Source organism: Eptesicus fuscus, chromosome 14, assembly GCF_027574615.1.
Source record: "Eptesicus fuscus isolate TK198812 chromosome 14, DD_ASM_mEF_20220401, whole genome shotgun sequence".
Classification (NCBI taxonomy): domain Eukaryota; kingdom Metazoa; phylum Chordata; class Mammalia; order Chiroptera; family Vespertilionidae; genus Eptesicus; species Eptesicus fuscus.
In genome coordinates, this window is record NC_072486.1 from 6,160,435 (window position 1) to 6,293,034 (window position 132,600).

At 46.0% G+C, this 132,600-nt stretch overlaps 2 protein-coding genes across 2 annotated transcripts; both read left to right on the top strand.

The window, feature by feature from the left end:
- The first annotated feature begins 1,218 nt into the window (after nucleotides 1-1,218).
- On the top strand, nucleotides 1,219-42,246 carry DPY19L2 (dpy-19 like 2). Its single transcript, XM_028154643.2, has 22 exons — nucleotides 1,219-1,606; nucleotides 4,297-4,321; nucleotides 5,269-5,356; nucleotides 6,155-6,292; nucleotides 9,990-10,110; nucleotides 11,670-11,763; nucleotides 13,656-13,713; nucleotides 15,223-15,314; nucleotides 16,212-16,311; nucleotides 19,188-19,265; nucleotides 19,968-20,054; nucleotides 24,163-24,222; nucleotides 26,136-26,216; nucleotides 28,251-28,352; nucleotides 28,873-28,944; nucleotides 30,352-30,398; nucleotides 31,205-31,229; nucleotides 32,783-32,902; nucleotides 33,799-33,973; nucleotides 36,065-36,164; nucleotides 37,478-37,603; nucleotides 40,534-42,246. The coding sequence occupies exons 1-22, from the start codon at nucleotides 1,219-1,221 to the stop codon at nucleotides 40,682-40,684; spliced, it is 2,328 nt and encodes a 775-aa protein (XP_028010444.2). The 3' UTR covers nucleotides 40,685-42,246.
- Nucleotides 42,247-56,147: 13,901 nt separating this feature from the next.
- On the top strand, nucleotides 56,148-120,363 carry DPY19L1 (dpy-19 like C-mannosyltransferase 1). The gene is made up of 22 exons (XM_054726327.1): nucleotides 56,148-56,526; nucleotides 71,299-71,323; nucleotides 71,939-72,026; nucleotides 74,326-74,463; nucleotides 77,327-77,447; nucleotides 78,055-78,148; nucleotides 81,660-81,717; nucleotides 84,976-85,067; nucleotides 86,951-87,050; nucleotides 89,005-89,082; nucleotides 89,579-89,665; nucleotides 91,659-91,718; nucleotides 92,253-92,333; nucleotides 96,169-96,270; nucleotides 97,885-97,956; nucleotides 99,788-99,837; nucleotides 102,872-102,896; nucleotides 103,769-103,888; nucleotides 105,587-105,761; nucleotides 106,688-106,787; nucleotides 107,732-107,857; nucleotides 119,905-120,363. The coding sequence occupies exons 1-22, from the start codon at nucleotides 56,235-56,237 to the stop codon at nucleotides 120,059-120,061; spliced, it is 2,241 nt and encodes a 746-aa protein (XP_054582302.1). The 5' UTR covers nucleotides 56,148-56,234; the 3' UTR covers nucleotides 120,062-120,363.
- Nucleotides 120,364-132,600: the final 12,237 nt, after the last annotated feature.

The following is a 132,600-nucleotide window of genomic DNA, read 5'->3' on the forward strand; positions in this document are numbered from 1 at the left end:
ATTTTCCAGAGGAGGAAATAAATAGTAGTTGGCTAAACTCTTCGGCTGTCACACACTGCTCATCTTCCACAGATGAGTCCTTTACGGAAACGGTGTGGACTGGAGCCAGCCTATGGTTAATTCTACGTGTTCGCTATATATCTGAATCATATACGAATTTCCTGCTTCCTTTCCCTTCAACACTAAACCATGAGTATTTCCCTGTATCATTATTCATTCAAAATGACTTCAGTCAACTTAGTAATGAATGCGGCACTGTCGGCGTGTGCTATCATTTATTTGATGTTGAGGTTATTTCTAATTTTTAACTGATAGTATAATGAACATTCTTATAAAAATGTCTTAGTGATAAAAATGACCATATTTGTACTTTCCAGGGTAAGAATATACTTTATTCTCTTAGGACACCGAGTGATCCAAAGACAATGGGAAACTCCAGGCAACGAAAAAAAAGTTGATTAAAAAGGGAAACCTAGGCAATAGAGGCTGTGCACGTGGGGGCGGTGCGCGTGGGGGGGGGGTGCGGGGGGCGGTGCAGGGGGGCTGCGCGTGGGGGCGGTGCACGTGGGAGGCTGCGCGTGGGGCGGTGCACGTGGGAGGCTGCGCGTGGGGCAATGCGCGTGGGGGCGGTGCACGTGGGGGGCTGCGCGTGGGGGCGGTGCACGTGGGAGGCTGCGCGTGGGGCGATGCGCGTGGGGGCGGTGCACGGGGGAGGCTGCGCGTGGGGCGGTGCACGTGGGGGCGGTGCACGTGGGAGGCTGCGCGTGGGGCGTTGTACGTGGGGGCGGTGCATGTGGGGGCGGTGCACGTGGGAGGCTGCGCGTGGCGCGATGCACGTGGGGGCGGTGCACGTGGGAGGCTGCGCGTGGCGCGATGCACGTGGGGGCGGTGCACGTGGGAGGCTGCGCGTGGGGCGGTGCACGTGGGAGGCTGCGCGTGGCGCGATGCACGTGGGGGCGGTGCACGTGGGAGGCTGCGCGTGGGGCGGTGCACGTGGGGGCGGTGCACGTGGGGGCGGTGCACGTGGAAGGCTGCGCGTGGGGCGGTGCACGTGGGAGGCTGCGCACGTGGGGGGCGGCCGAGCGGCGCGGGCCGCCTGGACCTCACGCCCCGCTCCAGGGCTCTCAACGGCGGCGGGCCGAGTCGTTGAGGCTGTGCGCCCTGGGCCGGGCCCGCGCCGGGAGAGACGCAGCCCCATGGAACAGGGACTAGGAGAAAATGCCGAGGCAGAGGAGGAGTAAATCCAAAGACGCGGCCTCGGCCTCGAAGGCGCGGCCGGGCTCCCCCCGCTCCACGCGGCCCAGGCGGCGGGGCCGGCCCGGGGCCGGGGAGCCGGAGAAGGAGCGGCTGCCGCGGGCGGCGGAGGCGGACCGGCCGGGGCTGCGCAGGCCCGTGAGCGGCGGCCCCCCGCCCGGGAGCGCCCGGCCCCTCTCCCCGCGGAAGACCAGCAAGCCGAGGGCGCAGAACGGCGTGCCGGGGGAGGCGGTCCCCCCGAGCTCGCTCCTCCGGCGCTTCCAGGGGCTCAGCTGCGTCCTGGAGCAGCTGCGCGACAAGGTGCACCTGCTGCGGAGGCGCCAGCTCTCGGTGCGCACCACCGTGGGCCTAGGTGAGCGCAGGCGGGGCCCTGGGTGCGAGGAGGTTTGGGGGCGGCTTGAGGGCCAGGTGAACAGGCAGGCCTGGTAGCCACAGTGAAGGACAAGGCCCAGCCCCCCCCCCCCAAAAACCGCTGACAAGAGCCCCGCCCCAGCCCCCTTGTTTGAAAACACTTCTCAGGGTTTTCGGGCGCAGTGAGCGCCCTCGAAGTATTTGAATCAGGGCACCGCTTCGCGGTTGTCCAAAGGAGGGGTCAGCCCTTGAGGGGCAGACATTGGGAAGGGCGGGGTCCGACTCCTTTGAGAAGCTCCGCGGAGAAGAGAGGGGTCCCCGGGGAGATGGCGGGGAGCAGGAGCGCGAGGAGCCGGTGCAGAGAAGCGCTGCGGGGGGCGGGGGGGGGGGGGATGAGGCCCGTGGGCGCGGGTGCCACGGGGTCTCTGCTGCGGTCACAGGGACGCTCGGGTCCCCGTCGGAGGGAGGGAGGTCCGCCAGGGGCCCCCACCTCCTGCGGTTGGGGGGCTGGCATCCTCCGCCTCATGTTCTCAGGCGAGGAACCTGGGGTATCGGGAGGGAGAGAAGGAATGTTGTGAGGACTTTGGAAAGCCAGACGGATTTAATGGGATATTTTCTTTTCCCCTTTAACGTGATGTGACCTTGAAGAGTTCTCACCAGTGTGTGCAGTTGTCTGGAGAATAAGAAAGAGGGTACAATGTAGTGGGACAGGACAGTCTCTCTGCATTTTATTTATGGGCTGTTTCTCCATCGGTGGTGTGTTTGTTTTTGAGAGAGAGAGAGAGAGAGAGAGAGAGAGAGAGAGAGAGAGAGAGAGAGAGAGAGAGAGACAGTGGCTGCCTCTGCTCGGCCCCCGCCGGGGTTTGAGCGGAAACCTTTCCGTGCCCAGGCCGCGGCGGAGCCCACTGAGCCACCCGGGCCGGGGCCAGCGTCTGTGCATTTTAAAGCCAACGGAGCCTTGTCCCAGGGGCGCCTGTTCCCAGTTGGGGGAGAAGGAGCCGGCTGAGTTTCGGAGTGGCCCAGGGTTGATTCTGGATTAGTACAAAGTGTCAGCCTGTGTGGTGAATAGCTGCTTCTTCTGTAAAGGGCCAAGTAGTCAATACTGTAAGCTTCTCAGGCCGCAAACAGTCTCCATTGTCCAGTCGTCCTCCTTGTCTTTACAACCTTTAAAAATGGAACAGCCGGCCGGCGGGTCCCAGTCGTTGAGCTGTGACCCGGGAGCCAGGAGGTCACAGTATGATTCCCGGTCGGTCAGGGCTCATGCCCGGGTCACAGGCGGGATCCCCAGTGGGGGGCGTGCAGGAGGCAGCCGGTCCGTGATGCTCTCTCATCATTGATGTTTCCCTCCGTCCTTCTCCCTTTTTCTCTAAAAATCAATGACAATATATTAGAATTATTACTTTTTAAGTCACCATGCTCAGCTAGAGGACAGGAACAGACCGTGGCTGCAGTTTGCTGATCACGGTGTAAAACAAGCAAATCTGAGATGTATAGAAGACGTGAGGAAGAGCCCAGGGTGGTTAGGAATCCGGGAAAAGGCTGAGAAGTGTGATTGGGAGTCCTGAACGTTGCGGCGTTTTATCATTGTTATTATTATTAGTTGTGTTATTGATTTGCACTTATTTTGTTAGCCAAGTTGAGTGATTCTTTTTGAATCTTTAAGAGGTTATTGGTGGTGGTCTGTAAAATGTATTGCCAAGTATATTTTGGGACAGCCGTAAGACATACCATTATAAAGCCTTGGAGGGGAGACGGGACATGAGGAATAGCTAAGTAAATTCACTCCTCTGTGACAGTAACAAAAAATACTTAGAATATTACGAGAATCAACTTTTTCAGATCTTTGGAAATTAACCAGAGGTTTACAACACTCCAGAATGTGTTCATTCAAGAAAAACTGCTGAAACCCTCTAAGAACGGGGATTTGTGGTGGTTTAAGTTGGCTTCCAGCCATCCCTTCTCCCCAGCTCCATGGTACCCCTAAAAATAAGCAGAGTGCCAGCCACCGAAGGGATCAGGGTTTGGAGCTCCTCAGAAAGTCCATCCTCAGGAGGTCACAGAGGTGTCATGGTTTGACCTGCCTGGCAACTCCCTGTTAAGCCTCATTCCTACAGCGTTGACCTGGGGACTCCCGGTGAGCCTCCCAGGCCCGGAGTCTGGGGAAGGGGCCCTCAGGGGTGCTGCTGAGGGACGCATTTCCTGTCTTTGCCATCTTCTGGTGAGCACGAGGGAAAGGGGGCGAGGGGGGCTCCTGTGGCCGGAGTCACTTCTGGAAGGAGGGAACTGGTCATGTTGTATATATGTGATTCTTTTGTTAAAAGTTGATGTAAAGAAAGAGAGAATAACAGTGATAATAAGAGAAAATGAAACTGAAAAAAACAACAACAAAAAAACAAGACCCAAATCATCAGGAATTTCATCACTTTTGCAAATTTTGTGAAGGAGACATGATCTCCCAAGTCTCCCCTTTTGCTCCTCAAATCCCCCCTGCAGAGGTAAGTGCTACTCACAATTTGTTGTATGAGTTTCTGGATTTTTTCCTAATTTATGTAGACAGGATCAGCCACCTTGCTTGTGTGTTCTCGCTAGACATACAGGGAATGCATTTGAAATAGTTGGTTTGAGGGTATATTATAATTATCATAAGAAAGCAACTTTTAATGACTTTTGTTTGTTTGTTTGTTTTTCCAGGTATCTTTGTGGGAGTTATGCACTGGTAAGATTAGGTTCAGTTTGAAATAAATAAAAGCATTTGAATTAAAAATCGCCATCACTGTTCACATACAATAAATCATAACTGTTTGGTGTGTGTATAGAGCAGCATTTACAAAATGGGTACATTAGGGGAGTCGTTTTCCTCTTACATATCGTCACTTTTACCTGAGCTCCGGGATTTCTCTTCTTGGGAAGAATGGGATCTGCCCCAGGTCCCGTTGGGACAGTGCTATTCTGGCCATTTGGTCTGCAGAGGGGCTTGGATGTTAGAACTAAGGCGGTAATGGTGAGAAATACTCCTTGCCGCTATTGGTAGCCTGGCATACGTCCCTCGTGTAGCTGGAGGTGCGTGGAGACAGGGTTGGCATGTGGGATTTTGCTTTGTTTTCTGTTCACTGGAAAGAGTCTGCCGCGTCAGTGAAGGAAAGCAGAATTGCTCCCTTGACTTTCCGGACTCCTTTTGCTCAGCACACATGCCCGCATCTGCTCTGCCTGCAGCGGTTGCCTTCAGCTGCAACAATAAGACATCTTGATGTTCTGAGTTCTTTGACACTTGAAAGCTGATTCCTTATGTGGAATTATCCTTATTTATAATAGCTTTAATGTAAAGTAGTTTTATTTAAAATGACACCCCACAGGCTTTTCCACAGTTACAGAGGCATTTCCAAAACCTGGCACATTGGAGGCGCCTGTGAAATGAACAAACCCAAACTTAGCCTCTGTTCTGGCGGAGAGGCCTGGAGTCGAGTCAGCGTGTGCTGTGCTGGACTGAATGCCTGAAGACAGACAAGCCAGTAAACAAACTATAAAGTTGTTTCAATGTTTACTGTAGAAATTTATTTTTTCCTTTTCATGGTTTTGTACTTTGTTTCTCTATAACTTAGTTATTTTAGGACTTGTCTGAAACATGTTTTTATTATAATATGGTGCTTTTTTCCTTCTTTCTAGGATACATTTATCAGTACTTTTTGAAAATGATCGTCATTTTTCTCACCTCTCATCTTTGGAACGGGAAATGACTTTTCGCACCGAAATGGTTAAGTTCTTTTTTTTCTAGTGAATTAATTTATGGACATAATTAGCGGGCAGTTGTGAGGAACTGAAATGCGTCTTTGGTGAACTGCCTTGTTCCTCGAGCTATGACTTAGGGTTATTACTCGAGTAGAAAGTGTTTCAGTATTCTTTTACTTACCTCATTTTCTCTCCTCCTGTCCTGATACGGACTTCTCGTTAAGATAATAAAGGTCAATTATAATAGTTGAGGAAGAGGAGAACAAAGACAACACTTAAGAAGTGATATAAGGCATCAGATATTATCAGAAATGCTTGCTGTCGGGTTAGAGTTGGGAGACCCCATGTTTTACCTAGCTTTTTCTCATCCCCCTCCTTTTTTTTTTTTAGCTCTTGACTTCAAGATAATCTCTTTTAAGAGGGAACTTTAAAACCTCTAATATTTTTTCTGTTATTTTGATATATAATCTGTAAAATGTAATACATGACTTATTAACTTATTAATAGTCTTCTGCTATTATCATTTTATTAGCTCTAATGAGGTATAGAAGCCTTACCTTTCTTTACATCTCTTTACCCTAACCCCTTTATAACGTAATCACCTTAAATATTTTCTCTACATTTAAACCTACAGAACTTACGAAAGAACAGCACATTGGTAACCTAAAAAGTATGCCTTTTGAGTCTAAGAATGCAGTAGTAGCAAGGAGGAATTAGGAACCCTTATTATTAACCTTTTCCTACAGAAAAACTGTTCTGAAAGGAGTTATAAAAATAAATATGTTCAGATTTTACTTACATTGACAATTTGTGCCTTTTTAAGGGACTTTATTATTCCTACTTCAAGACCATTATTCAAGCACCTTCGTTTTTGGAAGGACTGTGGACAATTATGAATGACAGGCTCACTGAATATCCCCTTGTAATCAACACAGTGAAACGCTTCCATCTTTATCCAGAGGTGAGTAAAATTTGAGTGATTCGGGTTTTTTTTTTATTATTAGATAAAAATAGTAAGTGAACACAATGATGTTTTATAAAGGAGGGGACCTTTAAAGTTTATTGATTGTGTAGTTGACTAGAGTATCAAATCCTCTCCTGGATTTGTTTTAATCTGTCCTTCCCTTTATTGTTTGTGGAGTTAAGAATATTTTCATGTTTAATAGACATTTGAACTTATTCTTCTATCAATTACTTGTATAAATATTGGTCACCTATTTGATGGCTGTTTTCTTATTTGTGGGCATAATTTATATCCTTTCTAGCAGGATCCTTAGTAATACAGGCTGACATATCTTCCCTCATTCTGGCGGCTTTCTCTTCACTTACCTCTGATGAGGTGTGACTTGCATGCAGTAGAACACACCATTTTGAATATGCAGTTCTTTTAGTTATACACTTGACAGATGTATAAACCTGTATAACCAAACCGCCATTGAGTTATAAAACATTGAAAATAATACCAACAAGTTCCCATGTGCGTCTTCGTGGTAACTATCCTTTTCCATTGAATTGCCTTGGCACATATGTTAAGAATTGATTGACTATATTACGTATGGATCTGTTTCTGGATTCCCTACTATTCTGTTGTTTTATATGTCCATGTTTATGCCAATACCACACTGTTTTGATGATTGTAAATTTATGGTAAGTCTTAAAACAAGGTAGTTCTCCAACTTTGTTTTTCCGTGTCAAAATTATGTTTCTATATAAATGTTAGTCACTTCATCAGTTTCCCCAAAAATCTTACTGAGATTTTGATTGGGATTGCATTGGATTTATACATATATTGGAAAGAATCGACATCTTAATATTAAACCCTCCAATCCATGATGATGGTATATAGTAGATCTCCAATCATTTTTGTCTCAGCAGTATTTTGTTTTTTTTCAGCCATACAATCTTCTATAAATACTATTTTTACTATTGTAAATGGTAATATTTAAAAATTTTATTTTTGCATCTTCTGTTGCTTTTGTATAGAAGTTACAGTTGATTTTGAATATCGATCTAGCATCTGTCAATCTCTATCTTTTGATTGGTGTATTTTACTACTTACTTTTAATGTAATTAATATGTTTGGGTTTAAGTCTGTAATTTTTTGTTTTCTCTTTGTTTGGTTTTTCATTTCCCTCTTTTCTTTTTCTGTCTTCCTGTGAGCTATTTGTACATTTTTTAGTATTCTATTTTAATTTAACTATAGTGTTTTAATATTCTTTATATAGATTTCTAGTGGTTGTAGCTATTACATTTTATACATGACTTATTACAGTCTTCTGCTATTGTCATTTTACTAGCTCTAATGAAAACTTACCTTTCTTTACATCTCTTTACACCTACCCCTTTATAACATAATCATCTTAAATATTTTCTCTACATCCATTTAAAACTACATTAGATGTTTGCTTTAGCCATCATTCTTATTTTTTTAGAAATCCAAAGGAGAAGAAAAGTATTTTATCTATTTAAAAAAATTCTTCCTGATGTTCGAAGATGCCTTCTTTCATCATTTCATTTCTGTTCAGAGATTTTTCTTTAGTCATTCCTTTAGTATAGATCTTTGACAACATATTTTCTTAGCTTTTCTTAATTTTTCATGTCGCGTTCCCTTTAATTCTCGAAGGCTATTTTTGCTGGATATAGAATTCTGTATTGACAGCTTTTCTTTCAGCATTTGACAAATGTGCCACTTTATTCAACCCTCCATGGTTTCTGATGAGAAATCTACTTGTTGAATTGTTTTTCTTTTTTAAGGTAAGATTTTTTTATCTTCCTTGTTGCTTTCATTATTTTATCTTTTTTTAGTTTTCACAAGTGTTCAAAAGTATGATGTTTAAAAGTTTTAAAAAGTGTGATTCATTTGGTGTGGATTTCTTTGGTTTTATCCTATTTTTGGTTTGCTCGGGTTTAGTTTCCTCTTAGGACTCTAGTGACACAAGCATTAGCTCTTTTGTTGTAGTCCCACAGGTCCCTAGGGATTTGTTATGATTTTTTTCAGTCTCTTCTCTCAGTTGCTCAAATTGATTAATTTCTAGTGTTCTGTTTGCTAATTCAGTGATTATTTCCCCCAGTTCCCATCATTCTATTGTTAAGCCCATCCATTGAGTTTTTATTTTTGTTATTGTATTTTTCATTAATTTTTTTCCTTATATATTCTGTTTTTTGTTTGTTTTGTTGTTGTTTTTTTGCTAAGACTTCATTTTTTCCTAAGACTTTCTGTGTTTCCATTTGTTTTAAACATGTTCATAGTTGCTCATTGGAATAATACTAATATTTTTGTCATCTCATTGTTGGAATCTTGATTTTTTTTCCATTAAGTTTGAGATTTTAATGTGACGAGTGATTTTAAATTGAAACCTGGGCATTTGAACATTGTAGAGATGAGACAGCTGCATTTCAGAGGTTGAAGGATTACTTCAGGCCATGGAAACTATAACTTGTAAAGTGAAAATTTGAGTTCAGTTTTGGTTTCAGGACCATGGTTTTCTACTGTATCAAGCTACATCCCAGAATGTTCTAGACTTAGAACATTCATTCAGTGTGGTAATGTTTTGTACCTCTATGATAAATGCACAAGAACAAAAATTACACATTTTAACAGAATGTCAGTTTTATAAAATTAAGTTATTAAGTAGTAAATCTATGCTTTTTGGACATGGAAAGAGGTTTACTATGTTTTTAGTAGGAATAATAATGTATAATACTCAGCCCTAGCCGGTTTGGCTCAGTGGGTCGAGCGTTGGCCTGAGGACTGAAGGGTCCCGGGTTCAATTCCGGTCATGGGCACATGCCCAGATTGTGGGCTCGGTCTCCAGTAGGGGGTGTGCAGGAGGCAGCCAATCAATGATTCTCTCTCACCATTGATGTTTCTATCTTTTCCTTCCTCTCTGAAAAAAAAAATTCATTAGTAAGAATAATATATAATATTGAAAAACTCTATGTGTTTTTATATGCCTGGGGAGAGAGAGGGATGATCACTAACCTTTTAAAGTACTTGGCTCTAGGCAATTTTTACTTTTACTTTGAACTCTTTTCTTTTTTACTTTTTAAAATCATCTTGCATTATTTCTCCCAACTAGATAAACTTTTAAAAATTCTACCAGGTATGCCCATTTTGTTTGCAATATTTTGTTATATTCATTTGTCTTTACACTTTTTAAAGTAGATTACAGATTGAGAAGAATTGGTTATACTAAATCTGCTTGGTTAGAGTTTTAATGGGCACAGGAGCTATTATTCCATATGCAGTTGGTTAAATATTTTTTAGAGTATGAATTAAATAAATTCAAGGGCCTCAATAACATGGTATGATATAGTCATATCAATCTTTGTATTTTGCTATTAATCATCATGTTTTAATATAGAATGTTATACTTGATTTTACAGCTACTATTATGTTAGAGTTGATTATAAGAGTATATTACAGGCATGTTGATTACATCAAAAATTTTTACAGATGTTCATTACTCTATAATACACAACTGTAGTTTATAATGTGTGTGCATAATTTTAAAATGACTGTTTCCCAAGTGAAATTATTGAAATACATTTGTCAAAGTTTACAATGTCAAAGGCAACCATCATGAAGTGATATTTTGAAAACATTATGAAGATAATGTGTTTTCCTTCCCTCTCTCCTTTGTTCTTATCTTTTGTAGGTGATTCTGGCCTTCTGGTATCGCACATTTGTGGGATTAATGAATTTATTTGGGATAGAAACTAAGACCTGCTGGAATGTCACAAGAGTCCAACCTCTCAGTGAAGTTCAAAGCTGTGAAGGCATGTTTATTTTTCCTGATATGCTGCTATGTTGTCACTAATGTTTGCATAAACATCTTATACTGTTATGACTTATTTTAAGAATTATTGTAAACTAGTGATTGATTTTATTAAATGACTATAACTGATTCCTCTTTAATTTTCTGAGAAGGCTATGTACTTACTAATATGAGTATTTAGAATTTGAGTATTAATATACCTCAGTGCAAGGCAGTCCTGACATTAAGTCATTCCTTCCATTTCAGAATAAGATACAAAAAAAGTTTTAGGGTAGCTTGAATACATAAATGTGGGGATGTAGATTAAACAGTGAAATATCTACCTGTGATAGTTAATATAAAAATTTAGTTATGGAAACATAAAATCAGATATACAATAATAGATTGATTTAGAAGTGTTTCCCACTCTTCATATGCACCTTCTACATTGGTATCTTAGTCAAAGAACCACTTTTGGAACAGGTCACAGTGTTCCAGGATCTGTAATTGTTACTGCTATTTAAGATGTGTGCGATTTCTCACTTTTACAGTCTACGTGTGATTCTGTCCCTTGAAACTGATATTCGAAGTCACATGTATCTATTTGCATAGCATTTACATAGTTGCTTTCCTCTTTATTTCTGTATATTCTCAACAACATGACTACTTAGTATATTTTATATAGTTTTGTAGATTTGTTTGCAATAACAGTCAACTCTCAGAATATTTTTATTGATTTCAGAGGGAGAGAGAAATAGAAACATCAGTGATGGGAGAGAATCATTGATCGGCTGCCTCCTGCACACTCCACATCGGGGATCGAGCCTGCAACCTGGGCATGTGCTCTGACGAGGAATCAAACCATGACCTCCTGGTTCAAAGGTCGCCACTCAACCACTGAGCCACACCGGCTGGGCTGTTTAAATTTTCTAAGTTATGTTTTCTCAATCATTAAAAATTATTTTCATAACAACGAATCTCATAGATTTGTTTTGAGGATTATGACATGAAGATTGTAAAGCACCTAGTCCACTGTGTGTTAAAATATTTTATACATGTCTGTCTATCTAGTCTTATGCATGGGATTCATTATATGTTAATGTTTAAGGTTCTGGATATATACATAATGATGGATCAGATAACTAGGTTATCTCATATAGTCTAAAGCTGTTCCTTGAGGTCAGGGCCCATATTTTACTCATCCTAGGACCAAGCAAAAGGTAATAACACAATGGATTTTCTCTTGTAATTCATCAAGTGACTCTACAGACAGTTCCAGATACTAAACAATAGCGGTACTTATTGACCAAATAGAATGAAGCACCAACTAATTATTACAGTGTAATAATAATTAATTGGGGGAAAGTATAAATGCAACCACAATAAAGTATAAAATCTGAGTGTAACTGATCTCATGTACGGGGAAAGTACTAATGAACTATTAAATAGAGCAGCAATCTGTAAAGCAAATACTTTCAGCAAATTCATGAGTTCTTGATTACAAAGCACTGCAATAATTATGTCCAGTTACTTTATAGTCATTTATTTATTAAATACTAAATAATCTGTGTCTTTTTAAAGGAATAGGAGAACCTGCTTGCTTTTATGTTGGTGTGATTTTTATTTTAAACGGAGTAATGATGTCGATGTTCTTCGTATATGGTGCTTGTCTGAGGTAAGACTACTGTATTATAAGATCTTGTAGTGGGCTTATAAGGCCTGGCTGACATTTGTTGATTATATGAAAAGGATAATGAGATCAGTTTATTAGTAGGGACATTTGTAGATTTACTTTTTTCAGCTTATTAATATAGTGGAATACTGGACAACAGTGACAATGGATGAGAGCTGCGGCCACACACACCAACATGGACAAATCTCATAAAATTGAATGAACGAAGGCAGGCACAAAATGAAATCCTGCGTAATTCCATTTGTATGAAACTTGAGAAAACATGAAAGTAAATGATGGTGTGATATGTACGTACAAGTGGCTACATTGATCATCGCAGAAGTCAGGACAGCGGCTATCTCAAGGGGTGACGAGTGGGGACTCGGGTGCAATCGGTTCTCTGTCTCAATGACATGGTGGCAGCAGGGATGTCCACTTTATAATTACCCCATAAATTCTCTAGAAATGTTATGTACTTTCCTATATGTGTGTCATATAGGAAAAATAGACTGAAGCACATCACAGTTTTTTGAGGGGGGAGGAAAGGATTACTGAAGATTATGGTGTCAGGCTTAAAGATGTTTTATTTTAGAAAGTAGTTTGTATATCTTGTGCTTTATTGAACATGGAAAATGTTACACAAGACTAAGACGTTTTAAAATTTATATTTTTCATTGCTGAGCAATCGCAGAGTTACATAAATTAGTTACATAGTTCTGGAATATCAAAGGAAGCTCCCGTCTTTAGGAAGTTTATGTAGCTGTAGCAAATGTTGACTGCAGATGTTCGCTGAAACTGGAGATGCTGAGTGGCATATGAGAAACAAGAGAAATGGGAATTGGTGGGGATATTTTGTTTTTCTTACTATGGCCACCCTCCCCCACCGGCACCAACGTGGAAAGCAGCTGCTCCGCGTCTGTTGTTTGGGTGGCGAAGGCTAACATGTGAACATGCATATCTAACTTCATCACATCTGCACTTACCGTCTTCCCTGTCCTTCTGATCAGGACAGGGAATTTTATAACCCTTTGCTTCGAAACAGCCCCTGGCATCTTACAATTATTACCACAGTTTAGTACTCCTTTTGCCCCTCCACAGGGTTTATTTTTCTGTGTGTGTTTTACTCTATTGTTTATGTTGTCAAGTCTTAGTTTTACCCACATGTTCCTAGTTTCTAGGGTATATTCAGTATTGTTCTTCTCAGACATTCCTTCTCTCAGTTTCTTACTTTGCAAAATGCACCCTTTGAATTTCCTTTAGTGAAAACTTACTAATGGCAAATCACTTCCCATTTGCTTTCCTCTGGTGTTTTTTTTTTTTTTTTAAATGATTTCTTCCTTTTTCAGTCATTCAGCCAATACTTGTCTTCCAAGTGTGGAGCTATGGATATAAGTGATGACCAACAACAGAGAAAAGTCAGCTTTAAGAAATGGTTCTCAACCGTTGATAGTTATCCTTGATCTGATTTTTGTATTCTACATTGTTGTTTTCATTGCGACTCAAGAATATCTGCAGGAATTTAGACAATTTAGTGACTGCTAAATGAAACTGTTAGACTCTTGTTTTCATCCCTTAGTCAAAAGACAAAAATCTGCCTCCATTCTGAATATTCAAAGAATGCAATAGACTCTGAAGTGTGGCCTGTTTGTTAAATATTATGTTCAAATCCTATAAATTTTATTTCGAAAATAAATATATTATAAAATTCAGATTATTTTATATACACTTTATGTTTGTACATTCAACATTAAAGCATCAACAACGTGTACTTTAAAAATTTTTACTATTATTTTATGTGGCTTAGTACATTTTAAATACGATTTTAAATTCTAAGATAATCTTGTGTAAAACTCCCTATATTTTGCATGAATTATGATTGTATACTTTTCTTACAGTGGGACTCACATTGGAGGTCTAATTACAGTATTGTGCTACTTTTTCAACCATGGAGAGGTTTGTTTCCTAGAAAATAATTTTTAAGAAATAGAAGGGACTGTATAGGAACAAAGAAATGTATCCATCAAAACAATACGTAAATTGCATATTACTTAGGACTTTGCAATACTTTAAAGAGCCTTGTGCTGCAAATTGACATTTAATCCTGTTGACCCACGTTTTTACGTAATTAGAATTTGTGACCTGAAATGTCTTGCCTGGTTTTTAGTGTATGCACTCATACACACATATTTCGCAGAAAAAGGAAATACTGTACTTCTTGAGTTCAGGCACTTTGTATCTCATGTATTCCTACCAAACCTTTTTGGGAAGATGGCTGTTATCCTCACAGACGATTTGAAATAGAAATGTACAGAGGTTAAGATCTGTACCCAAGATTTCACATTCACTGCCTGAGGAAGCCGGGGTTCCCATTCACATCTGTCTGGCTCTAAAGCCTCATTTCTTCTCTTACATGATGCTGCCTTTTCAGTAACACAAAATGCTGAATCAGAATAGAGCGTGACCAGTTCCGTCCAACGGGACATGCCACCTTAGGAGAGTTTGTAGAAAGTGTTTAGAATAGGATACATTCATCCACCTGACATGTGCCAGACTCTGTCAGGTGCTGAGGATGTGGCAGGGAAAAGGGAGAGAATCCGATGGCTAGTTTTCGGAAGCAAAATATGTAATGTGTTATGGCACAGCTTATACATGGTATGACTTTTATTCATTACCACTGAGAAAGGTCGATGGTTAATTAAAAGAAAATCTTTTAGACAAGGGAGTAATAAAATTATAGATAAATATATTAAATATAGTAACTTAAAAGCAAACAAATGCCTTGTTATTCACCAAATATGTTCATGTGAAGAGATGATCCCTTGATGTTTGTGAGTTCCCTCATTAACATCTGTTTAGGTATTTTCCTGGGCGTGTGTACCTCTCCAAGCCTTGGGATGCCAGGGTCATCACTGCCGCGCTGGGATGTGGGTCTGTTTTTCCGTCCTAGACTCTTGACCGCTCCTGTACCTACTATCCTGTTTGTCCTTTGTGTTTCCTACACGTGGCCTGACAGAGCTTTCCCCTGTTTCTGCACTTGCTAGTTAATGGCCCTCTACCTCATGGCTGTGTGTCGTTCAGAGAGCTCCAAGGACTGAGAAACTACACCAGGCATTTTCAGAAGTGAACGAGTGTTGTATTAAAAGCACTAAAACCAGCCTAGCCATGATTTGAAAAAAAAAATTGTTTTTATTGATATCAGAGAGGAAGGGAGAAGAAGAGAGAGAGAAAGAAACATCAATGAGGAGAGAGAATCATTGATTGGCTGCCTCCTGCATACCCCCTGTTAGGGATCGAGACCACAATCCAGGCATGTGCCCTGACCTGGAATAGAACCGTGACCTGGTTCATAGGTTGACGCTCAACCACTGAGCCACGCTGGCCAGGCCCCAGCCATGATTTTGAGATTAATAATGTTTATTGCAATGGAATGGAAAGTGAATAAGCGTTTTTTGCTGATTTCAGGCTACTCGCGTGATGTGGACTCCACCTCTCCGGGAAAGTTTCTCATATCCATTTCTTGTACTTCAGATGTGCATTTTAACTTTGATCCTCAGGTAATTTTTATTTATGAAACAAATCTAAGTATATTATAAGGTACGTTTCTTACAATATGCATCAACCTATTAAGTTATTAAAAAAGAAAAAAGAAAAGTTATTCAAATATAGGTGCTGTTTTTTAAATCACTTTTAAAATAAGTTGAATAACCAATTAAGAAAATCTAAAATACTAAGTTTTAGTTAACTACATGATGTTTTAATAAATCAAAACGTAAGTTTTTATGTGTATTTGGCAAAGATTCCAAGGTTTTAAGGAAACTATTACTTTCTCGCCCTTCCAAGCTTATGTAATCGGACTCATCATTTTCCCACCTGTGGTTTTGAGGGAACATGAATGTATATTCCGAGAAAGGAGGGTCCCATACAAGGATGAACTTGGGAAATGCTAGGTTAGATAGACAAGGAGCATATATATTTAGCTATTTGTGAAAATACCTTAACCACTGATGTTTCTAGCAGTTCCATCAGTCTATCTCCGGTGCTTTTCTTGGACACATTTATTTGTGTTGGAATTAATTTTATAAGCCTTTCAGACGTTAAGAGGTCTGAGAAACAGCAACCACAAAAAACGTGAATAGTAGAATCCTGTTAATAACTTTATCATAGAAGTAGGTTTCACACGTTAGTGAGCCCTCTCCCTGAATGATATTTACGGATAAACACGGTCTGATATTTCCTTTTAGAGCTCTAATTCAGATTGTTTTATGCTAAACGTTTTTATAACCCAAGTAGCATTTAAGTGCCTTTTAATGAGCTTTTAAAAGTGAACTACATCTTGTCTTCTAGCAAAGAGGAGGGAATCGTTAGATGTGGCCATTTTGCCGTTAGTTGACCTGTGTAGTGATTGGCTCCTTTTAGGGGCAAACTCACTGGTGTCCCCTTCTCTCCCCCAGGCCCTCGCACAGCAGCGGCAGGTACTTCGTTGCGCTCTGCCTCTCCAACGTTGCTTTCATGCTCCCCTGGCAGTTTGCTCAGTTTATACTTTTTACGCAGGTAAGATGATTATTCTAAACCAATTTAAGTTGAATGCAAATGTACTTGGTTGTTTCTGGACCTGTGTTACAATGCAGTTATATTTGTGCCCTAATAGGTTTTCAGAAAAAATGGAGTAATTGTGAAGTTTAGATATGTGTGTGATTTTGAAAAATAACAAATCGTATAGTCTACAGTCTGCTAGTGTACTGCTTAGTTGGGCAGGTACTCACGGTCAGCATGCAAAAGGATTTTCCCGATTATTTGAATTCACACTTTTCTTGTTGGCATTGGAAGTGAGCTCTATCAACAAACCTACCTGTAGACTGTCTTTGCCTTAGGAATTGCTTTGGGTGTCAAGCTATGCAACATGGTAAGGGCCAATCCTGTTCCTCATGGCGGGGCTTCTGCTTCTACTCCAGCTTAAACATCAGCCGTTTCGTCTGAAGGGCAGTCTCACTGGACACCATTTCTCAACTTCAATCATGATATTTCTTGAGCGAATTGAGACCATATCCTATTTACCCAAACAACTCAGTACTTAATGGCAAGAAGCTGATCTGAGATTAAAAAAAAATATATATTTTTTATTGATTTCAGAGAGAAAGGGAGAGAGAGAGATGGAAACATGATGAGAGAGAATCATTGGCTGCCTCCTGCACGCCCCCCACTGGGGATCGAGCCCACAACCTGGGCATGTGCCCTGACCTGGAGTTGAACCGTGACCTCCTGGTTCAATAGGTCTATGCTCAACCGCTGAGGTGTGCCAGTCAGGCTGAGTTCGTTTTTTTTTAATTATATCACAGAGGAGGGAATCGGTAGATGTGACCACAAAATGTGTAAGGTCTAGGTCTGGATTTATTTTTTTTGTGCCCGGGTGTGCAAGCCTTCCAGCACTGTTGGTTAAAAGGCTCTCATTTCTCCATTGAAGTACCTTGGCTCCTCTGTCAAAGCTGTTGCCTATAATTGTGAGCATCTGTTCCTGAGCGCTCTGTTTAATTCCTCTGGTCAGTTGTCTATTCTTTCTCCGATACCGTTGTCTCAGTTACTGCCGCTTTGTAGTAAGCCTTAAAGTCAGTTAGTCTCCAACTGCTTTTGAGAGTTTTCTCTTTGGCTTCGGCTTTGAGCAATGTTTACTATGATGTGCGTAGGTGTGATCAGGTTTATTTGTTCTAATCAATCCCTTGTTGGGGTTTGTAATAGCTTATAAATCAGTGCTTGATTTTTTTTCCTATAAATTTTGGGAACTTCTCAGGTAAAACCTCTTTAAATATAGCTTTTACTTAATTCCCTTCTCCCTTTCTGAGATGTAAAGTACAATATATTAGATTTTTACAACATATACTCTACATATCCCATGTTCTTGCATATGTTATTCACCCCTTTGGCATTTTATGCCTTTTTTTCTAGATGTTTTCTTCTGACCTTTCAGTTTGTCACTGGTTTAACCTGCTTTTAAACCCGTCTTTGACTTCTTAATTTTGGTTCTTGCAGTATCTAGTTGTACATTTTCAATTTGTTTCTTTCTTAAATGGCTTTCGTGGACTCTCCTGGAATTTTCAATACTATGTGTTATTTCCTTGCACCTGTCAAACATAAAGTCATTGCCTGATGCTGTCAGGCATGTTTTTGAGTGGTTTGTGAGCTAAGAGTAGTTTTTATATTTTTAAAGTGTTGTTAAAGAATAAAAGAGAACCCTAGCCGGGATTCTCAGTGGTTAGAGCATCAGCCCATGCACCAAAGGGTCTCGGGTCAAGGGCATGTACTTCGGTTGCAGGCTCGATCCCTGGCCCGGGTTGGAGCGTGTGGGGGAGGCAACCAATCGATGTGTCTCTTTCACATCGATGTTTCTCCCTCTGTCTGTCCCCCTCCCTTCCACTCTTTAAAAGTCAATGGAAAAACATATCTGTGGGTGAGGATTAACAACAACAGAAACCAAGAAAGAATACAGCAGGTCCTCGTCCATCGTTTCATTTAATATTGTATTGTTATAACATTGATGAGATTCCACGAGAACTTATATCCATTAGCCTATGGTAAAATTGTTTTCATGTATGTCTTTTAGCTTAAAGTCACTGAAGCCTGTTGACCGTGTGTAACTTAGTGTATACAGTAGAAACTATAAATGGCCCACAGAGTATAACATTTACTATTTGGCTTTTTATATAAAAAGTTTGCTGACCCCTGAAGTAGATTAGGGATCTGTTTCCATTGTGTTTGTAATAATGCCTTATCTTCCTGTATCTAGTTAGTTTTGATGTGGTGGTGGACATTGTTCGTTAACAGTGGTATAGTTCATTTGAGACTAGGTTGATATTCACATCTTCAGATAAGATTAGATTTGCTGCCAGCAGGCAGGCAAAGACACTAACAATCTTGAGTCACCCTCAGGTGATCAGAGAATGCCAGAGTTCAAAGGTGGGCTTTCGTCTTTCTGAGGACTGCTTGATTTCTGGTTCTTTCAGTACAGCTCTTTGAAGCCCCACGCCAAAGCCTGTGGACTTAGCCAGGATCTCATTCTTGGTGTGCTTTCACTTCTCAGTGTGGAAATCTCCCAACTGCATGTCAGCTGGCAGGCATCTGCTACTGTTGGAATTGGCAGATGACCTCGGGGAGAAAGGTGCCCCAAATTGCCATGCTTGGCACTGCAGATTTTCATCTTTTCTCTGGTCTTAGCTTCTTATTTTTATTTTTTGGCCTTATTAGTACTTTGTGGCTTTCATACAGGTATTTTCCTTAGCTATTCTAGTTTCCAATGAGAAGGTTAGTTGAAATTACTTTGGTATCATTATTAGAAATATGACTCTCCTGTTAACATGCACTTTGCTTATGAATAGTGAAGTATTTGTTTTCTACATTTTTTTTTCACTTTTGCTCTTTTTATATCTTTATTTCAGATAGCCTCATTATTTCCTATGTATGTTGTGGGGTACATTGAACCAAGCAAATTTAAGAAGATCATTTATATGAACATGGTAACATTTTTCATACTTATAAGTCAAATATTAAAATAAGATCTCAGGGATGCCTTCTTTCAAGTTTTATTTAATACACCAAAATGGAAATGTACTTTATAGATAGCATATTATAACATACTTTCAACTACAAAGTTGATGGTTTTACTCTCTGAAACTTTTATTTTTATGTTTTAGTTATTGTTAGTCACGATTTTTGAAACTGTCTTTTCCCTGAGACCTGAAATTTCTAGCACTGTGCATGAATATGACACTCTGTAAATTTTGTTTTTGCATTTTTGTTTTTATCTTCATTTCCAAACACATCTCCCTTAGTAACAAATATTTTCTAGCTAAGAACATAAAATAAAGCTTCCTTAGTAATAGAAATCCTCAGGTAGTGCAACAAAAATAAGATAAAAAATTAATACAACTAAGTTTTATTTATTATTCCATTATTGAATCAATGGAAATAATAGTTTTTTGCAGTTTTCTTTGTACCAAGTAGCAGAGAAAAACATTAAATTTTTCTATATAGAATTCATAGTGTTGAAGCTACTTAGAATCTATCAGTGTGTTGAAATTCTATTATCATTCAGCCAAGATCTATTTATTAATCTTATTTATGCATAAAATGTTTGTATTGGAATGGCTATATGCCTGTAGACAAAGTCTGCATTATGCTATAGATCCAATAATGATGAAACATTCTTTCCTTTTCAGATTTCAGTTCTCCTTTGTTTCGTGTTGATGTTTGGAAATCCAATGTATTTATCTTCTTATTATTCTTCATCTTTGTTAATGACATGGGTAAGTATTTGTTAAGCTCATGAAGTTTTTGTTTTTGTTTTTGTTTTTTTAACCTGTGAAATAGGAGGTTTAATGCACCTAATATAGGTTTAGGAGAACAAATAGGGCCCTTTCCTGATTATTAATCATATGAAAACTTTTTCCCAAATAGCACCTATCCTATCTAATAAAGAGGGAATATACAAATCGACTATCATGCCATCACAAAGATGGCAGCACCCACAGTGGAGGTGGGGTCTCCATAACACAAGATGGATGCACCCACAGCGGAGGCCGAGTTCCCATAACGAGCCTTAATGAGCAATCAGCAGGGACCTGATGTTGTGTGGCGCTGGTCCAGGGCAGGGGACCTGAGGCTGCGCCCCCCCCCCCCACCCCGGTGGGGCTTGACAGGGGACCTCAGGCCACACTCCCCATCCCAGCACCAGGCCAGGAGACCTCAGGCCACGCCCCCCGGCCCAGTGTTGGGCCAGGGGACCTGAAGCAGTGCCCCTGTCACAGCACCAGGCTGGGGGATCTGAGGGTGTGCCAGGGGACCTGACGCTGCACCCCCCCCCCCACCTGGTGGGGCTTGATAGGGGACGTGAGGCTGTGCCCCCGCCCAGCGCTGGGCCAGGGGACCTGAAGCTGCACTCCCTTCTCCAGCAGGGCTTGATGGGGGTGGGGCCGGCCATGTCTGGATCTCGCCTAAGGGGGTGGGGCCGGCTGGGTCTGGGTCTCGCACCATTTCGAGGCACGCACGGGTGGGTGCAGACCTTACTCTGGGTCCTGCGGTGCACCACAGACTCTTTGACAGGAGGAAGATTTTCATATACATTTTACTGATTTTCTTTCAACTCTGACATGCTATTATAGAGAAAGGACAAATAGCAATATTGAAATATTTCCTCTAATTAATTTCCTTTTAATGTGCACAAATTTTGTGCACTGGGCCACTAGTTCTCTATATCACCCTTAGAAAAGAAAATGGTACAAAGTTACCATTGTAGGGCAAATACCCAAGTCAATATTTTAAAAAACAACTAGCAGGTAAGACTTACTTTTATTTTATTTTATTTTTTTATTTATTTTTTTGACTTTTTTATTTTTTTAAAAAAATATATATTTTTTACTGATTTCAGAGAGGGAGGAAGAGAGAGAGAGAAACATTGATCAGCTGCCTTCTGCATGCCCCCCACTGGGGATTGAGCCCACAACCCAGGCATGTACCCTAACTGGGAACTGAACCATGATCTCCTGGTTCATAGGTCGACACTCAACCAATGAGCAACATCTGTCGGGCAAGACTTACTTTTAAAATATACCATTAATTTATTACCAAGATTAGTTATTTCCTTCTAAGTCACTTCAGTAGACTCGGTACATATTGCAGTGACACTACCATTGCTCAGAACATTTTTGGAACTCCTCTGAATTGCCTTCACAGACTGTGGCACATTCTTTTGAATATCCTCAATGGTGGCAAAACTTCGTCTTTCAAGGGTGGATTTGATTTTTGGAAACAACCAAAGTCTTGTGAATAAGGTGGGTGATTGGGCTGGGTAATATATAGATCTTGATCAAAATATGGTGTGACATTAAAGTAATAAGACCTATTTTCTTGCACCCATACCTAAATTATCTTTGGGAGGTAGTTTAGAAAATGGAGTTCCAAACTGTTTTGAGCAATGACAACATAATTAGAATAGATAAGTAGTCTCCTCATGTGACTTACTTTCACTGAATGACACCCATTTGGATATGTATTTGGAATGGTGGTTCAGTAAATCGACTTTATTACTTTATAGTCACACTTCTGATATTCCTAAGCCAGAACCTATAATGTTCTCCACTGGAATGCTCCTGGCATGTTCTCTTTCCGCAGTTACTAAAAATGATACCAGCCACAGTAATACCAAAATAGAACACTTTTCCATGTATGGTGTATTGATTGAACCTTTTGGGATTGCCCTTACATTTTAACATATTTTGCTTCCCACACCTTTTTTTCCTCTTCACAATAAGTAATTCATTCTCTTGCTCCCAAAAAATTCAGGCTTTTCATTTTCAAAAATTTGTCAAGCTTTTTCAGCATGACAAAAGACTTATAGTAGTGTGCCCATCCACCTCTTTTTAAGAAAGCTATTTTATTTTGAAATACAGAAAACTGCGTAAAACCAGTGTTTTATGTACTGACAGTACTAACTAGTACTGAAAGTACTTATTAATGAACTGTTTTTGGCAAATAAACTGCCATCAAGTCAAAAATCAGAATTTTTCCTACCATCCTGTCCCAATAATGACTTGACTATGGTAATCATTCCTAGATTTCCTTTATATTTTCATAACTTATATCTCTATTTTTAATCTATAGGTTTCCTATATATCTGCCTGTTTTCTTTCCTAGGAAATGTAAGAGCCTAGGCCATTGAACGTGTAGAGGATTCTGTGGTCTAGAGATTTTACTCTTTGAATCCTATGGTGTAGCTTTACATCCTCCTTTGTCTTCTGTATTTATAATGTGTTAATAATTGAATCTAAAACTTGGATAGGTTAAGGTTTTATCCCTTTAGCGTAGTATTGTTCTTTTATCAGGATGCACCCAATGTCCAGAGCCTCCCTTTTTATGATAGTAGCCATCAATGCTTTGTAGCCGATCCATTAACTCAATAAAAATAGCAAATTGGTGTTAGTCCAGTCCCTCATTTGCAGTTAGTATAGGGAAAGTAAAAGTACATGTCTGAACGAGTGGAGTTGAGAAGTAGAAAAATACTTAAAGAAATAACAGCCAAAATTTTTCTAACTTGATGAAAATTATTAACTCAGAGATAAAGAATTTCAGTAAATCCCAAATCCAAGAAAGCTGTAGTAAGGCATATTACAATTAAATTGCTCAAAATCTGTGATAAAGATACAATACTAACAATAGCCAAAGGAATAAGATGTGTTAAATATAGAAGAACAAAGGGTAAGGATATCAGCAGATTTTTCATAAGAAAAAAAATGCAAGCAATAAGACAGTTAAGCAACATCTTTATAATATTTAAAGAAAAAAAATACTGTCAATGTATAGTTCTATACCTAGCAATATATGGCTCAAAAAATGAGGGCAAATTAAAGATTCCATGACCAGATTTGCACTAAGAGAAATTTTAAAGGGGGTCCTTCAGCTGGAAGGAATAGAATATTAGATGCACAAATGAAGCCCTGGAAATGGTAGCTAGAGGTGCTGTTACAACAAAAATACCAGAGGCTGGGTGGCTTATTTCTCATAGTTCTAGAGCCTGGCGAGTCCGAGACCAAGATGCAGCTGATTTGATTCTTGGTGAGGGCTCTCTTCACGTGTAATCAGATCCCTTCACTGTATCCTCCTTAGAAGGGTACTAATTCTATTCGTTAGAGATCTAATTACCTCCCACTGGTTTCATTCCAGTACATTGGAGATTAGGGTATCAGCACCTGCATTTGGTGGGGGACATAAACATTTCATTGATAGAACGAGAGGATGATTTTTGAGGACCCTGGCTTTATACATCAGTCTCAATTTCTTACCTTTCATAACTCCAAGCCCTCTCCTGCTGCCCTCCTTTTTAATACTAGCGTATAGTTGTGACCTCTCTCTACAGTCCTCCCTGAAGGCTGCCATAGGTTCTCTCCTAATTAATGTTTTCATTTTTAAAATCGCCTTCTTTTGTCTGGAATCTGGAAAGTTCCTTTTCTTTTTTAAAAGTCAAGTTAGGTTTAAAAAAAAAATTTCAAAAACTTTTATTTGGGAGTTGGGAGAGGAAGGATTTTTAAATTAACTTAAACCACTAATTTTGCTGGATAGCTTACATGTATCCACTATCTACCTCATCAGAGGGAGTTGCCCTACACAAAACATCCCAAGTAAGGCAGTGAGGAATTAACTTGATTCTAGAGGCAACTTTTTAGCACACACAGCATTTATCTCTCACCCCAAGGACAATTTGTCATTTTCAAATTTTGAAAAATCAACAATTAAGAAGGAAAATGGCTGGTGTAGGCAAGGTGGAAGATGGGGCGGCCGTGTAATTTTTGAAACACATAATTCATATAAAATATGATTGTTAATTTTATTTGTTTCATTTTTTTATTGCATGCACTTTAGGTGATAATTCTAAAGAGAAATAATATTCACAGATTGGGTGTATCTGAACTCAACTTTTGGGTAAGATTCAACATTTTAAACATAATTTCTTTAGACCCTTTTATCTATAAACTGAACATGATAATGTACTTAGAAAGGAATGATTTAGAGTTAATCTTATTAATAGCTATTTGCTTAAGGTGGGATAGTCCTTAGCAACTTCTACAAGTCATTTTTAAGAAAATTGTTCATTTATTTCAGTACTACCCTCAGCCTTTCTTCCTTTACTTTCCATTCTGCTATACCCCCACTACCTTACTTTTAAAATTTCTTTCTATTTGCTGTGAGTCTCTCGCTCTAAATTAACTAACCTTCTCTTCAAAATAACTTCATTTGTAGTTCTGTTCCCACTTTTCCCCTTTTGTTTTCTCTATGCTTTCAAGTGTAGACTCTAGTATTTTTGTCCTTTTAGCATTTCTCCACAATCTCCCAGCCTCCTCTTACTTCAACTTAGACACTGCTTAATCTTTGACTTCCTCCCAAGTGTACAAATGGGTGGGTCATGTTACCTCTATGTTTGTGTATTTTGTTTCCAAGTAAAATAAGAATATTATTAGGGAGGCACTGCAAATACTTATTGCCATAATATCAGCAGATGACATTGTTTTTCTTTGATTTACTTCTATTAAAAATTAAGACCTGCCATATTGAAGGACTATGTGATTATACAGTATATTGTATATTGATAGGGTAAAACTGGAAAAGTTATGGTAAGAGAAGAAAGTACATTTCAGAAAGCAAAAGAACAAAGTGGAATGTATTCCCAGTTTCTTCTTGCTTGAGGAATTCTCCCATCCCTTGTGGTGAACATGTAGAAATATTTGTAACCTTAAGTTATTGATGACATGACTTTCAATATATGATTTTTCTACTTCAGAAAAAAACAGTAATGGTTTTTTAAAAATATTAAACCAAGAAATCAGAAAATTCAAAGTTTTTATTTAATTGTATTCAAAGAAATTGAAAATGTCATTTATAAACTATTGAAAAATAACAACATAGAACAGTGTCTATGGACATTTAGAGAATTCTGTCAAAGCATTTTCAGAGGCAAATTTACTATTTTAAATATTTTCAGTTTTAGACTGGAAAGAATAAAAGTTATGCTTTCATTTCAGTAATTTCCAAGAAACAAAATTCTAAGAAGAGAAAAGCTGAGGTGTAATGAGTGTTCAGCACATACTCGTATTTATATTTTGAAATTTGCATAGTTTATATCACCAGTCTCTTGCAAAAGGGAGAAACAAATCATGGTGGTCGTCTAAAACCATGCACAAGATGTCCTGGCTTTTAAAAAGCCAGTCAAAAAGGAAAAGCAAAGATATTTTGTGAACTAACACTTTTTCTTACAAAAAACCTATTTTATTTCTCAAGTAATTCTTTCATGGTAGTGGAATAAAGATTACATTGCATATCTTACTCTATCATAACTGGAAAATTTGAAAACAATGAAGCTCTTATTATTTTTATATTGAGTGAGAGTGAAAAATGAAAAAAATGCCACTTATGGTTGATCAAAATCTATTTTTAATATTCTTTACTGTCATGTGGCCACCTGAAAGAAAGAAAACACCTGTATATAATTATGTACCCTCATTCTGATCAAATTGGGTTCATCCCAGGAATGCAAATATGTTTCTGGAAAATCCATAAATATAAATTATCACACTAACAGATTAAAGGAGAAAAGTGACTTATCCCATTAGATGCAGACAATGAATTTAATACAATTGAACACCCATTTATGGTAAAAACTCTTAGCACAGTAGAAATAGCAGGGAGTTTTCTTAATATGATTCTTTAGCCTTCATTGGTTGTACAGGTGAGGTACTTGGAGTGATTAAATTTTTTTCTATGCATTTATTGATATGATTGAATATTTTAACCAGGTAATTTTTAGTACCTGACTTCTATCTATTTTATTTATTCTTTAGCTAATTCAATGTTTCGGTTGGTTTTGTGGAACAATCATTTTGAAATTCCTGACATCTAAAATCTTAGGTGTTTCAGATCATGTAAGTACTTTCCAGTTAAAACATAAAACGTTTTGTAAACATGTATACCTGGGTGAAAACTTTGGAACCAACTATTTTTTTACCCCTTCATTTTTATATAGGTTAAGTGCCTTCTTCAAGGTCCCCAAGCTAATTATTGGTAGAGTAAATACTGAGAAAAACGTGTATCAATGAGTGCTGACTTAGCCTTCTAGGGAAAAAATTAATAATATGTTTAGTAGTTAATTTATTTCAGTTGAAGTACAGATAATTATTTGTTTAAATACTCATTTATTGCAGATGTTAGCACATGAACAGTCTATATTCAGCTTTGAAACATAGAACTCTTAAAATACCAATATTTTTATTCATAATTATGGATTAAATGGAAGAGATGATTTGATGTTTTAAAAGTTTTTTCTTAAAAGTTCGCTATCTTTTTACCTTCTGGAAAATACATGGACCACTTACCCCTCATGCATGGCATTTCTGCTTGTTTTAAGGCTAATGCCTTAATAATGGCCCTTTTAAAAACTTAAGTCCCTACTTAAAAATTAATTTAAGGAATAGAAAACAATGCATGAATTTACTTTTGATTTTTAGCACTTACTGTTGGGATATGAGCATACATGCTTGAATCCTGCAATAATCTACTCTGAAGTTTACCTTACCTAGTACTATCCAATTAAGACCCTATCTAATGATGAAATCACTTCAACTTTAACAAGGGAGTGTGGTATTTATTCTCTAAAAGGTCAAGTGCTGTCATTATCTAATAGAATTGAACATGCATACATGTGCATGTTCAGTACAATTTTAGAATGTAAGGATTTATTTGCTATCCATTGCTAGCTTTGCATAGTGGTTTGTTAGGAGTATTTGCGGCTGCTGTTTGTGTATCTGACACATTTTCTTTTCTTCTTTCCTCTTTTGTTCTTAACTTTTTATTCTCAGGGGAGTATATATTTTATGATAAACTTACTTTAGTTCTCCTATGGTTCATCTGTGTTTTTCTTTCCTGCCTCGCTGCATGTTGTCAACCGACTCTTTACAAATCTTACACACACACACACACACCTGCACACACACACACACACACACACACACACACGTGCGCGCACGTGCACATATCCTGGGTACTCTTACTAAGTGACTTCCTCTGTGACAGCAGTGAGAAAGAGTTGAAACTAACGTGTTTTGGTTAAATTATTAGTCACCAGACTTGCTGTTAATTAGAACCATAAAGGAAACCCTCCCTTATCCTCGGTCCTGGTAGGTGATGGGAACCATGAATAACCACAGGTAACCATATAAGCTTGATATAAAATAATTTCTGTCTCTGTAAAATGCTCCGAGTTAAGGGTTCCCATACCAACTATTTCCCTGTTTAATCTGGCCGTCTGAGAATGCGGTGGGGAAAGCATTGTCTCCCGGCCGCAGGTGATAAACAGTCCAGAGAACACAGGAGTCCCACGTGGGGGTGTTTGGCAGTGCTTATTTTAGAGACCTTGGAGATAAGGAACTCCAAGTGGAATGCGCAGTTGTTGTGACTCCTCTGAAGGACAGCTGTCACGTTTAATGGCTTGATTGCACGTCCGAGAAATTCAAGAAGCGCCAAAAGTTGTAATCAGTGCATGAGGCTTGATGAAAATGACAGCGCATAGAAAATTGGTTCATGATTTACAACGTGTGGTAAAAGGGCTTAACATGAAACTGCTTTTCCTTGGTAAATGATGTGATTATAAAATCTCATGATTAACTGCATGGTGGTTTCTGCCCAGCAAATATTGATTTTGGCTCATTCTTTACATTGTCATCTCTGCTTATTTTTTCTGACCTCTTTCAACTTTTCATTTCTCTTGACATTTCTTTTTCATAGTTCAGCGTATAGCATGCATTGTATTATTCACTGCATTTTTTTTATTTTCCTTTGAGAGGGACACCAGGTACTGGATTTATGTGCTCTGTAGCTTTTATTACCATGATATCAAATGAGTTGTTATTGACTGCAGTTATTGGCATCATTTTAATTTGCTTTACTCTATTTTCTTCCAGATTCGCCTGAGTGACCTAATAGCCGCGAGAATCTTGAGGTTTACAGATTTCGATACTTTAATTTACACCTGTGCTCCTGAATTTGGCTTTATGGAAAAAGCGGTATGTTGTTTTTTTTGTTTGTTTTGTTTTTTTCCTTCTCTGCTGGTATGATAATTTTTTGCTCCTAAGTTTTCTTTTGAATCGGAAACTCAAAATTTTCATTCAGAAACATCCGACTTTTACCCTATCACCTTTCACAGTAACTTTGCTAATCACATGGCCTTCCTCACCTGTTTCCTCTTGTGTAAACGCACTAAACAAGGGCTCCTATCGTACAGAGTTATTGGTGGTGGTTGAATGAGACAATCCAGGAGGGAGCTTAACATGTCATGTGAGCCACACTGAATGACTGTTAAGACAGTTCAATCACTTGTAATAACTAGGTCAGTTGGAGGTATGGGACTACCCAGAAAAAGTAAATCCAAACTCTTACTTAGGTTTTTTAAAAATTCAGTTTTATTTCAGTTAATACCTCAAATACTACAAAAAATTTAAACAAGACATTGCCAGCAAAGGGACACCACTAATCTTACTTTGAAATTTAATAAATGACTATTTTGAATAATTTGTTTTATTTCAGACTCCAATGAGATACATAAGGACTTTATTGCTTCCACTTGTTATGATGATTACTTATTTCATCTTAAAAAAGGTATTTAAATTTTTTAACACTTTGGGTTAAAGATAATAACTTACAATAGATTGATAATATCTCAGAATTCTGTCTTATTTTTAGGATGAACTCTTCCCCTCCTAAAAACCGTTTTTTTTTTTATTGAAATCTCTTTTTTTAAAACTAGTATTATGTTTTTTTAAGAAAGCCACATTATAAAAGGTATTTTCATGTATCCTCTCAAAAGAAATGTTATCAGTCACCCACCATGTAGCAAGAACGATGTTAACATCGTAGGTACAATGGGACAAAAAGGCCCGTGCCTTAGAACTTAAAGCCCGTGGGAGCTGGGGGACCTTCAACAACCACACAAATGACTGCAGAATTATAGTTGTTACGGATGCTATGAAAGTGAAGTATAGGACAGCATTCATCTTTCAGATATAAAGCTCATTCAAAGAAATTTTGATCCATTTGGAGACATGCACAGAAGAAATTTTTATAGCCATTAAAAAATCATTCTGTATGTGTTCATTGTTTTTATAACAAAGAACATATCACTATAGAAGAAATAATGTTTAAACTGGCAGTTTTTCTTGGTCTCAGAATGGTTGATCTGGAAGCCTGGTTAAAGACAGCAGGTCCTTAGTTTTAGCAATTTTGAACTAGTTTTATATGGTTTACAAGTTGTCTTGCCTTAAGTCACTATACTAGTATACTTATTTTATACTTTTGGGCAGATAACAATGTGATTTCTCTACCCCTGACCCCTACCAAGGGTGGTCTGTTGAAACTAGTTTTTGGTATTTAGAATCAAATTGCTCATCTTCTCTCTGTAGGTCCGGTTCCCATGTTTCTCATTCCTTTGTTTTCACATAGAATGTGAATAATTTATGAGTGAGAAAGGCACCTCCTCCACATCTCTGTAGTTTCACCCCTGATCCAGGTCCTTAATGACTTGGACAACTAGTCAACCCCAATGACTTGGACAACTAGTCAACCCCAATGACTTGGACAACTCCTAATAACATGGACAATTGCTCAACCCCTAATGGCTTGGGCAACTGGTCAACCCCAATAACTGGGACAACTGGTAAAAACCAAATGACTTGGGCAATAAAAACACTTCTTTTGCCCTGGCTGGGTGGCTCAGTTGGTTGGAGTGTCATTCTATGCACTGAAAGGTGGGGGTGGGGGGGTTCAGTTCCAAGTCAGGGCACATACCCAGGTTGCAGGTTAGTTCGCTAGTTGTGGTGTGTATGGGAGGCAACCATTCGATGTTTCTCTTTCTCCTTTACTCTCGCTCTCTAAAAAAGTCAGGAAAGGCATAGTCTCAGGTGAGGATGAAAAACAACAACTTTCTATTGGGTGTGTTTATGTTAATGAATGAGAGCATTTTAAATGTCAAATAATTTCTTAGAAAACTTTCATTGATTCTATTCACAGACTTTCCGTGATGTTTTATTTGTTTTATCTACAAACACTTATCAAAGGTAATGATATCATAGTTGTTTCTAAATCATGCTATATTTATTAAATGACTTGCTGTCATCCATTTTTCAAATGAATGGACATTAAACTTAAGCACTATGATTAAGGAAATCCATATTAAAAGGCCTCTCCATCCTGCAAAGCTTTGCTATCAAACTAAAACGCCTCGTCTTTTTAATGAAACATAAAAATGGGCAGTCGTATCCTCTTGTGTGAGTCTGATACGAACTCTCTGAGGCTAGAGCCAGTTACCAGTGCTCTTTATTCTGTGTTCACTGCACAGTACCTAGAACACAGTAAGAGTGCCCTAAACATTTAGTCCATTTCTAGCTGTAAATATTTAGTAAATTTGTTATACAACTTTTTTGGAAGTAAAAATATTTGTAGACTTTACCCAGTAACTTCTAGGAATTTATGCTAAGGAAGTACTCAGAGTGCTCCCAGTTTTACGTACAAGGATGTTCATGGTGTTTATAATTGTGAAAAATGAAAACAGCTCTGAAGTCCAGCAATGTTTACGTAAAGTTTTGCATGCACTGTATATGGTTGAATATGTAATAGACAGTCTTCTTATTAATTTATCCCTTCAGAGGTACACTCTCCAGCAGTTAGTAAAACCTATTTTATCTTAAGAGACACCTTAAATAGGATGACTGTAAGTCATTCCTTTTAGATTGCTGATTTACCTAATATATTTATTTCCTTTTATGCTTTTAAGTAGTTTAGATCTAAGAAGAAATAAAGTTTATTTTTATGTAATCATAAAGTGGACGTTTAGTAAGTAGATAATATTTTTGTTTTATTCCAGAAAACAGCTCCTTGAACATGGTGAGGTAAAGCCTTAATTTTCATCTCTGGTAGACTTGTGTATTCGATTCTAATTCAAGGCCAGTTTGCCAAGGTCTAAAGTTCCAGGCGTCCTCAAACTACGGCCCGCGGGCCACATGCGGGTGTTTTTGCCATTTTGTTTTTTTACTTCAAAATAAGATATGTGCAGTGTGCATAGGAATTTGTTCATAGTTTTTTTTTAAACTATAGTCCGGCCCTCCAACGGTCTGAGGGACAGTGAACTGGCCCCCTGTTTAAAAAGTTTGAGGACCCCTGGTCTAAACCATGCTGCTGGCAACCATCAGCACTGCTTGAGTGGATCAGCCGTGGCGGTAAATTTCTGCTGGTCCTTCTCGCGTTTTAATCTGCTCTGTTTAATCTGAACAGTAGTAAGGATTGGAAAGCTAGAAGGTTGATGTATGCCCATGGGGCATAATTAAGTTAAATTGCCCCCATACATTTATTCTTGCATTCATTTGACGATAACAAACATTACCTTTTTGCCCGCTGAGCTAGTTCAGCCATCAGGATGGTTACCTGTGGCTCTATCGCTGGAGCCTGGGCTCCTGCCCCACACAGATGGGATGGTCAGTTAACAAGCTTTAGCAGCGCTACAGGTTACACAAGACTTTACAGCAGGGTTCTCGCCCTCTCCAATGTGTATAGGTTTTCAATGGAGACATGAAACAGGTCAAGCAGCATTTTACACGGTGCTAAATTATTTTGTGGCACGTAAAGGACATATGATTTCCTTTAACACTTAATGTGTCTGACTGTTAGAACGTGAATGTTGAGTTGCCATTTACTTCCGGTTGCATTAATTCTGTCCGCTTTTCCAGTGCGGAATCGGTGACTGTTTTAACGAATGTGTCCGTTAGAAAAGTTTTGTTTGAAGCCTTTGCTTAGTTGAAACTCCATCTTAATCAAAACGGGGCGTCCTGCTAATGAACCCGTGTATTTATACAGTCCCTCTGCTTTTAACGTGATCCAGGCTGTGTTTTGCTGTGCTGTTGGCTGCTGTCTGAGTGACACGTGGATTTGTGCAGCGCCGCACGTTTCTCCCTCTCAGGGCCCCTTGCTCACCTGGTGCAGGTCCTTGCACACGCACCACCCTTCCCCTGAGGCCAGCCTGGCGGGCCTGCTTCCTGCAGCCACTCCCCTGTGGCCGCGCCATCTCTGTCCCTTGCTCCGTGTTCTCTTCCATCGCACTCACCACTTCCTAAAAGACTGTATGATAGATTTATTTATTTCCTAAAAGACTGTATGATAGATTTACTTTTACTTTGCTTCCGGTCTCTCTTTACTAAAACGTAAACCTCACAAGGGCAGAAATTGCTCGCCGACGTTTTGTTCACCATTGAATCTGCCACACCCAGAACCGTACCTGGCATGTAGTAGGCATTCAACTCCTCTTCGCTGAATAAAGGAATAACTATTAATAGACTTCTTGCTCCGTTAAAAGTTCCTGTCCTAACGAAGCATACCAGTTTTAACCGACTTTGTTAATTTAAAAGCCTGTGAAGTGACACCGCCGTGGTTTTGCTTTGTGTGTCCGCAGCTCATTTTCCACACGTTGCAGCTGTTGGCGTTCACGGCCCTCGCCGTCTTAATTATGAGGCTGAAGCTGTTTCTGACCCCTCACATGTGTGTGATGGCTTCCCTGATATGCTCCCGGCGGGTAAGGCGTCCATCCTGGTCTGACTGCGTGATGGTGACTGCAGCCTCTGCGGTGCCATTGCCCTGACTGCGGAGTAACCCAGCCCCAAAGCACTGGTGTTACCGGCAGCGTTAGCTCCCGCTTCCCCAGAGAGGAGGAGAGGCAGCTAACTCCCCTCTGCCAGTGGCCCACCCACAAAGCCCTTTGGGTGGGGTTCGGGTCCGTGCAAGAGTCTTGGCCCATCAGCGCCAGCCCCGGGGGCTCTTCGGCCACGAGAGGAACGCAGTGGGATTGCTCTGGCTGTGCCGCCGGCCCAGGGGGTCCCCGGGGGCGGTGTCAGCCACTGCAGCCACGACGCTAGACACAGCAGCTGGGACTTTGAGACCAAACACCTCACTTAGTTTTGATCACGAGCGTTTTGGGAATGTCGAGTGCTGCTGCTCCTGGAGGAAAGTCCATGTCCGTGCTCGCGGGGTCTCCCCTCGTTACTCAGGATGCCCGTAAACAGCAGGCAGGCGTTGCAGCATGTACCCCAGGATGCTTCAGACCGGGGATTTGCTGACCTTAACCCCTGGGGGGGAATCAGTACTGGAGGGATCCGGGGTTCCTTCCTTCCTTCCTTTAGAGAAGAGAGAGAGCTTCATTTTGTAACTGGACCCAATAATTCCAAATACTTGCTGTTTTTAACAGTAGGGGATGGTAGTTCTATAAGTTATTAGTGCACTTGGCATCATCAAGTGCTAATCCACTTGGTGTAAGTAGCCAGGGGAGAATTTATTACTGACCATACAGCACTCTTCATGTAAGGCGGGAGGAGGGTGGAGGTGGTCTGGGAAAGAGAGGACATGGGTAATGCTGTAATTCTACAGATAAATAAAAAATGAAGAATGAATGACAAACGGTTTCTCTCATTTCAGCTCTTTGGCTGGCTTTTTTACAGAGTTCGTTTTGAGAACGTCATCTTTGGCCTCCTCACAGTCATGTCACTCCAAGGCTTTGTCAACCTGCGCAGTCAGTGGAGCATCCTGGGAGAATTTAATAATATGCCTCAGGAGGAACTGATCGAGTGGATCAAATACAACACCAGACCAGGTGTGCGGCTGCTAGTTATATGCATAGCAAGTTTTATGCACACACATGTAAAAATGCACCGACACATACAGTCATTCACGCCTGCACAGACTTTGAGCAGGCTACTTACAGTACTCACTGAAGCAAAGCTTTTCAAAAAGTGGTTTTGTGCCCTCTTTCAATTCCCCTAAGGTAACCGTCAAAAAGAATTTTCATTAACATCAGGAATTAAGGATTGTTCATGGCTTTGTGCTGTAACTTTTTAAAAGAATGTTTATAGCCCTACCTGGTTTGGCTCAGTGGATAGAGTGTCGGCCTGTGGACTGAAGGGTCCCTGGTTCCATTCCAGGCAAGGGCACATGCCTGGGTTGCAGGCTCAATCCCCAGCAGGGGACATTCAGGAGACAGCCAATCAATGATTCTCTCTCATCATTGATGTATCTCTCTCTTTCCCTCTCCCTTCCTCTCTGAAATCAATAAAAAAACATTTAAAAAAATAATAAATGTTTTTATTGATTTCAGAGATAGGAAGGGAGAGGTGAGAGGGATAGAAACATCAGTGATGAAAGAGAATCATGGATCGGCTGCCTCCTGCATGCCCTACACTGGGGATCGAGCCCGCAACCCGGGCATGTGCCCTGATCAGGAATCGAACCGTGACCTCCTGGTTCATAGGTCGACGCTCAACCACTGAACCACACCAGCTGGGCAGACTTCAGTATATTTAAAGGAAAATATCCTAGCCTTTCCCTGTCATGTTCTTACTTTCTCCGTCATTGATGATCTCTCCTCAGTGGTTCCAGCTTTTGCTGGACAGACCTATGTAGTGTCTCCCTGGTGGCCCTGGGCTTGGGGGCCTCCAGCCCAGGGCCTCTCGGCTTTGGCTGGCACTGCTGACATTGGGGCCTTGTCCTGTGCATCACAGAGTGTTTAGCATCAGCCTCTCTTTGGACACCCACAGCCCCTCTCCCGCACACGTCTCCAGCAGGTGGCGCTGTCCTCAGGAACCAAAATCACTCCTGGGGAACCTGGGCTCTAACCCGGGAGCTTTTCATTGTTAATCTTGCCATAATCCATACACATTTCTACTTCATTGGCTTAAATATTTTCGAAGGCGTATAAAGAGATTTCAATTCAAAATTATGTTTAGAATGCTTGGTAATATTTGAAAGTAAACATTTAGTTACTTATAGGTCTGTTCTTATTGGTGATTTTATTGTGCTGATTAACAATGATACTACTTTTCATAATTTATACAATGATTTATTAAACAGAAGTGCCTGCAGGTAAGTGTTTGGTCTTTTTGTCTCCAAGAGACGAAACTGGAAGTGAAGTCAGGTAGTGGGCTTTGGTGAACCCCGAGTTACACAAAAGGTTGTACATTGATACCTGCCATTACTGCAAGGGTATACATTATAAAATCAAATGGGAACCAAGACATCTTGAGTATGAACATTTAAAGCTGACGCAAGGGGAGAAAGCAAGGCTTTCCTCTGACAGGTCCTCAGAACCACAGTTCACAGCCCACACAAGTCTTCTAAAAATGAGCCACGAGACTTGCCCTGGAGCCTACCAGTTCCTGGCATTGTAACCATTTGTAGGCCATAAGCATCTATAGATGCAAGCGGCGGGCCTTTTTTTAATTCAAAATATCGTGGCAGTTCACTGGTTAAATAGTTGGAGCAAGATATGAAATCCCACAATTCTTTCTACCTTAGCGCAGTGCCTGGAGCTGCGGGAAGCTGTGGTGAGGGGGCTCTGACACGTCCTCGCTGTGTGGTCTTGGGCAAGTCGCTTAACCTTGCTGTGTCTCAGCTTCCTTGTCCACCGACTGAGAATCACATAGAACCCACCGTGTAAAGTTGTGTGAAGTAAACTGTGTGACCCCGATAGCAATGTTTAGCACAGATCCCGGCACCAGGATGACCCTTAACGAAGGCTGGCTGTTACTACAGTGGACAGTCCGTCCATATCGAATGAAGAGAAATAATGGTGCCAAGGGTCATTGCTTAAATGCACTTCTTGTTCCTCATTTGGGTTCACATGTGCTAGGTGAGTAACTTGCGGTTTTCTTCGAGGCCTGTCACTAAGGAAGGCAATCTTGTTTCTCAGATGCCGTGTTCGCGGGTGCCATGCCCACCATGGCAAGTGTCAAGCTGTCCACGCTGCGCCCCATCGTGAATCACCCGCATTACGAGGACGCAGACTTGAGGTTGGCAGCTGGTGGGATAGTTCAGACACACTTGCAACTTGTGCTGACCCTCAGGCCTGGGGAGAAGTTTGTACGCGCGCGCACACACGCGCACACACACACACACACGCTGTCGTCCTCATGTCCAGGCTGGAAATTGGGAAATGTGCGCTGACCCTTCAGAAATCACATGTGCCTCTGGACTCCAAAGCAAGCTCAGCGGGCCCTGGAAACCGACACAAGCAAAAGCCAGTTTTTACAAAGTGAAAAATGTGTCACATCTTTATGACTAGCCTCTGTGCGTGTGCACGTGTGTGTGTGTGTGTGCGTGTGCACGTGTGTGCAAGTTCCAGGAGCTCCTCCGGGAGCTGAGCTGGCCACACTCTTCCAGCCCCTGCTCTGGACTCACAGCCCCTCCGCCTGACTTAAGAAGCCCTTCTCCACCTTACTGAGGGCCGATGGCGAGCCTTTTTTAGTAGAAAAAGTACATGAAATTTGATGTATTACGTGCTTTTATGAAAATTTAGGGTGTTCTTCTGCTAAGTGGTTTTGGGACCTTGAGTTTTCATTGACATCTGAAAATTATGTTTTTCTTCAGTGACTGATTTTCAGAAATTATTTTAACCATTCTAGTAATTGTCAGGGTAATCTTTGCCTTTGCATATACTTTTGGCCTATTGTTAAAGGTAAAATTTTAAATTAGCTAAAGCTTTATGTCTGGCTGTGGAGTGTGGGCATCCCATATGCTTGAACTCCTAAGCAATGTCTAATACATAAATGCCAAATAAAACTCCCAGGCATGGCTAAGCCACACATTGTACCATGTTTTGGTGTGCATCCCTGCTTCCCAACCTTCAGTGAAGGTGCTTTGTCTGACCACTGCCCTGGGCACCCACTGAGTGAGTGTTCTGTTCCCTCCCTTCAGCTTCAACTCTATGCTTTCCGGAGCTGCTGTAGATGAAACTGTCTACCGAAATCTATGTTTTCACTCTGGTTAGCCTCTATCGGAATGTGTTCCATGAACCAGAGTAATTACTTTATGAATTATCCAAAGCAAATCTTATATTCTGAAGGATCATCCTGCTCTCCAACTCTAGACCCTGAACCGGTTTATAAACAAGCAGTACATGCAAGGTTCACACTGCTGTACGTTTTAGCATGTGTGGAATACGAGTGTGGGAACTGCCACCCCCCAAATAATTCTTGCTATTGGGGGGGTCATATAAATATGCCCCATCCAATGAGCATTGAGATTTTAATTTGCTACCAAAATTTCTTTACTCCATTCTATTACCATGCATTAAAATTTCTTGAACCTGTTTTTAAATTTAAAGGGCCCGGACAAAAATCGTTTATGGCGCATATAGTCGAAAATCTGCAAAAGAAGTGAGGGATAAATTGTTGCAGCTACACGTGAATTACTACATTCTAGAAGAGGCGTGGTGTGTTGTGAGAACTAAGTGAGTATGATCCTATGACATGTTTCTAAGCAACAATGGTTTTTATTAAAGTAGTCCTGATTCTTGAAGAATTTTTATTCTAAAATAATTTTATTAAAATATTTGATTGAAAATTATTTCTTGTAGGAAAGTAAATTATCATTTCAGTAGAATTTAATTTCAGAAAATTAGGGTATTTTAGTTTCCTGATTTTAAATTTTTAATGGATTATCTTAAAACGTTTTTTTTTAATGAATATTTTTAAAGTTTTTATGATAATTTTTATTAGTAGATGTGTGAAATACAGGTTTGAAGTAGATGTGTGAAATACAGGTTTGAACAGCCGAGGAGATATTAGCATTTGCTGTTACATGTGAATTACATTGGATTTATAAGATTATGAGAAAAGTTTCACATAGCTTAAAAGGACATAATAAAAAGATTATTAATTAAAGTATTTAAATTTATGAATTTTGAATCTCTAAAAATCATACAATTAAAAATGTTTACTGGGTAACTTAAGGCTTTTTTTAGACTCCTTGATCTAAGAAGTGCTTAGTTGTATTAAGCCAACATTGAACATGTTCGTTTCTCCTGTGGATAATTGGGAATTAGGCTATAACAGTGTTGAAAAGCTAAGTGCAGAAGTTTTAGTAGCTTATTTTTATAAACCATTTTAACATCTAATATTAGGAAGAAATGGCATCTCACAAAAGAAGAAGTAGGAACATTGTAATGTTCATGTGTGTGCATATCACATTAACTGAAATTTTATAAAACAAAGTAGACTTCAAAACAAGGCTTATTGTCATGGAGATAGGTGTTTTATGATGACAAAAGGATTAATTTATCAAAAAATTCATAATTATAAATCTACATACATCTAAGTAGCGCTTCAAAGTATACAAGGTAAAAATATGCAGAACTAAAAGAAAAAAAAACAACCCAAATCTTCAATCATAGCTGGAAATGGAAACATTCCTTTCTCTACTTTGAAAAGTAGATAAAAAGCCAGCAAGGATATAAACAACAAACAGTATCAGATACCCTGATCTGGTTGGCCTGGGTAGACCACTACGGGGAACAGCTGGAGACTACATGTCCTCTTAAAGGGACATGGAATGTTCATCGAAAGAGAAGATATGCTGGGCTGTGAAGGACTTACAGGGTATGAAATTGTACAGAACTGAATTAAAATCAGTAATAAGTAGATATCTAGTAAATCCGTACACAATAGAAACTAGGCAATAAACGTATGGATAACATATGGGTCAAAGAAAACACAAAGGAAATATGAAAAATAATATTTTTTACTTGAGTGAAAAGGAGAATTTTCAAGAATGTCGCTGATCTCACTGGATATCTGTAATAGAAGAAAAATTGTTCTATGACCCACACACAAAAATTAACTTGATATAGATTGCAGAACTAAGTGTAAAAGCTAAAATTACAAACATTTCTTAGAACACAGAGCACTAACCATCAAATAAAAGTAAATTGTATACATGAAAATTGAAATCTTTTCCTCAAAAGAAAATGAAAAGGCAACTCACAGACTGAAAAAAACAGTTGCAATGTATGTACCCTGATGAAGGACTTACATACATACTTTCTATGAAGAATTCTTACAGATTAATGATCACTAGAATCTGAAAATCCTGAGCAGAGATAGCTGCTGCCCACGCCTGGGACCCAGGCAAGTTCATTGAGTACAGTTTGACAGTCATCACAAGAACAAAACAGATTCCAGAATCATGACCATTGGTTATCTCCAGTGTCCAGTTTCCAACCCAAAATTTATCAGACCAGAAAAAAGAAGTGTGTGACTGATACTAAGGAAAAAGGTTGGTAGAAACTGATTTAAATAGGCCCAGATGTTGGATTTGACAGTCAAAACCTGCAAAACTGCTATCTATATATATAAAAGCCTAAGGAACCAGATGACCAGATGACCGGCCGGTAGCTATGACATGCACTGACCACCAGGGGGCAGATGCTGAATGCCGGAGCTGCCCCCTGGTGGTCAGTGAGCTCCCACAGCGGGGAAACCACTCAGCTGACAGACGGGCGCCAGATGCCGGGCTGATGACTGTCAAGCGCAGCTGCAGCAGCCCGAGCCTCTCCCACGGACACTCCCCCTGTGCGCCTTGGGGGCGGGGGTGGTAGGCGCAGTGGGCCAGGACGAGCGGGAGTGGCGCAGCACCCAGCCCAGGCTCGGACTCCTCCCCGGCCGCCTGCCGCTTCACGCACTACTTCATGCTGTGTGGGATCGACAGTGCGGACAGCGGGCTGGAGCCCGAGGTGCTGGCTGGTCAGGCCGGGCTGTGGCAACGCGGAGGTCCACTGATCCCTGCAGGCCAGGCCGAGGGACCCCACCAGTGCACGAATCCATGCACCGGGCCTCTAGTTACAAACATAGTCAAGTAACTAAGGAAAAGATTGTTTAGTGAGAAACACTACTTCATTCAGTCCACTCACGGAGCCACCAGAATGGGAGAGGGTTGAGGGGAAAACCTGGCGTGAGAGCTTCCCTTCCCGGCCTTGTGTTCTAGGTTTTCATACCTTAAGCTCAAGGGTACGAGTTTCATCAGGAATTATATTAACTTCTTAAAAATGTCTCATTCCACTACGAATGGGCTCTATGTTTGGTTGGTTATATCATTTAGAAAACACTGATTTATATTTTGAAAATGAATTTTTAAATATATAGTTCTGAATGTATATGGATCCTTTATTAGATTCAGTAACATACTGATTAAGTGGAACGTGAACATGCAACATTTTTTTTTTAATCTCTAAATATTGAACTTACGCTTTTTGACATGGTGCCTTAAAATCTTGAGTTTATTGAAAAATTAGTCTCTCCAGATGTAGGCGCTGCGCTCCGATCTCTGTTTCCTCTGGCTGTGGGTGCATTGCTAACGTGCTTGCTGTGCCCTGTCTGTCTGCAGGCCTGGCTGCAGCATGCTGGAGATCTGGGATTTGGAAGACCCTTCCAACGCCGCCAACGCGCCCTTGTGCGGCACCCTGCTCCAGGACGCCCGGCCCTACTTCACCGCGGTGTTCCAGAACAGCATGTACCGCGTGCTGAAGGTGGCCTGAGGCGGCGGCTGCCGCGGCGCCAAGACGGGCATCGGACACAATGACTTTGGCTTATTTGATGCATAAAAACCACCATCTGTAATAAGGGACCCTCACAAAGAAGACAGTAAAACGATCTGGTGTTTCTGATTGCTAAAGGGCAAGTTATTTCATTGTTTCCCATCGAATGTCAGCCTTGTTAAGCTTGTCATGTTAGTAATTGTTTCACACCACGTGGACAGATGGTCATCTTAACGTTTTAAAAAATTGTATGTGAAAGAACAATTATTTAATAAATCAAAGATGTGTATGTCCTTTTGAATCCAGTGAGGTGAATTGCTTCCGATTTTCTCTAGTCCCAGGATACACTGGTGTTCACTCTCGAAACCACGTGGATAGACGGAAGCGGTTCCTGAAGTGACACTTCAGGTCCCGATACCACGACTGCTTACCTCTGGGGGATGTTGCTTGTAACCGGGCCACTATTAGGGATGTCTTCCGGCTTTTACTAGCCTTCAGGAAAGGTCTCTATCGCTTTTAATAACTTCCTATCATTTCAACTTAAGTATTTTTCTTAAAAAATCAGCTTACTTTGTAATGTTTTGACCTTCTCGAATTTCTTTATCCAACCAGATGAGTATTTTTTTTCCACTGGTTAGTTGTCGGCCTACGTTCAACAAGTTATTAATCTGTCTTTAGAATCCAGTGGTTTTTCTTTTAATATCCAGATAAAATAAAGATTGCTATCACACATGACATGATTTTGGGTTAGACATAATCAGAGAAGAAAATCCAGTTAGGTTTATCAAATGAGATTTTCAGATCCCAGATCTTGAATGAGGCAAAGGCATTTCACCTTGTAGGGCATGGTTCATGGGACGTAATCTTTCCTTCTCGTCACCCTCTTTTGTAACAACATGTTTTAAGTCCTCATTTATTTTTGGTTTGCACTGAGGAAGGTGGTGGTTTATAAATTCTCTCCCTAAAATAAAACCTACCCAACAATAATGCTTTGAAAAGGGGTAGTGATCTTGAAGATATTGTTGCTAAATGCAAACATAAACACTCTCTCTGCTTGATAATAAATATGCCACATCTATAGTATTTTTAATGTGCTTCTATTTTAAATTAACATCTTGGAATTTTTGTAATTCTCTTACGTTCTTGGTCCTCTGTAGTTGAGGTAACAAAATGACTTACTTCCATAGATTAGTTCACATACAGTAGGTAGGAGATTATATACAGGAAAGCCAAAATAATTTTTCAACTTTTATAGTTGTAAATATTTTAATACAGGATGTAAAGCAGCTAAGAAAGTATGCCGTACTTTATTTTAGCTTTTTCAAATAATTTGTTTTGGTGTGTGGGGCAAAGAAGAAAAAGAGATACCTAACATTCATGAAATTAACACATTGGGTGGTGTTTTCAAAGGAAACATTTTTTAAAGTTGGCAGAATTCAACAACAAAATGGGACAAGTTGTACTAACTCAGGAAATGTTCCATGTAGATATAATGTGTTGATATGGATTTGTTATTTTCATGTGCTATGTATGTTTAAAAATTAAAAGAAATCTTGAAGATTCTCTGTGTGTGTTCTCTTTTGCCTCATCCTTGACCAAGTGTGCGTCCTGAAATTGTTCTCGAAGGTAGAAACCAAGTACATTTGGCAATGATACTTCTTAGCCATTTTAAAACTTGCCTAGTCTCACACACAAGGCAGTGTATATGGTGGAAATCGTATGGGCTTTGTAACCAGGTGGGTCCCAGTTTGAATCCTGGCACTTCATTCCAAAGGTATTTATTGAGCGCTTGCTGTATGCCAGGCGCTGTGCTAAGCTAGGTCTTGTTTCTTGACTTGGAGCTGCTGTTTTTTACCTGTAAATCAGAAGTCACAGGACCTACTGGGAAGGGTCATTATGAGGATGAGGAAGAGTGTGTGGAAGGACTCCACAGATGTTCCATCCCTGTGCTCTCTCTCCCCGCTCACTGAGCAGCCAGTTCAGGAATGTCACGTTACCTGGTGGATTCTCTCTGAATTCCAAACAGTCCTGCCTTTATTCTGTGTCAGGAAACAGGAAGGCTGGACTGTAGCCCCCATATAAGAATTCTGTTTTTGCAACCAAGCACATCTGTGAATTTGATAGTTTTTGTATATTAAACACCCAGGTTCTATAATAAATAGGAAAAAACACAAATGAGATTTGTTCTTACTTTTTTAAAAGGTGACCATTTTTACACACTCGCAGCAGCTGTTGCTAGGAGAGGGGCGGTGTGGCTACGAGAGGCTCGGCCTTCCTCGCATGCCAGACCCTCGTCTGGTTTCAGAGCTGCCGGAAGGGAGAACGGCGGCGTCCAGACCTGCACACCTGAAGGTACCGTGTGTACACACTGTGCACGGCTATGGAATGGTACACACGGAAGCGTGGTCAGAGAAGTACTCCCGCCAAGTCCGGTGATTGTAAATGAACGGTTGGACTTTGTTAGACTCTCTTCACAAGGTTGTAAATGCAAAACCATCTTAACCTGAAATACTGTTTTCTATGCCCATACTTAGTGAAATGATGTACTGTATTATTTAAAAAAATTCTTTTAAAATGAATAGAAGGAAATACCCATTAAAAACCGTTAGTGGGGCCCAACCGGCATGGCTCAGTGGTTGAGCGTCGACCTATGAACCAGGAGGCCCTGGTTCGATTCCCGGTCAGGGCACATGCCTGAGTTGCAGGCTCGATCCCCAGTGTGGGGCGTGCAAGAGGCGGCTGATCAATGATTCTCTCTCATCATTGATGTTGCTCTCTCTCTCTCCCTTCTCTGAAATCAATAAAAATATATTTAACAATAAATAGAAATAAAAACCTTTAGTGGGCAAAATATTTTATGTAGACTTGGCGCCATCTGCTGGCTGTGTAATGTAACATTTGTCATGAAATAGGTACAGAAAAGGGTTGGACTAGTTGGCATGTTTTAAGAGAAAATGGGAGAAATCCAGAGAGAAACAGAGAACTCAAGGACGCGAACTGCACTTCTTCGGCGTTGTGATGGTCGCTGCAGGCAGTCACGGGACAGCGGTTCCTGGTTCTTCTCTCCCTTGCCCACCACATCTCCACTATTTCTTCCACATCTCCTCCCTCTGGCGCCTCGGGAGGTGCTCACGTGGGTCCCCTCCTCCTGTCCCGGATGATGGACACTCCCAGTTTCTCACGTCAGCAACAAGGAACTGCTTGAAACCGCCAGCATCCCTCCTTCCTGGCTGTGCTCCCACTGTCGCCTCAGCCTGGGGAAGTCTTACCTGTTCTCCCACTTCCTCTCCCTGCTCACACCTTCACCTCGTGGCCCAGCTGCCCCCTTCGCCAGGAGGCCTGCCTGACCATCGCCTCTGTGGCCTGCCAGGACCACGCCCCTGGCCGTGCTGTCTGATCATGTAAAAACCGCCTCTTCGGCTTTGGGAACCTCTTAGTGAGATAGGCGCTACTTGAACATGGGGTTTGTGCCATGTTTCTGTGCTCCACTTAGCACGGTGCCTGGCACATAGTAAGTGCTCAGTAAATGTTGCATGAAGGGATAACATGGAAAATATCTGGTCCAAACATAGGGAAAAATTAAAGATAGGGTGGTTGGTGGTCCCACTGGGTAACTGTTGCCGTTTGCTGTTTCTACTACATACTTAATGCATTCCCCAAATGGGTCAACACATCTCTTAGGTCTCAAACACTGTTTGGGGTGTTCTGGGGACCAAACACAAAACATTAGTATGTAGATTAGGAGTGGGTTTGAGTCTCTGCTCTACCACGTACTAGCTGGGCAATTTATTTAACATTTAAACATCTTCTCCTATGCAACATGGAGATATAAAAGGCATACAGGGGTGGGGGCAAAAGTAGGTTTATAGTTGTAATACAAATAATGCGATACTAAATTAATAATGCAAGAATATTTTGTGTACTCACACTGCAAACCTACTTTTGCCCACCCCTGTACTCCTCTGTGAAAGAGAAAAACCACAAGCCCAAAATGGCATCATTTGTGCCGAGTCCTTGATAACCATGCCTCGGTTTAATAGCCGGCCTAATTGTTTCATCCTCTCCCAGAAACAGAATCTTAATGAGACTGGACTTTTCTGGTCAACACCAGTAAGGTAATCTGTCACACAGACCCGCTCCATGCCCTGTGGGAAGAAGAGGGGATCTGCATAGTAACACAATCCTTTCTCCTCTTTAGTGCACAGCTCCCCTGCCCCATCCTTCTCCCTATAAAACCCTTCCGTTTTGCACAACCCTGCTGAGCGCCCTTCTAGCTGCTGGATCGGATGCTGCTCCCTTCGTGAATCGCTTAATAAAGTCCATTTAGGCCTTTAAATCTACTCGGTTGAACCCTGTCCTGTAGCAGCTCGGAGTGGTCTTTTGAAGGGGAAATGAGGTAATGCATGCAGCGCACATAAAACAGGCGTGCGCTGGAGGTTGCCGTTTGTTCTTTTCGCTGTGGCTCTTGCTCAAGCCGGATCAGCTCTGAGTGCGATGGATGGGTTCCTATTCTCCACGCAGTCATTGGTTTATTCTTTAGGGGCCGCCTGTGCCTTCCAGAGTCTGTTACCAGCCGTCGGCTATGCCCATTTGGGAAGCTTTTACTATCGTGCTATTTCTCTGATGAGGAATATCTTTAATTTTAAGAAGCCATTATGCTGCAGACAGGAAATGCGCACAGCCCAAATATATGACTGTGGCTTACCCTGCAGGATGGCCGGTGGCCGGAGTGTGGTGGCATCCCGTGGTGCTAAGCTTCACAACTTTGCATTTACTCGGGTGGACTTTCCCTCCAGGGATAAAATAGGAACCCCCACACCCCAGACCTCCACAGCATGGCTTCTGACCAAGGTCTCCCCAGTGAACACAAAGCAAAGCGCAGAGGAGAGACCACTCCTTAGCACCCCGAACTGCCCGGGTGGACACCCTTCACCAAGGTTGGGGGGTAGAATGGAGGTCTAGAAAGGAAGGGACCCGGAGATGTCCTTTTCCATCTGGGGCCGGGTGGTGAGGGAGACGAAGGACCGAGGAGAGCTGGCTGAGAATTGAGACCCTGGGGAAAGAAGGGGGATGCCCTGCAGGCAAAGACCTTGCTTCCAGAGGTCACCCCAAGGACTGTCTCCAATATCACTGCCCAAGCAGCTACCCAGCTCTCCTCGCCCCAAACCTTGTCCAGGTTGGTGTAGGCCTGGGGGTGCAGGGCAGGGCTGACCCGGGGCAGGGGAAGCGGTCTTCATCAGACACCAGTGGAGAGGGACAGGGAAGCAGGCAAACAGGGTGTTTTGTAAACTCGGGAGCTCCGCCCACAGCAGCACCCAGCTCTTTCTATTCCCACCATCAGCAGCCAATTCCCGGGAGCTCAAGGCAGCACTGAGACTCCCAGCTGACCGCCCTGCAGCAGGCTCGCTGGCAAACTGGAGACGGTTGGGCTTCCTCTTGGGGTAAGTTCAGACGTCTTCCATGCAGACCACCGAGGTCCCTGCCCCGTGGCTCCTGCCCAGGGTTTGCATTCAGCAGGAGTCTAGGGGGCGGGCCTTCGAGACACCCCCATTTACCTGTTCCCTGGGATTAAAAGCTCTCTGCAGAGAATCAGATTCCCTGCGGAGGCCACGCTGTGACGGAGTGGGGTGTAGAGTGAAACTCTGTGGAGCCCCGAGGGTGTGGCACTGTCCCCAGCCACAGGATGCACGGAGCCCTCAGCCACACCGGTGGACCCTCGGTCTGGAACGTGCAGGTGAATGACTGAGATGGCATCTGGCTGAAACCTCTCGGATGCAAAGTTCCCCAAGCATCTTCTAGAATAATAAAAACGTAATATGCTAATTAGACCGGACGTCCTTCCAGACGACCTTCCGGACAAAGCCAGGGCTGAGAAGGAAGCCCGGTTCCCAGGTGCCAGAGGGAAGCCGGTACCGGCAGCCGGGGGAAGGAAGGCCTACTCTTGCACGAATTTCGTGCATCGGGCCTCTAGTGTAAAGTAAAAGCCTTGGAAAACAGTATGAAACAGCCTTGACCGCACTCATACGCCAAAACATTGTAAGTGCTTTTTTTTTTTTTGCTTTTTTAACTAAAATACTCGTTTAAGGCTATTGTGGAGCAGTGATGTCATGAGGTGTGGCAGGCCACACGTGTGGGGGTTAATTCACCCTGAGAGACAGGAAGTCAGAAAGCCTGTCCTGGAGGATGTCCTCCTGTAAGGGTGAAGATGAGCGGCTCGTCCCTGTGCACGGAGCCGTCTGCCGCGCAGCCGCAGCCGAGGGAAAGCGAGGTCGGAACTGCCACTCTGGGTCTGGGTGACTCAGATTCCCCATTTCGATCTATTCATGGGGATTAATAGCTTTTGGTTGAATCGAAAGACATCTGGCCGCCCCGGGTTTAGTTTCCTGTCTCAGAAGCGGAGAAGATTCGGGGGGACCACCCCCAACAGCTCAAGGACGCCCATGTTGCCAAAGCGTGGACCCTTATCTCGGGGACCAGAGGCCTGGGGTGGCAGGCTAGCACTCAGACAGGAGTGATGTGTTCTTATTATCAGGTTTGTTTAACAAGCCAAGAAAAATGCCGTCACTGGTGCCAAGAATCTGAAAGTCAAGTTTAAGGCAAAGTCAGACAATTGAAAAAAAGAGTGATCGCATTCCTGCTTTGTGCCGGAAGAGGAAGGAGCTCAGAGCGCAGAGATAAATCCTCTGCCTTTGGGGAGGAAACAGGCCTGTAAGCCAGCGATGACACTAGCATCACAGGGGATGACGGCAGGAGCAGTGAGGTAGTTTCCAGAACACAAACACTACCTCTTCGTTATGCAAATGAGACACAGGTGGACTCACAGGCCACACCCCTGACACGCTGTGGGCACCTCTCCCAGAGAAAACACAAGTCACGTTGACCTCACCTGTATCCACCTGGTGGAGAAGCCCTGGAAAGACAAGGCAAGAATAACAATGATCGGTAAACCCTCCCCCCTCTCCCCTCCTCCTTCCTCCTCTTCCCCCCTCCCCCCTCCTCCTCCTTGACTGAGTGGGAATGCCTTGATCTTCTGCAATAAATGCCGTGGCTTTTGGGACCATTGTCCTATAGTCTGGGCAGGTGCAGGGCACCCTGAAGCTCACCTGGAACTCTAGGCGCAGCTGCAACCTGTGCCACGGTGCCTCTTCCACCAGCTACCGCCCTAGCCCCCCTTCCAGGAAAGGCCCTGGGCTGGGAGCCTGGGTGTAAGCCTGATGTCCTTCCAGCTCCTTCTTCCAGCCTGTCTCACAGAGCTCTCGGCTCTTAGCTCTGTTCCCAGGCTGTCACTTCCCACAGCGATGGAGTCGCACCTGCCCTGGGGTGGCCATGGGCTGGTGACGCAAGTCATTTGTTACTAGCAATAGAGTTCCAAAGTCTGCAAACGACTTCCTTTTCAATGCATACCTGCAACAGAACCCGTCACTCCCCCTGCCCTGAGGAAGCCTGGGATTGTCGATGGGCTTTTAGGGCCTTTATTTTCAAGGAAGCAATTTTGAGCGCTTAGGAGAAACCGGGACTCGCTCACGGTGTCTTTTATGAATGTTCCACCTCTCGAGACAGTGCCGAGTCAAGGGTGAGGCCGAGTGGCCCCGTCGGGGTTCATTTCCCAGCACCCCCTCTAACTAGCTGCCTGACCTTGAGCGCGTTACTCAGCTTCTCTGTGTTTTCCAGCCTGTAGATCCGGGGAGATTAAAGTTCGCGCCTGTAGGGTTGAATGATGTGCATGAAACACAAACCAGTGCCTGCGACCCGTCAAGGTTAGTTTTATGGTGGCTGTTTGTCCCTGCGGGCCGTTCCTTTCCCGAGGGCTCCCTTGAAGTTTCACCTGTCGTCATTTTGCTTGGGTGTAAAGAACACACATGTGTGTCATTCCTATGTTGAGTCACGCCTGCACATGAATCCATGCGGTGCCTCCGCCTGGATTTCTCTGATTGGTTCTTTTACTTCCAGGCGCCTCTTCCTCGCTGGCTCCAGCCATGTGTCTCGGGCTTGGGCAGCTCCAGAAAAATGGGATTTGGCACAAGGAGCTTTTCTCTGTATTTCATGAGTCCCTTCACCGGCTCCTCACACCTGCACCTTGATTCATCCCCCCACTCCACCCCCGCTGCCCCCCATAGCCATGGCTTTCTCGCTCTTCCTCCTTCTGGCCAGTCCCTGAAGAAGGGGAGGGGAGACTCCTGCTCTGGTTTTCCAAGCTGTAGCAAAGCTGGGTGGGTCGAGGGAAGGGGCAAACGCTGGCATTTCAGGTTGAAGTTCCAAATGGGTTCCAGGCGGAGCTGTGTCCTGCTGTGCGCTGGGGTGAAGTTGGCATCGGGGGCCTGAGCTGAGTGTTGGAGAGACGCAAAGGAGGGACTCCCACGGAGACCAGCGCCAAGGCCAAGGTCTGCTCTGATGCGTGAACGCCACGCCTGCGTTTTGGCCAGACCAACCCCCTGCATCCCTTGTTACCATTGTGTTTTTACTGGACAGACACTATGTAAAGAAAAATGAATGTACGTTACTAATCTATCATCTAGCCAATGCGAATAGAGAGGCTTTGCATCTTTCCCCGAAGGTGTGGGTCTCAGCCTCACCCTCTGGCCGTCACCTGGGGAGTTCCTAAAAGGCACACACGCCCTTCCTGTCTGATTCCATGGGTCCGGGAGAGCTCTAAGCACCGGTGTTTTTGAAAGGCTCCCAGATGATGTTATCGTGGCCAGAGCCCCCAGGGTGAGACCTGGAAGGCCTGTGGGTCTGCACTGAGCAGCTGTGCGTGTCCCCTCACCTCCTTCCCCCACTTCCGGTTCCAAGGAAAGGGTCAGTGACACCGAAGACGCAATGTAATATATATCTGTGTAACCTCGTCCCAGAAGGCTTATAAACAGAAGTTGGCCTCACTTTCTTGGCAGTATTTTTAGGACCCGTTTCTAAAATCCATCTGAAACCACTAAAGGAGAATTATTATGGACATTCAATAGCTATTCCTCCAACACACCGCTCCAAAGAGAAGGATGAAGCATGATTCTGGTGAACATGCATATCCACTGCTCTTTCCATTCGTTCTACAGGCCAAATTGGTTTGTCTCTCCTTCACACATGTGCAGATTATTAAATAGTCATAATAGGGGGATTTGAGAATTTTCTTCAAAAATGCAAAATGGAAGCAAAAGGAAGGATGTACTGAGGAGTGTGCTCTCCAAACACGCAGAGCTGCCTCATTTGGAGTCAATGAGTCTTAAACCACCACCCAGGCCAGATTTTGCAAAGTGTGTTCAAGAACCTCTGGCTAGAAATGCAGGCAACTGTGTCCTCACCCCACACTCCTCCCTCTCTAGGGGCAGGGGCCAATAATCTGCATTTTAAGCAAGATTCCTAGGTATTTTACTTGACTTGGACTTTTAAAAATGTATTTTATTGATTTAAGAGAGGAAAGGAGAGGGAGAGAGAGAGAGAACATCAGTGATGAGAGAGAATCATTGATCGGCTGCCTCCTACATGCCCCACACTGGGGATCGAGCCCGTAACCCGGGCATGTGCCCTGACCGGGAATTGAACCGTGAGATCCTGGTTGACAGGTGGACGCTCAATCACTGAGCCATGCTGGCTGGGCTAGACTTGAATTTTTAAAGGTGCAGAGCCATCTTTAAAATAAGATTGTCCATGGGATCCTGTAGAAAAACTGGTGAGGGTGGAGTGCCCCCGTGATGAGGCAGGTCGGGGGGTCAGCAGGTGGCCTGTGCTGGACGCTTCCCTGCGGTTCCACACGCAGCTGCTTGAGAGACCCAAACCTCAGTGTCCTCTCTGCCTCCCCCTTTCCCCTGAGCCGCCCACCTTCCGACGTGTCCCCTTCCTGTTCTCTCTCCATCCCAAGGGCCGACCTCCTTAAGGCCCTCCGTCCTCATCTCACCATCTTATTCAGGTGCTGACTTTCAAGTACATGCATCTGTCCAATTAGTCATAAAAGACATTTAGAACACAGAAGGTTGCAATAAGGTGGACTAATTTTTTTTAACATTTGTAGGGAGTGCGTGATGAGGTTGGGGGTGAGAGGATAAATTGTGTGGTACGTGCAGGTGCTGACCCTGGAGAATAAATGGGGGCAGGAGAGAGGGGGAGGGGGCTCGACTGAACACAGATGTCTACATGAGTCAGTCCCCTCCTTCTCTGTGTCTGAGGGCAGGTGAGAGAGAGGCCTAGACTTCTCCATAGGAGTCAGCAAAAGCCTGCTGGTTGCAAGTAAGTCCTGGCCCGGACCACAGGCTGGAGGTGGAGCTCATGGGCTCCCCGTATTCCTAAGGCCACCTGGGTGTAGGGGATGACCAGTATCCTTCTGGGAAGAGCCTGCTCAGGTCTAGATGGATATGCGGGGCCTTGCAAGCCAGGATCAGTGCTGGGGAACTCTGGGTATTTCCTGCTCCAATTATTGCTTCATCCATTTATGCACTTTTGTTTTTCTCTTTTGGCAAAGAAATTGGATTTTATCCTAAGTTTAAAATCAACAACAAGACAATAGCTTACACTTAATTGTGTACCTACTGTATGTAGGTACTGTTCTAAGTATTCTACGAGTATCATTTCATTTAAGTATTACAACAACCTGGTGAAGCAGATATTATCAACCTCCTTTTTCAGAGAAGTAAACAGAGACATAGAGACTGTAACTCACTTCAGGTTACACAGGTAGTAAGTGGCTGACCTTGGATTTGAACTCCTGTTGGACTCCTACTTCTGCAGTGGCCAAGGAACCAGTCATACGAACCCTACATCTCATCTGACCAGCAGCCAAAGTTTGTTCCCAGTGAGCCAGTCTTGGCAATCCATCTGTTGATTGCTCAAGCTTACCGTTGCTGTTTCTTCCCTCCCTCATTCGGAAAAGGATTTAAGATATTCATACGAGCCCCTACTACGTGCCAGGCACACAGGGGTTTCTGAACTTTTCTTTCTGTTTGGAATGCCTTTCTCATGTTTCCTTTGTTCGAACAAAACGTGTTGTTCTAACAGGGTCTAGACGTCGTTTCCTCTCTTCCCCGAGAACTCCTCAGTCGTGGCGTCCATGGTCTTTTGTCTTTGGAGCTCTCTCTGTACTCGGGCCCTGAATCATGTCTTTTCCTATGTAACTACGTTTTGTTCCAGCGTACCCAGCCTCTCTCACTCAACTGTAAGCCCTTTGGGGACGGGGACTTAGTATATGAATTTTAATGTGGTTGATACGTCCTAGGGTCCAAAGGACATAGGGAGCCTCAATAACAGGAATTGCATGTTAGAGAGTCAGACCCCTCTGCAAGGATGAGAGAGAGAATCATTGATTGGCTGCCTCCTGCACACCCCCTACTGGGGACTGAGCCTGCAACCCAGACATGTGCCCTGACTGGGAATCAAACTCTGATTTCCTGGTTAATAGGTCAAGGCTCAACCACTGAGCCACATCGACCGGGTGATAAAGTGGTTCTTGACATGAACTCTAACCAGACCTGACAATGAACTCTGAGTTTCTCAGGAATGCTCACCGGAGCGTGAACAGTTTAAATGACTTTGGATTTTATCCTAAGTTTAAAACCAACAACGATACAATAGCTTGCACTTAATTGTGTACCTACTGTATGTCAGCTAGAGGGTAGATAAATGTGAAAAGCAACAGAGTAGCAATTTACATGTGTTCTCCCCAGAAACCAAAGGACTCTGACAACACAGTGCCCGGTGAATGCTGGCGATCTGCTGAGCGCTGGGTGTCCCACAGATAAGCCTTGCTGTGCCCACTTTCTGTTACCGTGATGTCTGCTGGGCGTGTGCAGTTCCTCTTTCGGCATGAGCAACAACGGCCAGAAGCTAGAACCTGACCCCGAGACACTTCTCCAATAAAGAGATCCAGTGACCTAGTCCAAGGAAGTGAGAAATGGTGCCACAGCCAGGCTTCTCCTTTGGCCGTCACGGTGTAGAAATCTGGGAGTTTTATTGGGCACCGACCTATGAACCAGGAGGTCATGGTTCGATTTCCAGTCAGGGCACATGCCCAGGTTGCAGGCTCCATCCCCAGTGTGGGGCGTGCAGGAGGCATCAGATCAGTGATCCTCTCTCATCATTGATGTTTCTCTCTCTCTCTCTCCCCTCTCCCTTCCTCTCTGAAATCAAGAAAAATATATATTAAAAAATAAAATAAAATCCAATGTGCAGAAGAAGGAAGTTGGCTCCCAGCATAGTCTTCTCTTGGCCTAACTGGATGTTTCCTTGCCCATTTCACAATATTCTTTCCTGTGCTCTCTCTATCTTTTGGGGATTTACTTGTTTGCCTCTCTTATTTTATGCTCTCCCTCTTTATTTTATGCTCATTTCCTCCTTTTAATCTCCTCTCTCTCCATCTCCAAAGTTATTAAAATTATTTTTCAATTAAAATTTTTTTTTTTTTAAGTTTCAAATGCCCAAAGTAGGGCATTTAGTGAGAAAAGGATTGGGTTTGCACACTGGGCACCAGACCAGGGCTTCTTCCTGAGCGGTGGCTCTGGTGGGTCCCTGTGCTTGGAACCCGTCTGTCTTGGCCCAGTATTTCTGCAGTCACGTGAGGAAATACCTTCTCGTTGTGCCTGGAGCTCCTGCAAAGGCAAGCACAATGAAGGTGGTTAGTCATTGCAACGCTCCATCTACAGTCATTGCAACCTGGAATCAATTCCTAGGATCATCCACGCACAGTCCCCAGCACAGTGTGAAGTCAGCCTTCGGCTTCCGCTTCTCTTTCCCTGCATCCACCACTAAGTGGCAGGCACTGGCCGGAGGATACAGCTATGCAGGAGCCGCACGGCTGCTCTGGTGGAGCTCAGTGTTAAAGACAAGATGAAATCCGACATGTGACCTTCCATGAGTGTTCTAGTTTCTGCCCCACCAGCCTCCCTGTGTGTGAAACCTCCTCCTTTTCCGGGGGGCTGGGGAGGGTGGAGAAGGGCAAGAGGAGTCGCTTACTATTTTGTCCAGGCTCAATGACCCCTGGCAGCCTCAGGCTCCGGGAGGGCCAAGGAACCACCATCTTCCTTACACACCATCGACTGCTTTGAACATTTATTGAAAAATTACTTCCATGGAAGTAATTGTTAGATAGGTTATATACATTGTCGTGTTTATTTTTTTAATATATTTTTATTGATTTCAGAGAGGAAGGAGAGAGGGGAGAGAGAAAGACGAGAGAAACATCAATGATGAGAGAGAATCATTGATCCGCTGCCTTCTGCACGCCCCACCCCGGAGATAGAGTCCGCAACCCGGGCATGTGCCCTGACCGGGAATTGAACCATGACCTTCTGGTTCATAGAATAACGCTCAACCACTGAGCTACGCTGGCCAGGCAGTTGTCTTATTTAATTGTTGCAAACCTGTTGTGGGGATGTTTTTATTACTTTCATTTGAGGGATGAGGAAACCGACACTCAAAAATATCTAGAGTCTTGGCCAAAGTCACAGGGCTGTTACATGTCAGAGCGAAGACTGGAACAGGGGCCGAAAGCTATCATGTTTTTTAACCAATACCCTACACCGTCCTCTCTGAGATTCACTACTTGGTAACCAACCCAAGAAGAGGACTGGTCAGCACTGGTGGAACTCAGAAAAAACCCACTGGCGTGTCTTCAATAGAGGTGTGACGCTTTCCATTCAGTTCAGCTTCAGCAAGCTGCCACAGCCGGGTCTGGGACAGGCTCTGTGGCACAATGGGACGCTGAGTGAGAAAGATTCTTTGCCCTCTAGAAATTCAGACCATGGCAGAGAAGGGCGAGAAATAAGTGACTTTCAAGTGCAGTATCAAACACAGCCTAATGAATCAGCATTTGATTATTTTATCACCTGCATTCAATGACTCAGCCTCTCATTTATTCATCCAACAAGTGTTTTCTCTGGTCCAATGGTACCAGCTGAAAGGCAGTCCCTGAAACCTAGGCTTCCATGAGTGTTCTAGTTTCTGCCCCATCACCCTCCCTGTGTGTGAAACAGCCTTCCACCATGTAAAGGAGACAGGTAAGTGATCCAGGACTTCAAACAGTAAATCTCGCTTCCACGTGTTTTTTCTAATTAAAAAAAAAAAATCAGTCAACAAATTATTTGTATTACATTTAATAGACGTTAGGTTAGGGTTCTTTTCATCTAATGGGTAATAAATTCAAAATTAATCCAAGAGGGTAACATTGGATCCACCTGACTCATTGTATTAAAATCCAACCATTCTGCCATATCACTTTCAAATCTTTTTTTTTTTTTTACAAGTGTCTAAAAATAGTTGTTCCCTGCTCCAAAAAAGATACCTGAAAATACAAAATGTAGCGTATGCGGGACTATTAATTTAGCATGCAAAAGAAATTCCCTTTACAAAATAATGCATTGTCCCTTATAAAGGGCACAATACTGAATGCCAGTTATTAACTTCCTTAACGAATAAACCTGTGTGAGAGTGAGGGTCCACAGGCCCGTGAAGACCCTGGAAGTACAATGGAGATAATCAAATCAGAACGACCTGGCTTGGATGACAAAACTGCGGCTTATGTACAACTTTTTGGGATAAACCCACTGGACTGTTATCCAGGAGGTTCAAGGATTTGCGCGAAGAATGTGGGGGTGCGGGGGTGGGGGTGGGGAATGGGGGAGTGGGTGGAGGGGAGGGACAACTCTCATCCGCCCGGATTTTCCCAGCCCTTAAGATTTCCTTTACTCGTGCATTCCGAGGCTATGAAAAAAAACACACGTTTTCGATTAAAGTTTTTTTATTATTAGCAAATAAAGTTCTTGCTTTCTGTTAAGCACGTGACACTAAGAATTCCGCTGTCTTTGGAAGTCGGGCTGCACCGTCCATCGCGTGAGCGGACCCGCGGGCTGCACTCCGCGTCCCGCTAAGTCGCGAGGCCCCACACAGCGGAGTGAATGCCGTGGCGTGAACGTGGCAGGGGCTCCCCTTCTATCCGCTCGCTTCTCCGCGGCCGGGCCACGGAGCCCCCGCACAGCGCCCCCGCGTGGTCGCCCCAAGAGCCTCCTCCCGGGTCCAGCCAGCCCACGCCGCGCCTCCCGGGCCACGCGGGCTCCGCAGGGCTCCACGCGCAGCCTGGATCGGGTCAAGACTCGGACCCGCGGCCCCTGCCCGGGGCGGGCCCTGCCTTCCCGCCACTCCCCAGCGGGACGGCGGCCGCGCCCGGAAGGCGGTGCGTGCCCTCGCCCCGGCCGACTTCCGCGCGGGTCCCGAGCTGGACCGGGGTCGCCGGGCGGCCACGGGGTTGGCTCCCGCCCGCGCCGGAGTCTGCGCGTGCGCGCTGGGCGGCCGGGAGCGCGCGCCCAGAGGGGCGGGGCGGAGGGGCGGAGGGGGCGGGGCCGCTCGCTGGGTGTCCCCGCCCCCGCCCCCGGCGTTCCGCGGTCGCCGTGACAACCGGAGCCGAGGCAGCGGCGGCGGGCGCGCGAGTCCGGCGCCTCCTCCCGGCCGCAGCGCTAGGCAGGCGGCCGCCGCCCGGCCTCGCAGCTCTCCCCGCCTCCCGGCCCGCCCTCCGCCGGCAGTGAGCGGCGCCCCGGCCGCCGTCCGGGCGCGCGCAGCCAGAGGGCGCGACTATGCCAAGATGGTCCTGCAGGCGCGGAACAAGCACCGGGAGGCAGCCCCCAAGTCGCCCCAGCCGCCCCGCGCCTCGCAGTCGCCGCTGAGGGGGACGCCGGACGCCGGGGAGCCCGGGCCCGAGCGCGCGTCCCCGTCCCCCGGGCGCAAGGGCGCCGCGGGCAGGAAGGGGCCCCGTGCCGAGCCCGCCGCGCCGCCCTCCGGGGGTGGCCTCGGGGGGCGCCTGGCGGCCGGGCTGCGCGGGGCGCTGGGCCTGCGGCGCGCGGGGCGCGGCCGGACCTGGACCACGCTCCTGCTAGGTGAGCAGCCCCCGCGCGGCGCCGCCGCCGGACGCGGAACTTTGAGCCGCGGGGTCCCGTCCTCCGCTGCTCCTCTCCCGCTTCCCGCCACCCGGCCCCGCCCCCGGCCCCCGCCAGTTTGCAGCCCTCTCCGACTTTTCCTGGGACAGCCGCGTCTCCTCCTCCTCCTCCTCCCCCCTCCCCTCCCCCGGCTCAGGCCGCCCGGCTCCCTTCCCACCCGCTCCGGTGTCTGCTTTTCAAAACATGGCCCCGAGATCAACAGCTGCGGGGCCCCGCCGCGAGCCGGCCGGTCTGCGCCCAGGAGCCCCGGCGCCGCTGATGGGCGCGCGCCGCCGCCTCGTCGCTGTCTGGGCCGCTGCCCGGAGGAGGGTGCTCCGCTTTGGGTCAGAAGTGATCCTTGGAGCCCAAAGCCAGAGCACGTTCCCTGTCCTAGAAAGTTGCTAAACTTACTACATTTCAGCCTGCTTGTTCCTTCTTGGCCACCAACACCGCCGGGGGCCCTGGGTTTGTGATTCCCCATCAGCAAGTCACTTTCCAGGGCGTTTTGGGGTGCCCGAGCCGCATTTCCTTCCTGCGACCTGGGACCTGGGACCTGGGACCTGGGACCTGGGACCTGGGACCTGGGACCTGGGACCTGGGACGGTTGGTGGGGAGGCCTCGCCCCCCCTCCCCTCCCGCGGCCAGGCACCACAGAGGATGATGTGCAAGGTGCTGAGCAAAATGAAGTGGCCACGTTCGCTGGTTGTGGACCGACGTCAGCTTGCCTTTGTCTCGTGACGTGCATCCCGATAAGGCCAGCGGGAGCCGTGTAGATAGCAGGCCTAATTTTTCTAAGTCAGCCGGTAACATTCTCCGAGGCTGCTGCTCCCAGGAATGCCACCAACGGGGGGCTCTGGCTCCGGAATTGTTTAACCACTGGTGATTTATCTCTTGTTAACCTTTCCAATCCCCTTAGGGAAGCAAAAGAATTTGGAGCTCAGTATAGGCCGAGGAATAGAACCCAGCAAAATCAACTTCCCCTGAGAGCACCCAAATCATAAAAACCCAGACTCATCACTGTGTGTGTGTGTGTGTGTGTGTGTGTGTGTGTGTGTAGGGGGGTGCGTGTTAGTGATGGGCTCAGAAAGGTTGTTACCGTTATTGGGGTACTTTCTTTCCTATTGTAGACTCAAGCCTAGAAAATTCAGACTCTCAGTACTGTTCATTCCCCGTCTTCTCAGCAGCGGGCTTGGGCAACCCGGCGGGTGTGCAGGCTGGGTAAGTTCACCTGGGGGAGGCAGCATGGGACAGCGGATGAGACGGACTCCGGGTTCCGTGCCCGGTGGTGAAGTTTGGTTTGAGTTTCAAGTCATCTCCTTTGCGAACCTTTCCTTCTCTCTGGCAAGGGATGACCCCCTCCCTGCTTCACGGGAATGTCCTGAGGAGCAGAACTGAAGGGTGGGTATCGTACAGGGTGTCCCCAGAAACGTACACACACGTCCGCAGCTGCTAGCTCAGTTTTGGACATGAAATGTATTTTAATAAACGCTGGCTTTCAGATGATTGCAAGTGTGTGTACACGTTTTTGGGGACACCCTGTCTCTGGAAAGGCACTTTGTGTCTAAAGCACTTAACACGTTGTGGTTGCTGTTATGAAGGCGTGTGGGGGAATGAAGTTGCATTTTTCATGAACATTCACAGTGTAAACGTTCACAACTTTATAATGAACTAGGGCCATGGTCGGCAAACCGCGGCTCGAGAGCCACATGCGGCTCTTTGGCCCCCTGAGTGTGGCTCTTCCACAAAATACCACGGCCTGGGCGAGTCTATGTTGAAGAAGTGGCGTTAGAAGAAGTTTAAGTTTAAAAAATTTGGCTCTCCAAAGAAATTTCAATCGTTGTACTGCTGATATTTGGCTCTGTTGACTAATGAGTTTGCCGACCACTGAACTAGGGGAGGGTGGAGCTTCTTCAAGGAGGTGCAGTAATAAGTCAGAAATAACACCCATTGCCATTTTCTTTGGTGCGTGTTTTCTTGTAATTGCATTTTCTTGGAATCTTGGTATATTGGGTAGCTTGTGTTTGGATTTAGCGGTGCCCATACCTAAATACAGTGTTGTGTTACTAGAACAGTGGGCCGCTTTCTTTGACTCACCCCTTTGGCCATCGGAAGGAGGCACAGTGAGGGAACTGTCTCATGTTCTTGGGTTTGCGTTGGCCACTGACCACCAGATGTGTGGAATTAGGTGACTAGACTTAGATCTAGAGACTTCTGTCCTTGCTAACCATCTACAAAAGGCCACAGGACACCTCGAGAGATGGTTCTGGAGAACCATAGGACCTGGGATGTTCGTCTCTTTCTCTGGCCCTTTACTCTCCATCTTGCCAAGAGGAGCAGTACACAGACATTTGGAAAACCGCCTCATTTCCTCTCTTCTTCCCCCTTGCAGCCTGAGGGAGAGTTGGGCTGACCCTGTACCGTCTTTAGTATGGGACTTGGATATGATAAAAATGGCTTCATTTATGTTTAGGAAGAAATTTGAAAACTTGAGTTTCCTTGATAAAACTACAGATTTTTAAGAGGTAGGAACTGACTCGGGGTCCCTAAGTCAGTGTCTCTCATCTCCTTCCTAAGTGCTGAGTGCTAGCTACCAAGGAGACCCTTTCCACAGTTGGGCAGTGTTAAACGTTGTTTAAAAAGCCATCGTAATAAACACGTGCGTTTCGATTTGGGGTCCTGACTTAGGATCTATTTAGCACTGACAGTTGTAAAGCAGGGTTCTTGCAATGTTTTTAGACGTCTCAGCCCAGTAGCTTCCTGTATCAGCCAGGGAGGCCGTGCTGTCGTCAGGAAAACCATAGCAATGCTCCTCAGACTTCTTTGACCACAACCCACAGTGAGCAATCGAGTTTACGTTAAAGTCAGTCCGCGCACATCCTGAAAGTGCAACCCACTGCATGTAGCACGTGCTTCTCTGTCTATTTCTGGATGTCCCGGCGGGAAACATCTAACACAGGGCTGTTTTCCGAAGTCTGGGCAGGCGTGAGGAGGCCACAAAGGGTCCCGAAGCCCCAGGCACTGTGCACAGTGGGAAGGTGCTGCCACCTCGGGGCCTGAAGGGAGGGGGCGCTGTCAGCAGCTGCACCCCAGGAGAGCTGTGCCGGGAGCAGGACCAGCGAGAAGAGTGGCTCCAGACGCTCCTGCAGCCCTGTGATCCGCTGGTGCCTCTGCTGACCACCTGGGAGCCCTCACAGGGCCCAGCTGGAGGGTGGGTGGGGTCAGCCTCCTGGGGCTGGGAACGAGGCGGAGGAGAGGAGAACTCCTTTGGAGAGGCACAGGGAGACGAAGCACACACGTGCACCTGTTCAGCAGGGTCATGTAAGAACACTTACCCCACGTGTGGAGGACACGCTGATTTTCTATCTGCCCTTTTTAAAAATGCTGTTTATAAGCCATTAGGCTGTTTCCTGACCTCCTGTTCTGACCCGTAGTTTGCAAACGCTGCCTTAGAAGAGCTGCGTTCTGTCTCCGTACCTGTTTCAGACGAGGTAGGCGCCTGAGCGCAGCCCTCAGCTTCTCTGAGTCTCCGTTTGTCCCCGTGAAGATGGAGATCGGGACTGGACTAGGGTCCTCGGCCTTAGCTGTCCCCTGGGACTTTAAAATCCAGGGAGCTTGGCCAGCGCGGTCAGAATTGGCCGGGGTGGAGTGGGGGAGCAGAGTGGCTTTAAAGCCTGATGTCCCATTTCTGTTGGAAGCAGGCTGCCTGGCATCCCTGCGCTGACTTCCTACGAGGAACCCCCTGGAACTGAGTGAACCTCCGCCCCTTCTCAGTGGGACACAGTCCAGGCTGCGGAAGTTTCTCCCAATCTCACTTGTTTTCCTGACAGGGCTCTGAGTTGCCATTTATCATCTGATATGGCTTATCTGAATTAGGGTTCCAAGAAGAGTGACAGAATTCTTCCCCCATGCCCCTTATCACAGCCGGAAATCTAGAGGCTAACCTGAGAGGCTCTGTGTTTCTTTTCTTTTTTTTTTAAATATATTTTATTGATTTTTTTACAGAGAGGAAGGGAGAGAGATAGAGAGCTAGAAACATCGATCAAGCTGCCTCCTGCACGCCCCCTCCTGGGGATGTGCCCGCAACCCAGGCATGTGCCCTTGACCGGAATCGAACCTGGGACCGTTCAGTCTGCAGGCTGACGCTCTACCCACTGAGCCACACCGGTTTTGGCATAGGCTCTGTGTTTCTAGAAATAGGGGAATGGTGCTTTCCTTTGCGGAAGTGAGGAATGTGCATGTTAAACGTAAAACAGAGCTTGTCTGCGGTGAAAGACCAGAATGTCAGATGCCATTTACTAAACAAACATCATAAAAAACGCAACCTACCCGGCCAGCGTGGCTCAGTGGTTGAGCATTGATTCCTGGTCAGGGCACAGGCCCGGGTTACGGGCTCGATCCCCAGTGTGGGGCGTGCAGGAGGCAGCCGATCACTGATTCTCGGTCATCATTGATGTTTCTCTCTCTCCCTTCCTCTCTGAAGTCAATAAAAATATATTTTTAAAAAGTAACCTGAGTGTGGAACAGATAGCCGGTGGTAAAACTGCTGTTTCACACACAGTGAGAGCTGTGTGTCCCTCCTCTTTCCCATCACCGGCGGAAGAGAAGGTGCGGGGCGGGCAGAGGAGGAGGGCGTGGGGTGCATTAGCATGTTGGAGAGGAGAGGGTGGCGGGCACCAGCATGAGATGGGCACAAACAGACCTCCTTAAGGAAGGTGGGTTTTATTCCTAGTGCGCTGGAAGCCAACGAGCGAGGGGACGGGTTGGAAAGAAAAGGTCAAGCATTCTGTCTTCTCTTGGGCGTGTTACCCTTGAGGCATTTGTGTGATCTGAAATGTCAAGCAGGCCCTAGCTGGTTTGGCTCGGTGGACAGAGTGTCAGCCTGCGGACTGAAGGGTCCAGGGTTCGATTCTGGTCAAGGGCACATGCCTGGGTTGCGGGCTTGATCCCCAGTAGGGGATCTGCAGGAGGCAGCCAATCAATGATTCTCTCTCATCATTGATGTTTCCATCTCCCTATCTCTCTCCCTTCCTCCCTGAAATCAATAAAGATATATTAAAAAAATTTAAAAAAAAAGTCAATCAGGTGATGGGACCTCAGAGAAGAGGTCTGAGTGGAGACATCCATAGGGGTCATCGGCAGTGGGTGGTATTCAACGCATGGGAGCTGTCACAGCATCTTTCCTGACACGGCTACTGTGTGCCAGGCATGGGTCTGAGATGAACTCACTTGTCTGAAACTCACTTCACTGCTCGCTCAACCCTCACCATGACACTGTGACTGATCTACCCAGGTGGGGGGGTCTGAGGCCCACAGATGTTAAATAACGCACCCAGGATCACCCCTAGGATGTGGGAGGGCAGGGATTTGAACCCAGGTGATGGGCACCAGGCTTCATGCTCTAACCACTAGGCTGTGTTTCACCCTTTGCAGGCGAGTATACCGGGGAAGAGAGGAAGCCCAACACGTAGTGCTCCATGGCGTTAGCCTTCTTGTTTCTCCCTTCCTCAGGGAAAGAGGGACTCCACACACAGATGCGGAGTAAGAAGTGGGAAGGGCATATCAGGGGTGGCGTGGGCCCAGGAGAGCTGTCCTGGGGGCCTTGCTTTCAGAGGCGGAGGCATGGTGAGCGCCGGCGCCGAGGGTGTATTGATAAGGAGATGAGGACCTATACATTTCCCTGGAGAGCCAGTGAATAGGGTGGGAATTCAGGATTTAAAGAGTTTTTTTTTCAATGTTTAAAGCCTTTTTTTTCTCTCTAAAATAGACTTCTGGTTAACTCTAAAGAATGTTCATATTCACTTAAACATATTAAGAGGTACAATTAGAAGGACTCTGAACCTGACATTCATGAGTACTCAAATAAATAACAAATGTGATGAGTTTAGGGTAAATCTGAGGATAAATTACCAATTTGTGATTGATTTGTGGTCATACTATGGCATCAATAGTAAAAGCAGATACAATTTTATTGTATACATATGCATATTTGGATGTTGCTAAAATTTGAACGGTAGCTATTTTTATAAATTTTACACACTGAGCTGTTTGGCTGTATTAATTTCTCTTAAAGTTTATGTAAATGTGCCCTAGCCAGTTTGGCTCAGTGGATAGAGCATCCGCCTGCGGACTGAAGGATCCTGGTCAAGGCGGGTCAAGGAAAGGCACGTACCTCGGTTGCAGGCTCCCTTGATATTTCTCTCTTAACCTCTCTCTTCCACTCTCTAAAAACCAATGGAAAAATATCCTTGGGTGAGGATTAAAAAAAAGAAGTTTATGTAAATGAGATGCGTTATCATAGGGACCACAGCCTGTGTGTCGCTGTTTTCTTTCGTTACCATTCTAATGATTACCAGTCATCAAAGTTAGTGAAAATCACATCTATTTCTAGGAAAAGACCATTATGTGGATGTTTAATTCCATAAAAGGCGGTCTCGTTTCATAGGAAAGATCAATTCTGCATGGATGACCTTTCGTAACTCAAGAATCATTGAATAGGAATAAATGTACAATGTGGAAGAAATAATTTTCAGAGCACATAGATCTACAACTATTGGAACTGTGTTTTTTTTTTTTCTTCTTTACTATACTGTATTTTCTCAGCATTTTCACTGTTGTTTTTTGAATGCATGTCAATTAATAGTTCACATGTCTTCATGTTTGTCTGTCATGTGTCCTCTTGTTCAATTTTCTTGCCAAAGCAACCGATTGTCAGGTGTGTTTTTCAGCCCTGTCACTACACGTAATCCGTGTTCAGATGGCATTTTGTCATTTTAATTTATAGCAGCAAATGTTACCAGAGTAGCGTAGTCACCAGAATCGAGCACAGGAGTTCCAGGGTGACTCACTGAACTGAGCGAGGATGCAGGGCGTTCATCGTCAGCAGCACCCACTGCATCTGAAGCACAGGTGTCAGTCACTTGACTAATTCCTTTTGAACACTTGCCATCATGACAATTTCTCTAACGTGAGAAGCTTGTCATACTTGAGAAGAGCGAGGCTTTACTCATGTTCTCAGAGCAACTCAGGCTTGCCTACCTGTTACTGCCCTGCACGTTCCCTCCTGTTGACGTCCTGGCCCTCATCACGGCTCTGCGTGACGCCGTCCTCCAGGGCCGCGTGTGAAACCTCGGGATTTGTCCCTGCATTTTCTTTCTGATCATGAGGTACTTACGTAACGGGCACGGTGCTGCTGTTTTCCACGATGTTTAACATTTTTTAAGACCTCTTTCTCACTCCTTTCTCATCTGTGATCTCCATGGAGATTTCATAAAGGTTACCTCCTGCGGATCCCCAGGGGAGGACTGACGTAGGCCAGGTGAGCGCCCGCATCCTCAGAGAGCTCGCTGGGGAAGCGGGGGCTGAGTCCAGGCCTCAGCACATCCGTCAGGGTGCAGGTGTCAGCTCTGCCGTCTGAGGACCGTCATCCATGATGAATGGGAAGATGACCGCCCTGTTCCCAACCTGACAGCCCCTTTAGGAAGAGCAGTGTTTGGCTGGCTGCTGCTCACATACATACTGAAAAACGGGGAAATTCACTTTGTCTGTCTTCCTTTACTTGCCTAAGTGTATTCTCTCAGGTGGGGACACTCTCTCTCTGTGCTCCCATTTGAGCCTTTGTCCTGATGTGTCAGTTACTTCTCAGGACTTTGCTCCTGCACATCAGCGCATCCTTTGGTTACTGGACTCGGGCACTCGCGGCCTGGGCGCTCCAGGCCCCCCTCCAGCTCTGCCGAACCCCCTCCGGGTGCTCATGGCTCTCTGAGAGCTGGACACTGTGTGTAGAGTGGGCAAAGGTAGGTTCACAGTCATAAATAAATAATACAATAAGTCATACACAATACTGTAAGAATCAACTTCCGTGTATGCACAACTGTCAACCTACTTTTGCCCACTCCTGCATGCAGTGAGTGGGACTCAGTACATAGTCTCTCATTATTGTCATTGCCATTTATATTCCGTACCATCACTGTTAGTGATGGGAATTCTTTCGTCATGTCGGACAGCTTTTTACAGCTGTCTTCTTTTCTGCCTACTCGCCATAACCCCCCTCTAAGTTGTAATCATATCTTGAGAGCTGCCCCCAGCCCCACGTTGATAAACCTGCCCTGACAAGGTCATTGCTGACCTGCCTGCTCAGGTTCCGCGCAGGCCACGGACGGCGCCATTTCCCTGAGCGCCGATTGTGTTCTCGTTATTTCTGTACCCAAACCTCATCTCAAAGATCGGCTCTCCGAGGGCGCCGGGATTGGCTAGTATTTCCTTAATGGTCTTCTCGGTTCCTGGGAAAATGTGTTGTGCAACCAGTAGTCCTTTAGGTATTTGCTGACTTTAAAACCCACACACATGTCGGTGCTAGAGAGAGGGAGGGGGCTGAGCGCGTGGCGTGCGTGGCTGCTTCCTCTCTCCCAGCCCGCGTCCTAAAGAATGTCTTCCCTGGACAGTTCACTGCACAGAAACTGGGCTTTGTCTCCTTCTAGGCACCACAGCCTGGAAACACTCATTTCCATACATTCTCTGGTTTTATAACACACTTTTCCTTCTGGAACGGGCAGGCTTCGGGCAGTTTCAAATGCTTAGATATTGCCTTTAGGTGTTCAGGTTCTTATTGAATTGAGTCCATGCTGTAATTTCTCGTACATGGTGACAGTCACTTAACATTCTAACCCAGTGAGGTGCCAGGCGCCGTGCCAGGAGATGGAGATGGTGCGATGAATTCACCAGGAGCTCAGCCTCACGGCGTTGCTTCCAGCAGGGGAGCTGCCGGGTGACCAGCTCCCAGGCTGTGGCGGTACCGCTGGGGCCGAGGGCAGGCCTCCCCGGAGGCCAGGTAGCGTGGAAGGACGGAGGCGGCGTCTCAGGCGGGAGCAGAGGCAGAGCATCCTGAAAGCACTTGGCGTTTCAGGGGGTTGTTGCCCAGTGCCCCAGCGTGAGGACTGCGTGGGAGGGATTAAGTGGAAATCGGCCAGTCGTGGGCGCTCCGGTGTGAGCCATGGAAGTCCTGGGGCTTTTCTAACAAGGGGTGAGGTGCTAGGTCTGCACACGTAGGACTTGACTGTGCTCTCCAGGAGTTGGCCTGGGACAGGGATGCTCTTTACTGGTGACTCAGCTTCTGGAAAGAAACATTTATTTTATTTATTGTTGACATTACAGATGTCCGCCATCCCCCCCACCCCCACCATTTTATCCACCTCCACTCAACCCCTCCCCCTCCCCCTCTGAATGGATGCTTGAGAACAATCAGAAGTTGTTAGTCATAGAGGAAGGGTTTGTGTGTAGAATTGTCCAGGCTGACTTGAAAACCTTGCCTAATAGATTGAAGGGACGTCCTTAACCTCTTTTTGTCATGTTGTCACTTGAGGGTTAGGGAGGCTAAAATTCTTTAGAATATTTTAAGCATGGATTAACCTCAATTTAGGAATAAGTCGTATTTTTAAAATTCGCAAGTCCTTTGGACTTAGAATGCATTTCTCCATATTTTGGGCTGAGAATGTATTTCTCCATATAAACATTGTCACTAGGTGAGGTCATCCTGTGCCCACAAATGGGAAAGGAGGCTTGGAGTGAGAAGGCCGGGTTCCCCAGTGCTTGCCCCTCACCAGCTGTGTGCCGTGGGGAAATCCCCTCTGGGCCCGTTGTCCTCACTCTCCAGGTTGTGTAAGAATCCAAGGAGAGCCTGGGAAGGTGCTGTCGTTTAAAGCACATGCTACTTACAGAGTCACGTGTCAGGGAGAAGGCATGTCCCCGGTGGGAGATGTGTTGGTCAGGAAGGCATGTCGCTGGCTGCAGGTAAGCACAGAGTGCCCCGGAGACAGCCCACCCTGGCTCCAAGTTCTTGCTCTCACTCCTTGAGGAGGAGGACGAGAGAAAGGACTTCAGCTGCAGAGGACTCGGCTGAGGAATCTTAAAAATGCAGATTGTGCCTGGCCAGCATGGCTCAGGGTTTGAGCATTGACCCGTGAACCGGGAGGTCACAGTTCGATTCCTGGTCAGGGCACATGCCCAGGTCGCAGGCTCGATCCCCAGTGTGGGATGTGTATGCAGGAGGCAGCTGATCAGTGATTCTCTCTCATCATTGACGTTTCTATCTCCCTCTCCCTCTCTCAAATCAGTAAAATATATTTTTTAAAATGCAGATTGCAGGGCTCTATTTCCTGGTCATCTGGTTGGGGTCGGGTGGGGCGCCTGGAGAGGACCAGGAGAGGAGGTGAGAGGTAGGGAGCTCTGTGGGCAGAGCCCTTGAGGATGGTCAGAACGAAGGCGAGAACCCCGCCCCATTTCTTTCTCGGTTCCTGCCCTCCTTACTGCTGCTGATGTTGCGGCCAGGCGTGGGGCGGGGCAGGGCTCTGGACTTGCCTGTGTGGAGCCATCAGAGGGCAAGAACAAAGGCCTGGACTGGCCTTGGGGACTGCGGCTGGAAGGAGGGGCATCGGGGGAGCAAGAGCTGCTTTAGGACCACAGGAGCCCCATCCGATGGAACACAGGCCTGCTCCCTGCGCCTGGTGCCCAGCTCCATTCCTGGTACCCGAGCTTCGGGCTGCCAAGCACAGGAAGCAGGGGGCTTATTTGCACTAACTCAGTGGTGACTGTTTTTGAAAAAAAAAAAAACAAAAAAACCATAAAAAAACAGAAACAGCTATTACTCGCACACGTGTGTATGTGTGTGTCCACCAATCAAAGTATATTCAACTTGGGGTCCTTATGTGGGCATGGTTTAGGATGATTTCATTTCCCCCTTGGTGATACCAAGTTGTACGCATTTGCTCAGCAAACATTTGCGTCTGGCTGTGTGCTCAGCTGAGTGCTCTAGGAAATTCAGTAATATTCTATTTCGTTTAAACAAGATCCTGATAAGAGAAGAAGAAGAGGCTGCTCCAGTCCCATAGGACTGAGAATTGATATAATGCGACATATAATCTGGTACAACATTTTTTTGATCAGAAAGAGGAAAGAGGGTCCAATTTCGTTTCAGAGTGTTGGTGATTTATGTGCTTCCAGCAAAACTTAAGAGCCTTTCACATTTCTCAGCCATAGGATTGCAATGTTGAATCAGACCACGAAGCAAACCTTCTTTCCTTGAGTACCTTCTTGTTACCGAATAGGTTTATGTTCTGATTTTAAAAAGAAAACAAAAACAACTTGCTATACTTACCTCAATACCTTGGAATGACAAGATATAGCACATGTATTAAAATGGAAAAAATGGATTATCAATTTTGTGACACTTCCAAAAAGAGTATAAACTGCTTTGATAATCACTAGAATAAATTTAGAGAAAATCAATTTTAATCTCTTGTAGGCAAGAAGGTAAGAAAGGTTCTTTAGGGGGCCTTCAGAAGTTTTTATCGCTTTATGCGTTGATGCCTAAATTACCTGCTCACAAGGCTGTATCTACTTGTGCTTTCATTTTGAAATGACATACATATAATTTATTTCAATTTTTAATAAATGAAAGCATAGCTCTACATTTTTATATAAAAACCAGTGGCCCGGTGCACGAATTCATGAACATTGAAAGGAAATTAATTAGAAGAAATATTTTAATATTGCTATTCGCCCTTTCTCTATAATAGAAATTTACAGTTGACAGTGACAGATGGAAACACATGCGTGTGATTGGCTCCAGGAGAGCTTTATATGTATTGCGCGTGTGTGAGACAACTTAGCCTTTTATACATATGGAGTAAACTTGCTTAATTAGACCTGCTTTCTGATTAAGCTAAACTGTTTCCAGCCCAGTGAAGCACCCCAACTTCTCTTTCAGGTAATTGTCAGCAACACAGCAGTAAATATCAACACAAAGCAGATTATTACTGTAGATCATGCAGGGAGAACAAAGGATAAAATATTTAACTGCAGCAGTGTTTGACTATATTCTGTGCAGTGAGAAAACCTGGTTGCCCCTAACTGCCCCCCGCTGCCGGCCTGATAACCCCCAACTGCCCCTCTCCCCCCACGCCGGCCTGGTGGCCCCTTACGGACCCCAGCCCCCCCGCCGGCCTGGTCGCCCCCTCACTAACCCCCTGCCGGCCTGGTCGCCCCACACAGCCTGCTTTTTCATAGGCAGCCATCTTGTGAGGGTTAATTTACATATTTCATCTTTATTATATAGGATAACTTCTATAAAACATACTGCCTATATCTACAGATGACCTGCAGCTTTTCCCCTTTTATCTTTAATGTAAAAAAAGATAGGGGAGAATAAGATACTTGAGAATGAGGAGGCCTTGGCCTTTGGCTCCCCCACACCCTGGTCCCCTCGGCACGGCTCTGAGGCCACAGTCCCTGCCTGCAACTTCCCTTTCTCTGTTTCCTTGCTTTGTTTCCTTGGGCAAGTTACTCAAGTTTCTTGGGCCTCAATTTCTCATCTGTGAACTGGGGCAATATCTGTACCTACCACATAGGGTAGCTGTGAGGATTTATTGGGGTAGCTCAAGTAAAGCACTAAAAGTTTCTGGCCTGTAATAAGAATTCAAATATTATCTGCTTTATTATGTTTACTACTACATGAAAATGAACAAAGGAGTTCAAAATGTTGAGCACATTATTAGTGGATCCAGAGACTGTAAAAGAGTGCCATTCAGATGCCAAGAACTCCAAGAATTGTTTACTCTAGTGCTGTAGGAATTGAATGAAAGGAATCACAGAAGGCACCAACGGCCACTTTGTACCTTCCAACCTTCTCCTGAGAAAGTAGAGGGACGATGGCCTTGAGAAATCCTAGTCATCACTCGGGAATTGTGGAGGTCACGGCCTACTTAAAGGTATAGCGTGAAATGCATTGCGGTTAGTAAAACACAGGATGCACTCTTTTAGAGGATCGTTCAGTATTCTACACGTTTATTATTGTCAAATGGGAAGAAGAAACTAACAGTCAAATTATAAAATAGGAGCAACATTATTATTTTCAAATAATATTGTTTAAAATGGAGAATTGAAGATGACAAACCAAACTCTACGAATTAATAGTTTAGTAAAAAAGCCACGAACACATGTATTACAAAATAAATAGACTTGAAAAATAAATACATTAACAATATCTAGTATATATAATGAAAACATGATTTTGTGGATATTAGCAGGAAAAAACACGTTAAATTCTCAGGAAGGCTTAATAAGAAATATGAATTGACTGTATTAAATATGTATTAACTCCACTGGTAGGATTTTTGTCGAGGGCACTTGAAAAGCAAGATGAATAATGGAGGGTATATATCATGTGTATGGATGTGAACATATGGAATTATACTGTAAACATGTGGATTCTTCCAAAATTAATTTATAAACGAAATCCCAATTATCTTCTCAAAGGGATTATCCAAGTATGACAAGTCTTCAGTATGATAAAGGTGGCTTTTACATTCTGTGAGAGAAGAGTGATTTATTCAGAACATTATGGTTAGATCATTGAGAAAGTAAAGCCCAGATTTTATTATGGTGGGGTGAAGTCTTGAAATGAAAAGGAAGCGGATGGTGTTTGTCAACAAGAAAAAAATCACAATTTCCTAAGGTCAAAGTATCATATACAAACAAATGTCAGATGACAAGCCTAGTTCAATATTTGCAGGTTCATTGATCTAGAGAGTAACCCTTTATCTTTTATAACCATTGATATCTCCTAGGCAAAGTGTATTATTTTAAAAAATATAAACACTTCTTTAAGAATCAGGCAAAGATCTGAGCTATTTTCGTTGTCCGGTTCCTTAGTAATTATTTAATCAGAAGCCTGCACTAACTAAGGTGAACCTTGAGATATAAGAGTATTGAGTGGTATTTTCTAGATTCATCTTAATATGTTCTTTGTACTTGGACAGAAGCATACTATTGATTCTGTTAAGTAACAACAATTCAAGTGAGTAAATTTTAAGGATGGAATCGGCTTTATTGAATGATTCATGAATTGGGCAGCCTCCATCCAGCAGTAGAAAGGAGCTCCGCTGGCTGTGGAGAGGACAGGTGTAAAGGCCGGTGGGTGTGGGTCGGGGGTTATTAGCCAGGAATGCACTGTTCCCGCCAGGGCTGCCCTCCTGAGGGTGGGAAGGGCCGTCCTGCAGCTGGGAATTCCAGGCTGACTCCTGCACAAGCTGAGGCTGCAGTTACATTTGGCATGAAGCCGTGGTTTGCTGCTGTGGGGCTCAGCGCCACTTTGGTCTGTTTGTTAACAATTCTCATATATTGATCTTATTATTAGCCTGTGTTCTCTCTCTTACCTTTTCCTTATTCCTTTTTCCTCTCCATCTCTTCTTCATTTTTTAATTTCGTTTTAAGTTTGTTTAAAAATAGTAAAATTTATCAGAAATTCAGGTATTACAGCAATATATAAACGTCACAGTTCCCTGTTTTTATCCACCCCAGCCCCTCCCGGGAGCCAGCATCTTTCTTTATTCCAGGTCCCCATCAGCACTGGCTGTGCCCCTCTCCCGGTTCCATTGGTGGCGATTCCCCTCAGAGGCTACCATGCACAGTTTTGGGCAAATGATAGGCCTTCGTATATTTTGTTGAAAGAGCCAGTGAAAATTGTAGACATAGCCTTAATTTGCTTAATTCCTTTGCAATTCAACCAACTGGTATTTTAAGCAGAGTCTTGGGGCTTCTTTTGAAGAGACGGCATTCTTCTCGCAGCCCCTAAAAGTCCAACACGTACGCATCCCTAACCGCGCAGTGCATGTCTTTGTGGGCTTGTTAAGTGGAGACATTTCTTTATGTCACATAATAACCTGTTTTTTTCCCTTCCAGCTGCCTTTGCCGCCGTGCTGCACTGGTAAGATCGCTTTCCTCCGTGGCCCTTTCTGTGCAGGTGGTTATGACTTCCCTTCGCTGTCAGGGAATCATTTCAGGCTGATCGGGGGAATATACACAATCACATGCAACACAGGCGTCTGAAAAAGTAGTTTAATTGATAAATCAGGTCAGAGTAATAGAATTTTTTAATAAAGAGATTCATTATTGAAGAGGTTATATTTGAGATTCTATTTCGCTTACCATTAGTATAGTGTTCATGTTGCGAAGAAGATTAATTTTTTTAATCTTCTGGATAGAGAGAAATATGAATTTCATTAATCAGACATTTCTGAAATGGTAATTCAATGACATTTACAGTTTACAAATTTTATTGTACTTGGCTTAAAGTATTTTCTGGTTCATTTTACATTTAAAATCTTAACCGGAATGTGTTTTCTTGCAGAGAGAAATTTTAGTACAGATGTAAGACATATTGAGCAGGAAAACAAATATGGGTACCATTGTATTTGCCTGTTGTTACGAAATTATCTGCAAATTATTAGATAACTTTATTTCTGCATTTAGTGTTTCTTTCAAAAAGATGACTTCGTGTAAGTTTCAGCATTGTTGCTCTGTTGCTCTTTTGTTTTTGCAGGAGCCACATAACACACCTCTTTGAAAATGATCGGCATTTTTCTCACCTCTCAACATTGGAAAGGGAGATGGCTTTTCGCACTGAAATGGTTAGTTTTCATGTGATATTTGATTGTAGTATTTTAGAAATCTAAACATGTTAAGCTTTTTCTTATGGAGATTTTCAACGACGTTCCAAAGTAGAAAGAGCGGGCACCTTCCATCTCCCATCCCCCAGTTTCAGCACCTCGGACACAGCCATTTTTCTTTCCATCCACACCTCACACACCCCTCTCCTCAAAGGAAACAGCCTTGTATCATTTCATCTGTCAGCACTTTCATGAGGATCTTTTGGGAAGGACGTTTTTGTTAACGACAGTCCCTTTATCACTCTTGGAAACAATGAACAGCAATTTTTAATAATGTCGAGTGTCAATCCCTGTTAAAAAAAATCTTTTTTTTACAGTTAGTGTGTTGGTATATTTGAATCAGGATCCAAACATTGCATTAGTTGATGTATCTCTTATTTCGCTCTTAAGCCTTTCAATCTACAAGTTCCTCTTCCATTTTTGTTTTGTTTTCCTTGCTATTTATGTTTTGAAGAATCCTGGCCTTTTGTCCTATAGAATTACTCTCAGTAATTCATGTATTTAATATGTTCCACTGTCCCAGATGTCCTGGAAATTGATAGATAAGAGTCTCGATAGCCGAAGGTTTGATTTTTGCGGGGAGGGGCAGGGATACTTCAGAAGTGGGGCTATGCACTGACTGTGCCATGCGAAGAGGCACGCGTCACTGGTCGTCTCACTTTCTGTGATGTTGAGATTGATCGATGGCTTTAGGTATTGTCATAGCTGGCCCTCACCCTAGATCAGTTATTTCATTAGGATTTCCAGATGATGACTATCTGTTCTATTACCTTATCTGCATTATTGATGTAACTCTTCTATAAAGGACTTGCCCATAATACTTATTTGGTTTCTCTGGGCCAGGGGTCCTCAAACTTTTTAAACAGGGGGCCAGTTCACTGTCCCTCAGACAGTTGGAGGGCCGGACTATAGTTTAAAAAAAACTATGAACAAATTCCTATGCACACTGCACATATCTTATTTTGAAGTAAAAAACAAAATGGCAAAAACACCCGCATGTGGCCCGCGGGCCGTAGTTTGAGGACGCCTGCTCTGGGGTGTACCTCATGCAGATAAGACGGGGTCCTTCTTGATTCTTTCTAGATACCACTTTTCGGAAAAATTAGTTGGTTCTCCTGCATCTTCTCATTATGATCGATGGAGTTTAACAGTTTGTATAAGCTTACCTGTCTGTAGGTGCTGAGAGCCTGGCAGCTGGCTCTCTGTCCCTTTGACATGACTCACTACTGCCCTGTAGCTTCCTTACTTTCCGGTTCTGTAGACATTTTATCTCCTGACCTGGAGTTGTCCAGTTTTTTAAGAAGCCCTGATTCCTTTCAGTGGCAAATGGTATTTAGAGACCATAATTTTGGTGCTTAGATATGCTCATTGCTGCTATTTTATGTTAGATTGGCCTTTTAAGTAAATTAGAATTAGGAAACAGTATTTTTAAGAAAAAATAAATCGTGAATTTATGTTCATATTTTTAAATTAAAATTTAGAATTTCATGGTTTTTACTTATTTTATATTAAATTTCTATCTTTTCTGTTAGCCTGAGAATCTTGGTTTGAAATTACTTACTTTTGAAGAATAACAGTGTCAATGGTATTGTTAAAAATGTGATTAAAATATGATATCTGAGAACAAGTTAGGACTTCCTTTCATTTCAATCTGACTTAAGGATACATAGTAGGGATGCACAGTAAAATTACTATACCTTAAAGTTATTGGAAAACATCTCCCAAATTGATAGTTTAATTTCTTTCTTTAAAATTATTTTGACATATAGGTATTTAAATTTAAGTTTATGATTAAATAAGATATTTACATGATTCCAAAATCAAACTTACAGAACAAGAATTCAAATAGGCTGTTAGGAGAAACATTTTTGGCTAGGTAAGAATTTGTGGCTCATGGTGAATTTTAAGTTCCATAGCAAACCACTCACCCTATTCATAAGATAGCCTCCTCCAACACTTACATTCTATGGGTTTTCTTAAACGAGGTGTGCTGAGCAATGTTAGTTTTTTAAATGTAGAAACTATTTTTGAAGCTCTTTTGAGTCCATTTGTTTCAGTTAAGACAAAGTTATACTAAAATATGTAGGTTTTTGCAATCTAAGAATTTGTCAGTGGTTAAAAACCTGTGAAGTTGGTTGTAGTTATTACTTACTGGATTTCTTTGTTTTTCAAACACAGCGTACTTGACTTTTTTAAAAGCTAATAGGAGGTATAGTAATTATGTACTCTTTATTATAACTATACTATGTGCTTATTTCAGGGACTGTATTATTCCTACTTCAAGACTATTGTGGAAGCACCCTCGTTCTTGAACGGAGTGTGGATGATTATGAATGATAAGCTGACTGAATACCCCCTTGTTATTAACACATTAAAAAGGTTCAATCTTTACCCTGAGGTAAGTTACTTTTTCAATTGTGATTTTCTTACTTAAAAAAAGAGTGTTATTTGTATTAAGTGCTCATTCTAAATCTAAAAAATGATTCAAAATGAATTTTATTCCATTTTAAAAAAGAACGTATCTCTTCTTGGAAAGGAATGTGAAGAACTCATTGATTTTGAAGGGCTTGAACAGATGCCGTGGGGACTGTTTTGACTGCGTGGCTTAGGAAATGTGCAAATTGTCTGGGTCGGGTGCTTGAGGGGATTATAACAAGGCAGCACCATTCATGTCACATGTCGTTGGCCACAGTGCTTCTTCCTTATCTGGGATGCTTCCTTTAACTGGAGGAGTATTCTTCCGGTGGCCCACCCACGAGGCGAGGGAGGAAGGCAGTGGCATCAGTGCCTTGTTTTGGCCTCTCCTTTACCACCCTGCGTCCTCCGGGGCCCAGCTGAGCCGTGCCTTCCCAGTGCTCGCCTCTTTGACCTGATGCTGGTGCTCCAGTTATGCCCACTTCCCCGGGGTCTCTTCTTAGCACACCGGCTGCCAGACAGCACGGGCCGATGCCAGGGCCGGAGGCCTTGGTCTCTGCAGGGCCCCCAGCCCTGGCTCAGGACCAGTAAGAGCGGGGCTCCCGGTCGGTTCCCAGGGAGTGAGAGGAGTTGAACTTCCAGGTCAGTGAGTTAGCCCGGCTGATGAATGGGCAGACGGAGGCCAGTAAATCACCACCACGGCTCAGTGCTTTCCTGCTTCCTGAGCACTTTCTGTAACCACGTACACAGTGGCTTTTGCAGGAGGAGGATCACAAGAAAAATGGGATCACATGGCACGTTTTTAAAATAAATGCCTTTTGTCTTTTAAGACTATTTATAACCATTTTCCTGTGTCATCTTCTCTTCCATAGCATCCTTTTCAGTGGCTGTGTGCACAATGTAGCATTGTTTATTTACTTCATCTTTTATGAAAATTCTGCTTGTTTTCAACTGTTTAAATATTCTAACACTGCAGTAAGCATTTTGAACTCAGTCTTTGCACATGTCCTTAGTTTTTACACTGTAACTTGTTGATGTGGAACTGTTGAATTGAACAGAATACTTATTTGAATGATTGTACATGTCGCCAAAGTGCTTTCCAGGTAGGTTACAGCAGTTGAAATTCCCCTAGCAGTGTTTTTGAGAATGCTTGTTTACTGAATCCTTGCTGCCTTGAGTAAACCTTTGCTCTGTGTGTGTGTGTGTGTGTGTGTGTGTGTGTGTTTGTGTGTGTGTGTATGAATTTATAGGAAAAATGCATTTTCACTTTAAAAGGTGAGTTTTCATGCCCTTTGTATAAATTGCCGTTGAAATTTTAGAAGGGCTCATTTATTGTGTGGAGAATGTTAATACTATGTTATATGGATAAAACATTTTCTCCAGCTTCCTCTTTGCCTTTTAGTTTTGTGTATGCTGTGTATGTATTATATCTGTGAATTGTTTTAATTTATTATTTTCTTTTATCCATACAAGTAAAAAATCCTCTTTTTAATAGTGATAGTTATGTTTGTAAGATTTACATTTCTAGTTTGGAACTTGTTTTAGTGTAGTGTGGGGTAGGAGTGTAATCGTATTTTTTCACAATGGTTGTGTGACCTAACACTTGGATGTGTGCTCCATCTGCTCTCCACATTCATTATTATATACAACATTATTATACATTTATGCTTCTGTTTTTGTTTTTTACATATATCTTTATTGATTTCAGAGAGGAAGGGAGAGGGCAAGAGAGATAGATACATCAATGATGAGAGAGAGTCATTGGTCGGCTGCCTCCTGCACGCCCTCTACTAGGGATTGAGCCTGCAACCCAGGCATGTGCCCTGACCGGAATCGAACCTGGGACCCTTCAGTCCGCAGGCTGATGCTCTGTCCACTGAGTCAAACCAGCTAGGGTGCTTGCTTGTTTTGGATTTCGTATTCAATATGGCCTTAAGTTGAGGTCTGGAGGCAGACTTGGAGATTGAGATTTCCTGCAGGACGTGTGGAGGGGGTGCCTTGGGGTCAGTGCCTGGAGGGGAAGAAGGAAGCAGGATAGGGCGGGAGGAGGAGTTGGGCTGTGGTGCAGTCACAATAAGGCCTGCAGCCAATCCCAGGGGAGCCCTGGAGCTGGGAGGGCGCTGCAGTTGTCCTACCTGGAGGCCAGGGCTCTGGCACTAGCCAGTCAAAGGAGGTAGTTGTCCTTGGGCAGTGAGTGTGACCTTGAGTGAATTTACTCGATAGCAGAGGGTAGTTCCAGAGGGACTCAGCTGAGAGCTGCCAGCTACAATCCTCCCAGCTGACTGAGCCCTGGAGGTCTGGGTGGCAGTCCACCACCCGATGGGGTGCTTTGATCTGTTGGCTCTTCTTGTGCCAGGACCACACTGTTTTAATTGTAAGTAATACTTTTATGTGTGATAGGACAGTCTCTTCAGTTATCTCCTTTGTGAAATTCTTCTAGGTAAAAGTTCCTGACAGATACTTGACATTTGTTTAGTATTGTTTTATGTGTATGAATTAATTTGAGGGAGAATTCACATCTCAAAAAATTAGATCTATTCAGGAAGGCATCTCTCTGATTGTTCAACTCCTCTCTGTTCCTTAGTGGAGTGTTATAGCTCTTGGCCATATAAATCTTGCATGTTTCTGGTTTTATTTTGTTCTTGCCGGTGGGTGAGTGTTGAGGACTGACCAGCGAGGAGTCCGTGTTGGGGAGTGTGAGGCTCATCTTACCAGACCTCAGATTCTGAGTAGATGGTACCAGAAGGGAAAATTGGACAATGATCAAGTATCTTCAAAATATTCCAGTAATGAAACTTTTCAGGATAATATCTTTTCTCATAATGCCTCTATTTTTTAAAAATTAGGTCATCTTAGCCAGCTGGTACCGGATTTATACCAAAATAATGGACTTCATTGGCATTCAGACCAAGATATGCTGGACGGTCACCAGAGGGGAAGGACTCAGTCCCATCGAGAGCTGTGAAGGCAAGTTTCTCTCTGCGACCTTGTCCAGTTTGTGGCAGCCCAATAGACTTACCCCAAACTTAGGGTATGAACAGCCACCGTTTTATTCTGCTAATGGACGTGCGGAGTCAGGAATGTGGGCAGGGGCCAAGGCTGGTCCGTTACCCTGATGTGGGGGGCCTCAGCTAGTCTCCAATGGCTGGGAAGACTGGTGTCACCTGGGGGCTGCTGCACTTTCATTCTGGCTCCTGGGCCGCGGTGAGTGCGAGGCTGGGCTCAGCTGGGGCGCCTGCCTGTTCCTTTGCCAGGCAGCTTGGCTTTTATATAGCGTGTACCTCAGGGTGGCCTCCTAGGGCCTAACCAGCTTTTACATAGGTCCCACGTAGTGTGGCTTCTGCATTCTCTGTTGAAGTAGTCACAGCCCAGTCAGACCCGAAAGCTGGGGGTAGACCCCATACTTCCACACGAGGAGTGTCTGTCCACGGCTGCTACCCTTTCATCTGAGGTCCGCAGTAGTGGTGTGTGTATGGATGGAAACCAAGGCAACCACTTGCAGAATAAGCATGTTTACTATAAATCGCCAGATGCATAAAGTAATTTCTAGAGCATATGTTTTGTTCATTTAAAGGATTGGGAGATCCTGCTTGCTTTTATGTTGCTGTCATTTTCCTTTTAAATGGACTGATGATGGCATTATTCTTCATTTATGGCACATACTTAAGGTAAGACTGTTCATTGAGAATATTTTAGTTTGTGTTTTAATGTTTGCTAGAATAATCTAAACAGTGAGTGTATCATTAAAGTGTGGTTCCGTTTTATAACAATGCCATTTCTGGTATATCTGCTTGTAGATATAAAATTACCTTCCATTTGGATGATTTCACCATTGCCATGGCCAGCCAAACTGAAAATCATTTTAGAGGTTTAAATACAACATGGTGGGCACATGTGATATATGTTAGATATTCGTAACCATTTGAGCATAAGCAATATATGTTATTTACATAAAATGTAATGGGAAGGACCACTCGTTACCAGGTGAGGTCAGTGGCTGTTCCTTTACTAATGGAAAACTAGGGCTGTATTTTGTGCAGGTATTTACTGTCCGACCTGATTTACTAGTAATTGAGCAGCATTCCTAAAACTGAAAGCTTGAGAATTTTCTAAGGCTTTTTCTGTTTATCACTCTCTTTTTTGACAAGTCTCCACGCTGTTTACTTGTTGAACTATTTTGCCATGAGAGTACCCTTAGAACGTTCCTTTTTTCTGCTTGCTGATTCTTCGTAGCACGGAAGTGTGGGCATAGTATAAGTATGCTTTTCAATTGGAGTTCATGGGTTCGAATCTGCTATTCTCCCATTGTCTGCTTTGCTTTGGCAGTGTGGCATTTCATTTTAGTGCCTCTGTTGAGTTCTTAGCTCACTGTTTGAGTATAGAGCAGCTACTCAATACATATTTATCAAATGAGGTAGCAGGTAGATCAGTTGAGAATATATTTGCATATAGATTGAAGATACTTTGATGCTAAGATTTCTGACTTAGCTCTAAGAAAAGTCTTTAATGATTTAATTGGGGAAGACGGAAATGAAAATACATGATTAAAATGTGTGAAAAATTTTGTTTTTGAAACAAGACAACTTAACCCAGAGTGCATGGTGATCAGGAGAGGAGGTGGCTCGCGGGGAGCAAGGCCGTGTGTCTTGGGAGCAAGGAGGGAGGCTGGCGTTTGGTCCTCCTGCCGAGCACTGCCCATCTGTCTTACGGATGGCTTTATTACATTTGGGAGATTGGATTTTAAGTAAGGAAGTTAAAATATGGAAATGACATTATTGCTGAGTCGCTAATCTGAAGCCATGCTCTTTCTTCATTGCAAGAAGGATTTCTGTGCATTTATTAAAGTCATCATTCAGAATAATTTTCTTAAGTGCCTGTTATAACCGTAGCTTCAAAGGCTGAAGGTACAGTACCCACTGCAGAGTGTCCTTAGCTGTCCATTGTCCTAGGCTGTCGAGATGAAGGCTGGAGGGCAGACATGCTGTATGGAAGCTCTGAGTTGGGTGGAACCCGTTAACATTGTGTTTTTTTATGTAATTTGAATAAATGACATGGGAAGCAAGAGTTACTGCCAGTTCTTTGCTTTGCCCTTACAATGTATATACATATACACATATGTGTGTGTGTGTGTGTGTGTGTGTGTGTGTGTGTGTGTGTGTATTGCAACAAAGGTCTTTCAGGGCTGGACCATGGGGTGCAGTGTTTTATCAGGTTAACTGAAGTGCCAGTTGTATAGAGAAGAATGTTTAAGAAGGGATTGGTAGGAAGGAGACCTAGTAAGTTAGGAGACACCGTCTTCGATGTGAGGAGAGAATAAGGTAACGTTTGCAAGGCACCAGAAGAATGCCTGCCCTCAGAACACAGTTTTTAATTGAATGAAGTGAATAAATAAATTGAGCTCAGGGTTGCCATATATGAAAAACTGAGCTCAGGGTTGCCATATATGAAAGGCACAATAAGAATATATTACCTATCACATAAACTTCATTGGCATTCACTAGTTTAGGAAATATTTTTTCCAATGGACTCAGCTGAAGCTTTCCCTCTGTAGATTCCACTCTTTCCTTAGAGCTAGTTGTTTACGGAAGAAATACACATATAGCACTTACGTACCCAGCTCTGGTCGAAGCTCTTTACTGTCATAAACTCATTAATCCTTAGGGTTAGCCCTGTGAGGTCGGGTAACCATTTTATAGGTGAGGAAACTGAGGCACAAGGACATTAAATAACTCTCCCGAGGTCACATAGCTAGTCAGGTGCAGATGATTGCTTTGAATCCATGTCACTGAAGGGTGAAAAGAAAAAAAGAAAATTATAAGGTTATTAAGTATCAGAACTGAAGTGTCTGCATTCTTACCTCCTCATTTTATATCTAAGGACTCCAGGCTCAGAAGGTGAGTGAGATGTATGAGCAAAAGTGGTAGATGTTTAGCAAGCTCAGAGCGCTTTACAATTTGCACCATAGCAGCTTTCATATTTTCTGACAGTTGGTGGTCATATTGCAAAAGAAACTTTTTTTTAACCACTAGGGAATGCTGAAATATCAACTGATCAACTGTAATAGGGGAAAAATCAATTTTAAGTGTTCTGGTTAGAACATCTTTTCTGTGTAGCGAAATAAAAGGACCTCTGTGGTATTTATTCTCTAAGGACGGAGGGGAGGGAGGACGTGCTGGGACACTATTGTGGAGTGATTGGGAGTCACATCGTGTCACAGCAATTGTAACGCAGCATTTCTTGTAGAAAAGCAGGGCATTAAAGCGCACCAGGAAACCCGCCTCCCTGGCTGGCTAAGCAGAGCTTTCTGCACTCATGGGAGATGCTCACCATCACCAACATTATGGTAGAACACTGAAGAATTTTGAGGTGGGGAAGACAGGAAATGCAGAAGAATTATAGGAAAGTATTGCATCTCACTACATAAAATCCAGAATTCTGGTAGAATATACCATAAATTATACCAAGAGACTTTGTCACACAAATGATAAAAAAAAATAAAGATTTCCCTAATCTTTAATGAGAGAAACAGACAATCCAATAGGAAAATGGACAAGAATGTGAAATTTTCTTTTCACAGAAGAGAAAATGCACCTTGTCAGCAAAACAAAACAAAAAACAGCCCCACTACGAGGACGCTCTGTGTGACAGGCAGGAAGTACAGCTCACAGTAACAGCGAGGGTCGTTTCCACCTGTGCGATGGCAAATGGGACAGGTCTGGGCCCATCAGTCAGTTACAGAGAAGGGGGTGTGGATGGTATGGCGTTTCCTGCAAAGTTCACATTCTTGGACTTGGCCGGCTCATAGGTCTGTCCTATAGAATGAAAGCACCAGCATTTACAAGTACAAGGGTGTTTATTTGAACTTCTTAAAATTATTACAGTAAGGAATTGAAAAATATCTGTCCAACAACAAAAGGGCAGGACAAATTGCAATTCATTTATACTATGCGATAGTTGACATCTGTTCAAAACAGTGCCTTGGGTTACATGTATTGATTAGGAATACTCTTCATGATAAATTAATTAGAAAATTCCAGAGGCATGTTAATAGTATGATCACGTTAAAATCTGTTTGTGATGGGTCAGAGGAAGATGTGCAAGGATGGACGCACACTGTGATTTCAGCTTGGTTGGGCCTGGCCTGGATTCCGTGACCTGAGCACGTTTTCTCTCTTGCAGCGGCAGCCGGTTAGGAGGCCTGGTCACAGTGCTGAGCTTCTTCTTCAATCACGGAGAGGTAGGCAGCCTCAGGATTATTTCCAAAATCCTTGGGGGGTTTTACTTCTAGAAATACGAAGTTTATTCTATGATAGTCAAATATTTTTAAATTTTTATGAAATTTTATAGAAATGCAGGTTTCTTTTTAAAATTTAATGTCTTTAGAATTTATGATAGCATTCTTTAAATGTTCGACCTTATTTTGATTCAAATTATAAACAGTAGCGTTTATTGTAAGTTAACTTTTCACCATCGTGGTAGCTTTTATGTGGTGAAGAAATCATGGGTCTCTATCGATGCTTTATATAACTTCAGACTGAAAGCTCACGCGTTAGCTGTTACCGACGCAGCTACCTTCCTGGTGTGGGCATAACTTCCTCCTATAGGAGCTGTATCACACATTCCTGTGTTAATGTATTTACCGTAAACTCCGATAGACTCTAAGCATCCTTCGTATAGTATTTTATTTTAGTTACAAATGTGCACATGCCCCAGGGCTTTCTTAGGAGACAGCTTGGTAGGAAGCACGGACTCCGGATCCCGCCCCGCTGTGCTCAGACCCTGGCGCTGCCATTGGGTGGCTGTGGCCTGGACAGTCATTGCCTCTCACTCGCCTGTGTTTCCTCTTTGTACCTGGGCATAAAGGGGCGACCCAGCTCCTGGGGTTATCGGGCATTAAGTGAATCCAGACGTGTGCAGTGCCTAGGACCATCTTTGACACATGGTAACTGCTCTACAATTGTTAGTCTGTATTATTATTAGTAACTTAAAGTGTAACGTAAATTCACGGTGCCAGACAAATCCTTTCACTAAATCAGAGTTGTAATTGAATTCCTAGTAATGTGCCCCTGACCAGTTTTCTTTCATGTTAAGTAAGTTTTGTGTGAAGGAAAAAGAGAGGTCAGCTTGCTTTTTGAGCTTATACACTAAGTGGCTCAGTCCTTGAAAATGCACATGTTCAGGAGCTCTACCAGGGGTCACTCTGAACTTAACGGTGCAGTCAAGGCTGAACTTGTAAAATTTGAGTGGGTTACTAATGGATATTGAATTAACACCTGGTTCGTATTTAGAATCACGGAGATTTAAAGCTGGAGTGATCTTATGGGGTAGAGCATTTGACATGATTACAATACAAACATCAATTAATTGGTTTGGTCTGCGTTTTGAGCAAAAACAAGGAATTATTTGGTCCTTTTTGACTGGATGCTGCTCAGTGTCATAGTATGGGCCATGAAACAGAGCACAGCTTCCGTGCGGATGACTGTGAAACAGGAAGCGGCTGCCAACCCCGGGGAGCACGGAGAGTCCACGTAAGATGCTGCAGGGAGGGGGTACAGACACCTGTACCGTTTTATTCACAGTGTCACCCCCAGATTCAGTGAAAACGGGACATCTGAAACCGGGCTTTAAAGAGTGCTGTCTGCCCGGCTGAGAGGCCTGATGTTCCCTCGGTGTTAGGGTTCATTCCGGACCTTCCGTTCTTCATATAATTTTGATACTCTTGGAGCATGAGCATCATTCCTTACACAGTCTTTCTAGTTTTTAACGATGCAATCCAGACTGTTCAGTTCCTCTTCCAGGTGGGTAGATTTTTCGTTTTTCAGCTACTTGCTATATTTATTTGGCTATGCTGAGCTATCACTTTCTACTTAGGAAAAGGTGACTCAATGTGATTAGAACTGTGGTTTTACTAAAATGGTCCAGGCAGTCATGGTACTCACACCAGTGAGGGTAGCTTGGAGTAGAAAAGGACCATTTTGAGTAATGACGTATATTAAAATTGAGAGCATACATTGAAGTTTTGGGTAAAATAATGGTGAGAACTCAAGGAACTGAGAACTATTTTATTATAATTTTATTTTTCAGGTTGTGAGATTTTTCAGACCCTTTTTTTTTCTGACTTCTAAATACGTCGCCTAAAGTATAGGATTGCTGTATGGGAGGGGTGTCTACTCCAGGGCCTGTCCCTCAGTTAGTGAACTTCCCACAGGGTCACGTGCTCTGCTCCCTGGGCTTGCTGGGGGCTTGCTGATCGGTAGCCTTCTTTCTTAGCAGAGCTATTTTAATCATGGAAGCGAGTGGTTTATGTGCCAGAAAATAGTTGTGAGTTGTTACTGGCTTTTAAGTTCTATTTCCATTATTTAGTTTGCTCTGAACTTGAGTCTAAGATAGTGTATGACATACTTTTAAAAATAACCTCTCTCAGATGGTTTTTACAAGGGAAAATTTTTGCCTGCACAAAAGAACTACAAAATGTATGAGAAAGGATTAACCCAATTATTTAAAACAGAAATTTAAATCTGAAACGTGAACATTCAATAAAGGGGCTATTAGTTGCTGAGAGTAATGATCGATAATATTGAGGTTGTACATTTCATAATGAAACCTCGCAGATGACTCCTAGGTTTCTTCCCGTGTTGGTCCTGTCCCCATGGAGAGCTCTGGCTGAGATGCAGGCTCCCATCTGCCCTGCTTCAGCTGCTTCCTCGTGTGAGACATGCTGTATGCAGCGTGCTTGACCCTTAGCATGATGCGATTGAACAGCATTGAGATCACATATAAAAAAAGGAAATACTTTTGCCCAATTTGACTGTTAGGAATTTATTATATGTGAAATAGGTTTGCTTTGTTTTTTCATGATGAGATTTAGAAACTTACTCTCAATCATGACCGATGTTTTATATAAACCATGTTCACAGATGTAAAGATATGCACATATGAAAAGGAAAATCTTTTAAACCAAAATAATTCAAAGTATATAGAGGGACTGCTTTAGAGGCACATCTAATTACCTTTCTTGTTACCTGTAACATTTTTCTGACCTGTATTAGTTTCTTAAATATTTTTTAACTGACCTGAGATGAAAATATTAATATAAATGTATCTGTTTCTGATTACTTATTGAAGTAGTTATGTTATTTATATAAGATTTGGAAAGAAATTCTCAGAACACTTAGAAAATAGTCTCAGAGTCCTTAGAATATTCTTGTATGGCAGATAAGCAGTAAATGATGATATCCGGATACACATTAAAATGGAAGCTCTTTGTTGCTGACACGTCCTGATGTTAATATTTCACGGGATCTGTGCTGTGTCCCCTGCTCACCAACATTTCGCACTTCCCAGTTTTGCTGTTGGTGGAAACGTGGTAGCAGGTTTGACAACACACGGTTTAAATTAAGTGTGAAAAACCTCTCTGTGCGTAGAAACGGCAGCTTTCACCTGGTATGTCTCAACAAGTGTCGCCAGCACACCTGACGCTGTGAATTCTCTCTAGTGCACCCGTGTGATGTGGACTCCGCCGCTCCGTGAGAGCTTCTCGTACCCGTTCCTCGTGCTTCAGATGCTGCTCGTGACTCACATCCTCAGGTAACTTTGACTTGTCCCGGTTGCTGACTTTGTTTCTTCTGCATCGAGTAACTCAAGCTAGAATTTTTAATCTTCCATAATAAAAACAATCAATATCCTATATAATAAAGAGGTAATATGCAAATTAACCAGCACACCATCACAAAATGGCTGCACCCGCAGCGGAGGCAGGGTTCCCGTAACACAAGATGGCTGTGCCCACAGCGGAGGCGGGGTTCCCGTAACACAAGATGGCTGCACCCACAGCGGAGGCGGGGTTCCCGTAACACAAGATGGCTGCACTCACAGTGGAGGCGGGGTTCCCGTAATGAGCGATCAGCAGTGACCTGAGGCTGTGTGGTGCCAGGGCAGGCTGGGGGACCTGAGGCTGCGCCCCCTGCCTAGCGGGGCTTGACTAGGGACCTCAGGCCGTCCCCCCCGCCTGGTGGGGATTGATGGGGGACCTGAGGCTGCGCCCTCCACCTGGTGGGGATTGATGGGGGACCTGAGGCTGGGGGGCGGCGGCTGGGTCTGGATCTCGCCAATGGGGGTGGGGCCGGCCAGGTGCGATTTCGAGGTGTGCGTGGGTGGATGGGGACTTGACTCTGGGTCCCGTGGTGCACCTCAGACTCCGACAGGAGGAAGGTTTTCATATATATTTTACTAATTTTCTTTCATCTCTGATACTTCTATTATAGAGAAATGGCAAGTAGCAATATTAAAATATTTCCTCTAATTAATTCTTTTAATGTGCACGGGTTTCGTGCACCAGGCCACTAGTAATAACATAACTAAGATGAAGCTGATGCTAGGTGAAGTTCAAAGGTAGTGGGAAAATGCTTAATTTTAGACGGCGGCTTTCATCTTTTACTATGATCTACAAGACAGAAGAGCTGCATTTTACCTTGTGACCTGGTACACCCAAACATGAGTGAACACAGACAACTCAAACAAGTTCCATGGAATGGAACCCTTATTATGTAGGATGCAGTCATGTATATTCTTTCCCTCTCCTCCATTATGGCTGGTTCTTATCTAATCAGTTAATTGGTGCTCATGAGTGGGTCACCTGGATTCTTTAAGTGCTTGTTTGGGGGCGGGCTGGAAAGAAAGGGTTGGACAGCAGAGCACAGAGGGAGGTCCTCTGGGGAAGGGGTGCTTGGGGGCCTGAAGGAAGATGGGCAGTCACCTCCTGTCCTAAGGGCTCCTTACTCTGTCAGGGGCACACCTTGTGGCCTCAGGATGCTAACATGGACACTTCACTTCGTGAGGATGTCAGGTGTGTTGGAGCTGTGCATTGGCTCACCGTTTCAGGAGGAAAGTAGTTCTTAAAACTAACATGCAAGATGAAAACACTCACGCTCCTAAAAATCCTAAATTACAAGTACGACCCCGCCTCTGCGTCCTCTTCTCTTGTTGGTGTCCTACCTGAGCAGGGCCCGCTTTTCTCCCACATCCTCCCCAGTGTCTCTCCCTCCCCTGCCCCCCATGACCCCCCAGCTGCTCAGCCTGAGTCCCTGCAGGACTTGCCTGCAGCATCCCGAGCACTGCATGTGCTGCTCCTGCGCTTTTTCAGGGCCCCTCGGTCTCTCCAAATGGGTCTGCTGAGGCGTCACACGTGTTTGATTAAGAATTTGCCAAACATGGTTAGAAAAAGTTCAGTGGCTATGCCGACCCAGGTGCCTCTCTCCCCGGCTGGCTTTGTTTTTGTAGTAATAATGTGTATTTACTTCTCATAGAAGGTGGTTGTAATTGAGTGTCAGGAGGTATAATTTCTAACCCATTGGCTCACTTTGCCCACTCTGTGCTATAACCAGATCATGTTTAGAGATTCTAATTTGCAGCAGTTGGGAGCCACGCTTGAATGCTTGTTAAACTCACTGATCCTTATTCATCCTCTCGAGGGCCCCGAAACTCTATCGCGGAAGCTTGATCGCGCTGTGCATCTCCAATGTGTTTTTCATGCTTCCGTGGCAGTTTGCTCAGTTCGTGCTTCTTACTCAGGTAAGTGCTTCTTTCTCTAACCTGACTTACGTGTGGTGTGTTTAATCACATGCACTCATTTGTATAAAATTATAGAACTGAGACGTTATACGATTCTAAGTCTAGAATGTTTTTTGTTAATTCTTTTAAAGTTCAGAGTAGAGGAATACGTAAGATTTACTTATAATGGGTGTTATTTACCTACCTGTGGAATGCATTGATTGAACTCACATTCGTAGGAATGCCTGTCGGCGTTATTCAATATTCATTAGTGTTTAAAAGAGGACAAGGGCTCTAACTTTAGGTATTTCTCTTAGGTGAATGTATTTCTTTATGAATAGTTGTGCATTCTTACACCTGGGGTAAATACACAGAGGATAACATAGGATGGGTTAGCTGAACAGCTTGTACTTTGTGGAACTCCCCTATGACCTGTGATCTATGTATCGTCTGTCTTTCCATGCCCTCGTCTCCTTTTCCCTTCAAACAGAGGTCTGCAGAACAAGGTCAGGCTCGCTTGTAGAGAGGGTCCCCCACCCACCCACTCACCCACCCATCCCCACTTCTCCACTGTTGCTGGGCCATGTCAGTCACTCAGGCAGCGCAGTGTTCCAGGGACAAACCTGGTGAAGGGAACTTGGTTTTCTTGCTAATAGGAAATTTGTTGTAGATTCTTTGGAGGTAAACCACCTGATGAATGGAACTGACGTCATGTGTTTAAGTATTTAGCTGTTTGCAGTCTTTTACCCCGTTTGTGTCGTAGGAGGAGCATGGAATTCAATTTGAATTTCTTTCTCCACAATGGAGGGTGGAGAGGCAACATTTGACATAATATCTGTACTTTGTTGGAGGTGCACTTTCCCCATTCAATCAGATCCTCGAAATAACCCCGGCATTCTTAGAATTCTTGGTAATTACATGCACAATTTTCCTCAAAACTATAAAGAAAGTTAAAATACCTTTGTAGTGAAAGTACTTCTTATTTGAAACTTGATAAATTTGATAACTACCACTTGAATATTTATGAAAGAGAACATTAACAGAGATACTTGTAAAGCATGACTAACAAGCAGAGCTTAATGTGTTATACACACATGCATTACATAATTATTTTTTTGAGTTTATTGTACCTTCTTCAATTATGTATTAATGATAGTGTTTTAATTAAATTTTAATATTTTTTGATTGGGCAAGGAAAGTTGTAATCTTACCTGTTGACAGTAGAGTAACCCTGACATTGAAATGAGTATTGTTTTGGTTAACCCACAGAGTAGGGTAGGTAATTTAAATGGTTAATTGAGAGAGCTGTGTATGGAAAAGAAAAATCAACCGATGTTTGCTATATTAATATATTGACCCATATCCTATATAATAAAGAGGTAATATGCAAATTAACCCTCACACCCTCACAAGATGGCTGCCTACGACCAGGCTGGCAGGGGGTTAGTGAGGGACGACCAAACGACTGAACAAGCAGGCTGCGTGGGGCAACCACGCTGGTGTGGGTGGGGCTGTGAGGGGCGACCAGACCGTCAGGGGCGGGCAGTTAGGGGCGATCAGGCTGGCACGCAGAGGCAGTGAGGGGCAATCAGGCTGGCGGGGGGGGGTGCGGGCAGTTAGGGGCAATCAGGCAGGCAGGCAGGCAGGTGAACGATTAGGAGCCAATGGTCCAGGATTGTGAGAGGGATGTCCGACTTCCAGTTTAGGCCCAATCCTGGGGACAACCCCCAGGGGTCCCAGATTGGGGAGGGTGCAGGCTGGGCTGAGGGGACCCCTGCCCCTCGTGCATGAATTTCATGCACCGAGCCTCTAGTTCAATAATAAATTGATAGGTAAGAGGGAAAGTATATAACTTACTTTCAATAACAAATATAAATCAATTTGAAACCTGAATTGTATATATAATTTTCACTCATTATATATATTCATTGTATATATAATTTTTATTTTTAACTTAATTTTTATTCAATTTCAGATTGCCTCATTATTCACAGTATATGTTGTGGGATACATTGATATATGCAAATTACGGAAGATCATTTATATACATATGGTAATGGTTTTTAAATTTGTTTTTTCCCCCTTGAGTTTGACCTCAAAACAAACTCCTGATAATTATTTGATTTGTTTATGGTTAAAACTGGTCGTTCCATGATTCCATAACTAAAACAAGTGTCCTTCAAAAACTGTGACATAATTAACAGACCTATTTTAAACAGGCCACCCAGGAGTTTTAAGTCAGGTCACATTTTCTGATTTGAGGCTGTGCCTGACTTACACGTCATCTGTAAGAGGGATAATTCATGAAAGAGAAACACAGAATGCTTAATTATCCTGGGCCTCTATTACAATGACGAGGCGTGTTCACTTGCTGAGTGCTGCCTGTCAGGTGACCTTTCAGGTTTCGAAGTGTGGCATAGCACCTGGGCTGTGTTCCCTTTTGAACAGTTTGAACGTTGTCTATCGTGGGCATGTGCAATTTCCAGAGTAATAATAAAACTTTATTTTGTTTTATGTGCATTAATTATATTTTTCTTGGATTTTTCCAGATTTCTCTTGCACTTTGTTTTGTTTTGATGTTTGGAAACTCAATGTTATTAACTTCTTATTATGCTTCCTCTTTGGTGATTATTTGGGTAAGTGTCTTTAAGTACATGGCTGTTTTGAAATTAAGGGGTATCAGTTTCTTTATCACCGGCTTGGGATTTGTGAGGGCTTTTCTGTAAGAAGCATCTCCGTGAGTGCACCTGTATGATAGAATACCCACGCCTTCACTCCCAGCACAGGAAAGAAGCACAGCAGAGGTTGCTGTTGGAAAGCCTGGCACTTGCCTCATGGTCTAATGTGCCCTTCCTCCTTCCTCATCTTTCCTGTCACCTGAGCTTTGGTCCCAGGGTGAATTTCTTCTTCATCCTGTTGTCCTCTCCTCTTTTTGGTTTTTATCCGATTCCTGCTCCACTCCCTGACCCCCGTTCCTGCCCGTGGCTTCTCCCAGCAGTCTCTCCTCCTGTTCCACGGATCAGAGGCTCGAGGCCTTGGGTGTTAGGGTTTCCCCGTGTTGATTTGTATGAGATAGTCAGGTAGTTTAAATCAGGTGGTAATTCAGTTGGAGTTTGCTAGGTCACTACAGGTTTACATGATCAGGACACCATGGTGGGGAATCGGAGAAAATAGGCAAAGGCCATGTAACTCCTCTGCTACTTGGGTCAGATGACTTTCTAAATATAAACTTTCCTGAATGGAAGGACTTCAGAGGTGCTTATGCCTTTTTTAAATGTTTTTTATTTTTTATTAATGGGGTTCTCCAATACAGAGTTTTGTAACCCTAAGAAGAAAGAAATTGTTCCTGTTTAGTCTAGGTAGGTTTCTGGAAGACCAGCACATATTGTCCTGTCTTAAATGAAATGTGTTCTACTTCTTGAATAATCATTTAACGTACAGGGCATTTTGGCTTTCTTGATTTCTAGGACCCATTAGCAAACTTGGAACCTCCTATTTCTTTGTCCCATTTTACAAGTAACATTTATTTAAGATCTTATTTCCCAAGGATCTGCTTCTCCCCAATCTGGACCGACACCCTTTCAGGTTGTGTGACCTCAGAAAGTAGCAATTAGCATGAGGTGACGCTGTGTTTCCAACAAGGACCAGGAAAACTCATTAACGGAGTCGTTGTGCTCTGGACTAATGATAGTTCTTATAGTTAGTGAATTGTGCATGTAATTAGGAAATGCGAAAACGTGCTCAGTTCTCTATTTTACGTGTGTGCGTGGGCAAGTCCCGCTGTCACTCAGGCTAAAGTACATGGCTCTTGGCACTTGTGCCCAGGGAAGCCATTAAATGGAAGGTTGCATGCCAGTGACCTCTAACCTAAGCACATTTGCAGGGAACTGCTCTTCGTTCAGTTGAGCACCTGCAGTGTGTCAGGTCTCCTGCTAGGTGCTCGACATTGAGGTGTGTCGTAGGTATGAATGATGCGTATTTATGTATAGATATTTCATATTTTTGTTGTTTAAAAACACGTGATGCTAACAGTTACAGAATATAGCATGTTTTTGCATATTTAAGCATAAACAAACATATGCCTATTTTTATTTATAGTTATCACTTTGAAACGTGAATCTTAACACCTTTTGTGTTTGCAGATATTCAGAAACTTGTGAAAAGATTGAATTTGGTTCATGTATTTATGTTCTGATCTCTAACCTTATTTTTGCCAAGTTTGAAGGAGATTTAGATCACGATAGGGTATTATATTTTTGGAGTCTATCATGTATTGGACATGTTTATCCTAAGAGTTAATAATATTTAACTTAAGAAAAATCTTATGACTGTAAGGCATCTGTCTGAAATTCTGAATTAATTTTATACTTCTTGATTCTTAGGTGAGTCAGAGATAAAATCACTCATAAAAATTAATACATGGTGATTCTTTACAAAGTCGCTAACTGACCTAATCTACTTTGGTTAAAATGGGCTAGTTCTTGAAGTCAGTGAGCTTGTGGCGATGTTATGTGGAACATTGACAGTGTGCTGGATTTTAGAGTCTTGAGAGTCTTATTATTTAGAAGTATTTTCTGGCACTTGGATTTATAAGTATTAACTATATGCTGTGTTATTTTCTCCATGCAGGGTGTGCTGGCAATGAAACCACATTTCCTCAAAATAAATGTATCTGAACTTAGTTTATGGGTAAGAATCAATCTCTTTCAATGCATATGTTTTCCCTCTCTAAAATATGCCATTGGTTTTATGTTTTACTTTTAAAGAAATGATGTATGCAATACAGGCGATCTAACAGTTTTATTACACATTAGGGCTCAATTTCATGTACTAAATTGCCCTCTCATGACCCAATTTAAGGTTAATATTTGATAGGTAGTTAAAGAATTCCAGTTTTATTTATTGTCCATGTTTTTTCCTAAGGAGTGGTGCATGTGTAAGAAACTGTTAGTAGAGGGGGACTTTAACTGCAATTGCTGTATAAATCTTCTGTATAGTATATTACTTTTTATAATAAGTTATACATTTATATTTTTAGTGATCGCCCCTGGATTTTAGAGGAAAATTATTTTAATTTAAGGTGCTTTTTTTTTTTTAACATTTTCTCTTGGATGCAGTTATTTATGTAGCATGTGATTAAAGCATTTTTTCTTCCTGAGCTGTCTCTGAATGGCTATGTAAAGCATCAGCTAGTTTTTGTTTTGTTGTGTTTTTCTTTTGTAGGTCATCCAAGGATGTTGTTGGTTATTTGGAACTGTCATACTCAAGTATTTGACATCTAAAATCTTTGGCATCGCAGATGATGTAAGTGCATTTTCTCTTAAACTTGAAAGACTTGAAAAGAATCGAACAGGCTAAAAACAAATTACTTGGGTTATTAAAATGCCACTATTTAAACCAGATTCCAAGATGAAGTCTATTCATCTTTATTTTATTTATTTATTATAGTAGAAGGTAAATGTGACTACGTATAGTCTGTATTCTTTACAATTAATTTCTCAATAGAATTGTTATATTGGTCTTTCCATATCACAAAGATTATAATTTTTAAAATTTATCTTTATTGTTGAGAATATTGCAGATGTCCCCCATCTCCCCCTCCGTTAATCCCCTCCTCCCAGCTCCCGCCCAAATTATAAAATGTTAAGGTGAGAAAGCTCTAGAGATGTAAGCTCATGTTCTGAGGTCTGTGAGTCCTGGTTTCTCACTGGTTTCTCTGCAATCCCCTCTGTCACAATGAAGACGTTGTCTTCGGAGCCTCTTCACCTGTTGGTCATATTACATAGTCTTTTCTTTTCCCCCCTTGGTTTTCTGGTCAGTTCTTGTGAAAAGTTTACTTATGAGCCTTTATATGGAATTTATTCCAAGTTACTTTTATTAAGTGAAGTTTTTGTCGTTCTGTTTTGTTTTGGTTTTTTGGGTAGGAGATAAAATAAAAGGAGAATTTTGCTTTATAACATAAATTAAGGACCCTTTGTACCATAATTTTGCTTTGCCTATTTTACTTTGCTATTTAGTAAGCATATTAATTAAATTTAAAAAGAACAAACACAAGAACCAACATGGAAAGAGTAAAAGTAAACCACACATTTTCTTTAATTTATTTAATTGGCTGTCCTTTGTCCCGCTCTAGCGGATTAACGCCATGGTTCTGGAACTGGGTTCTGTGAAGTCCTGGGACCTCTGTGGACATGTCCCTGGGGCCCATCACTTCCCAGTCCCCTTGCCCGTCCCCCTTTCACCGGGCAGTTTAGCTTTCATCTCTTACACATTGTACATGGATACAGGTTCATATGAACAAGGGATATTTTTGCTGAAAAAAGATTGAAAACAATTAGGCTATTAATAGGTGGTCTAGAACTTCTGGAAAGATTTTTAAAAGTATAACACTGTAGTCTAAAATGGGTTCGTGCATTCAGTATGTACCTGCTGTGTGGCTGGCAGGAGAGTGCACCCTAGAGACACAAAGCTGATAAGACATGGTCTGGTGGAGAGAGGAGCAAGTCCTCGCGGTTATGACACAGTGTGGCTGCAGGAGACACAGTGTACATACAGGAGACACAGTGTGGCTGCAGGAGACACAGTGTACATACAGGAGACACAGTGTGGCTGCAGGAGACATAGTGTAGCTGCAGGGAGACACAGTGTGGCTGCAGGGAGACACAGTGTGGCTGCAGGAGACACAGTGTGGCTGCAGGAGACACAGTGTGGCTGCAGGAGACACAGTGTGGCTGCAGGAGACACAGTGTACATACAGGAGACACAGTGTGGCTGCAGGAGTAGTGCCCGCTGCAGGGAGACACAGTGTGGCTGCACCAGCACTGAGACACAGCGGGTCAGGGAGGGGGTGGGAGCAGAAGGTGACTGAGTCACCAGGATGTGGACAGTGAGCAGGGAGAAAAGTGAGAGAGCCCAAGTCCTAGGTTTGTGGAATTTGTCGCCTCGGGGGAAGACAGACTAAGGCGCTGGTTCAGGGCTGGTTCAGGTTGAAGGTTTGCATGTATGTGAAGTGGTCTTTTCTGTTTCATTCACGTTCCTTATTTGGAATTGGGACTGGCGTTAGGTGTTCACATTTCCAAGCACCGCCTCTTCGGCTTTGTTGTGTGTCCCTGTGTCACCAGTCTGTCACCCTCTCCTGCTGTGGGCTGTGCTGCAGCTTTTTCTGACGCTCGAGGGAAAGTGTGTGGCTCCTTGGTTTTCAGCCTCTTATTTTCCAATAAATGCATTAAAGCTATACATTTCCACAAAGCAGTACTTTTTGTGTGTCTCTTACAATGAACTCTTTTATGATTCTCCTTTTAACCTTGAGGTTAAGTTTTATGTTATTTAATTTCTAGCCAACAGGATTTTTAAAGCCCTTTATAGTTATCATTTTCCGATTTTATTGTATTTGTGATAAAAAATACAATTAGTACTATATGACTGAAATTTATTGCGGCATAAAATGTGAACTTTTTTGAAAACATTTTACTTTTGTTCAAGGGTAACATGTATTCTCTCTTTGTGAAGTTAGTATTTTATGTTTGTGTGCTTATTAATAGTATTATTCAGATTTTATATTAACGTTTGTCTGCTTTTTCTATTTTAGACGGAAATATTTAACATTTCTATTGAACACTGTCCACTTACCTATTTCCTCTACAGTTTTTAGGTTGTTTTTTTTTTTTAATATATTTTTATTGATGTCAGAAGGGAAGGGAGAGGGAGAGATAGAAACATCAGTGATGAGAGAGTTATTGATCGGCTGCCTCCTGCAGGCCCCCTACTGGGGTTCGAGCCTGCAATCTGGGGCACTTGTGCCCTGACCGGGCATCGAACTGTGACCTCCTGATTCATAGGTTGATGCTCAACCATTGAGCCACACCAGCCAGGTGGTTTTCTTTTACATAAATTGAATCTATAAAGTTAAATGTAATGATGCTCATGTTCGGATGATTGTGCTTTGCTATTCATTTGTCTGTGTGTGGTGTTAGCCACTCTCTTCCATATAGTCTGGCTTGAGTTCAGTTTTGTGAGATGTCATGGCTGCTGGCCTAGGCGTCTTCTGTTCAGTCTCAGGTGTAGCTTGTTCTCTTCTATGTCCAGCCTTCCTGCAGACTTGGGTTTTAAGTATGTCTTGCATAGACAATATAACATGGGATTGTTTTCCCCTTAAACCCAATTGAGCAGCTGTTCTTTCATTAGTGAAGTAAGCTCTTTATTTATATGGCAGACAATTATCATTACAGCTGGGCCTATTTCTTGCATTTTATTTGAGATTTACCAACTATTTTTCTTACTCTTTAGATTTTCTCTCCTTTTCATTGGACACACAGTTTTCTTAGGCTGTTTTAGGTGCTATTTGTTCTCCTGTTTATTTCTTAAAGTCATTAGCACACATTTCTTCTCCAGCAAAAGAAAGTGCTTTGAAATTGTTGAGCATGCCCCCAGCACCCTTCACTTCCTACTCACCCTGACCCCTGCCGTCTGGATACCACTGGGGATCTTAGTGAGGCTTTGTTTTAGATGGCATTTCCCCCCTTTTCTTCGTTACCCCTTTTTAAGACAATAATGAATTGGAAGTTTGGCAAATGTCTCATTTAAGTGAAATTAACCTACCTTTCTCGCATGGCTTTGTGGGAGAGGAGGTGAGGTGGGCGAGAGCACTTGGTAACATAAAGGTTACACAGAGTCGATTGCCAGTCAAAAAGCGCAGCTGTTCCCAGCCTGCCCGTCTCCTGCTTCTTGCAGAAAGTCTCCAGTCCCCTCTCAAACCTGAGTGGATGTGTCCTGTCCTTGGATGGGTGGCGGGGTGTCTGTGTTACCAGGCCCCGGCCTGTGGGCTCGGCAGAGGCAGTGGTGTGCAGTGTAGGGCACCAGGGTTAGCTCACGGAGCAGGGAAAACCCGGGGGAAAAGACTTTGGTGTGTGGATGACTGACTTCGGAAGCCAGGGTGTTGTTGGAGCTTCCATTTGTCAGTGAAAGAAGAGGGAACCGGGCAGTTGGAGGTACAGTGCTTTGTTGTTTCACCAAAGCTCACTGTATGGGAACAGGAAGCTCTGTCATGTAGTGAAAACTACTCTCAGGTACTTTTAGGAATGAAGTGAATTATTACAACAAATGGCCTAATCTAACGGCACCTCGTTTCATTCCTTACTAGGCTCATATCGGCAACTTACTAACATCGAAATTCTTCAGTTACAAGGATTTCGATACGTTGCTGTATACGTGCGCAGCGGAGTTTGACTTCATGGAGAAGGAGGTAAGAGAGGGTTCCTCGTCTCCCCTTAGGGTGTGGTTCCCTCGTCTTCCAGAAAGGGTATTCTGTGGTTTATGCTCTGCCCCGTGCTGTTATCTGAGTTTGAAGGAAGAGGAAAACCTGGCAGCGTAGAGGCAGCTGTTCTAGGGACATTGGTACGGCTCCCTGGACTCCGGGTGCTCTCTCACTTAGCAGTGTGGGACCTGCACTCAGACGGCGGCTGCTGAGCACACACAGAGTCTCCTTCCAGCCGCCTCTGCCGGCACAGCACCGTCCAGGATGCTCAGGCTCCTGCATTGTGCTCACTTTGTGGCGCTTGTTTGAATGATCGCATTGCTTTGAATACGATTGATACAAGTTTCTTATCCCACATCAGTTTTCTGTTAAAACTCGACTCAGATGTTTACAAGGAAACCAGAGAGTAGTGTAGCGGATTGAAAGACAAGCCTGCGGTATCGCCTCATGTTCCCGAACAGAGGACCCCCTTCCGGTACCATAGCTACTGGGCATGAGCAGCGTGCTGCAGACAGACGACGTGCATAGCAAAGCACTTTGCTGTCTTAATGTGTTTTATAGAAAGTAGTATTTGCAGTACTTTGTGAGCTGGTTTGGTTCAACAAACATGCATATATTTGTGTCTTTTTATACCACCCATGTGGCCCTGATTTATGATATTTTATTATCTACGAAACGTGTTTCTTTTTTTAAATAATATAGAATTTCTTGTGAGGGAAAGTGTTGGTGACAAGCAAATCAATTGTGATTTAGACATTTCAAGTTTAGGATTGTTTAAGACTGTGACCTCAAATTATTGAGAGGTGTATAGGATTGCAATGTGCCAGGCTTTGTTAGTGAAGTTTTTCCAGTAGTTTTTAAAATCTGTTGTAAAGGAAATGCCAAAATGTTTATTCTTCTTGTAAATATTGGTCAGTGTGTGTGTGTGTGTGTGTGTGTGTGTGTGTGAGAGAGAGAGAGAGAGAGAGAGAGAGAGAGAGAGAGAGAGAGATAGGATCATGGTTAAGGCTTTATTTCTTAAAATATTTTTTTATTGATTTCAGAGAGAGGAAGGGAGAAGGAGAAAGAGACAGAAACATCAATGATGAGAGAGAATCATTGATCGGCTGCCTCCTGCACACCCCCTACTGGGGATCAAGCCCGAAACCTGGGCATGTGCCCTGACCTGGAATCGAACCCTGACCTCCTGGTGCATACATAGGACCATGCTCAGCCGCTGAGCCGCGCCAGCCGGGCCTGGCTCAGGTCCCCACAAAGTGCACAGGGAGAGCCCGGGCCCTGGAAGGGGTCGTGCTGGCTGCAGGTGGACGCTAGGCGGGCCTGTCGTTAGGGGAGCTGGTGCGAAGGGTGAACAGTCACCTCTCTCATCACATTTTACCTCTCACGTGTGAGGACTGGATCTGTTCGTGTTTTCACCTCACACTTGGGGGAAGTTTGTTTCTATGGAAACGCGTCTTCATTTGTATAATGGGAGTCTGTGGTTCGGTTGGACCCTCGCTGGGTGCATGTCATGTTTCCCTTCACTTAGTTCATGATTTGAAATGGAATTCTGTCTGTTCACAATAACGCTGTCTTCTGACAAAGCATCCCTGTGAATTTCAGACTCCACTGAGGTACACGAAGACACTGCTGCTTCCCGTGGTCCTCGTGGTGTTTGCTGCGATCGTCAGAAAGGTACGTCCGCCACCGAGAGCGCTCTCTCACTGCCAAGCCCTTTCCCGGTCCTCCGAGGAGGCGCGTGTGCTGGCTGCATGTTACTCCCGCACCGCAGTTCGGGTGGACTTACTGGAACACAGTCTCTATTTCTTACTCAGAGCCTCGGACGAACATTTATAACCTTAAAACACCCCGCTGTCTGCCAGCTCGAAATAGACCCGGGGAAGGGGTGCTCAGGCTTGATAGGCATGTGTTTGAAAGACAAGATCAGAGAGACCTTATTGACCCGGATACACTGGTTTCCGCCAGTGTGAATTATTACCGACTTGCCTTAACTCTTATGTAGGAGCTCCCTAATCTTTAACACGTGCCTTTGTAAGTCATCTGCACGGTGTTCACTAACTCCTGGATTGAATTTATTATTAATCAAAAGGAAAAATGGAGTATTACCTATATATTATTAAACTCAGTAAAATGGTTAGACTCCCAACTTTGGCTTTGATATGGAAACTCTAAGCCCAGATATAGGTCAGGGCAGGGAAGTTGCAGTCTTTAGCAAAGAGCGGGTGTGGTGGCCTCTCTCTTTTCTTTAAGAGTTGGCGGAGTTAACCGTAGGCATTTTAAGAGGATGAGTTGAGATTAATCTGTAATAGAATAACAGGTGATAGGCCCTGACGGTTTTCTGGTCTGTAGCTATGATGTCTGTTTTAACACAGTGTTGCATATTGGTAGAATATTCTGCACTATAATTGTCGATCACATTATGTACTTGTACTTCCCCAAAACACATCACGTGCATTATTTCAGCTGGTTATTCGACAGCCCTGTGGGGCACGCAGACATTATTGCCCCATTTGGACAGATGCGGAATCGGAAGATCAGAGAGGTTGCTCCACGGGAAAGCTAGGGCAGCGGGGAGGGGACCGCACACCTTCCTCGCCAGCGGCCTGTGCGGGATCCAGCGTGGAGCCTCACAGCCCAGGCCGCGTCTGATCAGTTTACGGCCCGTCAGTGCTGCTGTCTGCCAGGCTCTGCCTCCTTTGCACTTTTGCGCACTTGATGTGGGTCTGCACCCAGAAGGAAGTAAAAAACACTAGATGTCGGCAACCCAGAATGCATGGAAAAGACACCATCTGGGTGGCTGCAGGTGATGGAGACTTAGGTTGGGTTAAGGAAGTAGGGATGTTTGATTTAAGAAGGAAGGCTCGACTGGAAAGAGGATCAGTATTTCACATATTTAAAAGCCTGCCACTTGGAAATAAGATTACATTCATTTGGCTCCTTAGAATTATGGCCAATTCCAGGAGGCAGGACCTTTGACCAGAATTGATCCAAAGTGATTAGGAAAGTGTTGTCGATTCAGGCAGCAGCCAGTGGTTCTTCCAGAGCTGGGTTAACCCCAGTTAGCGGCGGCCTAGAGGACATCGTGCGGGGATGGCACTGCAGGTCACACGGCCGCCCAGTGACTGCTCAGAATGAAAAGGCCATTCTCAGTCACGGTGTCTGTGCAAGGGGGCAGCCTGGAGGGAAGAAGTTCTGAGTGTGCATCGGGAGCCAGAGAGCCGGTTTGCAGACCCAGCAAAAGGCTCCGCCACCTTCCGGGAGGTCGCTTCATCCGCCTGAGGGAGCTGGCGGCTCTTTACAGAACGAGGACTGAACCTGCCTGCCCGGCTGTCTGCTCCAGAACTCTGCAGATACAAGATTGTGTCCTCGGAATTATTACTTTCTGGGTTATCTCTTCTCTCCATACGTTCATTTAAGTAAAAGTTTGAAAGTTCAGAAGACACTTGAGTTAAAATTCTGTTTTTCCCCAAACAGCTATTCTGAAGTGTTTAAAATCTCTTTGCAGATCATTAGTGACATGTGGGGTGTCTTAACTAAACCACAGACACAACTAAGGTAAATATACTATTAATAATGTTGCTACTTCCTCCATTTATTATAAAGTAGATACAGTGTGTTAACTGCATAGTTCCGTGTTGTATACCGACATTTGCTAATGGTTGTTTCCCTGGTTGTCATCCCCTCTTCGTTTTTCTCGTTATTTCTTACCTGTGCAGAGGGCAGCGCATCCCTGTCCACACTCCAGGCCCCACCCCGACAGGACCTGCACACGGTCTGTGCCTGAGGGGCACAGCGCTGTGCTTTGGTTCAGCAGGGAAAATAGGATTCTGTCGATGGTTTCAGGACCAGAGAAGAGCAGGGAAATATGAACCTGGATCCACACCGCACTTTTTATGCAAAATACATTTCGAATGGAACAAAGATTCAGGGGGAAAAATGAAACCTCAAAAGTAACCGAGAGATTATATTTCTAATTTTAGGATTAGAGAGGCCTTGTTAAGTCTGACATAAAACCTGTAAGCTAGAGGAAAAGATGACAAGGTTGACCAGATATATACTTAGGTTTGGTAAGGTATTATAAGCATTGTGCAAAGAAAAAGACAAGTTGGGGAAAGTATTTGTAATATATGACGAAGGACTAAGGGCCATCTTATATAAAGAATTTCAGTAAATTAGTAAAAAAAATGATAAAAACCCATTACAAAAATGAGTGAAGGACACAAACTGGCAATTGAGAGAAAAATGACTTCTCCTTCCCCTTTCTGCCCCTGACCAGGCAAGTGGTGTCCTGCCTCGGTGGTTGGGCAGTGGGCGTGCTGAGCCCATACCTGCCCCTCGCCCGTCCCCTTAGCCTGGCTCTTTGGTATGGCCAACGCCTTTAATCCTGACATAATGTCTCCTCCTCAGGAGGCCTCCCTGGCCGTCATTCCTGAGGAGATTCCTTGTCTCTTGCTTGTTGTGCTTCATCACCTTATGATTCTCGCAGCATGCATCGCCATTTGTGCTTAAACATTGTCCCTCCGGAAGTTTGACAGGGCCCAGCAGAACCTACGGCGGGCCTGTGCGTGAGCCAGCATTTCTCTCCATGCCAGCCCATCCTCTCCACGCTCACAGCAACGCAGAGATAATGGCACAGAGATGCGCGCGGTGGGGGTGTGCAGTGACCCGTGGGCACAACCACAGTGTCCGCTAGTAAGGGGTTTGCTTAATTAGGACCCAGTCATGGATGGGTGCTGGCCGTCCTCATGGACAGCTTTCCATCATACATCATTGAATACGAAGTTATAAAACCGTATATAGGATGGTTCTACTTGTGTTTAAAATAGGAAGGTTGTGTATGCTTATTTGTGCATAGGAAGGGTCTGGAAGGATGAAAATAACGACTGAGATGGATTGGAGGACAGAGTAAAGGACGTTTCAGTTCGACTTACACACTTTTGTCGGAGTTTTGGGGCGGGGATAGAGATGCTTAAGTTTATATGTTTGTATTTTGTTTTATAACTTGAACACACACAGTCTTATGTATTATGCTCTCACCTGCAAGTTCCTACCAACTAGAGAGAAATGGTCGCACGTACCCAGAGACAGTCCTTGTTCTCATTTAGAAACGGTGGCCGTGGCCGTGGCTGTGGCCGTGGCCGTGTTTATTCCCGGAGCCTTTAGGGGCTGGGGCAGAAAAGGCTTCTGGTATAAATGCCAACATTTCTCTCCGTTGGAGACGGAGTTTTTCCCGAAGAGCTTCAAGGCTTGTACAGATGACAAGACACGAGGCCACAGCTGTGAAGGCCGCTCTGGAGGAGAAGGGCGGGCCTGTCCAGACGGGAGCGGCCCTGGGCGAACCGCTGGCTGTGGCAGGAACTGCAGAGCCCACTGGGCCGCGGGTTCACCGGAGCAGGGCAGGGCTTGAGGGCTGGCACACTGACCCTTCATTGCGCATGAGTGCCCGAGTCCGATGCCAGCGTAGACGGGGAGCGGGCGGGAGAGACGATTGGCTATCAGATGTGAGTTCCGGGGTCCCCTTCCTTTGCCTTTCCTCTCCTCCCCCCTCTGTGTAAGCTGTGTGGGGGCAAAGGGCATTTCCCACCGTGTTCACCGCGCCACGTCCAGTGTCGTCTGTGCTCAGGGACCTGGAGCGCATGGATGGGTTTGCACCCTGTCCCCCTGAAGGGTTCGTTTCGTAGGGAGAGATGATAGTCAGTAAGCCCTGACAGTGTTTGTAGGAGGCAGTAAACGGAGATGACCTGGGAGTGATGAGGGGGGCACCGCATGTGGGGACAGGGCTCTAGGTCGGCAGGAGCTCCATGAGTCTCGTGCGACTGGAGCTTGGTGATCAGGAGGGACGTGACCCCAGGATGAGGAGTGGGGACCAGCTCAGGGAGACGGTGGGCAGCGTGTTAGGGATTTGAGTTTCTTCTAGTTACCGGAGGACCCAGTGGAGGGTTTTGGGCAGGGAGTGGCGGCCGGATTCCCCTGTTCAAGGTTGCTCTCGGGACTGGGAAGGCATCTGTAGGGCGGGGCGCAGGGCGGGGTCGGAGGGGGAGTGTGAGCCTCCTAGCACACATCCTCCTCAGGAAGTTCAAGCTGTCAGAGCTAAAGATGGCATTTTGAGGCTATTTGTATTCCAGAGCTGCTGCTAAAATAATCTCCTGTGTGGCTTCCTAAACTGTCTCTGTAGCAGCTACAGTTTAGGGGGAGCTGAGGGAGCATGGGGCGGGGGGCAGGTTTGGTACCGAAGGCCTCGGAGCTCCTTGCAGTCCCGCTCTGCTGGGACGGCTGCAGTGAGCGGCTGGCTCCCCCGTGACCCCCCCCTCCCCACCCATCCCCTCCAGTCCCTCCCTTCGGCCTGATGAATGTCCCTGGCATCAGATCTACGGCACGTGCAGCATTGCCGTTCCTTTCCCAATAAACTGCCTTAAAGGGCGGTGGCCCCGGTTTGGGTTTAGCACTTTTAGTTATTTGGCTTTACATAGATGCGTCCTGAGGGACCATTATAGGAGCTGTAAAACTCACATTGGTAAGATAAAAATGCAAGCAATTGAAGAAGTGCTTCCACGGAGATTTAATAGCAGTTTTTCTTTTCCCATTTCAGAAACCACCAGTGTGAGCACGGAGAGGTAAAGACGTGATGTTTGTCTGTACATGGACTTTTTATCTAGTCCCACCTTCCGAGTGTATTAGTCAGTGTCGCTGCTCACCTTCAGCCTAGGCCTGCATGTGTTTGAGGAGAACACGACAGACGTGACTGTCCCTGTTAGAGGAACTCACTCGGTCCTCTCCTCTGAGAGCACCCCCGGGACAGCAGGCCATCTCTGGAGCCATCAGAGGCACGCGGAGTGCCTGTGGCTGATTGGAGATTGCTCTCCCCTCCGCTCACCTTGCCCGGGGCTTCGGAGATGTGACCGCTGCTACCCCCAGCTCCTGGTGACTCAGCCTGGGTTTTTCCCCCCTTTCGCTTCTTTTTAAATTGAGGTATAATTGACATGTAACATTATATTATAGCTGGAGCTGCAACACATAATGATGCGAATGTATATACATTGCGAAATGATCACCACAACATGTCTAGTTAACTCCCGCCACCCTACTCAGTTACAGGAATTACCCTTTCTGCCTTCTGATGCGGCCTCTGCTCTCCTCTCTCAGCACACGCGTGGCGAGGGCAGCCAGGGATGCCGCATTGCACGTTCCCGCCTGGCCTGATGGCTGGGCTGGCACAGGGCTGGGCGCTTAACCGCAGCTGTTTCTGGTGGCCGCTCCCACCGGGACCTGGTGTGGCACGAGGTAGATTCAGAGCGTGCTCAGTGATGGAGTTTGAGCCCTCAGACAGAGGGGAGAGGTTGGACAGTGAATGTGAAGGCTTGTTTATTTCAGAAATGAGAGGGTTGTTACTAAGAAACACTAACCTTTCTGGTATGTCCACCGTTTTAACGCTGTCATCTCAAACGCCACCAACAGTCGGAGTGAAACTGTCTCCTTTTCCTTCCAGCTGGTTTACCATGCGCTGCAGCTGGTCGCGTACACAGCCCTCGGTATTTTAATTATGAGACTAAAACTCTTCCTGACGCCACACATGTGTGTCATGGCTTCCTTAATCTGCTCGAGACAGGTAAGGCGTGGCTCGGCGTGGTAGCCGCTGTGCTGATGTCACAGCCTTTGTTGTTGAGGGACCCTGAGACAGTATTGAATTCCCCAGAGTTCTTTTTTTAAAAATTTCTTTATTGATTAAGGTATCACATATTTGTCCTCATCCCCCCATTCCCATCCCACACCCCTCCCCACACATGCCCCCACCCCCCTGTTGTCCCCAGAGTTCTTGAAGTGATCATCATTGAAGCTCTTCATGGTTTTGTACTGATTATTCCTACAAAGCCAAAGCTGATCCTGTTCTATCTCCTAACTTCTGGAATAGTCCTTGACAAACAGTCAGTGCAGTGAGTTCAGGAATGATTACTGCAGATGTTGATGGGAAGCAGAGCTCAACTGTAGAAATATTTGTTTGCTTTGACATTCATATCAAAGAATTCTAACAATTGATTTTATTTGATCAGTACTTTCAGGTTACATGTTCTCTTCGTATTGAGCTTTACAGTATCTTCATTGCGTCCACATGTGCATACAGATGTATGCCTAGCTTCGATGCTTTCCCGTTTAAATAGCCTGCTGGGTATTTGCTGCTTGCTTTGCCTGGATACCTGCCTCCTTGCTCTGTAGTCACAGATTTATGCTTCCACCGAGTTACCTTTTTTTTAAAATTTTTTTTTGATTTCAGAGAGGAAGGAGAGGGAGAGGGAGAGAGAGATAGAAACATCAATGATGAGAGAATCACTGATCGGCTGCCTCCTGCACGTCCCCTCCTGGGGATTGAGCCTGCAACCTGGGCATCGAGCCTGCAACCTGGGCATGTGCTCTAGATTGGAATCGAACCCAGGACCCTTCAGTCTGCAGGCCGATGCTCTATCCACTAAGCCAAACTGGCTAGGGCCACAGGGTCACCTTTTCATCAGTCAAGTGGCCCTGTGTGGCAGCAGTACCTCCTTTCAGCTTAGCAGTATTTACTAAGCACCTAACACACGCTCTGGGGATGAGGGTAGAGCAGTGGGTGGAATACCTACAGGCACCATTTTCGGTATGTGTCCTCGGAAGCCATCTTTGGGAGAGAACGGTAGCGGCCACGTGTTGTTACTGAGAGTGGACTCTCTGAATAAGGAAAACACCAGCCGACCTCCGGTTCCCAGGCGGAATATTGTTAGGTGTGAGAGGCACTGCTTCCCGGGGGTCGACGGAGGGAGACTGCTGTTCCTGCCCCTGCAGCCCACAGCCTGGCAGGAAAGGAGGCTGGTTGGAAGCTTTCCCTGCACCCCCCGTCCTCCTCCCCTCCCCCCGCAGTGAGACTGAGCCCCTAGGGGCCCCGGGCTGGCCTCTCGGGCGGGTGCTCCGCGCACAGCCACCTGGGGAAGGACCCTGCACCGAGCTCCGTGCTCTGCTGTGGCTTCTGTGATCTTCGTAATCTTCACACAAGGGGCCCCATTCTCATTTTGCAGTGGGCCTGGCCTGGCCCGGCCTGATGGAGGAGAGAGAGCGAGTTGAGAGAAGAGCTTCTTAAGTCTCGGCCCACTAGTGTAAGGGCTGGTGGGAGAAGCCTCTGATTCCCATGGTCACTGTTTGTGGAACTTTTCCGTGGGGTGATCCATGCTTTACGGGGCCCTCGCAGAGACTGTTGTTCTCTGGGAAGAACGTGTGCGTGTTGGGAGCACGCTGCTTCCTGCTGACCATTAACTGCCGTGTGCCTTTGACTTGGTTTCAGCTGTTTGGATGGCTCTTCTGCAAAGTGCACCCGGGTGCTGTTGTTTTTGCTCTGTTGGCAGCAATGTCGATACAAGGTTCTGCAAATCTGCAAACGCAGTGGAATATCGTAGGGGAATTCAGCAATTTGCCACAAGAAGAACTTATAGAATGGATCAAATACAGTACCAAACCAGGTAAAAAGAAAAGTAGTGTTTTCCCCAAATTTTACATGCACTGCAAAACCCTGAACCCAAGTAATTGCCAGTAGCCTTACTCTTTCTAGTCAGTGCTGCTCGTGGATTATCCAGAAGAGAGATTTCAATCTTTTATTTTTTTTAAATATTTTTATTGATTTCAGAGAGGAAGGGAGGAGAGGGAGATAGAAATATCAATGATGAGAGAGTATCATTGATTGGCTGCCTGCCTCCTGCACGCCCCCTACTGGGGATTGAGCCCACAACCCTAGCATATGCCCTGACCGGGAATTGAACAATGACTTCCTGGTTCATAGGCCAATGCTCAACCACTGAGCCACATGGGCTGGGCAAGGTATCAATCTCGCTTAAGTGGTTTGCAAAGGAAATGCTAGGCTTATTTTTTTAGTAATTAATTTTGCTATTTTCCATAAATTCCAGTTTTTTTAAAGTTTTACATGCCATAATTTAAAATAATTTTTATGCTTGTTTTATTCATGAATTTTTAATCTTAGCCAAATGAACTCATAATCTTGAAGAAATGAACTCATGGGATCTTTATGTTTAAAGAAAGATTTTGTTATCTGAGTATCAAATGACTGAATATGAAATCATCTTCAGAATTTTTTGGTGCTATAAAAGTTTCTTAGTCAAGTTGATACTTCTTTCCTAGAATCAGGAAAGCTATCCAAGACGTGTACAATAAACAGAACACAAAGCCCTCAATAGGGAGACGATGAGGCTCTGTCTTCCGAGGAAAAGGGCTCACGGAGCTGGGTGGCGGCTGCTACGTTATTAGCCACCGGACTCCACTGTGGCTCTGCCCTGAGCCGCTAAGTGACCTCCTCTGCGGGCCGCAGCTCCTTCGGCGGGGCTCCGCTTCCTGGAGTTGAGCGCCCTCCTAAGACGTGGCTCCTGCTTTGCAGACGCGGTGTTTGCGGGCGCCATGCCCACAATGGCGAGTGTGAAGCTCTCTGCCCTTCGGCCCGTTGTCAACCATCCGCATTATGAAGATGCAGGATTGAGGTACACAGCTCTCACCCTGGAAACCAGTTTTTCATACACACAGTGCGGGAGCCAGCACAAAGCCAGGTTTCAGCAAGGTTGCGGTGAGCTGGGCCTGCAGAGTGGGGAGGAAGCTGAAGTTAGATGCTGAGTTACTTGCAGACGTGAGGCTCCATAGGGCAGTGCAGCCCCTCGGGGCTGAGCTTCTCACCGGGCGCCGAGGAGGTCCCAGCGTGTCAGCCCAGTCGGTCACGGCTCCCAAACACTCGTCCTCCTCGGGCTCCCGGAGACTCCTTAGCCTATAGCTTCTGGAAGGTCTTCTCATGGCCATTTTTATGGAATTCCATTCAAAGAGGCTTTTATTCTGGTTTTCACCAGTATAACCTGTTAAAGTGATTTTGTGTTTTGTCTTTTACTGTTTTTTTCTTAAAAACATAAAGTATGCTCTCTTTGAAAAGGAAATAGACTCCGTTTTCATGCAATTTCTAGGGTAGGTCAAGTTATTCCTTTCCTAAGGGACTGGGTGAATCCTAGTAGTAATAGTGGGATATACATTTTATAAATAAAAAGATTTTCATTATAGAAAACATTCCTGGCAAGCTAATTTCCAGAGCAGTGTGTTGGATGATTGTAGCTTTTACACAGCGAGGGATGGAAGGAGAGCCGCCGGCCGCCGGGGTCAGGGCCGGGCAGCGGGAAGGAGCCAGCTTGTGCTGTGCAGCGCGTCCCGCCCACTCTTGCTTGTGGGGGTGACGCGTTAGAACAAAACCGAGCGAACAGACAGAAAGCCCAAGTGTGGGAGCCCCTCTCCCGGTCTCCGGTGCCGCCTCCTCCCCTTTCCTTCTGACCCCCTCCCGAGGCCCTGAGTGGGCTCCTGTGGGGAGCCTCCGGCCCAGTCTCCTGGACGCCTTCTCCCAGCCCCTTTGAATCTCCACAATCTCCTGCCCGATGGTTTTCCTTTAAAGAGCCAGAACGAAGATAGTGTACTCGATGTATAGCCGCAAAGCCGCCGAAGAAGTGAAGCGAGAGCTGGTCAAGTTACAAGTGAATTACTACATTCTGGAGGAGTCGTGGTGTGTGAGAAGATCCAAGTGAGTACTCCGCGCAGTTCCTGTGTGCTGACCGGGGCCGGGAACGTCGGTCAGGCTCCTGGGCAAGCGCCCCATTAAGTCGTGCGGGTGCGATACAGCATTTAGCAAAGTAGAGGTGGAAAAGTCTTTGTAAGGTAACTATTTGAATTGGCGTTTTTTCCTTCCGTCATTACAGATATCTGTTTCTTTATAATGATTGGTACATGTACACTTCTTTAAAGGCAGTATACAGGTGCTGATTGATAATTTCCCGAATTATTAATATTTGCCTGTGACATTTTTAAATCTTTTATTTCAAATTGGATGTATTTTCTCTCAAAAGACTTGCAGAGTCTGAGACCACATAGCGGAGAGTCTGGTTGTGGTGACGTGGTGAGGCCTGAGCGTCAGGGCCTCCTTGGTCCCCACCATCCCTGCCACCCCATGGCCTGGATGGACGGGGCCCTCCCAGTAGCAGCTTAGACAGAAACTTCTCTCTCGCTGTTTCACGTCTTATTTGAGTGGGAAAATAGCTAACTTTACCCTGACCCATATGCTCTTGGGCTTATCATTTTAAAAAATGCCTGTTTTCACAGAGCCGCTCACTAAGGGTGTAGCAGCAAGAGTTAGTAAGACCCTCAAAGCTAATGTGGCTCCACAGCGGACTGTCAGCTGCCCTGGGTGACTGGGCAGCCGAGGACAGCAGCTTGCTGCTGAGACACCAAGCATTGGCTCCAGGCGGGGCAAGGACGTGAGCGTCTCATCAGAAATCGGGGGTTTTTATGGAATGCTCCTGTTGCTCATTCTCACTGCTCTTTAAGCAGAAGCCATCAGGAGATTGCTGTCGAGGGCTTGATCATGCTCACCATGTATTTCAGTGGTACACAAGGGTGTTAAGACAGACTAATTAGATATGGACTTAGGAGTCAACGCAGTTCTGGGGCACGGTTTGTCAGCGTTGCCCACCAGCAAACTCGAACAGTTGTTGATTGTTGGACGGTTTTTCTGTGAATATGTCCTCAGTGACTTGTCTTGAATCAGGATTTATGGAGAATGTTATTGTTCTTAGAGTCATGTTTTAGAAAATGCTTGAAGTCCTGTTGAACATAAGAATGTATATGAAATTCATATACTCATCTTTAACTTTGTTGGGTAAATTTAGGACAAAAAACTCTTAGCTTTTCTCATACTTTCATGAGGACTTGGTAATAACTGGATGGGCTGACATCTGCTGTCAGAAATACTCCTTTTAAAAAAACATATTTTTATTGATTTCAGAGAGGAAGGGAGAGGGAGAGAGAGAGAGAAACATCAGTGATGAGAGAGAATCTTTGATCTGCACGCCCCACACTGGGCATTGAGCCCGTAACCTGGGCATGTGCCCTGATTGTGGGTCCTGGTTCATAGGTCAATGCTCAACCACTGAGCCACACCGAGCAGCACTCCATTTTTAAAAAAATATATATTTTATTGATTTTTTACAGAGAGGAAGGAGAGGGATATAGAGTTAGAAACATGGATGAGAGAGAGACATCGACCAGCTGCCTCCTGCACACCCCCCACTGGGGATGTGCCCGCAACCAAGGTACGTGCCCTTGACCGGAATCGAACCTGGGACCCTTCAGTCCGCAGACGGACGCTCTAACCACTGAGCCAAACCGGTCAGGGCAGCACTCCATTTTTTGATGGCGATTTCCACCGTGCTTGGCCTCACTCCAAGGCTCTGCCAGCCTGAGAAGCTGTAGGTTCCTGGGACAGAAATGTCATGTTTCATGATCCTCCCGCCACCCAAGCTAATGACGAGCCTTGGTCCAAGCGTCTTCATGTTCCCCGGGACCCTTACAGAAGAGAGTGGACCGGGCTGCGGTGCTGTGGGAGCGCCCGGGATGTGCGTGGCAGTGGTAGTTCAGCACTGCTGTCTGTACAGGACGGGGGAGAAGACAACTTCCGGAATTTAGTCAGGCAGGTAACCTGCACCCTGCACAGTCAGCAGTGAATCACCGTTTAGACAGAGCTTGTTGCCAGCACCAAGACTCAGAGGTGGATGGTGGGGGTGCTGGCCTCCCCACGGGGACCTTGTCCTTGTGTTGGTTCAGCAGAAGTGGGGAGGCAGGAAGCGAAGGAAGTGACTTTCTCTAACCTGTTACCCCACTCCGATATTAAAACGACACTCGATCTGCTGCAAGATTGCAGCCAGACTGATGATAAATCTCAGGACATCTCAGGACTTAGTCCTTGAAACAAAACGCACACTGTGCTTTCCGTTCTGCTAGGGAAGCAAACAGGCGCTCAGAGAGGAGGCGGGGGAGAAAGACTGATGGCGGGGCCTGCCGTGGCCACGGGAAGGACGGAGTTTCTTGGCAGACTTCCCTCCCGCATTGGCATCTCCCTTTCCCCCGCCTGGGCCCTCCCTCCCGGCTCAGCCATGCCGGCCGGAGACACCTGCGTGCCAGGGGACAGAGCAACCTGCCAGACCAGGGGAGCACTGGGGAGCTCACCTGCGAGAAGGAAGGACAGGGACTAATATTTATCTAGTGTTTGCTTCGTGCCGGCACTTGGGTGAGCCCTAAATTATACGATCTCCTTTACAAGTGGCTTAATTGTGTGCCTTGATTATTCCTTATTACCTGACACCCCGTGTTCCAATAACGTATGAAAATACACTCAAATGCGAGTTATAGACGAGCTTTTATTTTTTTTTTTTTTTTTTTTTTTTTTTTTAATTTCTTTATTGATTAAGGTGTCACATATTTGTCCTCATCCCCCCATTCCCATCCCACCCCTCTCCCCACGCATGCCCCAATCCCCTGTTGAACTTAACCGTTGGATAGGCTTATATGCATGCATACAGGTCCTTTGGTTGGACTCTCCCCCTCCCCCCACCCTCCCCCTACCCTCCCGTATCCTCCCTCTGAGGCCCGATAGTCCGATCGATGCCTCCTTGCTTCTGGTTCTGTTCTTGTTCCTCAGTCTATGTTGTTCATCATTTCCTCTAGATGAACGAGATCAAATGTCACTAGATATATACTAATAAGAACTGAATGTGAGACGAGCAATAATATTTATGCTGACAGGCAAATGAATCAATCTGTAGCGAGCTTCCCCCTGGACCAACAGTTCTTTTGAGACCCAATTTCGATGTCCAGTAGTTCCTTATGTGTACATGTCAGCACTGACCCCTCAGCTCTGGATGGTGGACAAATGGTGGTAATGGAGGTCTGACTCCCTCTGGTTTGGTCTCGGCCGATCCCAGGGGCACGGCGTCACCTGGACTAAGGGGCACGTGGCCTCACCCATACCCAAGGGGCGCGTGGTCTCACCCGGGCTTGGGACCCAGCCTCACCCGGATGGATCCAGGGGCGCACAGCCTCACCCGGACCCAGGATCTGGCTTCACCCGTACCCAAGGACACTTGGCCTCTCCCAGACCCAGGGGCACGTGGCCTCACCCGGGCTTAGTTGCACAAGGCCTCACCTGGATCCAGGGACACATGGTCTCTCCCGGACCCAGGGACGCTTGGCCTCTCCCAGACCCAGGGCCACTTGGGCTCACCCGGGCCTAGGTGCACGAGGCCTCATCCGGATCCAGGGACGCATGGTCTCACCCGGACCCAGGGACGCTTGGCCTCTCCCAGACCCAGGGGCACGTGGCCTCACCCGGGCCTAGGTTCACGAGGCCTCACTCGGATCCAGGGACACATGGTCACACCCAGACCCAGGAACGTTTGGCCACTCCCAGACCCAGGGCCACTTGGGCTCACCCGGGCCTAGGTGCACGAGGCCTCATCCGGATCCAGGGACACATGGTCTCACCCGGACCCAGGGACGCTTGGCCTCTCCCAGACCCAGGGCCACTTGGGCTCACCCGGGCCTAGGTGCACGAGGCCTCACCCGGATCCAGGGACACATGGTCTCACCCGGACCCAGGGACGCTTGGCCTCTCCCAGACCCAGGGCCACTTGGGCTCACCCGGGCCTAGGTGCACGAGGCCTCACCCGGATCCAGGGACACATGGTCTCACCCGGACCCAGGGACGCTTGGCCTCTCCCAGACCCAGGGCCACTTGGGCTCACCCGGGCCTAGGTGCACGAGGCCTCACCCGGATCCTGGGACGCATGGTCTCACCCGGACCCAGGGACGCTTGGCCTCTCCCAGACCCAGGGCCACTTGGGCTCACCCGGGCCTAGGTGCACGAGGCCTCACCCGGATCCAGGGACACATGGTCTCACCCGGACCCAGGGACGCTTGGCCTCTCCCAGACCCAGGGCCACTTGGGCTCACCCGGGCCTAGGTGCACGAGGCCTCACCCGGATCCAGGGACACATGGTCTCACCCGGACCCAGGGACGCTTGGCCTCTCCCAGACCCAGGGCCACTTGGGCTCACCCGGGCCTAGGTGCACGAGGCCTCACCCGGATCCAGGGACACATGGTCTCACCCGGACCCAGGGACGCTTGGCCTCTCCCAGACCCAGGGCCACTTGGGCTCACCCGGGCCTAGGTGCACGAGGCCTCACCCGGATCCAGGGACACATGGTCTCACCCGGACCCAGGGACGCTTGGCCTCTCCCAGACCCAGGGCCACTTGGGCTCACCCGGGCCTAGGTGCACGAGGCCTCATCCGGATCCAGGGACGCATGGTCTCACCCGGACCCAGGGACGCTTGGCCTCTCCCAGACCCAGGGCCTCTTGGGCTCACCCGGGCCTAGGTGCACGAGGCCTCATCCGGATCCAGGGACGCATGGTCTCACCCGGACCCAGGGACGCTTGGCCTCTCCCAGACCCAGGGCCACTTGGGCTCACCCGGGCCTAGGTGCACGAGGCCTCACCCGGATCCTGGGACACATGGTCTCACCCGGACCCAGGGACGCTTGGCCTCTCCCAGACCCAGGGCCACTTGGGCTCACCCGGGCCTAGGTGCACGAGGCCTCACCCGGATCCAGGGACACATGGTCTCACCCGGACCCAGGGTCGCTTGGCCTCTCCCAGACCCAGGGCCACTTGGGCTCACCCGGGCCTAGGTGCACGAGGCCTCACCCGGATCCAGGGACACATGGTCTCACCCGGACCCAGGGACGCTTGGCCTCTCCCAGACCCAGGGCCACTTGGGCTCACCCGGGCCTAGGTGCACGAGGCCTCACCCGGATCCAGGGACACATGGTCTCACCCGGACCCAGGGACGCTTGGCCTCTCCCAGACCCAGGGCCACTTGGGCTCACCCGGGCCTAGGTGCACGAGGCCTCACCCGGATCCAGGGACACATGGTCTCACCCGGACCCAGGGACGCTTGGCCTCTCCCAGACCCAGGGCCACTTGGGCTCACCCGGGCCTAGGTGCACGAGGCCTCACCCGGATCCAGGGACACATGGTCTCACCCGGACCCAGGGACGCTTGGCCTCTCCCAGACCCAGGGCCACTTGGGCTCACCCGGGCCTAGGTGCACGAGGCCTCACCCGGATCCAGGGACACATGGTCTCACCCGGACCCAGGGACGCTTGGCCTCTCCCAGACCCAGGGCCACTTGGGCTCACCCGGGCCTAGGTGCACGAGGCCTCACCCGGATCCAGGGACACATGGTCTCACCCGGACCCAGGGACGCTTGGCCTCTCCCAGACCCAGGGCCACTTGGGCTCACCCGGGCCTAGGTGCACGAGGCCTCACCCGGATCCAGGGACACATGGTCTCACCCGGACCCAGGGACGCTTGGCCTCTCCCAGACCCAGGGCCACTTGGGCTCACCTGGGCCTAGGTGCACGAGGCCTCACCCGGATCCAGGGACACATGGTCTCACCCGGACCCAGGGACGCTTGGCCTCTCCCCGACCCAGGGCCACTTGGGCTCACCCGGGCCTAGGTGCACGAGGCCTCATCCGGATCCAGGGACACATGGTCTCACCCGGACCCAGGGATGCTTGGCCTCTCCCCGACCCAGGGCCACTTGGGCTCACCCGGGCCTAGGTGCACTAGGCCTCATCCGGATCCAGGGACGCATGGTCTCACCCGGACCCAGGGACGCTTGGCCTCTCCCAGACCCAGGGCCACTTGGGCTCACCCGGGCCTAGGTGCACGAGGCCTCATCCGGATCCAGGGACACATGGTCTCACCCGTACCCAGGGACGCTTGGCCTCTCCCAGACCCAGGGCCACTTGGGCTCACCCAGGCCTAGGTGCACAAGGCATCACCCGGATCCAGGGACACATGGTCTCACCCGGACCCAGGGACGCTTGGCCTCTCCCAGACCCAGGGCCACTTGGGCTCACCCGGGCCTAGGTGCACGAGGCCTCATCCGGATCCAGGGACGCATGGTCTCGCCCGGACCCATGGACGCTTGGCCTCTCCCAGACCCAGGGGCACGTGGCCTCACCCGGGCCTAGGTGCACGAGGCCTCACCCGGATCCAGGGACACATGGTTTCACCCGCATCCAGGGACGCTTGGCCTCTCCCAGACCCAGGGCCACTTGGGCTCACCCGGGCCTAGGTGCACGCAGCCTCACCCGGATCCAGGGACACATGGTCTCGCCTGGACCCAGGGGTGTGTGGGCTCTCCCAGACCCAGGGGCGCTTGGCCTCGCCCGGGCATGGGGTCCAGCGTCATCCGGGTCCAGGGGCACTTGGCCTCACCCGGACCCGGAGTCCGGCCTCACCTGGACCCAGGGGCATGTGGCCTCACCTAGACCCAGGGACGTGAGGCCTCACTTATACCCAGAGGCGTGTGACCACACCCGAGTCCAGAGGCGCGCAACCCCGCCCGCACCCGGGTCTCAGCGGGGCCCCGTCTTCCCGATCCCAATTCCTGCCGGTCAATCCCCCCTCAGCAATTCCCCTGGTCATCCTTCCAGAGCTCCAGTATGGCTGCTGCAGAACTCGTCGGGCGGCGGCTCGGCGAAGTTCCGGTGCACCCGGTGCATGGCGGTGGGCCAGTCTGGCGTCGCTGCGTCGGCCCTTGGGTCTGCATAGGTGGCCGGTCGCCGAGCATGCGCACCTGGCCGCTTCCGGGGCGTTGAGATTCTTGACGGACTCAGAGGTCAGCAAGCGCGGAATCTCCCACCCCATGTCTCATAGGGGCTCGTCTGTCCGTGCTTGGCTGCCAGTGGAGCCGTCCCCTCAGCCGGAGACCGCCGGGGGAACTGCGCCGAGCACGTTCCATGCCGCTGTTGTATCGCCTGAGCCATAGTTCTTTTGTGTCGCCTGAGCTGTAGTTCTTAAAGTGTGGTCTTTGGGTCACCGGCATCAGCATCATCCCACATACCCCTCTTTTATTCTAGTTGTAGAGCTTCTACTCAGCCAGCCCTATGGTGGTCTTGGATGGTGTCTGCTCTGCTCTCTTGTCGTAGTCTCAAAGTTGTTGTGGTAGGCAACAATCAGGCTTCCGCCCTATGCCTCCATCTTGGTCCTCCTTTGTATAGTTAAGTCTTGATTGTTGTTGGTGTCACTGGGGGGGCTCTCTTTGTCTATAAAGGAAGAGTTGCTGTGCAGGAGACACGTTTATGGGCCGGGTCTTGGTGCAGCAAAGCTTTGACGCTCACTGAATATTCCTGTTGAATGTGTCCCTTATGCACGTGGTTGAAATCTGGTGTCATCTCCCACAGACCACTAGATGCCCTCGTTTCTGGGTCTCCAATGGGGTGTAGATCAGCTACTGCCTTAGGCACTCAGCAAGGATTACAGCAAAAACTGTAGTTTCTTCCTCCTGTCTGAGTGGCCCTGGAGCAGTCCGACTAGAACAGCAGATCATCTGGTCCGTTGCCAGAGGGCAGGCCACCCACATGCATAAGCCGTTGCTTGGGGCGCAGGTGTGCCTGCAAGACTTGCGGGGCAGGTCTTCAAAACATGCGGGGCGGTTCCCAGGGCGGGGCGGGGTCTCAGGGCGCCAACAGGCCATGGTGCGGCGAGCCTCGATGGCTGTGAGTCTGGTCCTTCTGCCTTCCATGTATCTAAGTCCCCTCGTTCCGCACTCCAGCGCAGCAAACACTGATTGCTGGGCGCACCTCTGCAAGAGTCCCGCCTCTCCCCGCAGGCATCTGGGTCTCCCGGGGTTCGCCAGAAGATGGGTTTCAGGGTGATGGAGAGCTAATCTCCCTTAGGTTTGGAACAAAAGCCCCTTTCCCCCGCCACCAGCCAGACCCACGCACCTCCACACCTCATCCCCTCCGATTTCGCTGGGTGCGAGGCAACAGAACAGCCTTTAACCTCCGCCGCCATCTTTTTCAAACTTCTCAATTTTTACTTCTTAATCCCTTCATTTCAGTCAACTCTACTGAAGCCTAGCGCCGCCGGGAGGTGCAGGGAAAGGGCGCCCGGGCCTCCGTCCGGTGCGCGGTGCGCGCGTCCCGCGGAACCAGGCGCGCGAGGGCTGCGCGGCTGGGATGGGCGCTGGGCGGCCGCCGAGCTCCAGGCACCGCCATCACCGCGCTCCGGACGTCGCCGCCGCGGCGTCCCCCCAATTTATACTTTTTAATCCCTTGAATTCAGTCAACTCTACTGAAGTCTAGCGCCGCCGGTAGGTGCACGGAAAGGGCGCCCGGGCCTCCGTCCGGTGCGCGGTGCGCGCGTCCCGCGGAACCAGGCGCGCGAGGGCCGCGCAGCTGGGACGGGCGCTGGGCGGCCGCCGAGCTCCAGGCACCGCCATCACCGTGTTCCGGACGTCGCTGCCGCGGCGTCCCCCCAATTTATACTTTTTAATCCCTTGAATTCAGTCAACTCTACTGAAGTCTAGCGCCGCCGGTAGGTGCACGGAAAGGGCGCCCGGGCCTCCGTCCGGTGCGCGGTGCGCGCGTCCCGCGGAACCAGGCGCGCGAGGGCCGCGCAGCTGGGACGGGCGCTGGGCGGCCGCCGAGCTCCAGGCACCGCCATCACCGTGTTCCGGACGTCGCCGCCGCGGCGTCCCCCCAATTTATACTTTTTAATCCCTTGAATTCAGTCAACTCTACTGAAGTCTAGCGCCACCGGGAGGTGCACGGAGAGGGCGCCCGGGCCTCCGTCCGGTGTGCGGGGCGCGCTGCCCGCGGGACCAGGCGCGCGGGGGCTGCGTGGCGGGGACGGGTGCTGGGAGGCCACCGGGCTCCGGGCGCCGCCGCTGCGGCGGCGTCCCCAGCGTCCCGGGCTGGGCGGCCTGCGGGGGCGGCGGAGTTGCGAAAGTGAGTGAGTTTCCCAGGGTTTCGCCCGGAATGGGGTTCAGTGCAATCGGAGCCGGTGCTCAGCGCACTCCGGAGCCTTTATCTCCTTCCTGCCAGTGAACTCCGGCCAGGTCATCAGCCGCCCCCTCCTCTCCGGTTCCATCCTCCCCGCAGGCGCGTGTGCTCGTGTCTCCGCCCGTTTCTCCATACCTCAGGCTTTTACGGCTTCCCCGACTGTCCCCGTGGCCTTCTCCTTCCCCCCAGCTGTGGGCATTTCAGTCCGCCAGCTCTCCTGTGGTTCTGGACGATGTCCGTTCTGATCTCTAGTTGTATTTTTGAAATTGTTGTGCCCGGCTGCAGGTTAGGTGTTTAACCTATGCCGCCATCTTGGTTTCTCCTAGACGAGCTTTTAATTAACTGCTCTCAATTCTCTGCTTTCTTTCTCATTAGTCCCAATAATACAGTTGACATGAAATTAAAATACATGAATTCAGAAGAAAATTATTCAGGTTTTCACTGATGCTGTTTGAAGATGTAGCCGGCTGGCCTGGGGAGACTTCGGGAACTCCGTAGGGACTCAAGGATGTTACACTTGGGCCGACAGAACTCCCTGAGGCAGCTCTGCCCTCTCTTTGCTCCTGCAAAAGGGGGCTCAGGAGCCAGGGCGCCTCCTGCTGCCCGTGTAGCTCACTCTCCCTGCCATTGGCCTGCGTGTGCTAACAGCCTGGCCTCGGCGCGTGGAGAAAACGAGAAGGTGCACAAGCCGAGCCCAGTCGTGCGTGCTCAGTGTGGGTAGAATCGGGGTCAGCCCCGGTGTGCAGAAATGTGCACCGAACACTCACGGGAAAACCTCCCGTGGAGATGGTTTGACGGAGGCAACGGGAAAGTCGTGTCGCTTTGCCACGGTGGTAGTGCTGCTTCTAGAAGCGGAGCTTGCAGAGGAGAGAGGCACAGGAACGTTTATGCAGCGCCGCTTTGTTATGGTAACACGGGAAGCAGTTAAATACCCCCGTGAGAGAGTGGTTGCCTGATGCATAGGCGTACCAGCGACAATTAAAGAGTAAAGCAGGTCTTTGTGTAATGAGATGGAAAAGGGCCGCGTTTCATCGGCCAGTGAGGAGTCCCCGAACAGCCTCATTGTGTGAAAGCAGCCCTGGGCGCCGGTGCACGCACGTGCCCGGGCCTCCGCGTGCCCGTGTCCAAACCAGAACCAGGGGAAGGCGGTCTGGCAGGGTGTGCTGGGCTCTTGGCAGCAGCCCCCTCTGAGGATGGCCGGGAGGGGACGCTGCCTCCGTGTTTTATTTCGATAGGTCTGTGCAGGCACTTTCTGGGTGATTGATTCCCTCTAAGTAAAGATGCTCTGAAAAGGGAAAGGATTGCATTCCACCACTGTGTCGCTCCTGGTGGAGGGTAGGGAGCGAGCGGGGTTGCCACTGGGAATAAAGGGACTTGCTGGGAATGGCTGTTTCTCTTAGAAAAAAGTGAAGCAACTGTGACAAAACATGAGCAGTTGCCAACCTCTATAATTTCTCTTTTTATTTTTCTGTCGTTTTTATTTTTAAATTTCTCAAAGCGAATAGAAGATTGTCCACTTGCGTTCCCCTTTTCTGTTTTATGGACGGGGCCAGTGTCGTGTAGCATGTCCCGCATGTGGGCTTGCCCCCGTGACCCTCGGGACTAGGTTCAGTTTGGCAGAGAAGTCGTGTGCGCTTCCCGTTCCGTGTCCCTTAGGAGTGCACATCCCTCTGTTCCGTCATCCGTGAGGCTAAGTCCCATCACGTGATTGAAGCATGTCCCACTCTCTCCAATTTAAGGAGACAGCTTTCCTTTATTATTAATAAGAAATCTATTGAGTGGTACGTAGAGGCCATTTGTTCATCCTCTTTCTCAACAGCGTTTCACCAGATACCTTTTGCATCCAGTTTTTATTCCTTGCTGAATCAATGATTACTTTAGTGATTTTAAGTATGAGGCAATATAGATTTGAAAGTAATGTGTCACTTACTGATCAGTGGGTATGTGAGGGTGGATTTGATAAACAGTAATTGGACCAAGAGCTACTGGGCAAAAATTAAAATCAAATCTCTACCTCACACCATACAGAAAAATTAATTGCAGATGAGTTCTAGGTTTAAATGTACACAGCAAACTTAAAACCTTCATGGGAGAATACACAATGTATGTGTTCATGATAGTGTGGTATGGAAGAATTCTTTAAACAAGACAAAAGTCATGAGCTCTAAAAGAAAAGACTGACATTTTGGAGTATAATATAAAAATCTTCAATATACAAAAGCCAAAAAAAAAAAAAAGGAAATTGTGAACCCTAGCAAAAGCCAACAATTCTAGATTTAAAATAAATGTTCGAGTTATCTCGAAGACCTTAATCTTATTTGGGCAAATATCACACAATACCAATTTTACTTCTGTTCTTTAAAAAGTATGTCGCTTTATTGAAGTTGGCTCTTTCTGGAATACAGTTTATGGAAAGTTGCATAAATATGAACTAAGTAAACTTGCCAATTAAAATTTGTAAAATTAATATAATAGGTTACCTCTTCCTACGTGCTGAGTACGATGCTAGATACAGTGTCTCTATTAATCCTTATGCACAGCCAAGCCAGGGGTATTTCCCATTTTACCAATGTGGGGTGAGGCTGAGCGAACCGTCCAGACGCACATTGTGGTAAGTAGCGGAGGCAGAAGGTCACCAGCTCTTTCCCCATCACCGCATTCACGTACGTGGTAGGTCTGCTTCTTTAGCACGAGCTTTGCTGTGTCCCCTTGTTCTAAGGAGGGCTTAGGGCGGCTCACACACTGTAAATTAATCTGAGGGATTTTTGAACTCAGTTAGTTGACGTGGAGCAGGTGAAAGGAGGGAGGGCAGGAATACAGCGTGTGCTCTGCTTTCCCTGCGCCTTCTGACCCACTGGCTCCCCGTGCGTGCACCTTCCAGGCCCGGCTGCAGCATGCCCGAGATCTGGGACGTGGAGGACCCCGCCAACGCTGGGAAGCCGCCCTTATGTACCCTCCTGGTGAAGGACTCCGAGCCGCACTTCACCACCGTGTTCCAGAACAGTGTTTACAAAGTCTTGGAAGTTATAGAAGAATGACCGCGGCCTCCAGAGGACATCAGTCATGGTTTTAACGTTTTGCTAATAACTCATGCCTTGTTTTTAAGCAGATCCCAAAAACTTTTATAGCTAACTGTTTTCAAATAGGAAAATGTCTTATTTGGTCGATTCGAATGTCATTCTGATTGTAAAAGTACGTATACCACTATGAATTGGGTACTATTTCAATGCACCCCTTAAAATTTGCTATGCAAATGAGTATGTGCTTGTATTTGACTTAAACATGTGTGCTAAAAGGAGCAAAGCTACCTGTCTACAAAATAAATAGGTGATAACAAAGATCATCTGAAAATATGGTCAATTCTGAGCTATGTGGGGCTGATTTCACAGCTTATGGACTATTATGCCCTTGCTTTTGCGTCTGCCTCTCGCTCTTGTCTTTGGGACACGCCAGTGATCACGGGAGCTCCTCAGTCCTGGGGTCCCTGTCACCAGGGTAGACGGGGCTGCCGTGGTGGTTGCTGTGTGGAATTACTGTTACTTCCCTTCTCCCTGTTCTTTCGTTCTTTGTTGCTCTTGTTAACGAAGCGTTTCCTGCCCATGAATAATCCAGACTCTAAGACCTAATGGTCCGGTCCATTGCTGTGCAGCCAACAGGGCGGTGTTAGCGTTTCTTCTCCCCTCCTCCTCCCCCCATCCCAGCATTCTTTGTCACATAAGTGATATTTACTCATTTAGTTCCTTATCAAGTACTTATTCTTGGTTTAAAAATATTTAATGGCGAGTGTATATTTTCTCATTTTTAAGTATTATTCAAATGTGTATATTTTAATACCTTTAAACCACTTTTAAAATTTTTCATGTTTAATTGTAGTTTTAAGAAAAACTATTTTGAACAACCTCAAATGTAATACATCCAGAAACTAATGTATATTTCTGTAGACATAATTTACAATGGAACAATAGACTGTAGTGTGTGGTTGTTTTTCTGTTACTATTAAGATATACTACCACATGACTAATTTTTCCGTCAGAAAGTAAATGAATAATAATATTGAATGGAGTTTTTATATTTTACTTTTAAAATTGCCTGTCTTTAATAAGACAAAGCCTTAAGCCTTACCATTTTGGTTCTGAAAACCATTTCAGTGTGAGGAATGAATATATTCAGCTTTCCTCTTTATATTTTTCTTCCTATTTATTTTTATTTTGAAAAATTTCCAAACCTCCTTTGAGTTCCTATTATGAATTTTTGTTTTCTAGAAGTTGTATGAAATGAGATTTTTCAAAACAGTGAATCCTTGTAGCTCTGAGAAACGGTTTTAAGATTTTAAATTCTAAGCAAACCGTGCCTCTGGCGGGCTACACAGTGAAGCATGCAGCGTCCTCTGAACCACAGGCAGGCGGCCTCCCTGTGCAGCGCCCTGAGCCGAGTCCTCAACGAGGGAGCCAGCATCGCAGTTGTCTCCGCCTCCTCACAGACCAAGGACCTCCTCACAGACCAAGGACCAGCCGGGTCCCGGAGTGCTAGCTGAGAGCAGACCTGAGGGTGCGGCCCCCACCCCCAGTCTGCGTCCCGGGAACCTCCTCCCAGGACCAGGGCCGCCACCCCCCTACTCCCCCCCCCCCCCCGTTCTGTCTCTGTCTTTAGTGCTTGTCCCCCCTCTTTGCCACTTGCTGGGTGACTTTTACTTCTTGGGAAGTAGCCGGGGAGTTGTGACCGGGGACTAGAATTTGAGCAAAGCTGCAACGATCCAGAAAAATGGGCAGAGGGCACCGGAGCCCGGGAGGATGGGCGAGCAGGACGCGGAGGGAAGCGCTCCCCTCGGTCTGCAGCTGTTTCCCACCCAAAGGTGGCTGTTTTGTATATTCAGCGGTTACAAGTCTTTCAAAAAATGGTACTTTTTATTAAAGTTATTCTCTGTTCCTCCCCCCCTCCAGTAATCTCCTTCCTAATAAGGCACATGTAGTGATGGGACATAAAACACTGTGGCAGCTGCTGCCTGTGCCGGGAGAGGGGAAGTGGCCACGTTGGTGTCATTCCAGAAGATCGCTGCACCAGTGTTTGTAACGCGGCTCCCAGCAGCTCTGCTTCTGCCTTTCGGCCGACGGTGCGGGCAGGCCTCGGCTGCGTGGCCCGCTCGGTCTCCGTCTCGGTCACGGTCACGTCCGGGGGCAGCCGGTGCTGCAGATTCTAAATCTCTTTTTATGGAAACACAGCGTAGTAGTAGGTTTCATAAATGTGACAAAACAGTATTAAAGTTCAGTATTTTACGCATTTCTTTAGCCTTTAAAGCTCATTTTGCTTTAGTGTGAGGAAGGTAAGGATGGGCAAGGAGGCGGTAAAGACAGCTCTGCTCTGACGGGAACACGAAGCCGGGGCGGTATTTCTAGCAGAAGAGAAGCCCCGACAGCGCTCGGCAGCAGCAGTGCAGTGTGAGGTGAGGAGGCGAGGAGGAAGGGGAGGCTGCATCGGGAACAGTGATGTTACAGAGGAGCGGTGTATTTTTATGACTTTTATGCTGGTTGTTTACATGTACTATGTATGTTCAATAAAAAAGATGATGAAAATACGAAGAGTCTTTTGTTGCTTATTGTGATTTTCACTTCCACCCCGTCAGGGGCATGTTCAGCCTCCTGTGCAGTCGGATAACGAGGGCGGGGCTGGCGGAGGGCACCTGCTGGCGGGAGAGGCCGCGCCCTGCCCGGAGCTGCTCCGTCCTGGGCAGGGGGGGGGGGGCGGGCGCTGGCTTACCCCCACCTCTCTTGTACCTGTGGCATCACACACTGAGGTGGCTTTATCATTGTCATCAAGGGACACAGTCGTCGTTTAAAGCCATGTTTTGGGGATCCTTCCAGAGCCGCTGCAAGCTTTTTCTCGTACACAAAACCACAGTGTGGGCACGCGACGCCGTGGTTTTGCCTGATGCAAGCGTCAGCTGTACTTGCTGTCTGCCTGGAGGAAGGACAGGGTAGGTTGGTTCACGCCTCTGTAAGTATTTCTTTGCACGGTGACACCTGACATCTCGGGGTGAAGTGTTAGAATACAGTGGCTCTCAGATGTAGTGCGTGGAGTCCGCATCCCCGGAGGCTTGTTGCACCCAGATTGCTGCCCCCCGCCCCCCGCTACAGAGGTTCCGATTCAACAGGCCTACGATGGGGCTGCTGTGGCCTGAATGTGTCTCCCCCAAATTCATGGGTTGAAATAATCCTAACCCCTAAGTGACTGTGTTAGGAGGGGGGGCCTTCGGGAGGTGATTAGGTCATGAGGATGGAGCCCACACGGAGGGAAAGCTCCCTTGCCCCTCCCACCATGTGCTCACAGCTGCCAGGTGCGTCTCTGCACCAGGAGCCAGGCTCTCCCCGGACACTGGCTCGGCCAGCGCCTGGGTCTCGGACTCCCAGCCTCCAGGACTGTCGGAAATGGACTTCTGTTTGTAAGAGATCCGGTCTGTGGCATGTTGGTGTAGTCGCCCCAGGGGACTAAGACAGATGTAGTCCCAGCATTTGCTTTTCTAACAGCTAATGCTGTTCTTCCAGGGACCATGTTTGAGAACCACATTCTAATGAGTGGGAAAGACTGGAAGACTTGCCTCTAGGGGGCGCCCCATTCCTGACAGCACTTATCCCACCCACCAGGACAGGCCTTCCACTAGACTCTAGTGACTAGAGGGCCGCAATAGTGGGAACTGGGTTTTGCGGAGTCCCTTGTGTCTAAAGGGCTTTGCTCCAGTGGGACTTGCAAGGAGCAAAGAACAGATCTGGTCATTTTTAACCAGAGCATCAGTACAGCTTACTTGCATTGTATTTATTGAATAGAGAGTTCTGGACCATAAATATTTTAAAACGAGACTGGGTCCAGGTCCCTCTCTGCTGTCTCAAAGGGTAAGAGATCCTTTTTTACTGCTGCCTAGTACTCCATGGTGTAAATCAAGCATGTCAAACAAAGGCCAGCGGCCCAAATAAATGAGGCCCACGGCCCGTGGGCTGTGAGTCTGACATGCTTGGTGTAAATGGACCACAGTGTTCCTTTCACTTTGCAGATGGAAAAAGAGTGAAATCCTTTGAAACTGGACTTCCTTTTGTAAAGTTACTTTGCCTAGAAGGAAGTAGATAATTTAGTGATCTGTGTGGATTTTAAAACTTCATTTTTCACTTTTCTGCTTTTGTTTGATCCCAGAAACCCTCCATTTTCTTTCTCCCTCTGTTAGAGGGCAGGTAAGGGTCAGCTCTGGGTCTCAGATCACCTGTTTCTTGTCTGTCCCCTTCCCCAACCAGAAGTTCCTCATTTCACTCAATAAAATGGTTCCTCATGCAAAAACAGCGGAGCTGCTTTTAAACTTCCTTACATCCTTCAATTGTCTTTATTTCACAGTGCGGTGTTGTCTTTATTTCACATGCTGTGTCAGTACAAACACGCTTTTACAATCGAAGTCCACAAGGACATCAGGGTATGCGCTTCCCTTTCAGCCTTCCTCCCAGAGGGAGATCTAAACATCTGAATGAGCGGGAGACCGGAACACTTTCCCTTAGGATTCCGAGTCACTGTGGTGTAATGAAAAGGTAGATTTGTCTTTTTTTCTGCAAAGATACTGGGATGGTGTTGATATTGGCTCTGTTTTCAAAGCCATGTTTTCTGTGCTCAATGGGCTGTGACCTCAGATTCTAATTAAATAAGCAGCGTGTTCTCAGAGTGACTTTCACGTGAATGGCAGTGCAGTGAGTGTTCTGTTGAAGCAGGCATGTTCCTTTTAACTCGGCATGATACAGTTTCATTGATGTTTATGTACCTGACCTTTTTTTCTGCATGCAAATTTAATACCTTGAAAGAAGGTGGAATGTAGCAAAATCAAGCTCATTGAGTTGCTGTGCTGATTGCCCTTAAAGCTTTAGTACTTACCCATTTCTAAAATATAGAAATGGAAATAAGAAATGGCCGATTCTAAGTAGATTTGACATCTGTCCATCAAAACTGATTTAAAACAACAACAAAGGAGCCTGAAGGCCAGATCCTCAGCTCAGCTTTCTGCCCAGCCCAGGTCTCTGGTTCTGCCCCCTGGGCAGCGGTGCCCGGCTCAGGTCTGCCCCCTGGGCAGCGGTGCCCAGCTCAGGTCTGCCCCCTGGGCAGCGGTGCCCGGCTCATGTCTGCACTCTGGGCAGCGGTGCCCAGCTCAGATCTACCCCCTGGGCAGCGGTGCCCGGCTCAGGTCTCCCCCCTGGGCAGCGGTGCCCGGCTCAGATCTACCCCCTTGGGCAGCGGTGCCGGCTTAGGTCTGCCCCCTGGGCAGCGGTGCCTGCTCAGGTCTGCCCCTTGGGCAGCGGTGCCGGCTCAGGTCTGCCCCCTGGGCAGCGGTGCCCGGCTCAGATCTACCCCCTTGGGCAGCGGTGCTGGCTTAGGTCTGCCCCCTGGGCAGCGGTGCCCGGCTCAGGTCTGCCCCTTGGGCAGCGGTGCCCGGCTCATGTCTGCACTCTGGGAGCGGTGCCCAGCTCAGATCTACCCCCTGGGCAGCGGTGCCGGCTCAGATCTACCCCCTGGGCAGCGGTGCCCGGCTCAGGTCTCCCCCCTGGGCAGCGGTGCCCGGCTCAGGTCTCCCCCCTGGGCAGCGGTGCCCGGCTCAGGTCTCCCCCCTGGGCAGCGGTGCCCGGCTCAGGTCTCCCCCCTGGGCAGCGGTGCCCGGCTCAGTTCTGCCCCCTGGGCAGCGGTGCCGGCTCAGGTCTGCACTCTGGGCACCTGCTTATTGAGCAGAGTCCAGACTCGGAGGCCTGCCTCTTGCCCTAGAGCATCCTCCTTCCAGGAAGAGCAGTCGGCAACCCTGCCAGCCCTTTACATCTGTGACGCGCTTGGCTTTTTCTAACAGAGACCCCTTGCGGTGGTGACACTTAATCTTGTCCGCACATGGGACATTGTTGGGGAGTTTGGAAAATACTGAAGCCTTTTCCCATCCCCAGAGTTCGGGATTTAATCGGTCTGCGCTGTGGCTTAAGGTTTGGAACTTTTGAAATTGCCCAGGTGACATCTTAGGACCCGGCCTCTCTGCTCACTTCCGGATAGCCACCCTTCCCACGCCTCCTCCCACTCAAAGGAGAAATGTAAGCGCGCTTCTCTCCCCTACACACTCTCTTTTACTAGTAATGATGGACTCGGTCTGCTTTATTTGTATTAATCATGGAGCCCAGCGTTGAGCAGACTCTAAGGAAGGAGTCCTGTGCCCAGTTGGAGATATCTGCCCGGGAGGGGGCACGGTGGAGTGGCAGGATGGGTGCCACTTCCTTGCAAACGCTGATTAAAGTGTCAAGAAGAAATGGAAATACAGCAGCAAAAACTGTAACAAAAAGAAATTAATCACTTTGAACATTTAATATTTGTGCGGAGAAGTATGTTTCTTCTCCGTGGGTATGCTTTTCTCTTTTGTCTGGAATATGCTTTCTTGAGCAGTTTTCACTTCAAGTTACAACTTTCATGTCACCTCCTCCGTGAAGCCTTCCCTGACTTCCTACTCCGTGGCGGAGTACACTGCCCCTGCGGCCCACGCTCCCATAAGCCCGTCCTTTCACACAGTCAACGGGACTTTCTCTGCTGCATTGTGTCCCTACGGACTGGGCCTATGCCTGTTCCATTCCAACGCTACAGTACCGCCTAGCAGTTCCAGCAAGGAGTAATGCTTCATGGTTTTTGTAAAATCAGTCTTTCTGCAGCAATGCAGTGAATTCCAGGGAGCACTCCATTTCTTTTTTAATGAGAAGAAATGGAGATTATGTGCTCCAGCCGTGGTGATGAAGTAACCAGGAAGTGCAGGGCGTCTTCTGTTGAAATGAACATACACTGAGTGACCAGATTATTATGATCTCTGAACACATAATAATCTGGCCACTCAGTGTATATCCTATATAATGAAAGGCTAATATGCACATTGTCCCCTCGACCAGGAGTTCGACCAGCAGGCAGGCCGGCCAACCGGCCATGTCCCCTCCTCCTGGCCAGGCTGGCCGGACCCCATCCATGCACGAATTCATGCACCGGGCCTCTAATACACACACACACACACACACACACACACACACACACACACACACACAGAATGGCCAGATTATTATGCGTTCAGAGATCATAATAATCTGGCTACTCAGTGTATATAGGAGAACACTGTCCTTGATAAGCAGCTAACAAGAGTTAAGCTCAGATCCTGACTAGGTACCTTGGTACATTTCAAACGTGGCCAGTAACCAAATAACTATTGGAGAGCACCATGGCAAAGACGGGCGTCTGTCTCGAGGGAGGACTCTCGTTGGCCTGGTTAGGGCTGTGTGGCCCAGGGTACTGTGATGGCCAGTCCTGGACCCACCCTCCGCCAGCCGGGAAGCAGGGAACTCGGGGTGAAGATCTGGTTAAAGTCTGGGGGAGGGCATTCCCAAAGGATGGGAGAGCCTGGCGTGTAGTTGCTAGATGAGGATGTTAGACACCAGGATGGCAGCGGTCATACAGTTAATATGGTCAAAACGGAGACGGCTGCATTGGAACCCTGGATCCCTCCCTCACAGGCTTTGTGAGATGAAATGTGTTTGTTAACTTGCGAATGCGTTTTCTTATCTTTCCAAAGGATACGCCTCCTAGGGTGGTAATTAAAAACGAGAGAAATAGACCTGCACAAACACAGCGGGGGATTTTACCAGAACTCCCGTAGCAACCAATAGGAGAAGCAGGCAAACCATCAGTAAGGATATATGTGAGTTGAGTGATAAGATAAGCAACCCTGAATTAATGGTCATATATGGAACATCCAACCCTGAATTAAGGGTCACATACAGGAAAACTGCACCGAACAACGAAGAGACTCATTCTATTCTAGCACGTAGGGCATTTCCAAGAACTGAGCATGAACCCCAGGAAGGCATGATTTTGGCTGCTGTGAGTGCCGGGAACATGGGGGTGCTGAAGCGCCCGGAGACCCTGATTTCAGGGCTTTTGTCTAACCTTCTTATCTAGGTTATCCACTCCCAGGGGGCTTCCCATTCACAATCAAACATGTCTGCTAGCTTATTTTCCCACCCAGGGGACCAGGGCTTGCTCTGAAATGAATTCTCTGTCCAACTTAAATAGCACACAGCTTTACAAAAACAGCATCTCCCCCTTCCCCCTTCCTGAATCATGGTGCCCAGGCAGACGAGCAAATGAGCGTGGATCTGAGCACTAACCGTGTCTAATGCTGACAACCTGAGGCGTGTGTGTGTGTGTGTGTGTGTGTGTGTGTGTGTGTGTGTTCCCAGGTGTCTCTCCATCCCCTCCGGAATAATTTCTTGCTGTTGCCCTTTGCTCCTCATTGTGAATAGGAATAATTCATCCAAACACAAGGAGAGAAAAAAGGCTTTGGGACGAGGGGGGGAGAAAACCAGTCCCCTGTCAAAATAGTCTGTCTCCACATCTGTCCCCTTCACTCAGCCTTTGCTTCAAGCGCCCGGCTGGGTGGGCTAGGGGGGAGGGGCCGCTCTGCGCAGCACAGCGTCTGTCTCCCCAGGCAGAGCCAGGGTTGCCTGCGGAGCTGAGCAGGAGAGTGACTAAGTGATGACAGAGGAATGGCTGCCAATTCCAAGCAGAATCGCCCCCTCCACGCACAACATTGTCTTTTCCGATGGCGTTTCCACAATGCGCTTTCTCTCCCTGCCCAGGCGTGTCTGATCTGAAGGTCTGGTGCCTGTCCACATGCCCAGGCGTGTCTGATCTGAAGGTCTGCTGCCTGTCCACATGCCCAGGCGTGTCTGATCTGAAGGTCTGGTGCCTGTCCACATGCCCAGGCATGTCTGTGATCTGAAGGTCTGGTGTCTGTCCACATGCCCAGGCGTGTCTGATCTGAAGGTCTGGTGCCTGTCCACATGACCAGGCGTGTCTGTGACCTGAAGCTCTGGTGCCTGTCCACATGCCCAGGCGTGTCTGTGACCTGAAGGTCTGGTGCCTGTCCACATGCCCAGGCGTGTCTGTGACCTGAAGGTCTGGTGCCTGTCCACATGCCCAGGCGTGTCTGTGACCTGAAGGTCTGCTGCCTGTCCACATGCCCAGGCGGGCACGGGTTCCGAGGGTTTTGGAGTTTTAGCCTAGGACAAGCCTTGCGAGTGAAAGGCAGAGTTGTAGGCTGTGAGATGGGTTTGGTAAGGAGAGAACATTTCTAAGGAAGTTTCAAGAATTCCAAGGTTTCGGGGTGAAAGCTCAGGACAGAACCCTGGAATTGTTCCCCAAGACTGAAGTGTTAGCGTAAGCAGGCAAGTAACCAGTAAGGATATATGTGATTTGAGTAATAAGATAAGCAACCCTGAATTAATGGTCATATATAGTCAGTCTCCGCTCCGGCACTCACATGCTGTGTGATCTTGGGCAAATGACTTGACTTCTCTGGATGTCTCATTCAGCACAAAACAGGATAAAACTCACAATGGTTAGCATCTAACCAAAGATTATGAGATATGCCAAAAAACATGACCCATAGTGAGAAGAAAATGGACAATAAAAACTGGGTGGGTAGGGCTCTGAGAGAATGGGGTTGTGGGTCAAGCTGGCGGGGGAGCAGAAGCTGTGGGTAGCCATGAGGGGCGGGAAGTGGCAATCGCTGAGAGAATAAGGCAGAGAAACAGCCGGGGAGGCCTAAGTCCTCGAGCCTCTCCCAGGGCAGCGGTCAGGTGGCCTGGCAGCTGGAGCCTGTTCCCCCCACCAGCATGGAGTCAGGCCCCAAACCACTGAGCCACAGACCGCACTGCAGAGGGGCCCAGCCTCGGGCCTCAGTGGGACCCTCCCTGCTGCTGGGAAATTCTTTTATTTGCTCCCCTGCTATCCTCTGCACCTCCATTCTCACAACCCCACTCCATCTTTGTCAATACGACCTTCAGTTCTTTAAAATGAATGAATGAATTGAAGATTCCTTGAACGATCTCCCTCGGCTTCCTGAGTAAATGTATTCCTTCCTTTCCTTCCACCTATTTTGAAGTTTAACCATAGATATTCTGTTGGTTCTGGAGTTCTGTGTATTTTATTATTTTGCTTTGATCTTTTACTTTTAATCATATTTTCTGCAGATCCTGATTCTTTTTCCTGTTTTTATCATTATTTTAGTGTGAATGTGTGTGTATGTGAGTGTGTGTGTGTGTGTGTGAGTGTGTGTGTGTGTGTGTGTGTGTGTGAGTGTGTGTGAGTGTGTGTGTGTGAGTGTGTGTGAGTGTGTGTGTGAGAGTGTGAGTGTGAGTGTGTGTGTGTGTGGCAGTGCTGTGGACTAGGACTAGAGACCTACCTAAGCAGCTTTACTCATTAGGAACTAGTAACTGCTCTTGATCAAGTTGAACGGCATCCCTGGCTCCCATTTGCCTCATCTGAAACACGAGGTAATGGCCAGCGTGCTGGTTCTGCCGGCCTCACCTGCTCCCTAACAGGCGGAGACCGGGCCCTGAGGAGATGGGGCAGCACCGGCCCCTGCAGTGCGAGGAGCACCACAGGGAGACCTACCTGCATGGGAGCCTTAGGTGTTTCTCAGCATCAGTGGCGCGTCTTTCCCCTCTGCAGTCATTCCCGAGGCTGCAGCAACCAATTCCCCAGACTCAGTGCCTTCAGGCAACAGAAGTCGATTCTCCCAGGGTGCTGGAGGCCTGAGTCTGAAGTCGGTATCCGTGGGTGGAGGTCAAGGTGCGGATACACCTGGGCTCTCCGTGGGGGAGAAATATTGGGGCAGGTTCGGTGTCTGGGTGTCCTCGGAGTGTGGGAAGGGGCGCCGGCCCGGGGCCAGGCAGCGTGTGCGGAGAGCTGGGCAGCGGGAAGGCGGGGGCTGCGTTTCTACCCGGCTTTCTCCTTGGGCAGCTCACAGCCGCCTCCGGAGCTGGGGAGAGAGAACTCCGGGAAAGAAGAAAGACCTATGGAACCGGTGCGGACCTGGGCTTCCTGGTGAGGCCGCCTTCAGTGATTTGACCCAGAGCCCGCCCCCACCCGATTTTCACCTTCTAACTCTGCGGTGGGGAACGTTCGGCCCTCAGGCCAGGTAAGGCCCATGAAATCATTTGGTCTGGCCCTGCCAAGGCATGAGGGGTGACTTAATTAAACGTTTGCCCAAATCGAGCAGCTGATTTTTAAGTTGGTAATTCTGTATGGCCGGTGGAAGAAGGATGCCATAAATACCCAAATGGCCCTGGGCAGAAAGCAGGTTCCCACCCTGTTCTGACTGGCAGTCCCCAGACCCACAGGCCTCTTTATTTTCAGCTGTAGGCATCTCAGATGATTTCTTTCACCCCCTCCCACTCTTTCCTGAGGGCTGGGCCCTGCTGGGCGCTTCCTCACAGCCTCACACAAGCCCCTCCGGAGGTCAGCGCTGACCCTAGAAACATGTCCCGGAGCAGCAACACTGGCCTCCCCTTGGAGCTTCCAGAAATGCAACGGCGCAGGCTGAGCCCGGCCTGCGTTCCCCAGCCCAGGTGATGCGGATGCTCGCTGCAGGGTGAACGCCCGTCTAGGGAGGTTTCCCAGCGCAGGGCTGCCCGGTGCCGGCACTCAGGGCCTGACTGGGGCGGAGAGCAGAGGCTGCCGCAGCAGGCAAGCCACTGAGAGGCCCAGAAGGGCCCCTGGCCTGCAGCCCCATCACCCTGTCCTCCACCCCATTGGCCTGGAGACCCCCGAGGTTAAGGTAAGGGATCAAGCCCCAGCGCTTCCTGGGGCCTCCAGCTGCGCCGACTCCTGCTCTTGGCAGGCCCCGGCTGCTATTGTTGGGGAAGAATGAGGACTGTGGGGACAGTGGCACCCCCCATGCTGGCTGCAAAGACCAGGCCCCATCTGCACGTGGGATCCTGGGGAAAGGAGCACAGTGGCTCTTTATTCGGGGGTGTTGTAGGATTTCCATGGCAGGAGCCCGCGGGTCGGCCAGGGGCTGATTGATTGAGAGACAGAATGCCAGGCATTGTGTGCACACATCCACTCTGGCCCAGAAAGTCCTGCCGTCACCGCCACTGCCCACACAGCCCCCGCTGCCCGCCACCTTCCTCAGAAATGCTGTGGGCCTCCCACATGTCCGTCCCATCTTCTCTCCTCAAGGAAAAGGAGGTGACGCTCTAGAGACGCCGCAGGGCCTGGGAGGGCCGCTGGGGACAGGGACGTGAAGGGGCAAAGGACAGGTGGGACTGAAGGTGACAGTGAGGGTGAGTTGGGTCAGAGACACCGCGGATCAAGGAGGGATGTGAGGCAAGGAGAGAAGGAAGAGGGCAGGGGAGGGCAGGAAAATGTCACCCTTGGCCCACCCCTGAGATGGGATGTCAGGAAGGCCAGATTCAAACCCCTCCCCCACTTAGAACACGTGGCTTAGGCATGCTGCCTGGCCTTCCAGAGTCTCATCCTCCTGACATTTCTGAGTCTCAGATTCTGACATTGGCCTATGGGGGCATGTGACAATGAACTTAAATGAAACAGCACAAGAAAGTACCCAGCGCAACACATAAAAACACGGCTTCTAGTTCAGAAAGACGTTGCCTTCTGTTACCTGTAGACTAACACACCCCTTTCCCAGCCCCGAGAGCCTCGCCCCCCAGAGGGGTTCAGGGTAAGATTCCCAGAGCAGTAAGGG

Bases quoted from the DNA above. Each gene is read 5' to 3' on its own strand.
- DPY19L2 (XM_028154643.2), top strand. From the start codon at position 1,219: ATGCCGAGGCAGAGGAGGAGTAAATCCAAAGACGCGGCCTCGGCCTCG. The intron at 4,322-5,268 runs GTAAGATTAGGT...CCTTCTTTCTAG, and splicing joins TTTGTGGGAGTTATGCACTG to GATACATTTATCAGTACTTT. The intron at 20,055-24,162 runs GTAAGTATTTGT...CATGCACTTTAG, and splicing joins CATCTTTGTTAATGACATGG to GTGATAATTCTAAAGAGAAA.
- DPY19L1 (XM_054726327.1), top strand. From the start codon at position 56,235: ATGGTCCTGCAGGCGCGGAACAAGCACCGGGAGGCAGCCCCCAAGTCG. The intron at 78,149-81,659 runs GTAAGACTGTTC...TCTCTCTTGCAG, and splicing joins ATTTATGGCACATACTTAAG to CGGCAGCCGGTTAGGAGGCC. The intron at 105,762-106,687 runs GTAAAAAGAAAA...CCTGCTTTGCAG, and splicing joins CAAATACAGTACCAAACCAG to ACGCGGTGTTTGCGGGCGCC.